Source organism: Cavia porcellus, unplaced genomic scaffold (genome assembly GCF_034190915.1).
Source record: "Cavia porcellus strain 051 isolate PalLab524CR breed Dunkin Hartley unplaced genomic scaffold, mCavPor4.1 scaffold_5, whole genome shotgun sequence".
Lineage (NCBI taxonomy): Eukaryota > Metazoa > Chordata > Mammalia > Rodentia > Caviidae > Cavia > Cavia porcellus.
Genome location: NW_026947488.1, coordinates 93,904,837 through 94,008,462, shown reverse-complemented (window position 1 = coordinate 94,008,462; position 103,626 = coordinate 93,904,837). Strand labels below are relative to the sequence as shown.

General features: G+C 49.9%; 1 protein-coding gene across 2 annotated transcripts; it reads left to right on the top strand.

Annotated features, from left to right (window-relative positions):
- The first annotated feature begins 4,829 nt into the window (after positions 1–4,829).
- N4bp1 (NEDD4 binding protein 1) lies at positions 4,830–54,803 on the top strand. Of its 2 annotated transcripts, none has more exons than XM_013151973.3 (7): positions 4,830–5,219; positions 31,451–33,135; positions 41,446–41,576; positions 43,264–43,360; positions 46,198–46,305; positions 48,061–48,168; positions 48,556–51,139. In XM_013151973.3, exons 1-7 carry the CDS (start codon positions 5,022–5,024, stop codon positions 48,581–48,583), a joined length of 2,355 nt encoding a protein of 784 aa, XP_013007427.2. In that variant the 5' UTR covers positions 4,830–5,021; the 3' UTR covers positions 48,584–51,139. The 2 variants fall into 2 exon arrangements, with proteins under 2 accessions (XP_013007427.2, XP_003469475.2); XM_003469427.5 differs by lacking the exon at positions 48,556–51,139 and adding an exon at positions 51,146–54,803 and having other exon boundaries at positions 4,832–5,219.
- Positions 54,804–103,626: the final 48,823 nt, after the last annotated feature.

Here is a 103,626-nt window from a genome sequence, read left to right as displayed (position 1 = left end):
TATTTTATTTTGAGACAGGGTCTTTTATGTCCTACCTAGGAAAGACCTCCCCGAACAGGTCATTCTTAGCAAACAACAGGAAACTGCTAGAAGGATTTGCCCTCAGCAAACAGAACAGATGGCCATAAAGAAAATTTAGGACAGGACCTACAATCCCCTGGCACAGGAAGGTCCAGGATTATCTACACAGCTGCACTGACCAGCCTTGGAATTTTGACCCCAAACATTCCACCCAAATTCTTCGGAATATAACCCCATCCCCACACCCTATATAAATTTAACGTCTCCTTTAGCCAGCTGCTATCACTTGTGATCCCTAGCCCTACCCCTGTCTGGGACCCAGACAAAATAAACCCAGCTTTTCTGCTCACATACAGCCTGTGTTTCCAGGTTGCTTCTTGTGCACTATTGCTAATAGTCCTGATAAGTCACTAAATTGCTTAGGGGAGATACCTTCCCTTTTTCTTTCACTCTCCTTGCTTTCCTTGTTCTCCTTGAAGGCTCAGCAGTCCTTCTGCCTCAGGCTCTCAAGTGCTAGGGTCACAGTCATGTACCACCATGCCCGGTTTATATCTAAAAATCTGCATGCCTCCCCCAGCCTCTTAACTTCCTCTCCCTATCTTTTTGTTGTTGTTGTTATTGTTTTGTCTTTTTGAGACAAGGTTTCACTAGGAAGTTCAAGCTGGACTTGAACTGACTTTGTAGCCCAGGTTGGCCTTGAACTTGCAGAGATCCTCTTGTCTCTGTCTCCCAAGTGTAGGGATTATAGGTGTGTGCCAACTTGCCTGGTCCTCCCTTTCTTCCCTCCTTCCTCTTTCTTTTTGCAGGGCTTGGGATTGAACCTAGTGTAATAACTCAGACCCCAGTATAAAATCCAAGGAAGCAAGAGACTGAAATTTGGGGAGCATAGGCTTTATTTAGGCCAGGCCTGGCTATGAGTCTCCAGGAGCCAATTTGGAGACTGTGCCCCAGAGACTGAAGGAAGGGGGATTTAAAAAGCAGAAGAGAGGGGGGAGGAAAACCAAAGAAACCCACAGAGCCCTCAAACTTGTTAACCCGAATCTGGAAACTGTATAGTTGTCCACTTAGTTCTGACAACATCGGGAGCCTTTGGTGCCTTTTGAGTTACTCTCATCCTGCAGATAAACATTATCTTAGAATAGCACATCTGCAATAACATTTGGAGAAGAAAGTAGAAAGTTAATTATCTTAGGACAGCTCATTATCACTAACAGGTGGGAAGGGGTCGAAAGTTACAAGAAGCTGAAACTTAAGTTTTCACAAGGATTTGGAACTTAACCGTTTTGGTGCATTAGGGTTAAGCCACAACATTTTCCTGTAATTTCTTTGAAGCTAAAGCACATTTTATGACAGACCACCACTGGGTCAGGAAGAGGTCACCAGAAACCCTTTATGGCCTAGCCTAGATAGATAAGGGGAGAGGGAGGCAATAAGGCGCCATACAGAACAGAAAACGGTGGTTATGTTTTTCTTTCTTTCTGGGGAGGGGGGTCAAGGTCAGGTAAAGGGTTATGCTAATAAGCAAATCTCCCTGCACACAAGCAAGTTACTTCAAACAAGTGTAAATTAGAGGGCCATCCTGGTTTTCTTTAGCTCTTTAGTGGAGAATAGAAGCGCCTAACAGTGATTAACAACCCTTGTTAGCTTGTTTTAGCACCACTTCTGTTGTTTATAGAGGGCAACAATGGTTAACATATCAGTTAGGTAAGGTTTTACAATTCTTTACAGAGAAGAGCATTGATTAATATATCAATTAGGTCATCCAAAGGGAAAAGGAAAACACATACAGTAAGCCCAGTTACAGGTTTTGTTGTAATACACATATAACGAAGCTATTTTTTCCTAGAGTACAATACTAGGATTTGGTGCAAGCTAAGTAAGTATACAGTGCTATACCCCCATCTTATTTTATTTATTATGAGGCAGGACCTAGCTAAATTGCCCACATCTACCTGAATTTGTGATCCTCCTGCCTCAGCCTCCCAAGTACAATAACTGACTTTTTTTTTTTTTTTTATCTTTTTCCTTTTTATTGGTACTGGGGATCGAACTCACGACCGCCTGCTTGCAAGGCAGGTACTTATGCCGCTGAGCTAAATCCCCAGCCCCCCAAGTACAATAACTGAGATTACAGGAGTACTTATAGCAGTGCTTCTGTTGTTTTCCAGGGGGTGGTTTTTAGGAGATGGGGATAGGAAAGGACTATTGTGTGTTTTTTACAGCAGCCTCCCTCCTAACATTAGCATCAAGCACCTAGAGAATGGCTGACAGGGAAGTAGCTGGGAGCAAACAGGAACCGGCCCTGGGGAAAGCCTTGGGCAGTCACTGAACAGTAACAATTCCTTTGGGTGCACAGAGAAGACAGGAAGTTCTGGATGGGTGTGTTGACAGCAGCTCTGGGAGAAATGAACCAACAGGGGCCCATTTCCCACCTAAGCTGCCTTAACCCATCCCTGCTGGCAGGAAGAGCTCAGGACCAGGAAGCAATGGGATCTAGAGCCTTGCTTCCCTACTGAGTCACCTCTCTCTGGGCAAGGGAACACCTGCCTGAGGTTTTGAAAGTCCTGGAAAACCCCAGCCACCCAGATCCCCAACAGGTTCTTCCTGGGACAACCCCTCTTTTAACAGGTTTCCCCTTGGCATTTCTAGTCTGAACCTCTTTAGGGCCTCTTCTTCTCCAGCTGGGATGCACCTGGAGGAGTAGGCTCCCAGACCACTGGCTCAGCCTGCCTGCCTAGATTCCCACGACAGTGGGCCTGGGACATGCTAATTTAGAGTAGCCACAGCTCATATTTAGTGACCACTTACTCTTTGAGTAAGAGTTATTATGTTGATTTTCACAGCAGGAAATAAGTACTACAGTTATCTGCATTTTATAGATGTGGAGCCAGAACTCAAAAGTAACAGTCCATGGTTCTTCACTGTCTGCTGTGTGTACAGTGTCAGGCTCAGCGGAAAGAAACACAGCATTTCACATGGGCTTAGAAAACCTAAGATCTGTACCAAGTTCCAGCCCGATTTGGGCTATTTAGAAAGCAAAAAGGGCTGGGGGGGGGGCTGTAGCCCAGTGTGAAGGCCCTGGTTAAATCCCCCATACTTCAAAATACATGAATAAATCTAAGATCTAGAGAAGATGAAAATCTAAGAGATAGAAAAGACAGTGAATGTAACACTTGACTTGATAAATGAGCAAACAGCCCTCTCCCATACCACAGAAAGATCATGAGACCCCAAACCTACACTTCTTTAGTGCCCTTTCTATAACTCCAGAAAAAGTCATTTTCAAGTGGGTCACGGTGATGTAGGCCTATAATCTCAGCTACTAGGGAAGATGAGGTAGGAAGCTCTAGGTTTCAAGACTGCTTACTGAGACATCACAAAACAGTCAAAGATTTATCCCGGCATGGTGTCGAATGTCTATAATCCCAGCACTCCGGCAGGCAGAGGCAAAAGAATTGTGCAAATTCTAGACCAGCCTGGGCTACAAAGTGAATTCAAGTGAGCTCAAATTGCATAGCAAGACCATGTCTCAAAAAAACAAAAAATTAAAGATTTAGCTTAGTGCTCTCGTTTCAACCTCTAGTGCCACAAAAAAACAATTAAAACAACAAAAATCCTTTCCTGAAATTTTCTCACTTTTTGCTTTTCAGTTCTTCATATATTTACTTTCTTCTTCCCAAATAGTGTGATTTGTTTCGGTGGCGGTGGTTGTATGGAATAAGGACTCAGGGTATTGGCACATGACAGGAGAGGACTCTATCACTTCCTTTTCTATTCCTATTGATACAGGGGAAGGAAACTTTCAACCCAGGTGTCGGTGCGAGCTTGTGTTCTCTAAAACTGAAGAATGAATTTTAGGAACAATGGACGTGAAGAGCAGAATATATTTATTGGGGAAAGAAAGTTTCTGTCTGAGAAAGACAAAGGGATCCTGGGTGGGTTGCTGAGGACCCTTCCATCTCCCTGGATTTCTATAGAACAAAACCACAAGGCAGGATGGGTCCAAGGTGGGGAAAACTGGAAAATCTTAAGGTGGGCAAGAGGCGAGACAAAACTATGGTCAACCAATAAGATCATAAGTCTAACAGCTCAGGTAAAAGCAAGTCCAGCAGCAAAAGGGCATGAAATAGAACAGGGGCTTTTTCTATAGAGGGCTGGTTCAGAGGCTCCTTCTGGCTCCCTCAAGGTGATAGACATCTATTTAGAATACCAGGTCCTGATGTTCACCGGGAAGTATGTGGGTACCTTTCTTTTGTCTTAGGTCTGGCACAGGGCAATGGTGTCGGTCTCCCCCACAGCTGCAAGGTATACCTTTAATAGTTTATCTGACTTAGCTGCCTGTAACACCACTATCTGTAAAAGAAATAAAGAGGCTAGATAAGGGAAGGCGAGGGAAGAGAGGGGAGTTTTGAAAAAGAGGGGTATGAGTGGAGGAAAGGAGAGAGATGGAGAAGGCCTCCCTGGCGGGGGGGCGGGGGGCGCTTGTAGGAGGCGAACGCGGGTTGGAGGGCGGTCTGCGCTACGCAGGAAGTTTAAGGCCCATTCGCGAAGCACAGGGAGGCCTTGTGCTTCAAATTTTTAACAAACACGAAAAGAGAATATTAGTAAAGGGGAAAGAAAAATTCCCGTAGGCGTATCAAAATCAGAAATCTGCCCCAAATCAGAAATGTGTGTACACCAGATTTACACGAAACCGCCGTGACCTCATCAAAGAAGGCCGCTCAGGCCTTGTGGGCCATCGCTGTGCCCTCAATAAACATGGCAGCCACTAGTGACGTCCACTTCAGTCGCCCACCCGCCCCGATGGGCGGTGCGCATGCGCGACGGCGGCGGCGAAGGGGCGTCGGGCCCACTTCCCGCAGTTGTCCGGCTGTGGCGGCCGCCGCGGCGGGATGGTGTAGTCGTCGCGGGAGGGGCGGGCTAAGCCGGCGAACGGGCTCCGGCGCCACGGCTGCGCGCTGAGGGGCCGTCGCCGCCCGCCGCGGGTGCGGGGCGCCGTCATGGAGGCCCGCGGGGTGCTGGACGAGTTCACGGCGCCCGCCGCGAAGGCGGCGCTGCTAGAGCGGAGCCGCAGTCGCATCGAGGGCCTATTCGGCGTGAGCCTGGCCGTGCTGGGCGCGCTGGGCGCCGAGGAGCCGCTGCCCGCCCGCATTTGGCTGCAGCTGCGCGGCGCGCCAGGCGCGGTGCACAGCGCCAAGGTGAGTGGGTCCGCGCCGGGCCCCCGCCCCGTGTGCTCCCTGCAAGGTGTCCCAGCCCGCGAGCAGCGAGGGGGAACTCCCGGAGCGGGGCCAGGGGTGGGGTGGGGTCGCGGGTGGGAGTGTTTAAAGCTGGGCGCGGTGGTGCATTCTGGAGGCCGAGACAGGAGGATTGCGAGTTCCAGGCCAGCCTGGGCTACGTAATAAGTGTAGGGCCAGACTCGACGTAGCAAGACCCTGCCTCAAAAAAAAACACAAGAAAAAAGTGCTTAAAACAACATCGTCTCACCTGTTCGTGTAATTTTCGAGTAATGATCGAATGACATTTAAACGGTGATTATAACATGTTAGATATCCTCTAAATTCTTGGAATGAGGCAGCCCTTAAAATCCACTAAGGTACCTTTTCTTTTATCATTTTTTTTTTAACAGCTGGGGAAACTGAAACTCGAAGTAGTGACTCACGTTGTGTTTAATGAGCATTTCAGACTTACCGCCTCAGCACTTCATCCCCTTCCTCCCCAGCCAGAAAACGGCAACAAAAGATGTGCCTTGTAGGGGAGGGAGGGTGCTAGCCTCCGAAGGTTCCGGTCCTTGAGCCTATGAAGTACATTAACAGAAAACAGGACAAAAAGCGTTTCCTTACAAGTACGTGCGAGGGTGTGCCCCGGCACAGGCGGGAGGAAGCCGACTGGCCGGAGGCTGCGCGCCGAGGGCCGGGGAAAGCTTGTGGGTTTAGCTGGTGGCTTTCGCTCCTGCCTTTGGTCAGATCTGGGAACTTCTGAGAAAGCCCCTCTCTGCATTTGCGTTTCTGAAACGCTTGGTCGGGAGGAACCAGCAAGCGCCGAGCGCAGAGAGAGCGTTACAGAGTGGTGTTTCCTGAGCACCTCCACGCCTCCTGCAGCGCCCCAGTTTCTCTGGGTTTCCCATTTCCCTCGCAGGGCATCCGGATTCAGAGACAGGGAGTTGTGCGTGGAGCCCCAGCTGATGCTCAGGTGCTGAGTGCTGAGAGAACCTCCTTCCCTGTGTCCTTACCCGACTTAACACTGCACAGTACTTGGAGGAGCGGAGCAGCGGTGGCTCCTGAGCTCCTTCTGTTTAACTGGAACATCTTGCTGCTGCTTTGTGTACCCCAAACAGGATCCTGTGCTGTATGATTTTCTCCACGCTCCATTTAAAACATTGTGGATGTTGAATCAGATTTGCTTTCCTGGGCTTAATTTCTTGTACTATGTGATTATTTGGTGGTTTTTGTTTTTTGAGACAAAGTCTTGCTGTTTAGTTCAGGCTGGCCTTGAACTGTGTACCCCAGGTGGCCTTGACCTTGAGGTCGTCCTTCTGCCTCAGCCTCCTGAGTGCTGGGATTGATAGTGTATCGCCATGCTTGGACGCCAGGCCTAGTTTTCTGATTTAAGAAATGAAGTTTAACTTCTTTCCCTTTTTTCTCCTCAGCTATCCAATTTCTCCCACTATCCAGGACTAACAAGGTTGACATTACTGAATTTTGTTATTTCACCTTAAGTCTTCTTATGGGGCATTCATTCTTCTCCTCAGCACTTGTTCTGCACTGCCTGCCTTCCATTCCTGTTTCTTTCAGTTTGGTTTGGCTTTTTTAGATAGTTTGCTGTGTATGTCTGCCAGGATGGCCTCCAACACTTACTGCTCTGTCTCAGCTTCAGTGCTGGGGTTGTAAGGATGGCCATGTTACCTGGCCTGGCTGGGGTTTTTCGTGTTTTCTTTTTTTCTATTTATTCTCTTTTTTGTGGTGCTAGAGATCAAACCCAAGACTTCACATATCACTGAGCCATGTTTTAATTTCTGTTGTTGTTGCTTTTCCTGAGGCAGGCTCTTTCCGTGCAGTTCAGGTTGGCCTTGAGCTTATGCTGATCTTGCTGCCTCAGCCTCCCAACTTTCTAGGCATGCACCACCACACCTGACTTGCCTTAACTCCTTTGCTCCCTGCCTTCCTGGGACCCTGGGCCTCCAGTTACCTCTTCACCAGTCTAAACTGACCCACAGCCCCATCTGATGGGCCTAATTTTCGGCCTCAGCAGCTGTCAGCTTTAGCCTGTACAGTGGTCCAGGCTGGGCCCTTGGGGTATGTTCCGCCTATGCCTTGTTCTTTCCTGGGGACACCCCAAGCCTTACAGTGCTTCTTTTGCATCACAGGAAAGCCCCACCCTTCCTGCCATTCCCCTGGGTTCCCGCTCTCTTGCTGTTGTGCCTGGCTCTCCGGCTGATGGGAAGGGGTGTGTCTCAGGGCAGTGGTAGTCTGTCACCTGCTAGGTTAGTTTGCTGCTGTATTACTCAGAATCCAGCCCTCCCACTTCCAAGGAATCTTTTTTCCCCTTTCTTCTTAGAGACTCGTGAGTAAGGATTGAATGCCCACTCAGGGCTTTTTTGTTCTTGATTCATCTGGGAGTTTGGTCACTTTTTTGGAGAAAGAGGAAACCATGAACTTGATTTAAAAAATTAGGGACGAGAGAACAAATTATTCAGCGTTACAAGTATTTTAAGTTAAGCTGTGGAGAAGTAGGCTTGAGGGGAAAATTGTTTTTTTTTGGAGACAGTGTCTCACTGTGTAGTTCAGGCTGGCTTAAGCCACTGTGTGGCTCCTGGTGGCCTCGAACTAGCAGCAGTCCTCCTGCCTCAGCCTCCTGCTGTTCAGCCCAGGAAGAGTTTTTAAACTTGCTGTTGAGGTCAGCTGTTTGTGCTCCTTGGAGGGTGTTACTTTTTTTGTTGTTTTTGTTTTACTGTGGTGCTGTGGCTACTTTTTTTTTTTTTTTTTTTTTTTTTAAATGTTATCTTTGCCTTTTAATGGAGCTGTCCCTTTCCTAGAGAGAGGCTGGTTGCTGGCAGCCTGCAGGAAATGATGAGCAGGAGGAGGTACTAGAAAAGGGCACAGGAAGTGACCCCTTTTGTTAAAGGAGACATTTACTGGTGGGTGCAGTGGCTGCCTCACAGTCCAGGGGGGGCTCTGAACAGAGAGAAGAGCGGCGGAACCCACATGCCAGGTGAAGGCCACTGGGCTGTATGCCATAGGCTTAGCTTTTGGAAGGGAAATAATGTGCCTGAGACCCTGGGTGGGATAATGTGGGGCAGTAGAAGGGACACTGTTCTAGGATTGAGTTGGATGCGGAAAGGGAAGTGCACCAAGAGTTTGCCTGATATTATTTTTGAGACAGCACCTCCCTGTGTAATTCAAGACGTTCTTGAACTCACTGTAGTCCAGGCTGGCCTCAGACTCACAGCAGTCCTCCTGCCTCAGCCTGCAGCATGCTGGGGTTATAGACGTGAGCCACCCTTGTGTGGCAGTGGCAAGATCGGGACAGGGACTTGGAACTGAGTAGTTGTAGGGGTTTAGGAGGGCTTTAGACTCCAGTGGAAGAAGGTTACTTGCTGTGATGTGCTTGGCTTGTTGGTTGAGGGGCCACCAGAGGGTTGCCATTTAAGGAAAATTTCCCACGTGCTGGGAAATGCCCCTCTACTGTGGTGAGTAAGGGTCCTGGTTTCTGTGATGATGGAAATTCAAACTGAGGCGTGAAAGTTCAACACGAATTTACAGGAAGCAGCTTTCACTGGAAATGAAGAGAAAGTCACAGAGATGTAGCTGCCACCTCAGAAAAGAAAGTAGAGGCTCCAGGAAAGGGTTTCTTGGTGAGGACCGGGCACGTGTGAAGGGGAGGGTTGGAGCAGGCACCGAACTGTGGCCAGCGTCTTCCAGGGCCCATGGCCACTGGGCTGTGGCTGGTCACTGCTTTAGACCTGGTTGGAGCCCTGCAGCTCAAGCACAGGTGGTTCCCTCTAGAGGCTCTTCCTTGCTTGTCAGCTGACCCCTCTTGGGGTGGCCAGGAAGCTCTGCTTTGCCTGGATGTGAGGGATGGTAGGTCTAGGAAGGGACCGGGGGCTTTGGGCATTGCTTCAGGGTTCCTGGGACTGGAAGTCTGTAAAAGCTGGTGGCTGAGTGTCCCTGAAATCCTGCAGAGCCAGGCTTACCTTGGTGTCTGCAGCCTTGACGGGGTGAGACACTCTAGGTGAATTTTGAATAACAAACCTTGTAAACAGACTCCCAGTAATAAAAGAGACTACAAATGAAGCCAGAGCTTATCTTGCTGTTAGTTGAAGATCTGCTCTTAGTCCTGACTACCTCACCAGAAAATAAGTCATATAGTTTCCTTTTTTTTTTTTTTTTTTTTTTTTTGTAATTGTATTGTGTGGTATGTGGGTTGGGGATGGAACCCAGAGCATTTGTACTGGGCTACATTCCCAATCCTGCCCCATTTTAAAAACTATTTTGAGCCAGATTTCACTAAGTTTCCTAGGCTGGCCTTGAAGTCCTCCTGCCTCAGCCTGCAGTGTTGGGATTGCAGGCATGCATCCTCATGCTCAGTGATACCATACTTTAATGAGAAACTGTTATGGTCCCAGGAGTTTGTTGCCCCTCCCGTGGTCTCCAACTATGTCTGAACCGAACAGGACTCTTGCAGCAGCTGTGTAGAGGGTGCTACAGTGATTAGCATGAGGAGGAGGGCTTATGTTACTGAGCTGGCTTATGAGGGAGCACAGTCTTGCAGAGGATGGTGGCTTTCTGGTGGTGGGAGGGACACAGGGACAGAAAAGCCATTTCATTGGATCCCTCAGGTGCAGGGCGAGCTAGTGTGTAGGAAACGCCAGAGGGGGAGGGGCTGGGCCATCCCTGGGCTGGGCTGTAGCAGGCGGGCAGCACGGAGAAGGGCAGCTGGATGGCACACCTGCACAGCGTTTAGCGAGCACACTTCTGGGCTTGTGCTCCCTGCTGCTTTGCCTTGCTAGAAGTACAGAAATGGAGTGGTTGGCAGCCTTTACAGCAGCCTGGCATTACTCGGGGCTGGGTTTGTAAGAGCAAGAGAAAGTCCTGTGAGAGCAAGAGAAAGACTGCTGTGAGGGCAACAGGGGATGGCAGGGAATAAAGAAAGACTAGAGACATTGGTCAAGGTACAAGGGGACAGGGCGGAACCTCCTAGTGGACAGGCACAGCAGTCTCTGACCCACTGTTGTTAGTAAGGGAGGAGCGCAGGAGAGAGGGTAGTGTACTTTCATGGAGCAGCAGCTGCAGTAAATGGGGAGCAGTTTAATGGAGAACAAATCCTCTGTATCAGTACACCCATTCTTTGCATCGTCCTCTGCAGACATCCTCATACCTTAGGACTGCCGTGGTTACTAGCTTCCTCTGTGCAGCCAGGAAGGATGGTCCTTCCATTTACTTCTTTGTTCCTAAAGCAAGTTATGGGACTCCATCATGTAACCTGGTCCCCAGCGTAGTAAAATACTGTTTCATATCCTCTGGTCCCCAGCAGGGGTCAGTGTCCATGGTGTGCCAAGAAAAGGCGAGAGGATCGCTGCAAGTTCAGGATCAGCCTGGGCTACATAGTGAACTCAGGCCAGCCTGAGTTGCAAAGCAGGACTCTGTCTCAGAAATAAATTAGGGAAACAAACAAAAGTAAAAAGAAAGTGAACTCTTCCTTTAGATGAGAGGGTCCCAGATCTTCTTGGGCTGAACTGCTGGAGGCCTTGGAGTGCCTGCCTGCTAACCCTAGCATGGTCTGCTTACAGTGTGTTGCATTCACCAGGAGGCCCTTGTGCCTGCCTTTCGTTATGTGAGGAGGGCTGCTGTGTGGTTCTCGCTGTTAGCTAGTTTATGTTTCAGAAACTGTGCATGAATTATATTAGTAAAGTTTTGCATTATATATATATAATATATATATATATATATATATATATATATTTTTTTTTTTTTTTTTTTTTTTGGTCTTTTTGAGACAGGATCTCGCTATGCAGTTCAGGCTGGCCTTGAGCTTACTTTGTAGCCCAGGCTGGTCTCAAGCTTACAACGACCCTTCTGCCTCAGCCTCCTGAGCGCTGGGATTACAGGCTTGCGACATCACACCTGGCTTGCATTATACTTTTCTTGAGACAGAGTCTCTATGTAGTTCAGGGTGGCCTTGAACTCATTATGTAACCCAGACTGGCCTCAGACTCACAGCCATTCTCATGCTTCAGCCTCCTGAGTGCTGGATTACAGACATGTGCCACCATGCCCAGCCTCTTTTGTGTTTGTTTTTGAGACAGGGTTTCACTCTAGTGTAGGTGGCCTTGAATTATTATGTAACTAAGGCTGGCATCTAACTCAGGATCATCCTTCTATCTCGTCACCTAGGCACTGAGGTTACAGGTGTGTGCCACCATGAGTGGCCTTGCAAAGTACATATTTTAATAAAACAAAAAGTAGCCATGTCTGCTAAATATGTTGTGAACTAGTTTCAGCCTGAGAGGCACTTTTTCAGGGTCTCTCTAAGTAACAGGTGGTAAGATTGCACTTTCCCCCACGGGAGGGGGAAAGTGCGGCAGAATGCTGGTTCATCCTGAGAGGGAGGTGAGACGGGTGCCTCCTGCTCAGCTCAGGCGCATTGGGAGAAAAAGGTCCTGGCACCAAGTCACAACCAGGGAGAGGTGATGGTGTGGACTGTTGTCGGATGGGAGCCTAGCATGCCTGCTGCTGCAGGGACTGGGATTTGGGCTGAGTGACGTAGAGTTGGGCAGCAGGGGGCTTAGGAGCTGTGCATGAGTGGTCCCAGGACAGGCAAGCTGTGAGCATAACTGCCCGGCCGCATGGTGACGCTGAGGAGCAGGGAGAAGAACAAAGAGACCAGGCCCCGGTGGAGCAGTTCTAAGGCCTGGGCTTGGCCTGGTGGTACTAGGCGAGGTGGAAGCACGGGACTCCTGAGAGTAAGGCCATACAGAGACCTCAGCGCCCCTTGCAGGAGATGGCATCAGAGTAGCCAGTGGGCAGGAACCTGTCTCTGAGGGTCATTGGAGGCCCGTGACCAGCTGATGTAGTGAGGCGTCTGTGAGCCGGTCCTCGGGGCTGCCCTATTGGTGGTGTTTAGGTGTTAATTACCTTGTGGCCTGACAGCTGCGAGTGCCATGGCCAGTGGCCTGCTGTGCCCACTTCCAGGAGACCTAGGGGCAGGAACTGGAGGGCTCCTCCATCTTCAGACACTGAAATTACATGCTAAGTTACCGTGCACTGTGAAGAACACCCAGCCACGCCTGCTTCGCAAGGGAAAGGAAACGCGTGGGTCTGCAGGTGAGGAGGTGGCTTGTAGTGGTGCACACCTGTACCCTCAGGAGGCTGAGGCAGGGGAGGTACGAGAGTTTGAGGCCAGTCTGGGCTACGTGGGGAGTTCAAGGGCAGCCTGGACTACATAACAAAAAGTGAAAAAGGCAAAAACAATGAAAGAAAGAAGACGTGTTAATTAACTTTCTGCCAGTTGAATGGATATTCTATTTTGTGGCACTGGGGATGGAACCCAGGGCCTTCCCAGTGAACTAAATCCCTTGAAGTTGAGACTCTCCTGCCTCAGCTTACAAGAGTGCTAGGATTGCAGGCAAACATCACCACGTCCAGCTTTTGATGGAGGTTTGTTTTTTTTTGTTTTGTTTTGGTTTTTTTTGTCTTTTTTCTTTTTTTATCGGTACCGTACCGGGAAATCGAACTTATGACCGCATGCTTGCAAGCAGGCGCTTATGCCGCTGAGCTAAATCCCCAGCCCCTTGATGGAGTTTTTATGTATTTGTGGAGTAAGGGAGAAAAGGATGAGAATGAGAAATGTAATAGAGCTGAAGTGGCTTGTTACTACAGACTTCAGAGGATGAGGGTTGACTTGGTATTTCGATAGAGCTTGTCACTTAGTGAACGAACAGCAGATTTTTTTTTGTGTGTCTTTTTTGAGACAGGGTCTCTATGCAGTTCAGGCTGGCCTTGAGCTCACTTTGTAGCCCAGGCTGGTCTTGAACTCACAACGATCCTCCTGTCTCGGCCTCCAGAGTGCTGGGATTACAGATGTGAGCCACCATGCTCGGCTGAACAGCAGATTTGTTCCTGGAGGAAATAATTCAGAGAATGCAGCACTGAGCTTTTGTTGCTGAGCTTTTGTTTTGATTTTACTGGAAAGGCGGGTGGTGGCCTTTTTGCATTTCCAGGAATGCTTTTTTTTACTTATGATAGTTATGAAAACTATCTTCTTAAGAAACAGCAGTCAGCCAGTCTGTTTTTGTGCTTACATTTTGGGGTTATACCCAAATGTTGAAATCAGGGGTGCTCACACTCTAGTGTGAGGTCAGAGGTGATTACTCATTAGAGTTTCTTCCTGTTTTCTTTACAGAAGTATTGCAGGATTGTAATTAAACCAAGACCACAGTTTATCCTGAGTTTTACTCAACTGTGTAATTGTATAAGGTTTGCAGTCTTAAAGTTCAAAACAGAATTGTAGATGAAAAATCCTTGCAGTAAAGAACTGTTTCTCTTCCAATCAATATAACAAAGAAAATTCTTTTGCTAAGTTTTAGGAGGTTCCTCTCAGCCTGGAAAAGGCCTTACTAAGTCTTTTGGTGAAGATGGAATGATATTGGCTCTAGTTAGTAAGAACTGTGTGAATATGTTCACAGCTGGATTTTCTGCCTGGAAGGCAGTCATGGTTGTGGTGTTTTCTGATTGATATAGCCTTTCCACCACTCCTGAGGTCTTTGTCCATTCTACAGCCAACGTATTTAATTCACACTGACCTTGTGCTGTTTAAATGAAGGCAGTAAAGTTGGTTTTTTGGATAGGTTAGTGCAGCTTGGTATAACTGAGGTAGCTGCATAATGAATTTCTTGTAGTAATCAAAGTCTATACAAGTAGAAGTTTAGTTCTCTTACTTAAGTCTAATTGTAAGAGTCCAAGGCTGGGATGATTAGGAGCTGTTCCCTCATGGTCTATGGTGGCTGCAGCCCCAGCCATGGCGTTTTTCTTTAAGATGGAATGATGGAAGCAACACGTTTTCAGCAAACTGCAATACGTTGCTTACTTCTCATTGGCTGAAACTGTATTCTGTGGCTCCTGTTAGTAACAGGAGGAGGTAGGGGAAACAAAAAGACAATACAAGAGAAAGAAAAAAGACATTTAGGGCACAGTGGCACATGCCTGTGACCCCGTGGAAGTTTTTAGTTTCAGCATAGGTACGTTGCTGCCCTGAACAAAATCTGGATCCCATTATTAAAGAATGGAAAATGGATGCACTGTGGGTAGGTAACAGGTCGGACTGCACAGCGTAGCAATCCACTGTTACCATCCACTGTGTCTGCAGTGCCTCACTTTTTGTTTGTCCAATATCTCGGACTGACATCAGGGCCTTCACACCCCCTTAATGTGTGTCTGTGTGGTTCTGGGGGTTGAATCCAGGGCCTTCTGCATGCTAGGAAAGCATTCTAGCACTGAACGACATCCCTAAAACCCTTCTTTAACGTTTGACACAGGGTCTCACTAACGTCACTGATCTAGGCTGGACTCAAATTTGAGATCCTCATGTTTTAGCCTCTGGAATGCTGGGATTACAGGCCTGCGCTACCCTACCCTGTATGTCTGGGTACCAGACATATATCTATCTGTATATCTATATATCTATATATATTTTAAATTTTGAGACAGGTCCTGCTAAGTTGCCCATGTTGAGCTGAAATATATTGGATTTTGTTTTCAAAATTATGATCAACCAATAGGATTATAAGTATAGTTGCTTAGATAATATTGATCCAGTGGTGCAAGGGCATGTAGATGACATCATTAACCATGGTGTAACAGATTTTTGGGGAGGGACATTAAGTGTCTCTACATAGTACAGACTGGCCTTGAACTTGCTTATATAGCCCAGGTTGGCCTAAAACTCATGGCAGTCTTTCTGCCTCAGCCTACTGAGTAGCATGACAATTTTTGATTACGTAAGCAAGCCATGAATCCAGAATCCAGCTGAAATATTCTAGGGGTGCCATGCAACAGACGCAAACTTTTGGCACCTTCCAAAGATTCCAGATGACAGGTGTGCTGAGATGCAGGTGTGCTGAGTTCATGTTTCCTTAAGTTGAGAGAATTCTAAGGAGCAGCAGGTTAGAAGGAAGAAAACTTACTGGAGAAAGGAATGGGAAATAAGAATGGGGAGAGGATGGCCCCTGAGAGGTAGGAGTGGTCTCGAATGAGCTGCCTCAGGTGAAACTTACAACTTTTCCTTGCTCAGCCACTGCGAATGCTGGGATTGTAGTGCTACCATGCCCAGTCGGATTTTTTTTTTTTTTTGATACCAGGGATCATACTCGAGTATGCCACTGAGATAAATCTCTGGCTGCCACTTGAGTTAAATCCTCGGTGAGAAATTTTTTATAAATTTACAGCCTACTAGAGTTGTGATATACACTATAATTTAATAATTAAGACACTGTTGTGTACATAATACACTGATTAATATACATACTCCAGATTTCTCCAAGGGTGTTTTTGGATAAGAGCAGAAGGGAAGCAAAACTAAGCAGATGCATTAGTCCACCCAAGGGGAACTTTGGGTGTGGTTCTGAAAGTGCTTGAGCAGGAAGTGATGCGGGATGCTGTTAGAAGTGACTGATGCTGTAACAGTGAGTGGAGGTGACAGGACCTGTGTAGGGGGGAAAGAGTGAGAGTCACCTGCAGCATCCACATGACGAGTAAGGGGCCCTGCAGGAGCCTTGCGCTCAGTGGAGAGGTGGCCTCCAGCCAGCTCGCTCGTGGGACTGCCGGGTGACTGCCAGACTGGGGGGAGGCCTCTGGAGGAACAGAGCTGTGAAGAGAGCTGGAGGAGTGTGAGTACCACTGACCGGAGGCACTGGAGAGTTTTAGGAGCAGTGGGAAGGGGACGGGGGTCAGAAGTGAAGGCTGAGTGTGGGCTGTCCTGGAGCAGGCGGCACAGGTGAGGGACGTGGTGAGGGACAGGGAGAGGCAGGCTGGGGGGCCGTGGTGTAGGGTAATTTTCAGGGGACACACTGACAGGAGGGGGGATAGCAGAAGCAGGATGGTCCACAGTTGGGCCAGAAAGAGGGGCGTGTTTACAGCGAGCTGGCTCATCAGGTGCACAGAGGGGGCGGAAGCCGCTGAGACTGTGGAAGGAAGGCCGAGTGCAGGGGCTCTGTGGCTGGTATGCTGGTGGGTTCCATTTGGGTAGCACTGGTGATGGTTTCAAGGGGTGATGTAGAGTGGGCCAAGGTGCCTCTGTTTGATGAAGAGGTGACAGTGGGGTGGCCCCATGTGTGGCTATGGACCTCCTAGCACCTTTGCAGTCACGGCAGCCTGCGAGGGCAGAGTGGCGTCTGGGGAAGGCAGAGTGTGAAGGCACAGCTCTGAAAAAAAAGGAGGGAAAAGGGATTCTTTACATTGTCAAATCTGATGTACTTTTTCTTTTCTTGTCTTTTTCATTTTTACTGGTACCAGGGATCGAACTCATGACCGCCTGCTTACAAGGCAGGTGCTTATGCCGCTGAGCTAAATCCCCAGCCCTCTTTGTTTCTTTTCTTTTTTTTTTTTTTTTTGTCTTTTTCATTTTTACCTGTACTTTTAATCTTTGAGACACTGTCTTGCTAAGCTGCCAGGCTGTCCCTAAATTTGCTGTCCTCCTGCCTCAGCCTCCTGAGTAGCTGGGACTATAGGCACAAGTTAAGTGGACACAGATCAAAGGGCTTCCTACATGTCGGCCCACAGACTGGTAAAATTGGTGTATTTGGGGTGGATACTGAGCCCAGGGCCTTCCCTTATTTATTAAACTTCAAGGTGAGATCTCCCTGAGTTCTACATTGCCTGGGTGGAGCCCTGACTTGCAGCCTCCTACCTCAGTCCCCCAGAATGTTAGGGTCACAGCTGTGTGCCACACTCACCTGTGCATGCCTGTTCCTAAGAATGACAGTGAGCAGGGCCTCGGTGCTTGCTGATGGTCTTCCCGTAGGAGTAAAGTGTAAACTGACCAGAAAGGCGGAGAGTCCAAAGCAGTCAAGTTGTGAACTCCTGAGGTGTGGTTTACAGGCTCAGTGTGGGCAGAGGTGCACTGCGTGACTGTAGAGGGGCGTGGGAGGCAGGGAAGCACTTGCCTGGCGGGAGCGGAGAAGAGTGCGGCAGCAAGCCCTTGTGGAGAGCGTGTTGGAACAGTTTGGTGTCACTGTTAGCACCCAGCCAGCCAGACAGGAGGTGGCCCTGACGGCAGCTGTAGGTTAGATTAGTGCTCTTGAGTTTGCTGTTTCTGAGGTTTACTCTTTGTGCCATTTTTTCACCTTTGCCATGCTAGGGGTAGAGCTGGGGGAGCACTGTACCCCTGAGCTATATCCTAGTTCCTGTGTGGTATTTCTGATTCATGGTGTGCTGCACGATTTGTTAATGCCTAAATGTCATATGGATTCACTTTTCTCTTGAGATAACCTAAGAATTCTTGCTGGGTGCTGTGACACACACCTGTAATCCCAGAATTTGGGAGGCAGAGGGTAGGAGGATCGCTGTGAGTTCCAGGCCAGCTTGGGCTACATAGTTAGGTCAAAGCCAGTCTGACCTGCAGAGCAAGACCCTGTCTCCAAAAAAAAAAAAAAAAAAAAAAAATTACATTTGTATATATTGTAAGAACTCTTATGGAAGTGTTTTTTGTTTTAAATAGAAAAGTATCTTTAGAATCTCAGGGCTGCAGATACAGCTCAGTGGCATAGTGCTTGCCTGGCAAGCATGTCAAGAGTTTGATTCCCGGTACCAAGAAAAAAAGACAGAGATCCCACAGTGTGTGGCCAGAGCTGATCTGAGCCACTGTACTGTAGAGTTCGATGCCTTGAGGGCTTTCCAACCTGTTGTTTCTCCTTCCTGGATGACTGTGGGCAGTCTAGCATCTTCTTTGTTGTGCTGTGATACAGTGACACCTGGCAGCCAGTCTACAGCCAGCGTTGTGCTCTCTAGGCACTGTGGTTTTAGCTGTTGGCTGCCTTTCATGGACTTTTGCATGTGTGCTGTTAGTTGGCACTTATCCTGCACACTCGGTAGATTGTTCTTGATGGTCAGCTGCTGCCGAGAGGATGGCACTGGCAGTGAGGCTGGCAGAGTCCCTTCCGTGTGTGCCTGTTACAGCGGCTGTGTGGAGAGACGTGCACCAAGGCGGCCCGCAGGCTCAGGGAGCTACTCTCAGGACCTGTGGGCTTAGGTTTTCTGCCTGGCTTTGTGAGATTTTGATAGCATTGAGAAGAGTTGAGTTTGTAGAAGGTGGAATAATAGAAATTCCTTTCACTGGGTGAGAGAGAAATTGATTGTTTCAGGGCGGGCAGGACAGGTTTTAACCACAGTAAAAATGTTCAGATACCAGATACAGCCAAATGCAAGTGGTGGATGCTTGGATCTACAGTGTCTTTCTTGGCAGTGCACCTGATGACACCTAGCTCCTAAAGTGTAGTCATGCTCTGTACTTTATTGTTCAGTTCTGTATATGAGTATAATAAATTGTTGCTACTCAGTGGTTTATGAGAGTCAGTCTTTAATGAAAAAGTTGAAACTAAGTGTGGTGGTACATGCCCATAATCCCAGCTCTCTGGAGTGAGTGGGGAGGAGCATAAGTTCAAGCCCAGCTTGGGCAATTGAGCCACTTAGCTAAGATCCTGTCTCAAAAATAATGCAGTAAAAACAGGCTGAGGATGTGGGTCAGTGTGAAGATCCTGAGTGCAATCGTGTGTGCGTGGGGGAGGGGGGTTTAAATTTGAATTGCAAGAGATGATTCCATTGTAAAATAAGACGTGGGTTTAGTGCATGTGGAAGAACAGGCAGCCTGTGGTGACCTTGGCAGTGACTGGGGATGGTGCCAGGCCCCTTGTGGGGATTGGGTCCTCCCTCAGTCTTCTGGCACTGAACCCCAGGAGGCTCAGATCATCTGCATGCACCAAAGATTTTACTTGATTTTTTTTTTTCCCTCAAAAGCTAGTGCTGTCATGTAAGCAGTATTTGGATATATCCCTTAGGGTAGCATTGTCAGTGAAAAGATTGTACATATGTGCTAGGAAACGTAAACTGACAAGTGTGTAAATGGTGCATTGGATTGAAATTGAATTATCTGTAGGCTCAGATGTGAAAAAATGACAGATTGGTAAAAAAAAACATTGGGACTGAAGTTAGGGTTACTCACTAGTCTTGCAGTTTGTCCTCTGTCTCAGTGGCCAGTTCACTTCACATGTTCCTACTGGTTGTGTGGTATTGAGAACACAGAACTCACATAGGTAATTAAGATGCATATGTCATAATGTTTCAGCAGTTCTTGAATAATGTTCTTCAATTAAGATAACCCAGAAAAGTAACAGAGAAGTAATAGGAAATGTTGGTTTTATGAGTGAATCATTCGTTGTATTTCATAGTTGCTTACATTCCTTATTTCAAATTTCACACAAGAATCAAGCAAAGCTTAAAAATGAGGAACAAAATTATCAGCTGTACTCTATCAAAGCTTGCTATGTATGTACTTTTTCAGTTTTAAAGTTAACATTAGAAGGTGAAGAGTGTACGAGGATAAAACAAAATCAAGTAACAGAGGTTTATGATAGGATTATTTCCAAAAGATATTTCCAAAAGATATGAAGTATAAAACAAAAGAGGCCTTTATTCTGAGAACACGGAGAGAGATAACCGACACCCCCCAGCTGCTGGAGTCCAGTGATCTCTCCAGCCAACACATGGTGTGGGGGGTATATAAGTAGCCTAAGTTTAATGTAGTGTCATAGGGCCATTAGCGATGCACAGGTATTTCATTGGCACACGTTTGGCACTGGGGCAGATTCCTAAGGGTGGGGGGAGATAGAGTTACAGGTTAATCTCTAGGGGTGGGGGAGATAGGAGCTCCCTGGTTCCGGCTGAGGCTTTTTTGGCTACAATGTCTGGTCTGGGCCAAAACCCTTTCATGTCCCGTCTTTTGATTATTATGAAAAGGGGCGAAGATTTCTCTCTTTAACTACTTCCTGTTGGTAGGGGACACTGTACTGGAGCCTAGGGGAGTCGATGGGATGATGGTTGCTGCCCAGGTAGACGCTGATGTCAGGTGTTTTAGCCAGGACAACTTCACTGGTGAATGCACGTATGTTAGACTGGAAAAAACAAAGAGACATGATGTTATGAGGAGACATGGCACTGTCATATTTAAGGACCCAGGTGAAAGGTGCCTTTGATTGAGACACATCATTCTATCAGGATGACGTTGAGGTAGGATCATTGTCACGGTGAGGTAGAATTCTGAAGATTAAGTGTGAGGTTAGAAGGAGTGAAGTTATGAGAGGTGATTACTCCCCCATCTGAAAGCATAGAAGTTAAGAGGGTAGGTGTGTAAGACTTTTCTCTGGTCCAGGAGTTGAACTGGAAAAAATAGGGGGAGTAGGGGCGGCGGTGGCTGTACCAGTATAGGGAAGGTAAGGGCTTAGGCTTTCAGGGATGTCACGTTTAACCAGACAGCTGAGGGTAGAAAGAACCACGATAGTTATCACATGGAACATCATGAAGATGATCTTACGCATGATGTGGGAGTCTCTAGGAAAGACTGTTAAGAGTCCTGCTGTAAAAATGATCATTAATAGAACGTAAAAAATTAAGAACCAAAGTGGATGTGGCTGTGAGGCTTTCGTGAAACAGAGACGGGTAGGCGACAGAAGATGAGATGACTACTCAGAATGATCAGATTTAGGGCTGGGAGGGCACCTCTTAGCCTGAGTGATGTGAAACCAGGATGGGAGTCCAGCAACTTTGACTGCTGTAGGGGTGATCAAGTAGGCCAGATAGGGGCCACTCCACCTGGGTGGTAGTCCTGTGGATTTAGAACATTTGAGATAAATTAGATCTCCTGGGGATATGGGAGGATCTGGTTTGGTTTCTCCAGAGGGTTGTGGAAGGCAGAGATCAGCATGTTGTCACAACAGGTGTTGGAGGAAGGAGAGGAGATTTTGGGGAGTAGGAAGATTGTGGAGTAAGAATGGCCTGCCGTACATAAGTTCAAAAGGACTTAAGAAAGTAGGAGCCCGGGAAAGTACCCTGAGCTTGGCTAAGGCTAAGGGCAAAAGTTGAGGCCAATGTTGGTGTAGTTCTAAAGTGAGTTTTGTAAGGTGTGTCTTTATGAGGCCATTTGCCTTTTCCTGAGGATTGTGGATGGTTTGGGATGTGTAGGTGCCAGGTGATGTGTAAGCTTGAGGATACCTGTTGAGTGATCTGAGAAATAAAGGCGGGACCATTATCTGACTGAATACTCGGAGATAGACCAAATTGTGGAGTGATTTCTTGTAATATGACTTTGGTAACTACATCAGCAGTTTCCCTGGTTGTGGGAAAGGCTTCTATCCATCCTGAAAAGGTACAAAGGTGAGAAGATATTTGAGAGTCTTGTGGCGGGGCATGTGTGTAAAATCCTATCTGCCAGTCCTGACCAGGGGTGTGTCCTCGAAACTGATGGGTAGGAAACGAAGGGGGTGCCATGCGTCCCTGAGGAGAGGTCCTGGCACAGAGATCACAGGTGTGAGTAATCTTAAGAATGATAGCTTTTAGAGAAGGGTGTGGGACTACTGGGGCTAAGAGTTTGTATAGGGCCTGTGATCCTATATGAAAACAGTTGTGTAAGTCAGTGATGATGTCTGAGGCCTGTTGATGTGGGAGAACAAGTTTAGATCCCTGAAAAATCTATCCCTGAGTGTTTTGTGTGTAACCTGGTTTATGAAGTAGCAGTAACTGCTCTGGTGAATAATTAGGCTGAGGTAGACTGTTTGGGACTAACGAGAGAAGATAAGAAGGGCAGGGCCCTTGTGCAGCTAACTTAGCTTGTGAATCTGCAAAGGCATTGCCTTGAACAATAGGATCTGTAGAGTTTTGGTGTCCTCTACAATGAATAACTGCTGCCTGCTTTGGAAGTTGGGCTGCCTCTAGAAGTTTAAGGATAAGGGGAGCATTAATGATAGGGGTTCCCTGAGTGGTAATAAAACCCCGTTCTTGCCAGATAGAGGCATGAGAGTGTAAAATGCTAAATGTATACTTTGAGTCAGTGTATATATTTATAATCTTGTTTTTTGCTAGTGTAAGAGCCCTTGTAAGGGCAATAAGTTCTGTCCTTTGTGACGAGGTGCCAGGTGGCAGTGGATTTGCCTCTATAACTTTTGACTTGTTAACTATTGCGTATCCTGCCTTCTTTTGGTTGTCTGTGTTTGTTGAACTGCTATCTATGAACCATGTGTCAAAGGCCAAAGAGAGAGGTGTGCTACTGTTGTGAGGGAAAGGGGTGGGAGTCATCTGTAAAGACTCAATACAGTCATGGTGAGGATGGCCCTCTGAGGTGGGAAGTAAGGTGGCTATATTAAGAGGACCACTAGTTGCAATAGAGATGCAAGGGTCTTGAGAGAGAGCTAAGTGTACCTGTTGAAGGCGAGAAGGGGTCATTAGGGCAGGGAGCACCTTATGTGAGATAAGGTCACGTAGGTGATGAGGTGAGTATACTGTAATAGATTGCCCTAATGTAAACTTTTTAGCTTCCTGTGTCAGGAGGGCTGCAGCTGCAAGAGCTCGGAGACAAGGAGCCCATCCTTTTACTGTGTGATCTGTTTTGACAAGTAAGCTACTGCTTGAAAAGAAAGTCCCTTTTTGTGTCCTAGTACACGCATTGTGGCCCTGACAAGTAGTGTATAGGATGAAAGGTTGGGTGGGATCAGGAAGGGTAAGAGCTGGAGCTTTTAGGACAGCCTCTTTTAATTTTTGAAAGGAGGCATGTATGGGCCTAGTAGGGTCCAGGGGTTCTGATAAGGGACCCTTTGTGGCCTTGTAGAGAGGTTGAGCTAGGGCTGCAAAGTTAGGAATCCAGAAACGAAAGAAATTAGCCTAGGAAAGATATAACCTGCTGTTTAGTTGTGGGCACCTGGAGATCACAAAGAATTGCCTTACGACCTGAGGTGATGGAGTGAGTAGTGGGGGTGAGAGCAAGACCTAGGTATTTGACTTTTGGGGAGGCTATCTGGGCTTTAGCAGGAGAGACCCTGTATCCACGACTAGCAAGGAAATTAAGAAGACTGGCTGAGTGGTGTATGGCTAACATATGGGATGGAGAACATAATAGAAGGTCATCTATGCATTGAAGAAGAACACTAGGGGGAGCACTGTCCAAGTAAGTTGTTGAGACCTGAGAGTGTCTGGGTCAGTCCATGTAAACGCAAAGAGGTTCTGGCAGTCAGGGTATAGGGGGATAGTGAAAAATCATCTTTAAGACCTATAACTGTAAAGTGAGTGGTGGAGGGAGGCATATGAGAGAGCATGGTATAAGGATTTGGCACCACTGGGTGAGTCGGGGTAACAGCACTGTTAATTACCCTAAGGTCCTGTACCAGGCGATAGGACCCATCAGGCTTGAGTACCGGGAGAATGGGAGTATTGTGGGGTGAATGGGTAGGTTTAAGAAAACGGTTGTCCAAAAGCCGCTTAATTATGGGTTTAAATGTTGGGGAGCTATGGGGTATTGGGGGATGCAGGGAAAAATTGAGGGATCCCTGAGATGGATTAAAACAGGCGTGGCATGTGTAGCCAGAGTGGGATTGGATGTGTCCCAAATCATGGAGTCAACCAGAGAAGGAGGAAGATGGGGGAATGGCTTTGCGACATATTGTGAGGCTGTTTGGAGGATTAGGGCTGTGGGGAGAGAGAAATTGAAGGAAAAATTAAGTTTTTGAAGAAGATCTCTGCCTAAAAGGGGTGTGGGACGTGTTGGGATTACTAGGAAGCTATGGGTAAAGAAAAGAGTCTGGAATTGTCATGGGACAGGGCAGTCTGCAAAGGATGATTCAGCTGGCCGTCAACACCTACAACAGAAATCAAGGACTTACTACAAGGTCCTGAAAATTCAGGACGTACACTGTAAGTCGCCCTTGTATCCACAAGCAGAGATATTATCTTACCTGAGACCTCCAGTGAGACTCGGGGCTCCAACAAGGTTACGGAGTGGGGGCTGTGAGCCCTGAGCCCCATCAATCTTCCACAGCAAGTCCAAGCAGGTCAGTCAGCAGCGAATCTGGCATTGAAGTCTCCTGTGATGGCGAGGGATTAGAAGATGGGTTACCCGCTCACTGGCGGCTAGGACAGTCGCTCTTCCAATGCCCTTTAAGGTTGCAGTATGGGCAGGGCCCTAGAGGAATGCCAGGGTTAGGGCAATCTTTTGCCCAGTGTCCTTGTTTGCTGCATTTGAAGCACAGTCCAGGCGGGACTCGGGCAGCCACACCTTGTTGTGAATTTTTTGTCTTGGGAGCTCTGAGTGCCACTGCTAAGAGGTCAGACTGATATTTAGCAAACTTTAATGTTTGAGCTTGCTTCTCCTCTTTCTGAATCTGATCTCTATTGTTGAAGATACAGAAGGCTAGTTTAAGTAGATCCCCTTGTGGAGTTTGAGGGCCATGTTCAACCTTTTGTAATTTTGCACGAATATCAGGAGCAGACTGCGAAATAAAATAAGAGTTAACAACAGTCATCCCTTCATTAGAGTCTGGGTTCACATTAGTATACTTAATTAAGGTTTCCTGAAGCCGATTTAAGAACACAGCCGGGTTCTCATTAGCCTCTTGGACCTGTTCTAAAAGCTTGTTGTAATTAGTATGCTTGCAAGCAATCTTATTAAGGCCCACAATCAGACATTCAGTCATCTTATATAATTTTGTTGAACCTTGTCCATTCTGATAGTTCCAGTTAGGATCTTGGTCTGGCACAGCCACAGGCCCAGGGTCGTTTTCAGTGGTGTTTGCCCTATGCCTGCGGTCAGCTTCTTCTTGAGCTGCTTGCCACAGCTGATTTTGCTCTTGTGAGCTAAGGGTGGTATTTAAAATCACATAAACATCCTTAAAATGTAAATCATAACAATTAGTAATAAATTCAAATTGCCTGATATAATTTTGTGGGTCAAGCTACCTAATTTATGGGTAATCTGGGATAGATCAGAAAGGGAGAAAGGTGCATGTATATTGACCAGCCCTCGGGGCCAGCTTGTTCTCAAAGCAGTAGCAGAGCCTGAGGAGAAGAATGTGGAGTAGAGGGCCATTGGGCAGCTATCCGTCCAGTAGACACGTGTGAGCAATTATCTGCAGAGCGGCTAGAGAGCGGCTGCCGCTCACCCTGGGACGAGGAAACAGGCAGATGGCATCTCACTGTGTGCCTTGCAACGAAAGAATTGCTGCTAGCAACCTTCATGTGGACTGCAACAGGGCGGCTGTTGCTGTTCACATGAGGATCCACCAGGGGGTGCCCATTGACCGTGAGACCCGTCCGAACATGGCTGTGCCCATTGACCGTGGAATCCGTCCAAACATGGCGGTGCCCATGGACCCTGGGATCTGTCTGAACATGGTGGTGCCCATTGACCATCAGACCCGTCCAAATATGGCAGCACCCTGTCACGTGGTGAAGGGCCGCTGCATGGCGACTGTTCCTGGCGCAAGTTGGAAAAATCATGCTGCTTGCCAGAAGGGCACAACGAATGTGATCGAGTGTGGTGGGCTTGCGGCGAATATGCTTCAGAGGGCAGAGCAGAGCTGCTGGGAGAGGCATGCATCGCAGGAGGCGGAGAAGGAGACGATTGCACAGTGAGAGGTAACTTAGGCACAGGCGCAGAGGGACCAGAACTGCTGAGAGGGTCAGGGACGGGGGGAGGGAAGCGGAAAGGGGAGGACAGTTTGGCCAGAGGTAACGACGAGGAATGAGTTTGAGGGTAGGCAGGCAGCAGAGGCCGAGAAAAAATTGGAGGGACGTCATCGAGCATATCTTGGGGGCATGATGAAACAGGGTTTTGGCAGAGCTGGCTAAGAGTATTTGCGTGGGTTTACAGGACTTTATGAGAGAAGGACGTGTTCTCAGAACAAGGAACACCTCGATGTACGGAAGTTCTATTACCCTGTCACTGGCATGGCAAAAATCATACAGGGTTTGGAGAATGCAGGGATCAAATGTTCCTTCCTTGGGCCAGTGCTTGCCGATAAGTGGGTAGGTTGGCCAGACCTCCTGGCAGTAAAAAGTTAATAGTTTAGTCTTTATGGTACTTTTAGAGTACGTAAATTGGAAATTAAGCATTGTAAAGGCGTTTTTTGGGAGTTAGAAAATACTTTTCCTATGACTGATTCAGGAAAGAAAAAAGCCGTGGTCCAGAGAACAAGCCGTCACTGGTTCTGCAGTGCCACATGGCGGGGCTAAGGTTCCAAAAACTCATATATTCTAGTCATCACTGAGAAATTTACGAGTGGAGTCTATGTGGGGTCTGTAGCAGTTTTGTTTGTGAAAGCACGAGGTTTTTAAGGGAAGTGAGGGATTTTTCAGTGTGGATGGACCAAAAATCTCCGCCTTGGGCTATCAGAACTCAAAGAACGTGAGAGATTTTAGAGTGTGGACACAGGTTTGCCCAGAAAAAAACCCTGCCCAGGACTGTCCTAAAGACGTGAAAGTACCATAGACCCACGCTATCGGGGAGAACAGTCAACTGGGGCGGAGCCCAGCCAAGAGTTCCCCGGAGAGTGCTCACCTGAAATCAATCTGGTGAGTACAGGTGGCTGGCAACAAGTCAAATGCGTCTCGGGAGAAGAAAAAGCGCGGAATTAATCCAGGATGTTACTGGTTCGTGAATCGGCTGGGGGGACTCAACTGGGAACTCAAAATGAGTGTGTCCCAGGAGTCAATCGCCTGCCAATCGAGTCATGGCACCAAATGATAGGATTATTTCCAAAAGATATGAAGTATAAAACAGAATAGGCTTTAATTCTGAGAACATGGAGAGAGATAACCGACACCCCCCCAGCTACTGGAGTCCAGCGATCTCTCCAGCAGACACGTGGCGTGGGGAGCATATAAGTAGCCTAAACTTATGGTAATGCCATAGGGCCATTAGAGATGCACAGGTATTTCATTGGCACACGTTTGGTGCCAGGGGCAGATTCCTAAGGGGGGGGAGATAGAGTTACAGGTAAATCTCTAGGAGCTGGGGAGATAGGAGCTCCCTGGTTCCGGCTGAGGCTTTTTCTGGCTACAGTGTCTAGTCTGGGCCAAAACCCTTTCAGTTTATAGTGAAGAGCAGCAGTGCTTTGCTTCTAACTTTTAGCTTCCAGTGGAATTATCTTTAAAGAATAAAAATGAAATAAAATGTTTCAGTTGAGTGAAACTACAGGTAATCATTGTCAGCAGCCACCTTCAAAAGAGTTTCTAGAGGGAGTTCTCCTAATAGAAGTGCTAATTGTTGGGGTAGTGTTAATAGGCCATTTTCTCCTGAGTTCTTTAACATGAATTTGACATAAAAAGAAAAAGCATTATCTGATAGGTTTTCAAATGTGTGTATACAGGACATGTAAATCTTGTACCTATAACATAGAGTGGGGAGAGAAGTTAAAGAAACCAATATGTTGGTGTCTTAAAATTTGTACCCAAGGGTGTGAATGTGTGGAGGTGGCCAAGTGACGCCATGGAGTCAGCGCCCCTGAGTGATGTGAGCCGTGTTTCCTGAGGGGGAGAGTCAGGTTTTGCTCAGCAGGCAGAAACAGAGTCAAGGTACGCTGCCCTCACCTGCCCTTCCCTGGAAGGTGAGCACTTAAGGACTGACTAGTTTGCCTCACAGGACAGCAGTCAGCCTGAGTCGTGTGCTACCTGAGCTTGGGGTGGTACAGGCAGGGAAGTGTTTGAGCGTAAGAAGAGGATGGGCCGGGCCGGGCCAGGCTGGGGATTTAGCTCAAACACACACACACACACTTAACGCCAAGCTGTAGTGTTTTTAGAGAACTCATTTCAAAAATAATGTACATATACACTCGAAAGCGTACAGCAGGGGTCAGGGATTTAGCTCAACAGCCTAAGTGAGGCTAACTGGCAAGCGTGAGGTGGTGAGTTTGATCCCCAGTACCAAAAAAAATTAAGAGTACAACAATATTTTTTAAAAAAGGAAGAAAAGTACCCCATGTAATTATTAATCAAATGAAATGTATAATAACAGTACTATTATAAGGTAGCCTTCAGAATAAAGAAAATTATCAAAGATAACACTAGCCCGCAGTGATGAGGGTCATTTTGAGAAGGAGAGATTATATAACTACGTCAAATGTGGGTATTCCTGAGGTGCAAAACTGCTGAACTGAAAGGAGAAACTGGTCAATCCACAGTTGGGGCTGGAGACTTCAGCTGTCTTTCTGAACAGCTGATAGACTATAAACAGCAAATCAGCAAGCCCCCTGAGCTACACCCCCACCAGGTTGTCAGAGCCCTCTCTAGAGAGTCTCAGCCAAGAGTAGCAGATACATACTCCAGCACCCACAGAGCTGTCAAGGTAAAATCCCACCCTAGCCATGAAACAGTCAACAAATTGCAAAGAATTGAAATCATACAGGTTGTTCTGACCACAAAGTAATCAAACTAGAACCAGTAATATAAAGATAATTAGAGACTGGAGAATACTTGGACACTAAACAACACTTTTTTTTTTCCTCCAGAACATGGCTATTTTAGAGATCCTTGTTTTCTTGTAGTTGTGTTTAGGATGAAACCTAGGGTCTTGGGCATATTAAACAGGTGTTCCTCCATTGAACTGCCTCTTAAGGGAAGTTTTAAAAATTGTGTTGAATTAAATGAAAATACAACACATCAAGATACTGGGATACTGCTAAAGCATTGTTCAAAGGGAAATAGCTGACTTTCTTCAGACAGGATCTTGCCATGTAGTTCATGCTGGTCTTGACTGGGACTACAGGTGTCGGCCACCTGCCTGACATGTTTTTTGGTGTTTGCAGACAGGTTCTCACTATACTTTTAGGCTAGTCTTAAACTCAGTAAGAAGCTTGCATTGGCCTCAAACTCTCAATGATCCTACTGTGTCAGGCCTCCTGGGTCTTGGGACAGCAGGCATGTGCTACCACATCTGGCTCAAAGGGAAGTTTATAACACATTAAGGCATATGTTAGAAAAGAAGGCTTGAACCAGGGATACATTTAGCTCAGACTGGCGAGTACAAGGTCCTGAGTTTGATTCCCCACAAAAAAAGAAAACAAATACTCAACCTAAGCTTCTGCTTCAAGGACCTAACACAATGGGTGAAATACAGTAAAGCAGAAAGAAAGAAATATAAAAAGGAGAGGAACATATGTTATACTTAAACAGGAACAGAAAATCAGCTAAACAGAAATTCAGGGCTGAGGGTACCGCTCAGGGGCACAGTACACCTGCCTGGCAAGTGCAAGGTCATAAGTTCAGTTTCCAGTACCAAAAACCAAAACCAAAATCCATTCTTTGAATTTAAAAATTGATAAATCATGCCTGTGACCCCAGCACTCAGGAGGCTGGGGCAGGAGGATTGCCTGGGCTACATAAGTGAGTTCAAGGCAATCTGTACTATATAAGGAGACCCTTCCCCTAAGGAAAAAAGAAGGATGAATCTTGTGGCAACATGAGAAATAACAAATTACTGATATCAGAGCTGAAACAGGATGCCACTGTAATATTCAGACATTTAAAGGGTTAAAAAACGTAGTGCAACCGAGTGTGTAACTTTAACAGTTTTAGTGGACTGGACTATTTCCTCAAAGAGGCAAACGCTGTGATTCCTCAGTGTGATTAGGTAATTTGAATAGCTTTAAGCTATTGAGGAAATTAGTTTAAAAGCTTCTATGAAAGAAATCTCCAGGTCCTTGTATTTGGCTGGAAACTTTAAAAATGTTTCAGCATCAGGCCTGTTGCTAGGATATTTAGGACTTCCTTGCACATTCAGCAGGAAACGCTGATTGGTTGTTCCACTTTGGTTTAATGAAGTTGCCATGTTAACCAACAGGACCAAACCCGGCTGTCCAGCAGCAGGAGCTCTGTGCTTCCCTGCGGGGACTGCAGACTTCTGGTTCATTCAGAGAACGCTCAGCCCAGCGTCCTGTTTCTGGGTCTGGTTTCTTTGCGGTCTGCCTTGTGCTGCCTGCGGGTCTCTGGGCATGGGGATTCTGGACTCTGCGCACCGCGGTGCACTGTGCATGCCCACGCATACGCGAAACTAGTCCTACCCGGAGTTGGGTTTGCTGCCAGCTGCCAGCACAATTGTGTGGCCAGCTTCTCCTGACCGCTGGTGGCTCGGCGCGCTTTAAACAGTGCTGTTTGGGGCAGTGCCCTTCTGATGTTAGTTGAGAGTATGGACCCTGGTATCACAGGAGGCTCATTTCTCCCAAATGCATTTCTGAAGTTTTTCTCTGACGAGTTAACTAACGATGTTACTATTTAGTAAGCAAGACGCTGTTTTCAGGGTTTGTGTGCTTTATGTCCTAATTCTCTCCAACTTTCTATGATTGCACTGATTTTTCTTCTTCTACAGTTGAAGAAACTGGGCTTAGATAACTTACACAGGACCACACCAGTGGTGGGGTTGCCACAATTTGAGACCAAAATACTAACCAAAGTTGTAGAACCAAGTTGGTGTATTAACAAATGAGTCTCATTGTCCGTGCGCGCTTGCTTGCCTAATTTTTTTGTCTTCTGGAGCAGACAAGAACCCATTTCTCGTTCTTCCCTGGCTTGAGCCTTCATGAATACAGTATCTGAGAGAGGTGGTGCTTTTTAGCATTCTGTGGTTCTTTATACTTGTGTGTCTATTTTAAGCAATCTGGTCTTCCTTAGAAAAAAGGACATGAAATTGCATAGTGACAGATTCTGAGAAGCTGGGAAAAAATTTTGTTAAATAATCTTGTTGTTGCTCTCTTTTCTTTACTTACTTTCTTTCTTTCTTTCTTTTTTTTTTTTTTATTTTTGGTATTGGTATTCAAACTCATGACCTTGTGCTTGCAGGCAAGCACTTGTGCCACTGAGCTAAATCCCTGGCTCAGTCTTCTTCTTTCTAAATGATTTCAAGAAATCTGGAAACAAGAGGTCTGTGTTTTGTTACATCTGAAAACTAAGAATAATATTAGCAGAGCAAAAGGACAGAGTTTGTTCTCTTAAGTGGCCTATCTTGTTTCTAGATTATGTCATGGTAGTAATAAATGACTGATAGCAAGTGAAGATGTTTATTCTAGACGAAATAAATACAGCATGAGGGTTGCATACTGTGTAGCTAGGTAAACAGCTAAGATCACACTGCAGGATATACAATTAAAATGTTATAGATAACTACTTGCCTTTTAGATATAGATGCAAAGTTTCCAATTCTTCTAAAGATAATTAAATAGCTTATGTCTGTTATTTTCAAACCTTTATTGAAACCATGGCATTTTCCCCAAAATTATAAACATGCTTAAAATCATTTGTGAAATCACCTTGACATTTGTAAGTGTATGTATAACTTTACACAGGCAGTTAAGGAACTTTTTTTTAAAGGCACTTTTATAAATGGAGTTTATTTTCTTATCTTGTCTTTGTAGGAGTACATCAAAGGCATCTGCGAGCCTGAACTGGAGGAAAGAGAGTACTACCCCAAGGCCATGCACTGTGTTTTTGTTGGGGCGCACAGTCTGTTTCTGAAGAGCTTGATCCAGGACACTTGTGCAGACCTCTGTGTACTGGACATTGGCCTTCTTGGTATCAGAGGAAGCGCAGAGGCTGTGGTCATGGCCAGGAGCCACATTCAGCAGTTTGTGAAACTCTTTGAGAACAATGAGAACCTGCCCAGCAGTCAGAAAGACTCAGAGGTAAAAAGGGAATTCAAGCAATTTGTTGAATCTTGGGCAGACAATTACACAATGGATTTGTTGATTTTGCCTACTTCCTTGAAAAAAGAGCTTTTGAGTCTCACCCAAGGCGAGGAGAATCTATTTGAAACCAGAGGCGAAGAGGTTGTTGAAATTGGAGATGCTCGGCAAACAGAATTTGCACAGAATGCTACTGTAGAACTGAGTGTTTCTGGAGATGAAACTGTTGCGCAGGAAGATGCACGAAATGAAGCTCGGACTCCTGTTTCTGAGCTCACAGAACAAATGGACACCGTCTTTTCCAGTTCACCAGCTATACCTTCTGTACAGCCTGTGAATGGTCTAAACCCCGCTGAAGGGGCCCTTTCCAAAGAGAGAGTTTGTTACAAAAGGAGATTCTCTGATTCAGAGGAAAGACGCACCAAAAAGCAGTTTTCCTTAGAAAATGTTCAAGAGGAAGAACTTTCACATCATGGCAAGCCATCAGCTGGAAATGTAATCATTGACCTCTCTGACTCTTCTGTGAACTCTGAAAATTTAAGTCTGGATGGGAAAGACGCTACCGAGGAGATGGAATACAATATCCTTGTAAACTTTTTTAAAACCATGGGCTATTCCGAAGAAATTGTCACAAAGGTAATTAGGGAGTATGGGCCTTCTACTGAACCGTTACTGCTCTTGGAAGAAATTGAAAAAGAAAATAAACGGTTCCAAGAAGACAAAGAATGTTCACCCAGTGCCATGTATCCAGATACTACTAAAACCAGAAGTAAAGGTGTTTGTGGCAGCTTGAATGAATTCACAGCAAATTCCACTCCAAAGAAGACAGGGGCTTATACGCAACAAAGTACAATAGAGAAGTTTTCTCAGTTACCATTCAAAGTAGAAGCTAAACCAAACTGCAAAAATAGTACTTTCAGGACAGTGCCAGTGGGACAGAAACATGAAATCCAGGGTTCACACCAGAGCTGTGTGTATAATTCAGACCTAGAAACCGACGGCCTTTTACCCTCTGTCGCCTCACTAAGTCCCAAAGATGTCAATTTTGTTTCGAGGGGAGCTTCAGGTCACCAGCCTAGAATTCCAGTTTTTCATGAAAATGGTTTACAGCAGCAAGCAGAAACCTTGGTTCCGAATAATCTGAAACCTGCCTGTGAAAAGCCTTTGGGGTCCTGCAACTCCCCTCAATCTAAGCTGAACTGCCCGCCCCTTTCACCAACCATGCCACTGCCCCTGCTCCCCCCCTCAGTTAGCGAGGCAAGATTGGTAGCCCCGTCGGATCATATCGATTCCTCAGTGACTGGGGTCCAGCGGTTTCGAGATACTCTGAAAGTACCCTACAAGCTGGAATTAAAAAATGAGCCAGGAAGAGCAGATCTGAAGCACATCGTCATAGACGGGAGCAATGTTGCCATCACGTAAGTGCACCCTGCAGAGCTTCTCAGGCCTGGGCAGCGCCATGAGGACAGCGTGTGCATCTGTGAGCTGCTGGGAGCCTGCCGGGGAGGGAGGCAGCTGCTGGAAAGGAAAGGGCTTGGCATTTCGTCTTCGGGAGCAGTGAACTTCCACCCATGAGCCAGAGACGTGTGAGCCTCACACCGTCCAGTGATTGGCAGCATGGGGTTTTAAAGGGCAGCTTCTCAGGACTGTGGTGCTTCAAGGCTCTAAGCACGGGGTGGAGTGCGTAACAAAAAGATTTTCCTGCCTTTTTATGTTGCTCAGTCTGTAACCAGAGAGTGCAGGAGTAGTAAGGGTGATAGATTTCTGCTCCATTTTAGTTGATGGAACAACAAACAGCAATTTCCTTTCTAAGGAAATTAGTCAGGTTGAGCTTTATTAAAAGTCTCTATTTGCTTTTAATAGGAAGAATGGAACCATCATTTCTGCTTAGCCTGTCTTGGAGCTCCACATAGGATTCTCAGTGTAGCTGTGGTGTAGGATTGTGCTTCTTCTCTAAAGGATTCTGCCAAGTGGCATAAGCGCCTGCCTGGCAAATGTGAGGTCCTGAGTTTGATTTCTGGTACCAAAAAAGAAAAAAAATCTAAAGGGTGGTTCAGCATAGACGCCAAAGTGAGTAAGGGTCTGCGCCCCCACCTCACTGTGCCCTAGGTGTTTGATTTGGGGCAGAGCCTTCCACTCCTCAGAGTTTCATTTGCTGCATTCTCTTGCCTTTTCAACTGTCCTTTGGGACTTCCTTTTTTTTTTTTTTTTTTTGGTACCGGGGACTGAACTCACAACCAGGCATTTACTTGCAAGACAGGTGCTTATGCTGCTGAGCTAAATCCCCAGCCCGCTTTGGGACTTCTTTATCATGTGTTTCAACACATGCTAGTGTTCAAAATGAGTCATCCCATTGTAAAAAACAAAGTAAACATGACAGAATTAATTTAAGCAAAGATTGATTCATAAAGCACGTGGCCTTAGGAGGAGTCCACCTTGCAGAGGAGATGTGCAGCATTTATAGACAGAAAAAGGAAGTGAGTAGAGCAGCAGCTGGATGGGTTGCAGCTCCTCATTCGCCTTATTTGGGCTGGTGTGGTGAGGAATTTGCTCTATGTGATTGGCTGAGACTCAGCTGTTCCGAGAAGGTGCTGTGATGTCAGCTGCTTCTTACTCCAGTGACTTCAAACCAGAGGTGGCAGCTGCAGGCAGATTAACACCCTCCCTCCTGGGCAGGCAGGTACCGATGGTTCTGGAGACTCAACACAGGGCCTTAGGCTTGCTGGCCATGTGCTCCACCTTTAAGTCACCAGGCTGGCCTTGAACCCTCCGCCTCAGCCATGATCCAGGAAGTAGGGCACCTGCACATGGTGTGAGGGAGAAGTTGCCAGATGGTAAACATTATTTTTCAAATTGTTGAATATTTGTTTGTCCTGTTCCTTAGAGATTCTAAGACATTAATGACCAGAATTTTTAGAATGCCTGTTGGGATTATTTATTTTGTAGTACCGGAGAGTGACATTGAATCTGGGGGCTTGACCCTGAACTAGTGGCACAGAGTTTCACTAAGTTGCCCAGGCCGGACTCGAACTTGGGATCACCCTGGTGTCATGCCTGGCTTTGTTCTTTTCAGCTGTAGGGAATGCACTCAGGGCTTCACGCTTTTGGGCACGCCTTCTCCCACAGAGCTACATCACCAACACCCATTGTTTTGTTTTGAGGCAAAGGCCTGGCACAGTGATCCTCCTGCCTCAGGCTCCCAAGTGCTGGGATAACAGGGTACGCCAGCATGGCTGGTTCAGAAACTTGTTATTAAAGATTCTTCTTATCTGTGTATGTCATGATGCATGGTGAATATCTTTGTCTTGGGCTGTTGACCCTGGCTGCATCTTAGCCCTTTTTACTTCCCATATTTCTCCTGAGGACACTTGTTGCATGTGGAAAGGCCCCCACTAACATTCAGAGAAAAAAGGTGCACAGCGACCCTCTGTGAAGTGCCTCCAGGGGTGGTGGTCAGCACCTCCCTCAGGGGCACAGTGGATTTAATGCTGGGGCTACCAGGGGTCCCCCCATCTCCTAGTCCCTGAGGCACTAGAACATGACCACCTATTTCCTGATATCCCTGGGACACCACTGATTTATGCACCATGGTGAGCCTCTAAGCCTTTGCTAATGTTTCTGGAAAACTGATTATTTGGGGGTACCTGAATTTCCTGTGAATTCATATGTTTCAGTTTAAAGGTAGAACTTTCACAAGAGGTTGTGTTGCCAAAGAAGGCACGGTTGCTTCATTGGGTATAGGTTAACCTGAAAATGTCAGTAGTTAAAATTAACCCTGCAGAGAAACTGATTATGGATAGGTAGAGGTCTTAATTTTTGGGTGGTGGAAATAGTTTGGAGCTGGTGTGAGTGGTGGTTGCACAGGATTGTGAATGTACTCAATGCCCCTGCAGATGACTTCTTTTCTCTTTCCTTTTTCCTGTCCTTTCCTTTTCTTTTGAGACAGTGTCTCACTGTGCAGTTCAGGCTGGCTTTGAACTCACCATGTAGCCCAGGCTGGCCTTGAACTCGCAGTGATCCTCCTGCCTCATTCTCTGAAGTGCTGGGATCATAGGTATGCGGCACCACAACCGGCTATGCATTAGGAATTTTTAAGTTAAAAAAATTTACTTTATTTCTTGTTACCCAAGTACCTGTGAAAAGATAACTGCAGAAATTATAACATGAAAAATGGGCGCTGGACAGCCTCCTGCTCTTCTTGGCCTGAGATTTAGGTACTTGGGCCCTCGGAAAGCAGGGATGCCTCCCTGTGGCAAGCAGGAAGGTGCTTGGTGATGTGTGTGATTCAATGAGGGTCCTGCAGGGCAGCTGCCCCAGGCCTGGCCCAGCTTACTACAGTGAGTGAACCCCACAGCATGTGAGGCCCCTGGGCAGGGATCCAGGCTGGCTACCCTGTGCCTAGGACTCCACAAATACTGCTGTGTGGGGGGTGGGCCTGTGGCCCCGCAGAGCCTCCTATCCACCCACCCAATAGATTAGGAATTTTGTTTCATTTTGTTTTTTGAAATGGTCTTGCTGTGTGCTGTTCAGGCTGGCCTTGAACTAGGTTGGCCTCAGGTTAGCCTCAGCCTCCTGAGTGCTGGGATTACAGGTGTTCACTACCACACCCATCTGTAATAGATTATGATTTTTTTAAAAAAATTTTTATTTTAAAGAGAATAAAACCAAGCAAAATAAAACATAATAAAGCCAATCGAAACACGACAGTGTAAGTGACACAGACTTTCAAAACAAGGCAATAGGAAATCAACATTCATTATCATAATGCCTTTTGAAGACGACAAGTCTTCAAAACAGTTGCTCATCCTTCAGACATAGTAAAATTAAACGAAACAGAATAGAAGAGAACCAGTGAAAATAAAACAGTGAATGCCATACAGGATAATGCAAAACAAAGTAACAGTAAACCCAAAATGGCTACCATAACACATCTTGTTGTTATTTTCGAAATAGTTGCCCATGCCATCAGATATAAAAAAATTAAGCAAGATAAAACAATAAAATCCAGCCAAACAAAACAATGAGAATGATTTTGAAACAAGATTATAGGGAATTAACAATGGCTACCACCATCAGAAGGAGGTCTCCCGTGTGTGTTACGTGGCGTATTACTCTCTTCAGTAGATGAGTACACTACAGGCTTTAAGCTGCAAAGGCAGTGAAGCACTGACACTGCGAGCATTAGGGTGTGCTTTACCTCACTGGCTGTCATCACAGCCTGCGTTTCTCTGGATCAGCTGGTCACTTGGGTGGGGGCTGGTAATTGGCTCTTGTCTCCCTGCCCACACCCTGAAGGGGCTGGCACCTGGCTCTTTCCCAGTCAGCCCAAGGATGGCGCTGACTCACAGGAGGTCTTAGCTTCTTGTTGACTTTTGTTCCCTTTACATTAGGATTTTTATTTACTTATTTATTTTGGTACTGAGGATGGAACTCAGGACCTTATGCTGGCCAGGCAGGCGCTTATACCTCTGAGCTAAATCCCGGCCCTAGGATTTTTAAAGAGACTCTTCTCTACTGCTCATTTATAAACCTCATGGTTGCCATTCTAATGATCAACCTAAATTTTAACTGAGGATGAATCTTTGAAGTGCTTGACATATGGCAGGTATTATGCCTCACTTCTAAAATGTCTTCTCTCCAGTCCTGGAGGCAGCAGTTCCCTGTAACTGGGACCACGTGACACAGCCCTGGGCTGTCCCCACCTCTCCTCTGGGCAGCCTTGCTGGCCGCTCCTATGATGTGGAGGCTGAGCTTTTAGGACTGAGCATCACGGGTACTTAAGTGCTGAGTTGCAAGTGCGCCACTGAGCAGACCTCCCCGCACAGCCCAACTAGTTGGGGAAGTAGTTAAAAGAAACCTGAGTCCTTAAGCAGGAAGACCCAAGGGTGGGGTAGCCGCACCCCAGTGCAGCCATCCCAGGCTGTGTGTGGCTGGCTGAAGCCTCCTTCCTGTGGCTGCCCGCGGGACTCCACAACAGTCTCCATCGTGAGAAATTCTGTGGCACCTTTCCCCGTGCTACCTGCTGTGCACATCTTCTCTTGATTTCCCCTTGTCACCATGAGTGAGTCATGTGATGAGTCATGGAAGTTCTTTGCGGGGGTGGTTAGACATTGTAGTGGTGGCACTGCACCACTGGGCTCTGGAGCACTGGGCTTTGTCAGCCTGAAACTTCAGCAGGAGAGCACCTGGCATATCAGCCAGTTGTGTCTGTAGGTGAGGTTGCCCCTTGGCCATTCACTGTGTGTCACTCTGTCTTCCTCTGGCAGGCTCCGTAGCTATGGATGAGGGACAGCATGGGAGGAAACCACTCTGTCGGGTCCACCTGGGGAGGAGCCATCCCCCAGGCTGCCTCGTCTGCACAAGCCCAGGGCCTGTGTGCCCAGCTGTGTCTCAGGGCTGCTTTTACTTAGTTTTGAGACAGTGTCTTGCTAAGTCATTCAAGCATCCAAACTGGGCTTGAACTTTTGATCCTCCTGCATCAGCGTCCCAGAATGCCAGGATTCCAGGTGTGCTGTGAGTATTTTAACCAGCTGTCATCTGTCTCTCCTCTGTTTTGGATATTCATCCTGGGGTTGTGTGTCTGTGATGATGCACAGACATCTTGTGGGTTTTTTGAGGCATAGTCTTGCTGTGTCGTTCAGACTGGTTTTAAGCTACGTAACCAGGCTGACTGCAACTCATTGCCATCCTCTTGCCTCAGCCTCCAGAGTGCTGAGATGATGTGCCTGCACCACCACACGTGGCCATCTGTCTAATTTCTGTTGTCGATGTCAGCAGGAATATTTAGGAAAAGAGGAGATTTGGGTGTTGTATTTGTCTGTTGAATAGCATGGGGCATTTGACAAAGCCTTTTTGGTGCGTTTCCATGAAGGGTTTAACCTTTCAAGGACTAAGCACGTGCACCCTTCAGTTTTCCCAGGAGCTAACAGGCTATTGTACTCGGGGTCATCATGTTGTGGCTGGTGACATTAGCTATTAAGCAGTTAGAGCAACATGTGACTTATCCTTTTTTAAAGGTTAAGAAACTACTCCCCCCCCCCATCTCTCTTCCGGTAACAGATGTCCCATTGTTAGGCCCTTGGTGTGTTTGGATGCTTGCAGGTGAACGGGGGACTCTGGATATTTAACCAAGGATGGGTGTGTTCCCTTCCCAGTCTGTTGGGAGTGGCCGCTTTTGCAGTCTTCCTGTGGTTCCGAGAGGGTGGTTGTGAGCCTCTGTAAGAGCAGCTTCCTGGTGGACAGGGACATACAGCCGACATCCCCGGGGTGGGGCAGGCAGAGCGCTGGCTGGAGCCAGAAGCTGTGGGCACTGCGCCCAGTGTGTTGCCCTCCCCAGCAGGGATCTAAGCCTGCTCTGTCTCCGTGGCAGTATTTTTCTTCTTTTTCTTTGGAGGTACTTAAGAAATCTATTTGAGGAGGTGCTTCTTAAAGTTGCTGTGCCCGGGGCTCCTCCCTGGTTGGTGAGAGTGGGGCAGCGGACAGCAGCTCCTATGGAGCCAGCCTCTTCAGGAGCAGCCTGTGGGCCCTGACCCAGCCTAGTTCTTTGTTGCCTTTCCTTTTTCTGCTTTCTGCACAGATTGGCCGCCTGGGACCCATGAGTTGCCTTTGAATTTTGGCTTCTTACCTTTCCTGAAAGCTGGATGCTGGGGTGGAGCCTCCTGGGCTGAGGCAGTGGTGGTGACAACCACGTCATGTCTTTCCCCTCTTCTGCCTGCAGTGTCCGCTGACAGGGGCACAGTGCCGTCACAGCTGCTGTGCTTTCTCTGTCAGCAGGATATCAGAACTAGTGGGTTTTCCTCAAAAGAACAAACTCTGGGAGCTGGACACGGTGGTACATGCCCATACTCGCGGTACTATGGGAGGGTGAGGTGGGAGGACCCCAATTTTGATACCGGCCTGCACAATTGAAAGACTTAAGCAAGAGCCTGTGTCAAAATACAAAGTAGAAAAAGGAGTGAGAGGTAGCTCAGTTCAAAGGCCTTGGGTTCCAGTATCACTGAAACAAAGTAAAACTCTTAAAAGTGCAGGGATAAACAAACGTGATTCTGGAACCCACTGCCTTCTACCAGAACAGCTTACCCAGTTACACCAGCCAAACAAAGTCTGAGAAAAGCCATGAGAGTAGTAAAGGTACTGCTCCAGTCTGTCCCAGGCTCACTTTGCAAAGCAGCAGCTGTGCAGCTCTGTGCCAGCAAAGGCAGGAATGGTACAGGGATTGTGTTTCAGGTGTCCGCGTTTTCATGGTAAAGCTTATGCTTGGTTTTCCCCCATGTTAGTTTTACTTTTAGGTACATGTTTGTGATGCCTTATGATTACATGCATCATAAGGAGTTGGTCCATACACGTGACACTTCACATTCCATTTATTTTTTAATAACTTCCTCACCAGCCTCTCCATCCCTGTACCTTTGTCCCCTTCTTCTAGATTTGTTGATTGATCGATTTCAGGGGCTTTTTTGAGACAGAGGCTTAATATGTATCCCAGGCTGGCCTTGAATTCAGAGTGATCCTCCTGCCTCAGCCTCCCCAGTGCTGGGATTACAGGCGAGTGCCACCACGTCCGGCCTTCTAGACATATTGATAATATAGGTATGTATATTATTTTTAATCCATGCTTGTATTGCCTGATGATCACATTCCTTGTAGGGATGTGGTGCAGGTAACCCCTGCTCAGCCCCCTTTTGTATTGATCTCCTTTCCCTTCCCTCTCTCGGCATCTTTCAGTTCCTTTCCCATGTGTCAAAGATCAGTCTTGCCATTTCTGAGTGTCTGTCCTGTATTTTGCACTTTACGAATGTAGTAGTGTTCTCATATAAGAGACGCGCTGTGATATTTAGGCTTGTTTGTCTGATTTGCTACACTTAGTGTTATGGCCTCCAGAAGCATCCTTTTTCCCACAGATGACTCAGGTTTATCCTTTATGGAGAGGGGTACTCCATTGTGCTGTGCATTTCTTTTGGTACTGGGACTCGAACTCAGGACCTCACACTTGCCAGGCGGGCACCTCACCACTGAGCTAAACCCCCAGCCCCGCCACTGTGTATAAACACATTTTCTTTGTATATTCGTCTGCCGATAGGCATTTCAGCTGTTTCCAAGATTTAACTGTTAGGAATTGTGCTGCTATATACATGGGTGTGCATGGATCACTGTGATACGGTGTCTTCAGTTCTTCCAAGGAGATCCTAGGAGGAAATACCTGGATCAGACGGAAATACCTGCTGATTTCCAGAGTGGTTGGTTCAGTTTGCACTCCCACCAACAGTGCAATGCCCCCCCCCCCCAGCATCTGTTTTGAGTTGATTTCCTTAGTACCAGGGATTGAATGCCTGCCAGGTGCTTGTGCTGCTGAGCTAAATCCCCAGCCCCTTGAGTTGATTTCTTGATGAGCCATTCTTTCTGGGGTGAGGTGGAATGTCAGTGTTGTTTTGATTTACTTCTCTCAAGTGACCAGTGATGTTAGACATTTTTTCATATATTTATTTGCCGTTTCTACTTCATCTGAGAAGTCTGTTCATTTCAGATGCCCATTTTTGGATTGGGACTTTATTTAGAGGGCTCTGATTTTTTCTTTTTTTGAGTATTCTAGATATTAGTCCTTTGATGAGTAGGTAGCAGAATGTTTTTCCCCTTCTGTGAGTTGTTTCTTCACAATGTTGATGGTTCCTTTAAAACTTACACTCTAAACATGCTTTAAACTGAAGTAAATTTTACCTTTTTTCTTCCAGCCATGGTCTGAAAAAGTTCTTTTCTTGTCGTGGGATTGCAATTGCAGTGGAGTATTTTTGGAAGCTTGGCAACAGAAACATCACTGTGTTTGTTCCTCAGTGGAGAACAAGACGAGACTCCAATGTCACAGGTAAGCGCGGCTGCCCTCTCCAGGTTCCTGGTCCTGTGCGACAGTCGGCATCTGATCGCAGGGTGTTATTCGGAACCACCAGCAGCGTTAACTGATACCACGGTGGTGACTCTGTTCCTGTGTCTATAGAGTCCTCAGTAGAGTCCACCAGGGGACTGTCACAGTACAGAGGTAGGGGAGGTAGGAAGTTAGACGGTAGTTGCAAAGTTGTTAGAGTTTATTAGATACCAATTTTCTTTTTTTACTTTTTGTTTTGTACCAGGGATCAAATTCACAACCTTGCACTTGCTAAGCAGGTGCTTGTGCCACTGAGCTAAATCCCCAGCCCTGTTTTGACTTCTAAAAATTAAAATGTGGCCTTCTTTCAGGCTGCTACTGAAATAGTCTTTTTGAAAGTACACTTATTAAATTTGGAGGTTGCATTGTCTCTTCGGTGGCCTAATTTATAGCGTAAACCATTTCTGTTGGTCATTGTGCTGTGTGGCGGACTTGCAGGTGACACAGAAGAGCTGAACTTACCGTCAGTCCTGAAGTAGTCCAGGCAGACTCAAGCTGTGTATGGCCCAGGCTCTGGAGGAGGATGGTGGGGGTGTGCAGGTGGCTCACAGCGCAGCACCCAGGGAGGAAGGGTGGGCTGGTGGCAGTGAGGCTCAGCCCGCTGAGGTGCCCGGAGTGCTGCCAGCTGCTGTCAGTCTGGAGTACGAGTGAGCCTGATGGAAGGCACGTGGGTGGCACGAAGCAGGTTGCTGTTTCTGAGGCTGACTTCCAGCTGGATCCCCGCCTGAGTCCAGTCTGCTTACACTATGTACTTTGTGACTCTGGGAGTCAGACTTTGCACGTTTCAGCTGGGGCCAGTGTTGGTGCCGCTGCAGAGGCTAGTGGACTTCTTTTGTTCATTGCTAGATTTCTGAAATGTGCCTGTGATCCTCCGTGCCCCAGAGAGGGAGGCTGTGCTAGCAGTGGGACGGAGATGGGGATGGGCTTCTGATGAGCCAGCAGCATACCCTCGCTCGCCTCGGGGCTGGCAGCCTGGCTTCCCCAGCCCCTGCCCCTGCACTGCTGTCCTATCCCACGCTCCGCCCTCTTCACAGCTTTCCTGGCTATCTCTGTCCTGTACTGCTGCTCGTGTGGCGTGGGAAAAGATCTTGATGACAAGATTCACTAAACATAGGTTTATGGTTTAAGAAGCAAGTGGATTGAGTCTCTTTATGTTTAAAAGATTGCCAAGATCCAGCCATGGTGGTGCACACCTGTCATCCCAGTACTTGGGAGGCTGAGGAAGGAAGCGTGCCATGAGTTCAAGGCCAGCCTGGGCTACATAAGCGAGTTCAAGGCCACCTTGCACTACGCATCGAGGTCCCATCTCAAAAGATTGCCAGAGTAAAGCCAGGCATAGTGGTGCATGCCTGTGATCCCTGAGCTTGGGAGGCCGAGGCAGACAGATCACTGTGAGTTCTAGGCCAGTCTGAGCTAGTAGTGAGACCCTGCCTCACAACAAAACAAGACAAAGTAAATTCGTATGTTGCATTTGCCTTACTGGATTTTCTTCCCAGTGAGTTAATAAAATTGAATCAGTAGAACAAAGGTTTGCAACTCCCTAGGCAGATGTTGAGGTATACTTTCACTTATTTATACATCGGGAAGAGCCTTTTTCTGAATATGTGTGTTCAACCTATTCCGTGAACAGAACAGCACTTCCTCACCCAGCTCCAGGAGCTTGGAATATTATCTCTAACTCCTGCTCGGATGGTCTTTGGAGAAAGAATTGCATCTCACGATGACAGGTATGAACGCTTTTCCTCTCTAGAGTTGGGTGGCTGGGGAGGAGCCCTTGCCCTGGGTGGTTCGGCAGAGGACTTTAATGTTCAGAGTACCGCTTAGCAGTCTTTGCCCTGAGGGCTCAGGAGCATCACAGAATACACTGTGAGTTAGCGCTTTTTGTTTCTAATACAGTGTGTGTGAGGCGAGCATACAGGGCTGTCTTTGTGGTGCTTGTGAAGGTTGCGCTTGTCTTGCCTTCGCATGGAGCACGGAGTGGCTTCTACCGGGTCTTCTGCGTCCTCTGTTCTGGAGGCTGAGCCCGGGATCGTGACACCAGTCAGGGAAAGACCCTGTCTTTTTAGCACAAGCCCGAAGAGAAACGAAGGGAAGGTGGGAAGAGCATGGCTCTCGGGGTCCTCTTCCTGCCCCAGCCCAGCATGAATCAGGCTCTTGGCCAACACTGTGGAGGCTGTCTCAGCTGACCCTGCAAAAGGAAGTCCCAGTTCTTCCACTGGTAGATGGCTCAGCAGGGCTGGTGCTTCTGAGGCATGAAAATTCAGCCCACGCTTTGTAACTTTCTCTTCTAAAACCTTTCCTTCTCACAAGTAGCCTCTTAGGTTTGGGCACGGTGGTGTATCTGAGAAGAGGAATGGCGGACAGGTGGCGCAGGGGAGTGTGTGCGGGTACTCCTTCCCTGCCGGTGTATTTTGAGACAGTGCCTCACTGTTGTCTAAGCTGGCCTCAGACTTGTGATCCTCCTGCCTCAGCCTCCCAGCTGGCTAGATTACAAGCATGTCCCACCACAACCAGTGAGACCTTCCAGCTGAACCAGTGGCATGTGGTCTTACAGTACTCCTCTCACGTGAGGCGAACAGTAGCAGGTGGCGTCCGTGGTGGGCAGCTGCCTGTTCTTCCCTCTCCTGCTTCTCCCCAGCCCTGCTGAAGGTAGTGTCAGCTTGGGACTTGAGCCAGGGAAGGTCAGCAGGTTTGAGCAGAGCTGTGCCATACCAAGGTGACTTGGGGCCACTGTGGACACAGCTTACTACTTGAGACCTCTCACCAGTAGTCCATCTAGTCACTTTCTAGTACTGGGACAAAGCCCTGGCCCCGTGACCGGAAGGAAGAGCAGTGTCTCCTGGCTCAGTCTCAATCTGTGGCTCACTGGCCTCCAGGAAGGGAGAGAATGTGTGGCCAGGAGTGGGAGGAGGAGCTGGCTTATCATGGCTCCCGGGCCCCTGGCACCCCACTGCCAGCACACTCAGGACAGGCCCCTCCACACCCAAGGCCACAGATGTGATGACTCTAAGCTGGCACAGCCCTTCCCTGACCAGGTCGGATAGGAGAATCAGAGATGCGGGAGCGGCCCGTGAGCTGGCACAGTGTGCAGGGCAGGGTGGTGGGAAGGCCGTGTCCTTGCTGGCCCGGGGACGGAGGTGGGCCCTGCTGCAGACAGCCTCACGTGCCCCGGCACCGAGAAACTCGGAGCAGCAGTGCACGGGCTGCCTGCAGGTCTCACTTGACTCGGGTCTCGGAGGGCCTGTTCACGGTGCATGCACAGGCTTGGAAGCTCCACTACCCAAGCATTGCTGCCGCTTCCCTCATTGCTCACCAAGAGTTTGTCAGTCAGACTTTATCAGACGTGGCACAGCGCCTGCCTGGCACAGGTGAGATCCTGAGTTTGATTCCTGGCAACCCCTCACCTGCAAAATAAAAGAACTAAGTCATGTTTACTTTCCAGTGTCTGGCCCCAAGACCTGAGACTAAAGAAACTTGGGTTATTTGTTAGTTTTGGTTTTGGTTTGTTTGGTTTTTGTTTTTTTTTTTTTTTTTTTTTTTTTTGACACAGGGTCTCACTGTGCACTCCTTGAACTCACTGTGTAGCCTAGAAACTCACTGTGATCCTCCTGCCTCAGCTTCCTGAATGCTGGGATTACAGGCATGTACCACCATGCCCAGCAGTTGATTTTTGATTTCCGTTTGTTTGTTTTTGAGACATGATGTTGCTGTGTGAGCCAGGCTAGACTGGAACTCAGTATGTAGCCCAGTCTGATCTTAAACTTGCTAGATACACCTGCCTCAGCCTCCCAAGTGCTAGGATTACAAGTTTGCGCCACTCTGCCCTCTGAATTTTGGCTTTTTGTTCGGTTTTTTTTTTAGTTGTTCTTTAAGAATGCACAAGTACTGTGTGCATTTGTTTGCACCTGTCATGATTTATTTTGTCTCATTGCCTTGGACATTTGCAGTCCTGCTGATGTGAGAGAGGAAAATTACCTTACCCTACAGATCCTCCTCAGGACAGTATGAGCAGGAGCACCTCCGGCAGTTAGGCAGAGTGCTTCCGCACTGGTTTCATCTCCATGTGCCCCTTGTAGCTTGCTTTTAAGGAAGTCTATGATTTAGCCTAAACAGAAAACAGAGTAATTCTCGTCATCTCTTCTCAAATCAAAGCAGACAGGGACTGTAGAAATTTAAAAGAAATGGCAAGGCTGACTGCCCAGCAGCTAACCTAGAGTCAGAAGCATGTAGCCAGCAGCGGGGACAATGACTGTTTCTCCAGCCTGTGTCCTCTGCCAGCCCTGCTCCAGTCCTTGTGTGTTCTCACCGCTGCTCACCTGCAGCGTGACTTTGTAGAAATGTGTACGTCATAGCTGAAGTCATTTTTAAAAATTGGGTTGTATGAAAAAGTGGTTTATAAACACTAACCTAACAAACACGCATCTTCCCTGGTAAAACTGCTGTCCAGACTGGGTTACCTCTCTGATTTCCCAGAGGAGAGGACATCCTTTTACTTGCCTGGTGCACAGCTGCTCAGAGCCAGGCTGTCTATTTGCTCATTGTAAACTCTCTTGTATTGCTGTAGGTTTCTGCTACATTTAGCGGACAAAACTGGTGGCATAATTGTAACAAACGATAACTTCAGAGAATTTGTGACTGAGTCAATCTCCTGGAGAGAAATTATTACAAAAAGGTAATGTTTTCTAACTTGTCTTTGTTAGAAAGCCGTTTCGTGTGTGTGTGTGTGTGTGTGTGTGTGTGTGTGTGTGTGTGTGTTGTACTTTGCCTCTCTGTCATGCCCTGGGCCCTGCCAAGGACCCCACTGTCCCTGCTGTGTGTGCCACGTGTGTCTTCAGGAGGCCTGGCAGACAGGCGGCGCTGCCCTGCATGTGAATGGCCTCCTGTGCGGCCCGCTGAGTGGTGGGGTTGCAGGAGGCCACCACCTCAGCTGTGCCTGAGAGATGGGGGCCTGTGGCTGCCTACTGTGCTTCTGCAGCACGTGACCGGCCAGAGGAGTGGACCAAAAGCAGAGCGCCGACGGGGCTCATCACAAACTGACCAAAAGTCCAGCACGGTCCTCCGTACTGAAGTGTGGGGAGGCGGGTCGGGAATGGCCGGCCGCTGAAAGCTGCTTCTGTGTCCATCAGGAGCACTGCTTGGCGGGGCTGCTCCTGCACCCGCATCGCCTGAGCATGACACAATGCAAAATGCCAGTGGGCCCCAGTCTCTAGGCATGGAGGAAAACACACAGGCCAAGGACCACCAGGGAGAGCTGGCGTGAGAGCTGGGGGCGTTCTGGCACTGCTAAATCACTGGAGCGTTTTCAGAAAGTGGCTGTAACTGCCCAGATGGGAGTCTGCTGGTGCAGGTATTTGACCTGTGTACAGTCACAGAGCTGGGGAGAAAAGGAAGGAAAAGCCAGCTGTGGACATGGGTGTGGGCTGAACCAAGAGTTGTGCTTTGACCCTGAGCACAGCCAGGCATCTTCCCTCGCGTCTCCGCATTTGTCCCTGTGCTCAGTGCCCATCGAGTGCTCTTCTGGGCTCCAGATGGAGCGAGATGCCAGCTGCCCAGTCCAGCATCTGCATGGGCACAGCAGCACCGAGAGTGGACAGTGAACGTAAGCACGACGGCTGCTTCTCCCCAGTGCTGGAGAGCAAACCCTGGGCCGCATACATGCCAGGCTCGAACACTGCTGCTGCACCCCAGCCCTGTCCCCCAATACTCAATAACTGTTGCTCACCGATCGACTTTTTCTTATGTCATATTGTGATCTTTTTTTCCATATCTTTATTTATTTATTTTTTTTTTTTTTGAGATAGAGTCTCATTGTATAGACTGACTTCCACCTTGTGACCCTCCTGCCTCAGCCTCCCATTGCTGGGATTATAGGCCTGTGTCCCATGCCTTCTTTTTCCTTTTTGAAAAGGTTACTTGCAGTAGGTTTGGCTATGGACATATTCCAGTTTTATTATAGAATTAAGCTTTCATAGATAGCACCTCTTATGCATAAGCGGAAAGTCTTTAAGTACTGTTTTCCATAGTTCCATTAGGAAACTGCTTCCCGGGCCTAGGAAAGAACCTAGAGGTCTGATAAACAGTATGGGAACAATGGGGCTGGGGATTTAGCTCAGCAGTGTAAGTGCTGCTTTGCAAGGGCTTGGTCATGAGTTTGATCCCTGGTACCAAAAAAAAAAAAAAAAAGCAAGTAGCAAAAAATATGGAAACAACTGCTAAAAGTTTGTTGGGCTGATTTTTCTGTGTCCGGATTAATGTTAAAATGCTTTAATATGAGTGTCGACTTTTCCCTCTTCGGGCAAGGAAGTGGTCCTGGAATTTATAGGCTGACCATGGCTCTGAAGTTGGGGGACTGCTGTGAGCTCCATCTGGGTTTCTGAAGCCTCGAGGAGTTAGGTTTCTTCAGCTCTCTGACTGCTCTGTGTTGCAGGTTGCTGCAGTACACCTTCGTGGGAGACATATTTATGGTTCCTGACGACCCTCTGGGAAGAAGTGGACCTCGACTGGAAGAGTTTCTTCGGAAGGAGGTCTCGCTTAGGTATTTCTTTTTTTATTTTTATTTTTTTGTCTGTTTGAGACAGAGTCTTGCTGTGCAGTTCAGTCTGACCCTGAGCTCACTTTGTAGCCCAGACTGGTCTTGAACTTGTAATAATCCTCCTGCCTCAGCCTCCCAAGCGCTGGGTTTGCAGGCTGTGCACCACCACACCTGGCTGTCTTGGGTATTTCTTCACATTGCCTTGTGTCTAAATGTTCATTTCAGTCTGACGCCTTGCGCTGTGTGCAAGTGTTATCTCTGCACACTAAATGTGACATTTAATTTCCTCAGGCCTTAGATTTAGTGAGAGTGTGGCTTATGTGGAGGCCGATGAAGCAAGCACCTGGAAAGACCTAATAATGCGTTTATATCCCTTTTGTTTGATCCTAGGGGAGGCAGGGACCCAAACTTTCTTTGAGCCCAAGATTTTCTGAGCTGTCGGTCCTCTCCTGTCAGTGCTGCTGAGGCTCAGTATGTGTGGGCGAATGCCCTTCTTCCCCCCTTCACCTGCTGCCTCACTTGCTTCATGGATGTTGTGCTCATATTAATTTACTTACTGCTCAGGAATCACTGCCTGGTGAGCTAACCATTACTTACTTTCTTTTTTTTTTTTTTTTTTTTTTTTTTGTCTTTTTTGAGACAGGCTCTCTATGCAGTTTAGGCTGGGCTTGAGCTCACTTTGAAGCCCAGGCTGGTCTCAAACTTGCAATAATCCTCCTGCCTCAGCTTCCTGAGTGCTGGGATTACAGGCGTGAGCCATTATACCAGCCTTAACTGTTACTTTCTACCATCACTAAATGGAGAAGCTAGTATTACCTATTTTTCTAAAATTTATTTGATAGTTGAGAACCTAAATCTAAACTTTAGGTTTTCTTTGTTGAAGTTAGAGAGAGCACTTTCCTGGATCTCCTCTCAGTTTGGAAGGTTGATGTTTGTAATCCCATGTCGCCTTGCTTCAGAGATGACCCATCAGCTCCTCAGCCAGCCCAGTTTACGTTGCTCAGAGCCAGTTGCAGGGATAAAGAAATGGCCCAGGCAGCCCTGTACGAATCAGTACATGGAGACAGAGCCAGGTTTATCCAAAATGGAGATAGTTGCTCATCTTTCAAGGAGAGTCAAGTCTGGGTGGTTCCCCACAGAAGACTGAGGTGTTTCAAGGTGTTTTTGTTAGGGTTTTTTTGGCCTTTTTTGAGACAAGGTTTCACTGTAGAGCCCAGGTCTCACTAGGTAGGCTGGACTTGAACTTGCAAAATCCTCTTGCCTCAGCCTCCCAAGTGCTGGGAATGCGGGTGTTAATTATATGGCAGAGTTTTGTTCTTTATTTTTTGGTACTAGAGATTGAACACAGGGCCTGAGAAATGTACTGAGCTACATCCCTACCCTTCTTTGTTTTGAGACAGGGTCTTGCTAAGTTGCCCAGCCTGGGCTTGAACTTGGAATACTCCTGTCTCAGTCTCCCAGAGTGCTAGGCTTAGAGGCATGTGCCCCACACCTGGCCAGTTGGCTTGTTTTTTAAGGAAAGCAGTGATTATCGAGTACCTGTTGTTGCCTCTGTTACCAAAATTCTCTGGAAACAGGTATGTTCCTTGGTTTTGTGTGTGCCCACCTGGCAGCTCAGATAACCTGCCCCTGTGTCTCCCTGCAGCATTCGCACTGGGGTGCTCTGGGGGACTGGGAAGAGAGGGTTACGTGGTGCCCCAGGTTGTGTCTTGGCAGGGCTGGCTGTGGGCGCACCCACACTTCACACTTGCCAGGTGGCGCTTCACAGTGGACTGTACCCACCTGCCTGCTTTCAAGCCCGGAGATCTTGCTGCTGCTTGGGCATTGGGCGTTGCAGGCTTGGGCTGGGTGTTTGTCCTCCCACCCCGGTACTGGGATCGATCTCACGACCGCGCCCTTGCAAGGCAGACGCTTATGCCATTGAGCTGAATCCCCAGCCCCTGGGTGGTGATTTTTTATTTGGTATTTTTCTGTACAGAGGTGTCTTCTGCAGAGACCATACACTTAAATTCTGTAGTCTTGGTGAGCCTTTCTCTTGGAACCTTTATGTTTTAATTTCCTGCCACACTGGGAGAATGTCAGTCTGTCCCTTTTCCTCAGCTGGAAACTCCTCTGCCAGGCCTGGCCCAGGCAATCCTGCCAACCCGCCCCTTTCCTCTGGCTTGGGGCTCTTGCCAGAGGCGCCTGCCAGTTGGGAAGTGGTCTTTACTCCCCACAGAGGGACTGGGCTTGAACAAGTCCAGTGTGAAGGTTAGAACATTGCTCATGTCGCTCCGTTTCTCAGCTCCCAGCTACGGTCGCTGAGGATTTTAAAAACCCATACAGATGTCTCTGCTGTACACATACCAGTGTTTACACCAGGCACGGGCACTCACATCTCACCTGCACCTTGGGAAGGCAGGGCAACCTGTTGGGCTCTGAGCGATGCCTTCCTGCTCAAAGTGTAGGTCCCTTGTCTAATTCCTGCTAGCCAGGCACTGCCTGAAATGATCTCTAGAACAGTAGGACACTGTGATCCGTGTCTTGCTTTTTTTTTTCTCGTGTCTTGTTTTTTTGAGACAGGATCTTGCTGCATAGTTCAGGCTGGCCTTGAACTCACTATGTAGTCCAGGCTGGCCTCAAACTTGCAGTTATCCCCCTGCCTCAGCCTCCTGAGTGCTGGAATTACCAGGCATGTGCTACCATGCCCAGCCAGTCCCCATATTTTAAAATTTCTTGTGCAACCTTGGCTTAGCACCAAAACAGAGAGGCACAGTCCTGAGATGGCAGCTCTTGGAAGGTAAGATCAGCTCTTGAGGAGCGTGCTACCAGTGGACTGTCCCGGTGTCTCTATAGGAGCCTGTGTCCCTGTTGCAAGGCAGTCTGGCCTTGGGTTTGAAAGCCCGAGAGCAGCCACGGGATCCTGAGCCAGCAGCACGCACTTTAGAAGGCACTCTGTTAATCTTACACCCAACTTAGCAGGACTTAACTCTGTCCGCAGAGACATGCAGCCCCTGCTCAGCGCCCTGCCCAAGGTGGGCATGTTTGACCCCGGACTCAGAGGCCCTGCCCAGCCAGCCAGTGCCAGCCACCAGCCTCCAGCCCGGACCCAGGGAGCAAGCCCGGGCCCCTGGCTCCCTCAGCAGCCCCGCTTCCTGCTCCTGCCCAGCCTGCCCCTGCCTACACAGAGGTCTCCTGTGGAGACCAGCGAGCTGAGGGAGGCCCTGCTGAAAATCTTCCCCGACTCTGAGCAGAGGCTGAAAATCGACCAGATCCTGGCGGCCCACCCGTATATGAAGGACTTGAACGCGCTCTCTGCCATGGTGTTGGACTGAGGCTGTCGCCAGCACCAAGGTTGCGCACGCCAGGAGCCCTCACTGGAGATGCCTTCCCAGGTAGACGCCTTTGCATAGGGAACAGAAAAGAAGGTGTGTGTACAGACACCCTGGAGTTCAAAACCAGCTTTTTTCTATAAATTATGCTGCTATTACAGATCTCACATTTTCTGTAAGAGAAAAGTATACGTTTTCTGCCTGTTCAAACTGTTTACTAGCAGTTACTCTTTGGTGTATTTACATTTTTATGTTTTTTAAAACTATTTTCCTTGAAGCGGATATTGACAAATGGATCTGGTTCGTCTTTCTAAATAAAAGAGTTGCTTTCTTAAGGAAAGCAGTAGCTCTTAAAAGTATATTTTCTTGAGGTGAATGTGTCCTGTCCACTGACCTGGAGTGCTCCCTGCCCACTTGCCTTGGGTGTATGTCAGTGTGCTCCTGTGGGATCTCCCGTTGGAGCTGTTTGGGAGAGTGGACAAGTGGTGCCACTAGGTGGCACTTTGTGCCTGGCCACTGTTCATGCCCAGGGCCGAGTCACATTATCTGGGTGGGCGACTCCAGTGCCACAGGATTGGAGCGGAGGCCCAGCACAGGCCTTCCTGGTACCCCCAGGCCATGCTCCTCACCCAAGGCTGCAGCCTCCATGTACCGGGCTCAGAGTCCTGTTTGCGTCTCAGGAGACTGCACAGGGTTGAGGGCTTCAGCGCAGAGCCCTGGCCGAGGGGTGTGCCCCACGGTGGGGTTTGCATAGCTTTGCCAAAAATGTTTTCTATTCTCAAGATGACGCAAGCCAGTAAATAGCATCAGCAGCTTCATGGGGGCCAAAGCCTTCTATTTATTTATTTTCTGGTGTTTGTACCTTCCGTGTTGTGAGCAGCTCTTCCCGAGTCTTTCTTAGAACCGATCCTGTTAGTGGTGTCCACTTTGGTGTTGCTCCAGTCCTGTGCCAGTGAGGTTCTTCCCTGATGGTTCCTGACATCTGTACACTCATCCGGGCCTTCAAAGGGCTTTGTGCTCCACTCACACGCTCTCTCTGGCTGCTCACAGTGGCCTCGTGTCTGCCCCATGGACCGTGTCTCCTGGGCCTAGGAGCAGTGGCCATGGACTTGGTGCTGGCCTGTCCTTCATGGTGTGGGCCCCAGGTGGCATTCCAGATTGTGCCCAGGCCATGTGCTGTTGGTTCTGTGTGGCCCCTGCAGCCCTAGGAAGCTGACTCCGAGCCCTCTGTGCAAGCAAACTTGTGTTTTGGTCACGTTTTTTTCCAGGTGCCCGGGTGCACATCCTGAAGCAGAAGTCATCGGTTGCTGCTTCAGGCCCTGTGACCTGCGAGGTGTGGACTCGAGTCAGAGGTTGCAGGCATTCCAGGGAAGTGGCCTGAGCCATGGTCCCCATCCCAGGCTGTGTTTGACCCCCTGGCCTAGGATTCATCCTGGAGACAGACTGCCAGCTAGGGCCGGCCAGTGGAGGGCCCGTTGTCTCTTGGGCTCCAGAAGCAATTTGAGCTGGACCTGAGTCCTGTGAGCTTGGTATTCTTAGTATTGTTTCAGAGATAGGCTCGTCGCCTTCCCTCTCGGACATGGGAGGGGAGAAGAGTAGGTAGGGAGAATACAGAGGGACATTAATCATTTCTTACATTACTGTGAGAAGCCTAACTCCCAGTTCTTTCTGAGATACATTGTGTTTACTTTAATGTTTAAAGACCCGGCTATCCAACCATTGAAGGCGAACTATCCTCAGCTGCTTCTTCTCGGACCTGCCTTTGCTGGTGGGCGTGGAAGATGTTCCTGCCCTTCCAGGTGGCCCCTGCCCTCTCCGTGCAGGTGCCTGCCTGCCCTCCCAGCATTTGGTGTTGAGCCCTCAGCCTCCTTGTGAGGGGCTGCAGGGCGGGGCCCAGGCTGCTGCCTCTGGGAGGGAAAGGATCTTCTCGGTGCAGACACCCTGGGCTGGCAGCCAGGAGTGAGAGCAGGCCTCACAGCCCTTCTGGGCGATGGTCTGGACGTCGGGAAGACTTGCCGTGTTGCCGGGAGTGGGGTCGGACTTGTGGGCTTACCACGGGCACTGAGTCTCTACTTCTCCTCCGAGCTTCCTGTCCTTGCCTGTCCTTCCGGGGTCCTGAGCCCCTCAGGCCTACATCTCCTCAGTGTAATTTATTTATTTAATCATAACTGCTCACCTCCTTTTCTGCGTGATCTACCTCTCCATTACCCTGCGCCCCCACGTATACATGTGTGCATATACACACCTCTGGTTTTAATAGTACTGGGCGTTGAACCCAAGGCCTACACACTGAGCTACATCCCCAGCCCTTCAAAAAAGTGTTTTAAGTATTTTTGACACTGCCAGGTATGGTAGTGTATGCCTGTAATGTCAGCACTTGTGAGGCTGAGGCAGGAGGATCACTGTGAGATCAAGACCAGTCTGGCCTACATAGCGAGACCCTGTTTTAAAAAAATTTTTTTTTTCTTTGAAACAAGTTCTTACTAAGTTGCTAAGTTATCAAAGATGGGCTCAAACTCAAGACTCTCCTGCCTCAGCCCTTAGAGTGCTAGGTTACATGTCAGCATTGACTGCATTGGGTACTGTTGACTTTGCTGTCAACATTTCTTTCCCTTCTGGATGTTCTTTGTTCCTTTTTTTCGTTTTACAAGTCCTTAGCCCCTCTGTTTCTTAGCAGTCGGTCGTCAAACTACGGGCCTCTGTAGGAGTCAGGGTGGAGGTAGTACCTCTTGCTGGAGACGCAGAGTGTTTGGCCTCCAGAAGAGCTCAGCGTGGAGCCCTTTCCTATTCCGTTCCGGCGGCCCTGGACCACGCTTTGAGAAACCCACCTGCCTCGGTGGTCCACGCTCTCCAAGCCCGACTCTGCTGCGGCAACCCATAGTCCATCATAACCCATGGAGCCCCCAACTCCCCTGCCTCTGCTCTGAGCGCTCCATGTACTCATGCACCTCCCCCCCCACCCCCACCCCCGTGTTCCTGTGCTTGTGCACCAGCCCCCCAGCGCTCGCCCACGTGCTCAGACGGGTCTTCCTTTCCCTGGGCCACCAGCGGCTCCCATCACACCCCTGCTGCCCACGCCTTGAGTGCCCCTCTGGACCCTTCCCCAGATGCCCACTGAGCCACTCAGATCTCCTCCGCAGAGCCTGCTGGCCCTTCCGTGCCCCTGCCCAGTGCTGAGCAGACCAGCCTTGTGGTGTCGTGTGGCCTGTGTGACCTCCCTCTAGACTGTGAGCTCCTCGCGGGCAGGCCGTCTGTGCACGCTGTACCCCACGCACCGAGCACAGTGCCTTGCACTTGACAGGTGCTCAATAAATGTTTGCTAAGTGAGCTGAGCACAGTGCCTTCTTGGTGCGACACACTCCTGGCAGCACACTGGGCGACCTGCAGGGAGGAGTGCGGAGGCCTGGAACCTGCCTCTGCTGGGCACCTGGGCCAGCCCCTCGGGGCCTGCCCTCTTGTGGGGGTGGGGTGCCTGCCATGTCTGCTAGAGCCCATTTCCTGTCATCAGAAGAGCTGTGCTTTGGCAGTACAAAACCACGGGCAGAGTGAGTTCCAGGATCCCGGTGTCTCTGTGTCCCCGGCTGCCTGCTCTTGAAAGCCTTGGCCTCAGTCTCCGGGTGCTGGGCTTCCAGGCCACGCTCCTGTGACAGCTGAGGTGTTTCCTGCTGGACCCGTTTCCCTGCAGAGGGACCTGTGTAATTGTCCTCCGCAGGGATCTGCAGGGCAAGATTGTGGTTGGATAGAGGGGAGACTGATCTCACAAGCATTTGCGGAGGGCAACCAGAGTGACCACTTCCGAGGGCGAGCCCTCAGAGAAGAGTGCTCCCCCTTTCTGGGAATCCACGTCTTCAGACTGTGCCCCAGAGTTCCATGCTCAGATCCCCCACAGCGGGGCGAGACCAGCTGAGTTCGGCTGGCGTGTGATCTTCCTGTGTGCTGCAGTTTTCCCACCTCTAAAACACAGAATGATGCTTCCTGCTGCCAGGGCAATGTGATGCCAGGCAGGCCACACCCTTGAGGCTGCCCTGACCAGCCGATAGCACCTGTTGGCACTTGCATACGGGGCTGGTCGGTACCCACGCCTGCCTCTGCAGAGCCAGAGCCCAGGCGCATCTGAGTGTGCTCCTGGGTCTTTGCAGACCAGCAGGGCACTTGGGTTAGTGCCTGCACCTTTGTCAGAGCCTTCACAGGGCAGTGGGAGGGCCGGGCGTGGGCTGAGGGGTTGTGGCGACCCCTCCGTGCCTGCCATGGACAGAGCACGGCTCTGGCTCAGTGCTTTCCACCAGGACTGGGGCTGGTAGGGGGCTGTCGTCTCCATTTTGTCAGGGAGGAAGCTGGTGGGGGACTCCGGAACTTGGAGCGTATCTGGCCAGTGTGTCTGGCCCCTCCACCTTCGTAGGTGACCAACAGCCCCAGTGTACTTTGGCTACCTCTCCTCTACCCTATGAGAACAAGACCGAGCTGGGTGCCTGCTGGGTGAGGCTCAAGGAAGCCTGGGCTGGCCTGGTCCATTCCCAGGAGGAGCGGAGATCAGCGCAAGCCCCATGCCTGCACTTGGGCCGGCACTGTGCCCCTGCTGGGCTCTGCAAGCTGGAAGCAGCCTTCTCTTCCCCAGCTTAGCACCAGGCCTCCAGACACCTGTGACCGGGCTGAGAGGCAGAGGCTGGGGTGAACCGGCCCTCCTGCCTCCTGCACCTTGGTGGCTTCAGCTCCAAGAGTCACAAGACTCTAAGACATAGTCCCTCCCACCCCACCGGGGCCCAGGTCCCCAGGGAGCCCAGTCTGGGGTAAGGCCTGGGCAGGCCCTGCCTACCATGCCTGTGCCCAGCGGAGGAGGAGGCTGTGTGAGTGGAATGCCCACGGCTACCTGTCTGGCTCCGGATCAGTCTAAGGTTTCAGCAGCCAAAAAAGGCAGCAGGAAGGAGAGGCCTCCTGTGCTGGGCCAGCCTTGCTTAGTGACCTCCAGCACCGGCAGGTCCCTTATCCCTGTGAGGGCCATGGGCCCTGGAGAAGGCTGGGCACCGTGCCTGGGAACCCAGAGCCAGCTGCAGATGAGGAGGGAGGACTAGAGCATGGGGCACCCACTTCTGGTGCTTCTGCTTCCTCTGCCCCTTCACAATTGGTTCTTGAGCCCCGAGCTGGGGAATGAGGCAGCCAGAGGGGTTGTCTTCCTGAGGGGCTCCCTGCTCTAACCCCAGGGACTGTAGCCTCTGCTGATGGGAGCTGTGCAGCTCCAGGGCTGCCAGGCAGCACCAGGAGGAGAGAACCTGGGTGCCTGCTGGCTGGGGATCCAGCCCGAGCCTCCGCAGCTTCCTGCCAGTTACTGATGACCCCCTCTTGTCTGGAGGTTGAGCCTAAACACTCAGCTCTGCATCCCTGGTGAACACTTCATGAAAATCTGGGCCCTGGTATGTCTCTGCACAACATTAGGAGGGCAGCAGGGGCCCAGGCCTGGCGTTCCAGGGACACAGGACTCCGGGAAGGGCCCCAGGCCTCAGCTGACCTGTGGAGGCCTCATTGGGGACAATTTAGCTCCTCTGCTCAGTGCCAGCCTACGCTGGGCTGGGCACTTGTGTTCCTCTCCAGCCTGTAGCCCAGCTGCGTGTCCTTGCTGCTCATTGGAAGTGGCCGTAATGACACCAGGGGGCAGTTCTGAAGGGGAAGGGGCAGTAGGTACCTTCCCAGCGGGCCCCTCACACTGCCACAGATGGCCGAGGGCTACTGCTTATGTGCTGCTTCCCTGCTGGCCTGGGGGGCTGTTAATGACCACTGGCGAGTGAGCAGGGGGTCCTATTGGCCTTATGCTCATACCTGCACTGTTCTCTGCTTCCCTGGAGGACATGGCCATCCGTGCCCTTGGCATGCTTTTCTGGTGTCTGCTGTCGCCAGGTTGACCTCCCAAGCCAGGACCAGCCAGAGCATCTTGACTCGGGGGCCAGAGGGAGGCAGGGATGCCTGACCATCAGAGTGGGCTCCAGAGCTGGGGAGGCTGCCTGGCTGGCCTGGCCTGTTCGTCCCTGCACCAGTGTATACCATTGTGTATCCTGTGAGGTCCACCCTATACTCCTGTTACCAGCATTGTGGACCCAGGTGCCAGGGCCCGAGCAGCAGCCCCCCGCAAGAGGCTGTAGGGCAAGAGTGCAACCCCATTCCTTCCCCATAGCTGCTTTCCAGAGCAAGGATCCAGGCCCTCACCCCTGCACAGACCCCAGTCCCAGCCAGGGCCGCTCTGCACTTTCGGGGGCAGGTGGGAATGGCAGAGCCCCTTCTGAGGCTGAGGCAGATTGCAGACAGGACGGCCGCTCCAGCCCTCCACTGCCTGACTTGGGAGGCACTAGCAGAGCCTCCACCTCTCCTGTGGGCAGCAGGCCTCTGTCTGCCCCTCTGCAGGCCACACTCTTAGTGGATGCGCCCCATGGGAGACAGGAAGGGTGAGGAAAGGAGCCTGTGAGGACCTGGAGGCTGGAGAGGCTGGGCACAGCTTAGGTTTCTGCAGAGATGGGTCCTCCTGCTGTGTCTGTGCTGGGCAAGGCCAGCGGCTATGCACCTCAGAGCCTGTGTCTGCACACTGGTTGCTGTGCCAGCTCCAGCTTTGTGACTCAGGTCCAGCTAGCCCCTCTCTTCCAGGGGTGGACGGAGAGGGTGGCAGGACAGGGACAGGCCCTCTGAGGTGCCCATCCTCGGTCTGTGATCCGGGCCCTCTCAGCCTTGGCCTCCAGGCTCCACCTGAGCACCGATGGGATCAGTCGGTTCAGCTGCCTGTGACCACAGTGGTCATGGTCTGGCCCACTAGCAGCAAATGCATCTGGCTCCTCTCTGGGAAAAAAGTAAACTTTGGAGGCAAAAATCTTCCTAATCGTGACTTAATACACTATGTCTGCATAGAGTGTCCTTTGACTGCAGGGCCTCAGTTTCCCCATCTGTACTCTTGGTCACTCTGCTTGGCGAGATGAGAGCTGTTAGCTTAAACCTAGTAAATCCTATATAATCGGGGTGGTGATTTCCCTTTTTCTTTTGTTAATACTTTGAGATTTAATGGGCATGAAGAAGAATACACAGAACCGGTATAGTGGTACATGCCTATGATTCCAGCACTCGAGGCTGAGTTGGAGGCCAGTCTGGACTATGCGGGGAGACCCTGCCTCAAAAATGAATAAATGAGTGTCTATAGAGGACTGGGGGTGTAGCACAGTGTGCAGATCCCTGGTTCAACCCCAGTACTGCAGAAGAAGGGATGTCTACACACACACAGCCCCACACCTGTCACTCCACAGTAGTGCGGGCCCCTCCTGTCCCCGGCTCCACCTTCCTGTGGCATCTCTTGGCTCTCTGCAGCCGGAGAGGCTTCCCTCAGTTGGGCACCTGGGGCATGTGTGAAAAGCAGTCGAAGAGGGGTCAAGGCTGCGGCCTCTGTGCCAGAGCCCTGTCCCCTGGCCTGGCTGAGGGCGGAGAATCCCTAACTACAGCTTCTCGGGTTCAGAGCCCTGGGGGCCTGGGACAGACCCAAGGGCCCTCTGCAGAGCCAAATGGGCAGGCGCTCTAGGGGATGGGCACTTCCTTCTCGTCTTTAAAAACTGCCTCACATATTTAAACCCGATGCCCAGTGGGACAACCAGAGAAAAGCAGCAGAGGGGCCGTTTTGCTTGGTAGCTTGGAACCTAGTGATGCAGAGCCCAGGGGAGGGCACCCCACCACTCTGCACAATGACCACATCCATCTCCCCCATGGGGACTTGTCCCTCCAGGTCTCGATGACGGCACCTGCTGCTCTCCAGAAGGCCCTGTGCCTAGGTCACTGAGGGTGGGAGCATAGCGTCCTGCACCCATGGGACATGCAGGCATGACCTCGGTGCTGGTGAGGATTCTCTTCCCTGGCCTGGGTTGGTATCCCAGGGTGGGAAGCCCATGTGAGGATCCCCACACCCCCTTGTGTTTTGAGCCCACGGACCTGAGTGCTGTGACACTCAGCAGAGATTGGTGTCAGCTCCAAGCTGCTTGGGGCACCTGCTGTGGGCAGGACAGTGGCCTTGGGAGCTGGCATTATTTATCCCTTGGTTCAGTCATCATTCAGGGGTAGCCTCTCTGCTCAAGAGGGGGAGCACACAGCTGTGAGCCCCAAAGCCAGGCTGTCCTCAGTGGTGTGGCTGGTCACCTGCATGCCTGGCCATCCTCTCCTGGTGCCCTCTGTGGGGCGTGCAGAGGGAGCAGGGCTGCGTTTCTGTGAGACTGTGCCGATGGGGACAGCAGTTTTTCGCTCTGTCTGCTATCTCTACAGGGCCAGTCAGATACTCAGGCGCAGCTGTCACCCCACCAGTGCCCGAGTTCCAGGACTTCCCAGGGTTCGGGCTGGGCTGACCTCAGGAGATCTCAGTGGTGCCATCTTTCTTGACATGAAAAGTTGCTTATCAGTGGAGCCAAGGCCGCCAGGAGACAAGAAACCAGGTCTTCCTCGGAGAACTGGATGGACCTGGGCCTGCTGTGATCCTGCCATGGGCGGGGTATTTACCCAGGAGATGGAGAGCCTTGGTCCACACGGAAGACTCCTGAGAGCGTTTATGGCAGTCTTCTACCCATAGCCACACTGGAAGCTGGGGCTAAGTTAGCCCTGGTCACCATGCAACAGGATCCTGTGCCACAGGCACCCAGGCCAGAGAGCACCTTCCTGATAAAAGAGGGAGCAGCTCAGGGAGAGAGTGCTCCAAGGCGGGCCTGAAGCCCTAGAACAACACAGGAGCTGGACAGAGCTCCTGTGCCTGTGCCAGGCTGTTGGCATGAGGTTGCAGGCCAGGCCATGCTCACCAGGTTAGCATTCAGTGCAGTGGAGTGAGGAACTTTCCGGAACAGTGGGTATGGGCCCCATCTCGGTCAGAGCAATGGTTAGGTGGTGTACGCAGTTGTCTGAACACTGAGCAGTCAGGTTCTTTGCATTTAATGTATGAAGATGATTAATGCTAAAGGGAGACCCAGAGCCTCAGGGCCCCAGAGAAGGCCAGGGCCTGGGTTCGTGGTGGGCCCAGGCTGGGCTTTCAGGGCTGATCTGACTTCTAGGATGTTGGCAGTTGCTTGGCCAGCGACTGAGCAGCCTGCTGGGCCGCTGAACTGTTCCCATAGGTGCATCAGTAAACAGCCCACAGGAGAGGACACAGGGCCTGCCACACGGGGAGAGCATCCTGCAACCTGTTACTCTGTAGGCTCACTGAGGACCTGCTGTGCGCTGGAAACCAGGCGGGGACAGGAAGACCTGGGGCTATGGAGCTCACTGGGAGAGACAGGTGAGGCCTGAGAGAGACACCAGGCCTGGGAGGGACCTCGACTCAGGGTGACTGTCTGGGAAGCCTCTCTGGACTGCACACAGAGAGGGCCCGTGTCAGCAGAGGGAACCTAGCTGGAACCCCACTGCCTTCAGGCCACAGGGTAGGGAAGAGGCTATGGGTGGGCCCCCAGCTTTGGGCCGTTCCTGAGAGGAAGAGGGGTACTTGCTGTTGTCCTGTGAGCTACCCTGCCTTGGAGCCAGTTGAGTATGGACTGAAGTCTCCAAAAACTGTAAGCTAAATAAACCTTTCCTTCCTTCATTTTGGGCATCGGATATTTTGTGCCAGCAGTGAGAGAAAAGTAACCAAGACAGCAATCTGAAGCCACGTGTAGTGGCTCATGCCTGTAATCTCAGCACTTGGGAGGCTGAGGCAGGAGGATCACCGTGAGTTCAGGGCCACCCACTTGGTGAGACCGGGTCTCAAAAAACTAAAAGAAAACAAAAAGTAACAACAGAACTCCCTCAGTTTCAATCACAATTTCAGCAAGATTTTTGCTATAGTTATTTAAATTGATGCTAAAATGTGTATGGGACAGTAGAAAACCTAAAATTTTCAACAACCACCACAAATTGTTTTAAACCTTCAAGTTGAAGGATACCCTGACTTGACTTCCAGACTGGGTCTGAAGCTAGTCAAGGCATCAGGTTACAGGCAGGAGGATGGACCTGTAGATCAGTGGGGTGGAAGGTGTCTAGAAAAACACAGGTCACCTGGTGGGCCTGGAGAGCCCTGTGACCTTTGCCTTTGTGTCCACCCTGGGATTGAGCAGTCCGGGGTCCCTGCATGGATGTAGCACTGGCAGGGATGTCGTGGCCAGGATTGCAGCCCACAACTGAGCCCTGTCTGCACTCTCCCTTCGGCCATGATGAGCAGGTTCAGTCAGAAAGCCTGTGCTCCGGGCCATCAGAAACTTCCAGGAGTAGAGGGTGGCTAGCCAGAAGCTGGCACTCGGCCCTGCAGCTGTGAGGAGCCCAGTCTGCCATGACCACGTGCGCTTGGAGCAGATTGCTGGCTGTGAGGCCTCCAGATGTGAACAGGTCTGGCGATGCTGGTTTTAGGCTGGCTGGAGGCTGAGAAGGGGGCGCAGCCCAGGGCGCCAGGCTCCGAACCCGTGGGAGCTGGGAGATGTAATGGGATGCGATCGAAGCCACTGAATCTCTGGTCACTGGTACTCTAGTTAATACAACCTAGAAGCTGGAAAATGAGCCTCCACCTGTATTCACAACAGATCCAAAAATTAGCCCAAAATGGACCAAAGCTATAAATGAAAAGCTAAAACTTACCGAAGGCAAAGACAATGACATCGAACAGAGGTGGAGCTGGACAGGTGCAGCTTGGTGGGAGAGCGCAGTGGAGGCCCAGGGTCTGCGGTCCTATTGTTCCATGCTTGACGTTCAGGCAGCAGCCTGGCTCCAGGACCCACAATGGAACTGCTGGTCTCCTCTAGGCTATTTGTGAGTGGCTTAGTGAGCCCCAACCAATAGGTCACAGCCTTGTGCCCCCGTCTCCTCTGTGGCCAAGCAACCTGGCCTGGGTTAGTGCCCAGCTCTGGTCAGTTTCTACCAGGCTGGCTGCCTGGCGGAGATGTTTGCCCAGCATCCCCAGAGCCCTGAGTTGGTCCCCAGAAGTGGAGACCACAGAAGCTGCTGCCTAAGCAGGCTGGGAATGTGTACTGGATGAGAGCGGTGCGGTCCACTTTGTACCCCTGCTGCCCAACAAGGGAGGAGTCCCTGCCGGGCTGTAGTGGGTAGGTAACTGGTGGTCAGCTGGTAGCGCCTGCTGAGCTGAGTCAGTGTGGTGCTGGGTGTGGAGGGCCACCTGAGGAGAGCTGCCAACACGAAGGGGTGAACCAGAGAGGAAGAGGTGGTGGTGCTGGTTCTCCTCTTGCCGTTGGTGCTCCTGGAAGAACTTGTTGAGCTTCTTGCCTGATACGAACTTGGCTGATCTCATTGTCAGAGGAGCTCAGGACCTTGCTGTCACTGAGAGTGGCTGCAGTTCACTTTGGGGGCGCCCTGGTCCTTATTTTGACCACTGCTTCTGGCTCTAGAGAGGAAGGTGTGTGTTGTGCAGTCTCCAGGAAAAGCTGTCACGATGGCTTCCTGACACGAACTCAGCTGTTCCCATCCTCTGGGAAGCTCAGGTGTGGCTGTGGTGCTTTTTAGGGGAGCTCTGGTCCTTTGCCTCCAGTGCAGACCCCTCAGCCTCCTGGCACAGCTATTTCACCCCATGGCACAGACTTTCTAGCTTCCACTGCTGACCTTGCGACTTTTCCAGACAGATCTATGAAACAGACTCACATGAGGCATTGTCACGGGCTCTGAGTCTTTAGCTGGACTCATGTGCGGCATTGCTATGGGATCCAGGCCCTCAGCTGCATTTTTTTGGAGTGTTTAGTGTGTGGACAGATTTCCTATACTTTTTATGTTTGACTCTCTGGGTGACTTATAAAATAATTATAGAAATTATGTGTCCTGTATTAAATCATTTTCTTTGTAATCCCTGACTACAACACAGGCCCACATTTTGAGGTTCCCTGTAGAGACACCAGCTGGGAATCCTGTGGCCCCCAGGTTACTTTTGGCCATGCCGCTAGTCCACCTGGATGCCCCTGATGGAAAGGGTTAGAAAGCCACTCTGAGCCCAAGCTACAGAACCACCAGGCCCAGCCCCTTCCGAGATGAGCCTCAGGGAAAGCCACAGCTCAGACCGAGTCACCACCTGGGCGCCCTGAGCCTGGGGCCACAGGGTAGAGTGAATCCCTGTGCACTGGCCTGTGTGCTGCAGGGACAGGTACTGGGAGGTGGCGCCATCCAGGCTGCAGGTCTCCAGCAGCATTGGTGGGAGGGTGGGGCACAGGGAGGAGGGTGTGGACTCCCAGGTGAGGAGGGGGCGCTGTCCAGCCTGATGTCCTGGTCAGTCCCCGACAGCCCACAAGTAACCCTGTCTGCATTTTCTCATGTGGGCAGAGCTGCTAGGACCTGCCCGCTCCCTGGGTCATGGATCACTTGTCTCGCTCTTCCCAGGTGTGGTGGCTAGGGCTTTGTGCCACTGGGCAAGCATGGCCTTTGCCACCTCACATGTAGGGCTAAGCATCTCCCGTGCAGCGGGGACTGTGACTTCCAGCATCAGAGATCCTAGGCACTGTTTCTAGGGCGTCTGTACACAGTGGAGTGCCACTCTGCCATGCAGAAGCGTGCGCTTGGATCACAGGAAAATGGACGAACCTGAGACCATAATGTCAAGTGAAATAAAGCAGACATGGACACTTAAAGGTCACATAACTTCTATGAGAACCCAAAGCATAAATAATTTTTTAAAAAGCTAGACGGTGGGAAGCAGAGAGATGGATCTGATGCAAATGAAAAAGGAGTGCAGAGGCCGAGGGAGGCGGAGGAATGGGAAGGAGAGGCCCGACTCTTCACCAGCTGCGGAGACGCAGGAAGAAAGAACTGCGAGGTGAAATGGAGTTCCATTTGTTTTGAGTGCCAGTAAGCAAGGTCAGCATTTTCCCTAAGCTGGCAAATCAGAGAAAGGAAACGTTACCTGTGAGGGGAGGCAAGGCTGGGCTCCCCTCACTGCAGCAGGTGCTGTGCTGCAACATCTGGGTGGTGTACTCAGGAAGGGACCACCCGGGCCTCCCCGCACCGGCACCGCAGAGGCAAGAGGAGCCCCAAAGAGCCAGGGCACTGCCTGTGCTTCTGGGCACCGCACAGGGGAGAGGAGCCCACGAAGGGCTGAGCGAGGTCCCGCTGGGGGAAAGCACAGAAATGCTTCTTTTTTGGTTCTGGAGAATCAAACTCAGCCCTGCACTTGCCAGGCAGGCGCTGTGTGTTGAGCGGCATCCCGGCACCGGAAATGTTCAGGCAAGGCCGGGGGGTTTGTGTTTTACTGTTTACTTCACGAGCTTCTGCCAGCTTCCCCAGGACACTGCATTCTTGGTCCCCAGTCCTGATGAGGGTGTGACCGGTGGATGTCCTGTCCTAGTGTGACAGGGACACCGCTTCCTGGAGCTCGGACGAGAGGATGCAAGGCCCCAGGGGGAGGGCATGAGGGACAGGGGCTGCTCCTCCCTCCTGCCCTGGGCAGGGTCCAGGTGGACATAGGAACATTGGGAGGAGATGAAGGATCACCGGCCTGGAGCAGGACAGAGGAAACAGCCCAGACGGACATGCAGAGACTCGAGTCTGAAGATGGCTATGGCCCTGTGGCCATCAGGGTCTGCAGTCCCTGCCAGCCCCCTCAGCTCCTAATGTCTGGGCACTAGCTCACTGGCATCACCTGTCAGTGCCAAGCTGTACACTGGCGGGCGTGCTCTGCCTACAGGAGCAGCCAGCCGGCTGCGGAAGGGGCTTGCCCACCCGAGTACACAGTGCAGATCACGTCTTCCCTGCTCTGCTTGCTGAGCACAAGCTAGGCAAGGACAGAACCATGGGCACTGAGGTGGGGGCTCCTGCGCTCATAGGCCTTAAGTCCTGAGGGAGACCAGACATGATCCACAGACATCGCAGGGCAGTGCCTGGTGGGCACACGGGCGTGTGGTACATGCTGTATGTACCAGGGGCTGGGATCCATGGGCCCACCCCATTTCTGTCCTGTCTGAGGACTTGCACAGAGATGTCAGATGGTGCCAGGGTCACCCATGTGGCCGAGCTGGGCTGTGGGAGCTGAGTTGTCCCACTCATGGGTGAGCAGGGCCTGGCCACAGGAGCCCTGCTGGGGCCACTTGCATTCTTGGGAGAGCTGTCGTGGACCTTGGCTTCTCCAAATCCCATTTCTGGCTTCCTGAAAAGTCAAATCTGTTTGGAACCCCACTTGCCCAGGGACTAGACCCTCACTGGCTTCCCCCTCCTGAAGCTGTGTACAGATGCCAGCACTTTGCCACCTGGGCTCATAAAGCAACCAGTCAAGACCCACTTCCCCAGTGGGTACCCATGCAAGGCCCTGCTCAGGCTGGAGAGGCCCATGTCCAGGTCAGCCACTGGGCCATTTTTGAGGCATGTGGAGAAGGACCATCCCCCTCCCACCACCAGCCCAGATCCTGGTCTCTGCTATGAAAAACCGAGAGCTTCCCGAGTCCACACCTGTGTCAGGCCAGCCTTTCCCAATCTGGTGTCCAGCACAGTGCCACGGGCCTCTGCCCTTGGCAGTCAGAGCATCTCTGCCTGTTTATTACACAAGCTCACAAGCCAGCCTGCAGTCCTGGGGACTGTTCACATCCCTGCAGTTACAGGTTTGAATAAGTCATCTTGTCACAAGCTACGGGCAAGTGACAGTGTGGGGGCCTCAGTTTCCCCCACAGTGGAGGGAAGGGCAGGCCTCACTGTTCTCTCTCGGAGGCCTCTGCAGCCCTGCCCATAAGAGCCCTTGGGAATGAGTCCAGTGTGGCAGCAACCACCTCGGAGCAGGGAGCCCCCCCAGACTTCAAGGGGGCCTGACAGCCATGCTGGCCAGATCCCATAGAGGATGCACTGCCTCTCCCACTGGGCTGGCCCAATAAGGACTGCTTTTCTCACTGTCTTGCTCACATTTCCTAGGCAGGCTTTTTCGAGCCCCCGCAGCCCTTGCAAGCTGGATGCTAAGGGAAAGCACCTTTCTGGGGAACTTCAGGCACCCTGCTGGCTGAGTCAGGGCTGCTCTGGAACATGGAGACCGCGAGGTGGGGGCTCTTTTCAGTACTGGGGATGGAACCCAGGTCCCCGAGCATCTAGGCAAGCGCTCTACTATTGAGGTGTCCCCGGGAGTGAAGCCCTCTGTCACATTCAGTGCCTGCCCTGGTTGGCTTCCACTGGGGAGGTTTGGTGACTGTGGCCCCCTGGCTCTTTCCCAGTCCAGGACAGAGAAGCTCGCCCTAGAACCAGGTCCTGGCAGAGCCTTCTCCAGCACTCTGTGCCCTGGCTGGAATTCCACCTTGGACTTCTAGCCGGGCTCATGACCGGATAGACGTGCTGGGCTCTGTAGGGCTCTGTGCCTCTCTTGGTTGGTTTTGTTTTTTCTGAGACAGTCTCACTGTGTAGCCCAGACTGGCCGCAACCTTGCTGCAAGCCTCACCTCAGGCTCCTGAGGGCTGTGTCACAGGCATGTCCACCCTGGCTGCCCAGGTTCCGTGGCCTCTCATGTATAGAGCCTATGGCTCCTTCTGCCCCTCAGGTTACCCAGAGTCATGATCTCTCCCTAGCCTGCTCCCTGGGGCCAGGGCTCCTTCTCCTAGGGGCTCTGGAAGGATCTAGGGGCTTCAGGGCCACAGCAGCATTCTTAGCCTCTGGCTGGGGACCAACTTAGGGGGTGTCCTCTGCACCCCTGGGGTGCACAAGGCGACATTCACATCTGTCTTACTGAATCCTTGCCTCAGCATGGTTGAAGCAGGGCTCAGGGAGGTGAGAGTTCTGCCCAGGAACAGCCAGGATCAAAGAGCCAAGGGCTACCCCTTCCGGGCAGCCCCTCCTGGCAGCCCCTCCCAGCCTCTGCTGAGTCACACCTCCCTGCCCCAGAGCGGGTATTTCCTGGGAGAACGGCACACCTGCAGGATGGTGGGGCAGCGGCTGGGGCCTCCCACCACCCGGCTTCTCCAGCCACGCAGCTGCTTGGTCTGCTTCCCTCTGAACGCTGTGCCTGCCCACCTGCCCTGCCGGGCAGTAATGGGAAGCAGCCCCGCCTCCCTTCCCGGGGCCCAGCATCTCCCCATCTTGACTTCTATATCCCAGACTGAGGATAGAGACTGTGGGGGAGGCCCAGAACCCTAAAGCTCTGAGGCAGGACCAAAGTGGTGTCACACAGCCCCTTCCACACTGCTGTCCTGGAACCCATCCCTCGCCTGTCACCTGAGCAGAGTCCCTGGAGATCAGCCCCAGTGAGGAAGATATGAGGGTGCAGGACCTCCTTCACGTCCTGCAGCACCCCGGAGCACCCTCACTCTTGAGTATGCAACCTGGGGGTCTCCGAAGGCTGCAGGTGTTTGAATGCTGACCACAGCCCCAAGTGGAGAACCCCGCACCGTGAAAGGGGCCTGCACAGTTATGCGTGTGTGTGGAGTGACCTCAGGCCAGCAGGAAGCATGAGTGAGTCTCCTGTTTAGACCTCACCTCTGAGATCACTTCTGCAGACTGGCAGACATTCCAGATAGAGTCAAACACTTCTGCACTTCCCTCTCCCCCAGGGAATTGGTGGGCATCACGTTGACTGGAAAGCAAACAGCATCAGCTAAGAAATGTTTATTTCCACTTTATGCCAAGGGAGTGAGGGGCGGCTTCAGTTAGGGCTGGAAACAGGCCCCTCCAGCCAGTCTCATGGTGGCTGTGCCCCCACATGGGCTGTCTCTGCCCTCTGTCTAATCCCTCTAGCAGCCCCCTTTATTGCTCCCGGGCGGCTCTCTTAGGTGGGCAAACTGGCCGGATGGGAAGAGTGTCCGGGAAAGCCAGCGGCAACCCAGAGCTGGGCAGGTATCCCGGGTGTGGGCTGCCGTGCTGCCACTGTGATCCTCTCCCTGTTGTTGCTACAACACAACACCTGCGACCTACACAAGGTTTGTGTTGCACTGGTCAGCAGGGCCAGTGGACAGGGCTGGGAGAAGAGAGCTGCCCAGCTCACTGCAGCAGGAAGTAGAGAGGGCCAGAGAGGGGAGGGGAGGACCAAGAACCCTAGAAGAGAGCTGCTTCCTTCCATGTCCCCACTCCAGCCAGACCCCACCTCTACCTCCACGGTGAGTCCACACCGATGTCCACAATCCAAGCACCTCCCTTGATCCCTGCCCTGCGAGCCACGAGGCTCCTAGGGACCCTGGACAGAAATCCCAACACCTGCAACATGGGAGTAAGAACACCCAGCTTGGGGTGGTGCTGGGGACCCCGCCTGGTTCCATAGTCAATGCCTGGTAACCGAGAGCTGCAGGGAAGCTGCTGGGTCTCTTCCCCTTCTGGGAAACAAAGGCCAGCTGTCAGCTGGGGAGGCAGCTGCCTGGATGAGGCCGCTTGTCCCCTGCTTCCTATCCATGTGGTGCTGTACTCGGAGGGGCCTATGCAGCCTCCGGAAAGCACCCTGAGCTCAGGGAAGCGGCTCCTCCTGCCGCTCACAGGCCAGGATTTAGGAGTGACCCTTTGAGCAGTCACCAAGACGGGAGGAAGGCAGGAGGCAGGGGGCCAGCCAGGCCGATAGTCTCAGGTCCTATCCCACAAGCCGGTCCGCTGTGGGACTCCCGGCCTCTGGACTTCATTTGCAAGAGACAAAAGTAAAAGTACTTTAAACTACGGCCCTGGAATTTTGTCACTTAATACCATCCCAGGCCAGTGTCCCAGGTAGACACGGGCCACTTCTGTGGCCAGCGCTGACTCTGCAAGGGGAGTCAGAGGGAGAGAAACTGAGGCAGCCCCTCCACCTGAGTTCCTCAGAAATGCCCGCGGGGAAGCGGACAAGCAGCAGTGGGACTCGTGCCACAGGGCAGTGCCACAGGGCCTTGGCCTCATCGGCATGGCAGGCTCCTGGGAAGGCGGCTCACCTGGCTGTGCGTCTGAGCCAGGGGAGGCCTGATGGCTCTCGCTTTGCTATGTCTGTTACCTGCCTTCAGTTGTCTTTGAAAATCACTGCTGTGGAGGCCATGATGCTGAGTGACAGACGAGTGATGATCGTCTCACCGTCTCTCCCGCCACAGCCGAGATGACACCTCTGTGCGTCACAAGGCCCAGCGCTGCCTCGGCTACTTCTCAGGGGCTTGGAGGCCACTTTTGTTGAAACCATTGACTCCCCTGGGGCCCGCCCTGGTGTCCCGTGCACTGGTGACCTTTTGACGCCAGGGCCCAAGTTCCACCCTGAGATCACATTCACGCTGCTGTGGGTCACCAAACACGTGTCCCATCACCTTCCCCCGGGCTTTAAAGCACTGCTTCTTCACCCCACAAATGTCCCCAAACCTGGGGGAACTGAAGACTTGAGTGTCCGAGCCTGGCCACCACCACACTTTGGCTGCCTTGAGAATAAACTCTCTCTCTTGTGAGGCTTCTCATCCTTTGCAGCTGGTACTGGCAGGCGAAATGGGCCTGACTCAGGAGCAGTCCTGGCAGAGGGGAGGGTGCAGGGGGAGGGAGGGTGACCTTCCTCAGGGAGGCGCTGCCCTGCAGTGGGAGACCACAGGGGCCCAAGGAGGCTGTTCAGGGAGGGGATGGTGCCAAAGCTGGGCCAGGGCGCAGGGCAGCGCCTGATAGTGCAGAGCCCTCCCTGGTCCACGCAGCGCCCAACTGTGAATCCACACGACTCTGACAGCAGGGCGGGGAGGCGCTGGCTGAGGGGCCGTACCTCACAGGTGGGCGCGTCCTCTGAGACCGCTGATCCTTCTGTGAACCCCATGATGCAGCTGGGCTGTGTGCCAGCGAGTTTAGGACCTTAGGACCGACAGAAAGGCCAAGCGAAAGTGTTCCATCTTGACTTTGTTTGCTTGAGTGCTAGGGATTGACCCCAGGACCTCACACATGTCAGGCAAGTGCTCTAACACTGAGCTACCTCTCCAGCCTTTTTTATTTTCAGCCAGGATTTCACTAACTGTCTTCAATTTTTTAATCCTCCTGCCTCAGCCTCCTGAGTAGCTAAGATTATGGATGAAAACCACAACCAGTGTGACCTTCCCCCTTCTGAGAGCAGGTCATAAATACAGTGTCTCTCAGTTGGGGCTGGTTTCATGACTAGACAGGGCTTAGGGCTAGTGCTTCCTTGGGGTCTCCCCTTGGCCAGACCCCAGTCCGGAGTGGGAGGTGGGGGTTCCCCTCAGGCCCATGTGATAGATTATTACAGGGACGCTGGTAGGCTCCGGGCCATTGCTGCAGTCCTGGAGGGTCGCTGTTGGGGGTTTCACAGGAGGCAGGCAGGCTGCTCAAGGCTGGCTGGCCCAGCCATGCTGCCAGGAAGTAAGAACCAGATCCAAACCCAGACCTTACTCCATGTTCCTCTGAGAGACCAGGAAAGGAAACTGAGGCTATGCAGGGAGCTCCTTGGTCCCCCACGTGGTGCCTTCCCTTCCACTTGCCTGTGAACGGAGGCCTTCTGCCTACTCTGGCCAGTGCCTGTCCCTGGATGGCTGTCCTCTTTGGGCAGGTACAGCGGTCACCTCCCACCTGTGAATTGTATCCTCCTTCCACAGACTCACAAATTCTGCAGATTTCCACTCCCAACGCCCAGACATACACCTGGCTTTGAGTGACACACGCACACACACACATACATGCATGCACATGCACACACACACACACTCACACACACACACACACACGTATCCTGCTCTCGGAACATGTGCTTGCAGACTTCTGCCTGTGAGGCCATTCTTGCCTCCTGTCCTGAAAATTGTGTTCTGTGATGGAGGTCAGCCCATCTGGTGGTGGGGAGAGCTGGGTGCCCCATCTTGGCATCCTGCAGGCCTGCCTTGTGGGAGACAACTCCAGTGACTCCCCTTGAATGCAAAATAGTCACTGCACCTCTGATTATTTGGAGACTCATTTCCTTATACTGATGCATACAGAGCTGGCTATGGTATTTCCTTCTCACTTCAATTGGCTCTAAGCATTGCAAATAAGGCTAGGGAGGTGCTGGTGTGCAATCTCTAAAGCCAACAGACAGTCCTGTCTCCTCCCTAGTGTTCTCCATACAGGATATGCGCACAGCAGGATGTTAGAGCAGATAGTTCCAGGAATGTCAACAGGACAGGATCCTCTAGTAAAGACTATGAGTCCTCAGGGCATATCAGAGTTTACATATCAGAGTTTACATATCAGAGCCTCCCAAAACAATTCCATTGCTACCTTAATTGGATTATGTAAATTGACCCTCCTGCATATCTTTATCTCTGTAATTTACAGAGATGCCAATCTTGTACCTGGCCAGCCAGCTCAAGTTACTCAGGTAATTCCCACCATCCTCACTGCCACTCATCCCTGAGCCACCCCCACTTCTTCACAAGACAATAAATTCTTGGAAGCCTTTGTCTCAATGTTCTCACAGAGATTGGATTTAGGACCCTTGGCTGCCCTTAATTTGGAGTATATTTTGGTTCTTTACTCTCTCGCCGTGGGTTCCATTGGAGGTGGTAGATTGGAGTTAACTTGCTGGGATTCCAATGACGTCTCACTGGGATTATAAATATAACCTTCTGGATTGTGAGGAAAACTAGAAAAAGGATTACAGTACTTGGATGACAGAACTCGGCATTTGGGACTATTATATGCCTGGGGACCCGTTACCCCAGCCCACCCTGCCATCCCCTTCAGACCTACGCCTTGGTGTGGGTCCAGCTGTGTCCTCTTCAAAGTCTGGTGTTGACACCCTGACCCCCACGGCCTTGGGAGCCAGGGCTGCTGAGGGTGGCATCAGGGTCCTAGCCCAAGATGCCCAGTGTCCTAAGACAAGGGGAGTGTGTGGCTGCAGAGACAGACCTGCACCACGGGAGGACTTCATGGGGCTGCCCGGGACCCCCAAGACTCTGAGCTGGCTGAGGCCATGACGCGTGGCCTGCATACTTCATTCAGCAGTCCTCACTGTGAGGGATGAGGCAGCAAAGGCGGAGGAGGAGTGAAATCTCGGGGTGGCAGGTGGCACCTACCTCCAGGTGCCAGGGAACCCTGGCTCTGCTCGACGCTGCCCGTCAGCCCTCTCTGTCCCTCCAGAGCCTGGCTCAGGCTGCTCCTTCCTGCTGCCACGCTCCCGGGGCCCAGCCAGTCCCCACCTAGCTCTGAGGGTACCTCAGAAAGGCGGTGCCTTCTCGGTCCCTGCTCTCCCACTGCCCCCCTTCCTGCCCAGCCCATCCATCTCCTGGAGTCCTCTCTCCTCTATGGACCACCAGACGTGGCTAGCTCCTCTCCTTCAAACTACAGAAAAGTTGCAAACATATTAAGTCATCGCCCTGATATCTTCATCTGGAGTCGCCCACTGCTGGCCAGTGCCGCTCTAGGTCTCTGGGCAGCACAGTGCCCAGTGCTGGCTGCTGAGGTACCCGAGGGGCACAGGAACCTTCACGCAGTGTGGCTGTGAGGCCTGAGAATGGGACGGGGTTGCAGTGCTGCTGGCTGCTGCTTCCGTCGAGTGCCGTCCACCTTCAGCATAGCTGGCCTCTGCTTCGGCCACCACCCATCCTCAGCAGCAGTGCTACCCTGCCCGGCTCATGCGGGCTGGAGAGGTGTCACCTGCAGCCCCAAGGCAGTGCACTGTCATCTTCTCTCCTGCTTCCTGTGGTGCTGGCTGGGTGCCCAGGAAGAGTCCCCGGGAGACAAGATGGAGCCTGACCCAAGCCACTGTGGGCCAGCCCTGGCTATTGGGTAGAGGCCCTCTGTAAGGGACACTTGCGCTACTGTGGCCCTTGAATGCCTGGCTCCCATCTGCCTGGAAGGGAGGGAGGAGGAGGCTCAGAACCAGAAAAGATGGCGGCACAGCCACCCTCAAGCCCCCAGCCTGGGCAGACCAAGCAGAGCCTCGGCTCCATCAGGCACAGCTGTCAAGCGGCAGGAGCCAGGCTGGCTGGCAGCCCTTGCAGGGCTGAGGGTGGACCCGAGACCTGTGAGACTCAGCCCATCACCATTTCCAGTCCCTTGTGGAACATAGTGGTCCTGGCATGAGCTGTGCCCACTAGAGGACATTCCCACCTCCTTGGGGAACTGACCTGGGACTTACAGGCCCCAGGCTCTCAAGACCTCTGCCAGGGCTTTGCTCTCCCAAAGTGGGCAGGGCCGGCAGCCCCAGATCAGGTGTCTGATGCAAAATCCTAGCAACATTTGGATCCGATTTAGCTGTGGAACACAGAAAGCCAGTGCCAGTGGCGGCCAGCGCCCGAGGGAGGGCCGAGCAGCCTCCCCTTTTCCCAGGGTGAGAGTTCCTGGAGCCCAGCGCCAGCCATCCTGGGAAGGGAGTGGGGCCTTCCTGCCAGCCTCTTGGGTTTCTGGGACACCTGAGGGGTTGTCACCCTGGTATGATGTGGGCAGCCAGGAGGCTCCCTGTCCTTGTGGGCCTTTGGGCTACAGGGGCAGCATCTCCACCAACGGTGATGAGTGGCAGTGTGACAGGTGACATCTCCGGGAACAGCTTGGTCATTTATACTCAGAGCTTTACAGACACAGTTTAACCCAGCCTTCCCATGTGACTGCTGTGTAGAGCTGAAACCCCCAAAATTGGTAAAAAAGGCCAATCCCCAAATAGTGTGGTGTGATGCTGGTGACACATCTGTCTAGGGAGAGTGGGACTCATGTTCTCAGTGTGTGTCCTCCCCTTTCCTCCGTGTCTTGTTTTTGGAGTTTTGTTTTGTTATTTGGTATTGGCAGTCGAGCTTGCAATCTTGCGCTTGCCTGGCGGGCACCGTGCCACTGAGCCATGTCCCTGGCCCTTCTGCTTCTACTTCTGCTGTTTGCTTTGCTTTGATCTGAAGTAGACAATGCAGGGAAAGCCATTGTTCTTGCCTCTAATCTTCACTTTCCGTTGGTCTCCAGGGCTGAAGCCACGCCATAGGGTGCAGTCCTGGGGCTATCGCCTGGCCACCCGCTGCCCGGCTCCTCATCCTTGAGGCTGGGGTAGCACTGCTGCCAAGGCCCCTGGGTCACTTGGGCCTCAGGAACCAAGGGACCACGTCGGCTGGGAAGCACCCGCAGCTCCGCAAGCAGCCAGACAGAGGCAGGCACAGGAGTCTGGGGGGACCAGCTAGATGAGGTCCCCAGCGTCCATGTTCTGCTCGTCCCTGCAACTCAGAACGGGTCAAGAAGCACCCGGGGGTGGGCAGAAGGCAGCAGGGGCCCCTGAGGTCAGGACACTTTAAGAAAGGAGACAGAAAACACAAGATCGTTACACCACGCAAACTACGTGAGATAAGATCTCCGGGGCAGGGGGGGGGGGTGTGTGCTCAGAAGTCAGCTCTTCAGGCAAGAAGTAGTTTGTGCAGAATAATAGGACAGTTAAAAAAAACTTTCATTTTTGGACTGGACAAGCACCAAAGGAGCCACAGGAGACTCAGTGTATTCCGCACCTAGTTGTTCTGTGTTCTGTGAGTGGGTCTAGTGGGAACTTCAGGACGCCCGAGAGGGGGAAGGGAGACACACAGACCCCCCAGAGCCCAGCTCATCTTCAGCCATTGCACGCTGCTCGTTTGCTTGTCTGTTGAGACAGGGTTTCCCTGTGCAGTCCTGGCTGGCCTTGAACTTGTGGCGATTCTCCTGCCTCAGCCTGCCGAGTGCTGAGATTACAGATGTGCGCCAGTGTGCCTGGCTAGAAGCTACTTTTCAGATGCTGTTCCTCTTTCAGGGTCAGGAAAAGCATCGTGCTAGTCACAGGCTCAAAGAATTAGAGGTGTGACTGCTGTTGAAAGTGTTTTTCACTTTCCCTGTTGACCTAAGAGCTGGTTTTCAGCCTCTAACAGCGCACTGGCCGGGGAGGCCAGGGGCTTGGACTGGCAGCCTGCCAGGAAAGGAAAGATTCCCTGCTAGAGCTGCTAGTTTACCCGAGGCTCTGGGGAAAGAAATATTTTCATGCCACTTGACAGTTTTTCCGGTTAAAGTGACACTAAGAGACTTTTTGCAGAGCCAAGGGACACAGACGACCTGAGGGAACAGTGAGTCCTTGCCCATGGGTGCCTGGTCACCATCCTCCTGGTCACCGTCCTCCTGGCTGCTGTCCTCCTGGCTTTTCTTCGGCCTCTCTCGGGTCTCGGGCTCGACTCTGGGCTCTTCCTGTTGCTGTTTGTCCAGGTCTAATCCGCTGGCTGTGAGACACACCTGTCTGAGATTTCCCACACAGCACAGCCACCCTGGTTCTGGAACATTCTGTCCCCCGGGGTGGGGGCATTCTGTCACTGCCCTTTCCCATCCACTCTGTCCCTGGGTTTTCTCTAACAGCCGACACTGGAGGCTTTTCACACTGCGGTCACCAAGCCGGGAGCAGAGCCTGCCTGGCGGTGGGAACAGCATGGTCATGCAGATTTGTGTCAGTATGTGCAGAGGCTTTGGTTCTCCCTGGCACATGGGGCCATTTCGGGTTTCTTCTCTGACCTCCACCACGAGAGACAGGCATGCCGCTCTCTTCCCCTGCCTGCTGTCCCATTGGCCCACGATTATTCTCATTTCTGCTTGAGTGCTTCATATTAGTAGCTGTGATTCACTTCCATTCAAATAATGGACAAAAACACAAGCAGAAATGTTTGTCACTTAATAAATCCAGCTCACATGACTGGGAATTGTTACCTCTACTGCCATAGGAAAGAAGGCTGGGCGTGATGGCACACTCCTGTAATCCCACCACTCAGGAGGCTGAGGCAGGAGGATCTCTGCAAATTCAAGACCAGCCTTGGCTACAAAGTGAGCTTCGGGCCATCCTGAACCACATTAGGGACATCCTGTCTCAAAAAGACCAAAAAAAAAAAAAAAAAAAAGGGAAAGAAGGAGAGCTCTCTGTCACCTTTTTTCAGGAAAGTGTAGCCTTGTTCTGGTCTCCATCAGCCCCAGCTCCTTAGCAAACCCTCATTTAAAGCTCACTGATGGGAACTAAGTCACATGACCACACAGAGCTGCACAGAAGCTAGAAAAACTTAGAATAGCACTGGCATAATTAGCTTAAACTGGTTTTCAAACCCGGTTCATATTAGAATCATCTCGAGAGATTGGTTTTGTTTTGTGAGATGAGGTCCATGGCCTCCCAAGTCTAGGATTACAGACTTTGCCCCCCACAGCCAGTTTTAGGGATATTTTTAAACATTCTGACCTGTGGTATTTTTATCCTAGCCAGTGTTTTTGATGAGGGTGACAATTTCCAGGCACATTTTTTTGGGGGGTAGGGGGCAGTTCTGGGGGTTGAACCCAGGGCCTTTGTGCTGAGCTCCGTCCCCAACCCTGTTTTTATTTTTTATTTTGAGACAAGGTTTCACTGAGCTCGAACTGGGCTTAGACTCATAACTCTCCTGCCGCAGCTTCCCAGAGTGCAGAGGAGACTGGAGCACAAGGCTGCAGTGGGGTGGGTGTCACCAAGCATCCTGCAGTGCACAGAGCAGCCCCAAACACGCTGACAGGAGTGGCAGAGTTGGGAACTCCTGCCACGGCCAGCAGAAGCATCATCACCTGTGGGCGGCGCCCAGGCAGTCAGCGTCCAGAGTCACTGGTTTAACCAGGGGCTGGGACAGGAGACCTGCATGTTGGTGCCCTGAACAGAACAGGGGTCCATCACTGGCGGGCGAGGGGATGCACCTTGCTGAGGGTCGTGGCTTCGAGCCACATGTCAAGGCTCTCATTTCAGATTCTCTTGCAGCGGATACTTTTATTTGAAATTCTCTTGGCTGCAGGGTCTTTTAGTCCCTCCTCCTGAGAGGGGCTGTCCACCTGCCCCTCTCCCTGAGTGGCCTTCTCTGCAGAAACCTTTCAGCTTGGGGCAGGGAGATGCAAAGGCCCACTGCGCAGCCCAGGCTGGCCTCGACCTGAGGTTGCGTTCCTCCCTGCACTCCCAGTGCTGGCATTGGGCCGCCGCCAGTTTTTAGTTTTTCAGTTTTTACTTCCATTTGTCTTTTGTGGCGTTCTTTGTGGGGAGCTGGTGTGGGGACATCTTCATCTTTTTATGTCCCTGCCCTTCTCCTCCCTCCACTCTCCCCCATCTCTTGGTGCCTTCCCATTTTGGAAAGATTATCGCCCTGTTTCCTGTTCACTAATGTTAAACTAAGTAAGTAAACTGGACATACAAGCTCAAATAGCACATGATTTCTCATATGAAAAACCCAGAGAATAAATAAAGAGTAAAATAAAAATAAAAGCCAGGTAATCACCGGTCAGCGCGTTAAGCAGCAGCATCTGTGGCAGGAGGAGCCCAGGGTGTGCCTGCCTCCCTGCAGCAGGTGGACACTCACCGGAGGGCCTCCTTGCCTTGCTCTGAGATGAAGACGGCATCCCAAGTGTCGTGGGCATGTGCACCCCGGTAATTCTGGGCGCTCAGGAGGCTGAGGCAGGCCTGAGTCTGAGCAAGCTTGACTTGGTGTCCCACAATGGAGGGCACTTGAACAATTTAGTGAGACCCTGTCTTTAAAGAAGAAATAAAAAGGGCTGGAAGTAAAGCGTGATCTGCTCGGCGTTCAATTGTAGCCACCCCCAGTGCCCAGTGAAATATTTTACTTGAAGATAAAGGTGGGACCAGGGGTCCCCTGGTCCTCATGTGCTCCTTAGAAATGGTAGCTGGGACTTCCTGTTTCCTGTGCCCAGTGCGAGGTGCAGAAGGGAGGTCTAGCACTGGATCTACCGCCTCCCCCCAAAACGGGCTTCACTGTCAACTGGTGCCGCTGCAGCTGAAGAACGTGCTCCTCACATGTGGGCTGACCGATGTGCAGCCAGCGACGTTTCTGGGGAAACTAGAAATGTGATGTGAAGAAGCATAAAGCAGCAAACCCGCACCTTCCAGCTCCTTTCTGGCCCACCAAGGGACCCAGCAGTGCTACAGAGAAAACTAAATATTTTACCTTTGCCTTGGGTTCCTGGCACACAGCTCCTAAAGCCTGTGGGACTCTGGGGTGACAAGAACCCTCTGGGGACTGGGAACTGCACACAGCCTTGGGACATCCGGCTGTCTGCCGAAAGACTGGTATCCCCGCCGGCCTCCTCTCTTCCCCTGTGGTGTCCCCAGGTTCCATCCTTTAAGATAAATGGGGACTGCAAGGAAAGCACCTTCCTTAGTCCTATGAGTTGTTCCAGGGAATCTTCAATCCCAGGAGGGGTCATGGGACCCTCTTCCAGCACAGCTTCTCGTCAGAGGTGGCAAGTGGCCTCTGAAGAGGGGTCTGCGGGATGGAGGCTTTGCTGAGGGCTCTGGCGCTCACCCTAGTAGGCAGGGAGGTAGGAGCAGAACCAGGCCTGGGGTGTGGCCCGTGGGAAAGGGCTTGCCTGGCCCAGGACTTACACACACCAAAAAATCAGACGCCAGGGCTGCAGCTCAGTACAAAGGACTCAAGTTCCCTTTGTGTATAATGGTCTATATCTCCTATATTTCCTCAGTTCTGACTTAACAGCATCATCTTTTTTTTTTTTTTATTGGTACGGGAGATTGAATTCATGACCACACACTTGCAAGGCAGATGCTTATGCCGCTGAACTAAATCCCCAGCCCCTACAGGACTCAAGTTCAATCTCTATTCTACAAAAAAAGAAGGAGGACCAGGAGGGAAGGAGGGAGGGAGGGAGGGAGATGGGGAGGGGAGAGAGAGAGAGAGAGAGAGAGAGAGAGAGAGAGAGAGAGAGAGAGAAAGAGAAAGAGAGAGAGATTGAGAAACAGCTCACCCACCACTGAGGACAGGGAGGGTGGAAGCCGCGGGCCAGTGAGCGCCTTCTCGGTGCAGAAGCAGTAAATGACTCCTTTAGAGGGCAGATACTGATGATGACTGTTTTTACTTTCTACAAACTCAAGAGGAAAAAGAATTGGGCAATGGTTCAGGTTGGATCCAATTACTATGCGGCCACATCAAGGGTGGGTGCAGGGGTACGATGACCTCACAGAACTGAGCACAGAAAATGAGGTCACATGCCGAAGCTTCCAGTGCAGGGCTGGGACACAGCTCAGGGTGCACAGCAGCACTGATGCTCAGCTTCCACCTCGTGGCCTGAAAACCCCTGGATTGAATGAAACACCGTGTGCAGAAGCCAGCAAATGCAGGGGAGATTCTTCATGACTAAGCAACACTGTGCGCAGAGAGGAAGATTGTAAAACTCCACCCACCGCTTGGCTATGCAAACACAATTTAGTATTCCGGGTCACTGATGTCTTAATTGGAGCTGGGACATCTAAACAGCACATCCAAAGCGCACCTGATTAGTGTGCATAGTGCAAACCAGACCAGCTCCCCAGAACTAATCAGCTCATCACCTTGCAGAGAGAGGGCGCTGCGTACTTTTCCACAACAAACAGGGTGCTCGCCGGGTCCCGGAGGCCTGGGCTAACGTGCATGTGGGCATCATCTGTGCCTGCACCTGCTGACCACAGATGCATCAGCATCCTGGGACCTCACGGCAGGATGCCCGCCAGGCACTGGGCCCAGCGCCTGGCCCTTGGGAGATCAATCTGGTTACAATGAGACAGATCTCTGTGAGGCTGAAGAGTGCTGGCTGGTTGGTTTGATAGAAAGAAAGAAAGAAAGAAAGAAAGAAAGAAAGAAAGAAAGAAAGAAAGAAAGAAAGAAAGAAAGAAAGAGAGAGAGAGAGAGAAAGAAAGAAAGAAAAGAAAAGAAAAGAAAGAAAGAAAGAAAAAGACCCAGTTATGGAACAAAGAACCTCCCCCAATCCTGGACTTGCTCCTGGCTCCATCTCACAGTTTGAAATGTTTAGTCAATATGTGACCTGCATTTTCACTTTGCAAGCAAACTTACTGGGAAAACTGTGTCCAAAAGACCCAAGACACAGGCAGGTCTCTGGAGCAAGCTGCCAAAGGGAAGGGTGTGGAATGACCAGCTCCTGGTTGCCTCCCTGAGGAGAACCATAGTTAGCGGGGAGCTCTCTCGCTCCACCCCTTCAGTCCTCACACCTGCCCTAGAGGCGCACAGAATAACCCCTTCCGCTGTCTCACAAGCAGACGGAGGCAGAGAGGCCACTGTTGGTCCTCAGCAGAAACTCTAGACCGGGGGGAGTCCTGGTTTTATTTCTTCTGTGCTTTGTGATTCAGCATCCACGTGGCACAGTTTACAGGTCAAGACGAGATGAGGCCCTAAGTGACCCGGACGGTGAGCTCGATTTTTCTTCCTTCACTAAGAGACACATAGACCCTTTGAGGTGAAGGACTGCAGCAGGGTCACCCCAAACACCCCAGATACCCCAAACATGCCACCCTGGCATGTTGATCATTTTGAGCTGAGGACAGCTGTGAAGAAGCAGATACAAGACAAAGTTTCTGTCCTTCCTGTTTGTCTAAAAGCAGGATATACATGTGGAAGGTTTTCCCTCCTCTCTTCCAGGAGGAATAAACGTGAATCACCGGAAGCAGCCTGGACCTGTATCAGCCTGGGGTGGCTCCCAGGAATCCATGCAACACATTCCAGTAATCAGCCTCAGTTTCCTTTAGTTTCTCCCTACATTCACCTGCCTGTGATAATCTAGGAGCTCCAAGTTCTTGCCTGTCACTTTAGCATACCCGGGTTCTCACAGCAATGGTGTTACAGCCGCTGGGTCCTGGGAGCGTGTGACACATTAACAAGCTTCTGCTGCTTTTCCCTTGCCTCTGCCTCTGTCCCTCTCATTTGCAGCCAAGCTGTGGGGCTTACACAGTGCATGACGGGGCTCGCCTCCTCCCCAACAGAGTGCCTGAGAAGATGCTGCTTTATTCTGACTTCTGCATCACTGTTTTGCTGGTTGTTTAAAAAATACACATTTATGATAAAATACGCAAATAGGACTATAGAAAGTGAACCTCCCATACCCATAAACATGTATAATTACCCTTATCTCAGAGTGCCCAGGATAACCATTGTTAGTAATCTTCTCTAAACATACACCAAAGACAAAATTATACCCATGTAGTTTAAGGATCCTAATTACCTTTACTTGCTATTCTAGATTTGGGCAAAACTCTAGCCTGTGAAATGGACTAGCTGCTTGGATGGGCTGAGCAGTGACCGTGGTTCAAAAAGTGAAAAGGGTCAAAGGAAGGAGAGGCAGAGAACACAAAGCAGACTGGTGGTTTCAAAGTGACTTTCCTTGCCAGGCGGGGTACAGGGACACAGGACTCTGGGGAAGTGGCTGGCTGGCCTCAGCTTGGCCTGGATAGCCAGGGTTAATGAGGGAGCCCATTATCCTGCCACAGAGACTGACCTCCTCAGGACACGGAGCGCTTTTCCTCCTGGTTTCCTAGGAGGACAGCTTAGTTTAGCTTTATGGCTAGAACTACAATGGGACCGACTATATTTTGATTTTGATGGAGCAAAGACCTTTCCAGGTCCCTATGAGAAGGTCCACCCTTGAGATTTCTTGAGTCCCCTCAAGGTCTAGAGGAGGATGGCTCCCTGCTTGAGTAGCTCACATCAAACCCCAAAGGGAAGAGGATACAATCTGTCTGTCTGTCTGCCTGCCTGTTTCTGGTAACATCTGCAGGGGCATCCCAGTTAGTCTGTCAGTCTTGCTTGGTTTGAGCAGAAGGAGAGCTTGGTCAACTCTTGTTGGTTAAGGCTGCCCTCAAAGGAAGGAGAAATGAAATGTTTAACCTCTGAGAGCCTGCTGAAGAAATGTGTGAGTGAGTACAAGGGGCAGCACAAGCCGTAGGCTGCTCCATCTGTGCACCAGAACTGGGAAGCACTGGTTGCAGTGGCTGATTGGGGCCTCACCTGCAGTTCCATGGTGACTGACCTGCAGCATAACAGAGGCCTCACACTCTCCTTAGCCAAGTTATGCTCAAGGCCCCATGAGGGGTGCAGCTATGTGGGCATCTGAGTGATCTCTCTCTCTGAGAGGCACCCACCCTTTGTCTGTCACACCATTATTCAAGAGTACAAAACACACCTGTAGGAAATTAGAGATAGGAATTAATTAGTCAAAACCCACAGCTCCTGACTGCAGGAAAAATGGCTTTTATGGAGTTAAAAATGAAACTCAAACATTCCCTGCACCTCAAAAAAAAAAAAAAAAAAAAAAAAAAAGAAAAGAAAAAAAAATAGGCTTGTTCTTCCTGAGAATTCTGCCTTGGCACCCTTGTTGTTGCCTCAGTGGCTGCCAGACTCTTCTGCTTACATGCCTATCCCGGTTGGGTGGCATCATCTGGCGCCCACCTGAGGTGACTGTCAGCAATTCCTTCTGAGTTCCTCAGTTTGACTGAGGAAATGTTAGACTGTCAGCCCTGACAAATTAGTTGCCCCAGTCTGGCCTGGATAGATAAGACAGATTTAGCTCTATCACCTGGTTCCTGAGAGCCTGAAGTCATGACCAAAAAAGTTGGGGGCAAACCTGTGACTTTCCTGGTAGATGATGGAACATAATTCTCTGACTGTTGAACAGTCCCCTGTCAAACAGGTATCATCACAGGGCGATTGGGACTCTTGCCTCTTGCCCTTTCAGCCAGGTAGAACTTGCCACCTGGAAGGACGTCTCCTGTGCAGGTCAGTCAGCTTCTCTTTTCTTTAAGCCCGCACGTTCCACTTTGTTCCCTAAGAAAAAGATGATGCCTGCATCAGCCTGAGACAGCTAACCACAATCCTGAAGTTCTAACAACTCTCCTTCCAGAGGTATGAACTACAGACTTGCCTTTAGGCCTGGCCACCAACCATTCCTCCTCACCAAAACCCACATTGTTATCAGGTCAAGGGAAGCATAAACGGGCATCAGCCTGATCGTCAACCAGCTTGGGCGAGGTCTCTGTGCCATTAACAAGACAGCTATCACCTTGCAGGCTGTGGTTCTTGACTTGTACACTTTTTTTTTATTGTTCTAGATTTAAAAGATGCCTACTTTTGCTTGTGAGTTGCTCCCATAAACCCCTTAAGCTGAGAAAACCCAGAGATAAAAGGCCAGCTCACTTGGACTCAATTGCCATAAGGGGATAAGAACTCTCTCACCCTGGCTGTGCCCCTGTGTCCTGTATGACCAGAAAGCCACCCTAATTGTTAAAACTTGGGGCTGGGGATTTAGGTCAGTGGCATAAGTGCCTGCCTTGCAAGCAGGCAGTCGTGAGTTCGAACCCCAGTACTGATAAAAAGGAAAAAGAAAAAAAAAAAACCAAAAAAACTAATCCACAAGGTCATCTGAGAGGCTCCCAGATTCAGCCCCAGCCAGAAAAGCTGTACTCTGTTCTGCCCAAGGACCCTGAGTCTGACCTACCTCCTCCTTACACTCACCAACCCCAAACTGCTCAGCCAGCCACAGTGCCACCATGCCACTCTTGTCTCCTGCACCACAGCCTCCTGCTCTCCCAGATTAACTCACCTGGACTCAGTTGCCACAGGGGGTTGAGAACTCCCCATCTGTGTACCCATATGCCAATATGGGATGACTGTCAGTAACTCCTTCTGACTCTGTTTAACACAAATGAGTGCTACTCCCTTTTAGATGGGGCCCAGGCCTGATTAGTGTCAAAAGTCCCCGCAGTGGGATTGATCCTGACACTTGGGTGAATGCAGTCCTTCCCCACATATGTCCAAACTGGGACTGTAATGTGACCAAGGGCCATGAAGTCTTGGATCAGTACCACATTGCTCTCCTGGAAGACCTCAGAGGGGAGACAAAAAGCCAATAAACAGGTCTGAAGTTACCCACTGGAGCCCCCACTGAAAAGTAAGTCTGCCCCACTGATCCTGTGATTGATGGACACTGTCAGATCTGAATTCCTGCGCATGCCTGAGTGCCCTAACCTCTCCTTGGACATGACCAGCCACCCTCACACTCGGGTCCACTGTCCCAGACCTGATACTGACTTTGACTTGTACCCGAGGTGGAAGAATAACACCACATCAGCCCTAAATGTCTGATAACCTAAAATCTCGAGAGCCTGTTTCCAGAAGTAGGGACAGAGGCTCACCCCCAGGCTTGCTGTCAATCACCCCCTTTGGTGACAGAGCTCAGTGCCGAGGCAACTCCTGCCTGTATCATGCGCCTTCTCGGAAAGCCAGTCCAAGACCTCCAAGCTGCCAGTGCCACAATTATCCTCTGTATATGTTGCCTGAGTCTCCTGCCCCAGCCAGGGATCCAACCGACTGAAACATCAACCCCAGCCAGAGAAACTTTACCCCGTATTCCCAGAAGACCAGAGCCAGGTCTGCCCCACCATTTGTTCACAGCTCAGGCTGCTGTGCTGGCACCCTACCCCGGTATCTATCTCTGGTACCATTAAAAAAAAAAGTCATCCTTAGAGATGACCTACCCCTGACCATTGGCAGTGACAGTGGACCTGCGTTTGTAGCACAGGTAACTCAAGAGCTAAACTAAATAAAAACCTCGCTGCAAGCTACCCAAGCTGCAAAACTCTTAAAAAGTTTTTCAAAACTCCACAATTAGGGGCTGGGGATTTAGCTCAGCGGCATAAGCGCCTGCTTTGCAAGCAGGCAGTCGTGAGTTCGATCCCTGGTACCGATAAAAACGAAAAAGACCAAAAAAACAAAAAAACAAACCTCCGCAAACCTCTTGAAACCAGTTAAAGACACTCCTGCACAACATGTAACCAGGTGCATCTTAACTGCCTCTGCAAGTTAAGGAATTCATCCTTAGGTCACCAAAACATTTACCCGGACAGCTGTGAAGAGACTGCACTCAGCCACAGGCTGAGGAAGGACACCATTCTCAGCACTGCTCCTTGTCTGTCCCCTTGAGTCTCCTGTCTTTCTAGGCTGCTTATCTCAGTCCTTGTTTCCCTGCCTCCTGCTAGCTGCCTTGCCAGAGCAATGTTACGGAACAGATAGGCCCAAATTATGTCCGCTGCCTCTAGTTGGGCCTTGTCTTAGAAGACCACATGTAATATGTCCAGCAAAGATTTACTGGGGAAGCTAAAGGAGAGAGAACCTGTGTCAGGAAGTGCATCCCTTCCTCCCCCGCCAGTACACTGGGATTTGTCAGTCGCCAAGGAAACAGTTCCTGTTCCAGTTCCGGTAGCCCCTGTCTCTTAGAAATGGCGGGGCGCTTTGATGCACACTGTGAGAACCAATCCCTGGTTGATAAGCCATTCTGCCTCTATACTTCCTGCCTGCTTATCTCACATAAGCCTTAGACCATCAGAGATCAGGGCCTGACATTGTGGAAATGATCCCGATCAGTGCCTGTCGACATAAATATGTCTGCCTACAAATCCTGGGGGTCATTTTGGTGTTTCTGCTTGCTGTTGCAACACTAGCATAAGATTGCACTGAACAACTGGAAATGCTAGTTTAAAAAAGCCAAAGTTGGGCTGAAGTGTGTGTAGTGTACATATTTGCCTAGTAGGTGTGAAGCCCTGGGTTCTGTCCTCATACCAGAAGCAAAATAAAAGAGTAAAACCTTCAGCAGAGGGAGCCTGAGCTGCCCATAAAGACGCTGTCTCAAAACAAAGAAACAAAACAAAGCAACTTTTTGAAAGACAAATCTTCCCTAAGGAATTCCAGATCAGATAAGCAGAGTTTGTATCTCCAGTAGGTGGAGTTGATTACTTTCTGATCTTGAGCCATTCTTAATTACAAACTTTAAAGGGAACAGAGGAAAAGCTGCCAGACACTGCTGGAAGTGACTGAGGTCACAATCTTGAATAATATTCACAAGGGCCTGCATTAGATCCCCAGAATTGCAAGAAAAATAACCAAAAAGCCGCTAGTAGTCTAGTGAGTCGAGTTTACCTCTGTGGAGTGTCAGGCACGGTCCTTTGCATCTGTGATATTCCTCCCAAACTCACGAGAACATGTCAGACAAACCCAGACTTAGGGGCACGCTACGGGATGTCACCCTAATACTTTTTAAAGCTGCAGAATTGCTGCAGACAAAGGTCTAATCAGAACCAGGGAGTAAACACAAAGTAGTGAGGGTCTGGAACAGAAAAAAGATGTCCTTAAAAATCCAAAAAAGAATAAGCCAGTGGTTGTAAACAGATTATTTGCACCTCTTGAAGACAACAGGAAAGCAAGATAGCAGTCAAAATCACTGAGAAGAGGACAGAAAGTGCCTGGCGTTGCCTCTGGCTGCCCCAAGACAGCGGCTGTGTGTGCTGTGTGCCCAAGCATGTGGCTGAGTCATCAGCCCTGGTGACTTGGGACCCTGGACAGGTGTCTGGTGTCACACAGCTAAGAAACAAAAGCTGGAGACTGAGGTTCATGAAGGTGTAAAAGGGCCCCAGGTCCCCAGTTAGAATCCTAGGAAAATACATCCTAGCACTAAAAGTAAATGGAAATAATCTGATTTTTCTAAATACTGAACCTTGGCTTTAAACCAACCCAGGAAGAAACTGGTTTCATGCTCTAACAGCCACTGCCCTTCTGATCAGAAGATTGACAAACTCACCTTCGGCTGAGACCTAACTGTCCAGGTGGCACCTGCTGTACTGGGATGAACTGTTTATCTGCCATCTGTATTCATCTGAAAAGTGTGTGTCCATCTCAGATACCCATTTTTGGATTGGGTCTTTGAATTTGGAGCACCTGATGTTTATCAGTCCTTTATATGTTCTAGAGGCATGCCCTTTGTCTGAGGGACAAGTGGCTAAAATTTTTCCCACTCTGTAGGATTTCTTTTCACTCTGTTGGTGATTTCTTTTGATGTGCAAAAACTTTTTAACAAGATGAGATCCCAGTTGTTGATTCTTTGATGTACCTCTTGTGCAGTTTGTGTTTTATTCATGAACTCTTTGCCTACCTCTATGTCTCCAGGATTTCTGCCTAACTTGTCTTCTGGTGTATTTAGTGTTTCTGTTTCAATATTTAGATCTTGGATCCATTCCATACAATAGATCTTTGTTAGATCAATTCCTAAGTATTCCATTGTTTTGAATACTATTGTAAAAGGTGTTATTCCCATAATTTATCTCTCAGTGAGTTCGTTGTTCATGTACAAGAATGCTATTCATTTTTGAGTGTTGACTTTGCATCCAGCTGTGCTGCTGCATTCACTTAACTCCAGTAGTCTTTTAGGAGGTTTTGAGATTTTCTATGTAGAGTATCATGTCATCTGCAAATAATGACAATTTAACTTCTTCTTTTCCTATCCTTTTTCCTTTTTTCTCTCTCTTGTATAATTGCTCTGATAACATTTCCAGAAATATACTGAATGGCGTGGAGACAGTGGACATCCTTGTCTTGTTCCTGATTTTAGAGTGAAGGCTTTCGGTTTTTGCTGTTTAGTATGATGTTGGTTATTGGTTTGACACAGATGGCTTTAATCAAATTGAGGTAGAGACCATCTATTCTGATTTTCTGTAGGCTTTTTTTTTTTATCATGAATGAGTGCTGGACTTTATCAAAAGCTTTTTCTGCATCTATTGACATGATCATGTGATTTTTGTCTTTAGCTCCTTTGATGTGATGTATAACATTTATCAATTTGCATATATTGAACCATCCAAGCATTCTGGGGATGAATCCCACCTGGTCATGGTGTATAATCTTCTTGATGGTATGCTGCATTCTGTTTGCTAATATTTTGTTGAGAATTTTGGCTTCTATGGTCATTGAGTGAGTGGCCTGTAGTTCTCTTTTTTTGGTCGAGTCTTTGTTTGGTATCAGAGTAATACTTGCATCCAGGAATGAGTTAGGGAGAATTTCTTCCCTTTCAATTTCATTAAAGAGTGTGAGGAGTATTGGTGTTAAATCTTCTCTAAATTTCTAGTGGCATTCAGCCATGAACCCATCAGAACTTGGGCTTTTCTTTGTTGGCAAGTTTTTAAATACGTTTTCACTTTTAGTAATTGATATTGGATTATTCAAAAATGTTTATATCTTCTAGATTCAGCTTTGGTAATTCACACATTACCAGGCATCTGTCAATTTCTTCTGTGTTTTCCAGCCTATGTGAGTACAGATTTTCAAAGCAGATGTTGAGATTTTCCGAATTTCCACGGGATCTGTATTAATTTCACCCTTTTCATTTCTCATTACATGAATTTGAGTTTTTTCTTCCTTTTTCTTGATAAAGTTGATGAGGGGTTTATCAATTATGTTTATTCTTTCAAAGACAAAACTCTTCTACTCATTAATTCTTTGTATTGTTTTGTTAGTCTCAATCATTTTATTTTCTGCTCTGATCCTTATAATTTCTTCCCTCCTATGAGCTTTCTTTTCTTTCTTTTCTTTTCTTCTCTTTTGTACTGGGACTCTAACTCAGGGCCTTGTGTTTTCCAGGCAGGCACTTATGCCACTGAGCTTTGGTTTTATTTGCTCCTCTTTTTCTAGAAGCTTGAGTACAGTATTATGTTGTTTATTTGTGCTCATTCTGTTTTTCTGCGTGAGAGTTCAGTGCTACATAGTTTGCTCTTAGGACTGCTTTCATTGCATCTCACAGCGTCCGGTACCATTACGTCTGCATTTTCATATAATTGTGGATATTGTTTAATTTCTTCTTTAATTTTATCTGTGACCCATTGGTTGCTGAGGAGGGTCCTATTTAATTTCCATGTGTTTATGAAGTTCTTGTGGTTTCTTTTGCCATTTGATTTCCAATTTCATTTCACTATGGTCTGATAGTATGCATGGGATAATTTTAATTCCTTTGCATTTAGTTAAGCATGTTCTATGAGATACTATATGGTCTATTTTAGAGAATGTCCCATGTGCAGCTGAGAAAAATGTGTTAAATACATAAATTAAAAGACAGTGTCACACTGGATCAGAAAACAAGGCCTAAGCATATGTTTTCTACAACAAGTTCACTGAAAATATAAAGACACATATAGATTAAAAGTGGGCAGAGATGGGGCAGGGAGTTTAGCTCAGCAGCATAATCGCCTGCCTGGCAAGTGTGAGGTTGTGAGTTCGATTCCTAACAACAAAAAAAAGGTGGGCAGAGAAAGGTAAACCAAGTTACTACCTATCAAAACAAGTAGAATTTGAGGCCATTGTGGGCTATATACCAAGTTCAAAGCTGGCTTGGCTGTACAGTAACACTTTCTGTCAAAAACAAACAAGCAAACCAACTCAATCCAACCCAAACCAGGAAGCAGGAGCAGGAGCTGGGCAGGGGGGCTCATAATCCCAGCAACTTTAGAGGCTGAAGCAAGAGCTCATGAGTTCAAGACCAGCCTGGGAAATATAGCAATCTAAACACTTCCAACGTTCAGTGGCACAAGATAAGCATTACCATCCTCAAGAGGGCACACGGGAATACAAAGGAATAGGACCAAAGGAGTCCAAAATCCAGCAGGGCAAACTCAGCATCTGAAGCAATGTGTGGCAAACTGAGCTCCAAAAGGCTCCAGACCCATGGCACTTCCAGGGTTGTAGCTGTGACTTCTCTCTTAGGCTTACTGTGCTCTCTCTTCTCAGCTTTTCTTAGATGATTCACACTCCTGGCTTTTTCAGACTTCTGGCTTCTCCATCGTACCTTTGGCTTCACATTCACAGCTTCACACACTGCCCTCTCAGGAGCACCACTGCTTGCCCTCTCAGGTCCTCTAAAATCAGGGTGGAAGCCTTTTTAACCTTAAAACTCATACATCTCCCATGCCCCCAAAACCAGCATGGTGTGGCTGATGCCAAGGTCTGCTGCCAGCTAGAGCAATGCCAGGCTCTCCTCTCTCTTGGCTGTAGGGGTTGAGTGCTTGCACTGCTGAGGACTCTGAACCTTATTGTGAAGAATAAGTTCTCTATGCTGCCACCATTCTGGAACCTGATGTGGCCACTGCCTCCATCCTGGAACATGGCTCCATCCTGGAACTGGCATTTCCTTCAAGCAAATTTTTTTCACTTTTGCAGTTTTGAGGTTGCAGGCTGGAGATCCCAGGCTATCTTTTGTATTTTTTCTTCCTTCTCAGCAATTGAGATCTCAGCTCTATCTTTACAGTCCACAGCTCTCTGGACAAACTCATGTTTCAAATCATCCTACTGGGTTCTTTCTTCTTGGTTTGCAACATAAATCTGGCTAACAGCCCCCAACAGTAGCCATGCCACTGCTTCAACTTTTGCTGCCTTGAAATTTCTTCTGCTAGATTAATTCACTGTCCTTAATTTTTTAGATTTCCACTAGTGTCCTTTTCTAACTCAATCCATTTCAAGCTTCACTGGCATCTGACTGAGCTCTCCACTTCCTTCCCTCCTGTCTTCCTTAGTCTGTTTTTGTCTTTATGGCCTTGGTAGTTTTTGTGTGTTTGTGATTCTGGGGGTCAAACTTGAGGCCTCATGCATGCTAGTTATACACTTCACAGCTGAGCTAAACCTCTAATCCTGTGTCACAGTTTTTAAAGGCTGCTCCATGTTGAAAACCCCTCTCTACAGGTTTGCCTGAGGTTTTCCTGCGATTAGAGTATACATAGTGGTCCCTCAGCTCATGAACTTAATTGCTCCACAATTCTGGTCACAAACCAAATTGGAGGAGAACCAAATCCAGTTCAATGGCTAGGTTCGATGTTGGTTTTTCCAAGAGCATTAGCAAAGTGATGCTATGCTAGAACTTTTTAATCTGATAAAGAAGCCTGCTTAAAAAAAAAAAAAGAATCCATAGCACACTTCATGTACCAGAGGATGGCTATAATTTATTTATTTATTTGGTACTGGGGATCAAACTCACGACCTGTTACTTGCCAGGCAGGCACTTATGCCACTGAACTAAACCCCAGGCTGGCTATAATTTAAAGTGTGGAAAATCACAGGTGAGGGCAAGGGTTAGAGAAAGTAGAAGCCTGGTATATTTCTGACAAGATTGAAACATTGTTCAGGTGCAAGGTTGGGAGCTGCCTCCTCCGCCTCCTCCTTCACCTACAAGCACTTCTTCGAAGCAGCCAGCAGGCCGTTTTCACCTGCGAGCTCCCCGAGGTCTCTAGCCGGGAGTGTACTTGTAAAAAACACTCACCAAACGCTGATGATGAATGAATCTCCCTGAAGAATGTTTCAGACAAACACACCTAGACTATGACACCTTTGAGAGGAATCTGCAGAGGGCTGGCTGAAAGCTTTGGGTTATAGTGGAAAAATCAGAATATCCACATTTGGGACCCCAGAGATAAGCCTTGCCCAGTTTGTACTCAGGGCTTCACATGCATCCCAGAAGGCCTTTCGGAGCCTGGGCTTCCTCTGCTGTGATGCTGTGAGGCTGGAACCATCCCTTGCTTCCCAGGCTGCAGGGAGAGGAGGGAGGTGGAGGCCATGTGGGGTACTGGGGGTGAATGAGGTGGTCTTTATTTTGGTTTTTCTTCCTCTGTGAAGCACAGCAGTAGATAGCAGGGGTGAGACAGGGTCTTATCCCCGCCCCCAGCCCAAGTCACACAGCTCAAGAGGAAGCTGTATTTCCAGACCCAGGAAACCAACTACTCCGGAGCATTCCCAGGTCTCATCTTACCTTGCCCTAGAAGTCTGCTTTACATTCTGGAAAGTCAGGGTGCTGGCGGGGAACAGGACCTTCCAGCTCAGGTGACAGATACCTGCAGGAGACCTTTAAGTCTGAATGGTGGCTTGCCAGCCAAGCCCGAAGCTCTGAGGTCATTTCCCTTGGTACCAGAGACTTGGCACCTGATGGATCCCTAGCGGATTGGGAGGTCAGGATACCACAGGTCTGATGCCTTGAGCCCTGGAGCCCGGAAGAAGCAGGCCGCTCACTAGATGTGGGAGCTCAGGCCCTGGCACAGGCCAAGGTCCACCAGCGTCAGGGGTCTGGAAAGGGGGAAGGCCCTGAGTGACTGGCCTCTGCCCGTGTCCCACAACGCCAGGCTCAAGGGCGCTAGCTGGCTGGGGAAAGAGCAAATTCCTTCTGAGGACCTCTGGGGCTCTGAAACGGGATCCAGCCTTGCTCTCACATTCCTGTCTTGTTGGTGCCACTAACAGTTGCTAAGAGACAAAACCAGACACTGCAGATGCTGGCAGAAAGGGATCCAGAGGCCCTGCAGAGCCTGTCCCTGGAGACTGCTTGGAGCCCTACCCACACCCACAGCCTCTGCTGGGGTGTGGGTCTCAGCAGCTTCAATGAGAAATCTCTGGATTAGAGCATGCAGACTGTAGGGAGCAGCCCTGAGGGGTGGGAGGACCGGTAGCCTGGCGTGGGACCTCTTGGGACCTGATTTCCTTCCCCATAAATCAAGGTTAATGAGGTTAATGACAGCGGCAGCTGACCCTGTCAGAGTGACAGATCAGAGACGACGGGGCTGGGGAGGTTCAGGGAAGGCTGGGCAGAGTCACAGCCCTCAGAACAAAAGGGCAGGGGCTCTGGCTGAAAGGGAAGCCACACCTGTCTCACCAAGTGACTTCGGGGACAGGTTCTTACCTCGCTCTGTTATACCTGATAGGTGTATGTGTTACCACACAATTACAAAAGTTATAAAGTAGGCTGGGCATGGTGGAACCAGCAAGCAGGAGCAGGAGCTGGGCAAGGGGGTACTGATCATAATCCAGCAACTCTGGAGGCTGAAGCAAGCGCTCACGAGTTCAAGTCCAGCCTGGGCAACATAGCAAGACGCTTGTCAAACAAAGGTCCGTGCCTGCTGAAGACCCTTCGTTTATGATTAATAACCATCCCAAACAGAAAACACCAGGCCCAGATGTTCCAATTGTGAATTCTGCCAAATATTTTAAAAAGAAATATACCAATTCTAGAATATCTCCCAAAAAGCAGTCATGAGGGAATATTTCTCAACTCACCCTGGGAGGCTGGAGTTACCCTAACCCCCAATTCAGACAAAGACACTATAAAATAACCACAGAACATTATCTTTCAAGAAAATAGGTTTCTAAAAGTCCTCAACAAAATGTTGGTACACTCAGTCAACAAGTTATACAAAAGAATTATGCACCACAACCCAGTGGAAATTATCCTAGTTTTTCGAGTGTGGCTGGACACTTGAAAATCAATTAATGTAATTCACCAATAAGCTAAAGAAAAATTGTTTGAAAATGTTATAGATAGACAAAGCATTTGAGAAAATACAACAGTAATTCATGATTAAAAATAAACCTTGTGTAACCTAGACGTAAAGAGGAGTCTCCTCAGCTTGATGAAGAATGTGCACAAGAACCTTTGGACCAACATCTTCCTCAGTGGCCGGTACTTGGAAGCTTTCCCAGGAGCTGAGGGACAAAGTGGGACAGTTCCCTGGATACACGCTTGCCAGTACAATCCCTACGCACACCACAAGCTGCCTGTGCCTTTCTCCCTGCTTCCTGGTGTGGGACTCCTGAACCGCTTATAAGCACCGAGGTGGAAAAGTGTCTCATGCATAGGTTGCAGGTGGAGATGGTGACAAACACCCGTCCCAATACTCTGGGAGGCTGAGGCAGGAGGTGTGCCAGGTCAAGGCCAGCTGGAGAAACTTAGTGACCTAGTGAGAGGCTGTCTCTGATAACCAGTTTAAAAGGGACTGGGGATGCAGCTCAGTGCGGCCCTGAGCTCAAGGTGCCCTGGCCCCTGTGAGTTGGTTGAGGGCCGGAAACCCTGCATAGCTTCAGGCTGGGGCACAGTCTTGGGAAAGACCAGGTCATCACTAGAGGGCTGGGACTTTAAGCCCCACTCCAAACTCCAGGAAGGGGAGAGACAGCAAGGTGGTGTTGATTCCCACGGGCCAGCAGGTGACCCTGCAGTGAAGCTTCTGCAGAAAGCTGGCAAGGTGGGGTGCCACTCAGTGGCCCTCGGCTCAGTCCTCAGCATCCCACAAAACAAGAGCACAACTCAAACAGAAGTGCACCTCATCAGCGCTGGGAGGACTTCCTGACAGCCAGCCCAGGAGCTTCCTGCATCAACCCAGAGGATGGGGGAAGCCTGGCCTTCCAGTGCCTGCACCAGCACGTCCTGTCCCTTCCTTTGCGGTGGCCTTTTTAGTAACCCAGGAAGCGTGGATCCTTCCCTGTGGCATGTGAGCTACCTCAGAAATAACTGAGTGCAGGGCAGAAGAGTAGGGGAACATCAGTTTATGGGCACTCAGACAAGCACGGGCAAAACTGCCGTGTTGTCAGCCTCTGGACTGGGAGGTCTTGACACTGAGCCCTCAACTTGGGGGATCCAGGCAGACAGAGTCAGACCTGGACAGGACTGGGGGCCATGCCGCTGGCTACTATGAAACGATCTGCTACCTGCTGGGAGAAATCCCCACATCTTTTATGTTTTTCAGTGCTGGAGACTGAATTTGGGGGCCCTCTACCACTGAGTTACATCCCTAGTCCTTCTATTCTTATTTTGAAAGAGTCTCACTCAGCTGCCCAGCCTGTGCTCCAACTTGTGACTGTCCTGCTTCAGCTTCCTGAAGAGCTGGGATTGCAGGCGTGTGCCATGCTGAGGTCACAGGCGTCTTTGGTGTTGACTGGTGTCATGTAACAGGAGAGGGAAAAGTTTTGTGTTCCTAACACAGTAATGGGTGCAGTGATTACGTGTACATTTTGCCTCAGAATAGGACACGGAGCATTCAAAATAGTATCGGTTGTGAAAAAGGAGACCTTAGCAATTCTATCAAGTTGTGAGAGGAGGCTAGAAAGAGGGGTACGTGGGGCTCTGGGCTGGCCACTCAGCTGGCGGTCAGCTTCTGGTTTCAGATATGAAACCAGTCCACCTGTCCACCTGAGGCTGAGTGGAGTTCAGGAGCCATGGCCACTCCACATCCTCCTCCTTCCCTCCTGTCCACAGTCCCTGAGGCTCCAGACCCAGCCGAGAAAATCCTTGGTTCTTCTGAAACCGTGAAGCACACTGGGGGTCAATAGCTTTGACGGCTTCTGGTGAGACTCATGGACCCACTGGAGGAGAGAGGAGGGACCCTGCGCAGCCCCTGACTGTACTCCTGGGGTTCTGGTCCCCAGGGCAGCCTCATGCAATCTGGTGTGACCTCACAGGCCCCCCCTCAGTGTCCTGAGGACAAACGAGAACCTTGAGGCCAGTGTGTGTGTAGGTGCAGAAGGGTTAATGACTGCTCTTGAAGGACTGTCCTTAATGCCAGCATCATGACATTTTCACAGACACTTTTGTGCAGCAAAATAGCAATCCTCTTTTGATACCTCTCTGTCTCTGTCTCTTTGTCACTGTCTCTATTTCTCTCTGTCTTTCATCTTGAAACTCAAGTCTTGTCATGGAAGGACAAAAGGACAACAGGTGAGTCACTGGAGCTACACAGACACCGTGCTGGCCACCTGGACTAGGCAGTGAGGTGCACCTGGCATTGCCTGGGAGAACAATTGGGCCCACTGGTCCTGGGGAGTTGACAGCAGTGTGTTCCGTGGGGCTGGAGCAGAGGGGGCCCCCAGTAGCAGCAGTGCCTCATTCCAGGGACTCTGGAGCTAGGGCCCTTGTCCCAGCTCCACTGTGAGGGCTGTGATTTGCAATTCCACCCCCAGCCCAGGAGGGCGTGAGTCAGGGGCTCATCCTTCTGGAGCAGAGGTGGCGTCTCCCTGGAAGCCCTCTGCGCTGCATCCACGGGCAGGTGAGCTCTCGGACTGCCAGCCTGGCTGTTTCAGGGAATCCGCTGTCGCAGTGAACTGACGTGAACTCTGTCCACACGTTGACCTGACTTCATGCTAAGCCTCTGCCTTGCTGTGTGGCAGGAGGGTCATTCCAGGCTGCTGTCATTCTTGCCATTTCTTCAGGGCTGCATCTCCTTTTGGGTAGACATTTCAGGGCCTCACTGTGTGTGGGGTCCCTTTGTCCTCACAGAGAGCTGTGGGCACACCACCCTCAGTGTGCTGGAGGTCCAGGGCCTCCCGAGGTCCAGCGGCCGGTGCCTCTCTCTCCTCCTCACTCTGGGAACTCACTGGGGCTCCCACTCTTCTGTGTCTTGTGTCTCCTCAGAGCTCTTCTAGGAAATGGCACTGCCGCTCAGCTAGGAGCTCCACAGTCGGGCCAAAGGTTGCCTCTAACTGAGGCTTAGCCAGGACCTAAGGGGCGAGGGTCCCCTTTCGGGCCTATCAATGTCTGTGTTCCTGTCACCTCCTGAACCCATCCCAATGGGGAAGGGTGTGGCTTACTCATTGTATCTATACCCATTTTGAAGTCTAAGTCTGTTGTGGATTAAAAACTGGTGATCAGCTTAACACCAGCTGGATTACATCAGCATGGTGCTGAGCATGGATGCCCCACTGGAGGAAAGTTGCCAGCATAAACAGAGACTTGGAGAAGGAGATGCTATGCGTTGAGGCATTGTGGGTTCTCCTGTGTGTCGCTGTTTGAGCCATTGGTTCTCCTGGAGAAGCTCTGGTCCTCACATCGAGCATTGTTTCTTGGCTCTGGAGAGGAAGACGTGTGCTGCTTGGTCTCCAGGATGAACTCGTCATGCTGGCTTCTTGGCATGTACCTGACTGTGCTTGTCATCGGAGGAGCTCGGGACTCTGTATAGCTGAGGATGGCTGTGGTGCTTTTCAGGACAGCCCTGGTCTTTGTTGTGAGTATGACTTCTCAGCTCCAGCATAGAACCTTCAACCTACTCGCAAAGCTCCTTCACCCCACTGGCATGGACTTTCTGGCTTCCACCACTGACCTTTGGGCCTTCCCGGCCTGGATCGGTAAAGAGACTGGTATGAGTCCTTCTTGTGGGCTCTGAACCTCCAGTTGGACTCGTGGGAGGCATTGTCATGAGCTCTGGGTCTTTATCTGGATTCATGCAGGACATTGCTGTGGGATTCAGGCCCTTGGCTAAATATTCTATATCTTTATAGTGTTGTGGACAGATTTCCTGCATTTTCTTGTGTTAACTCTGGGTGACCATCATAAAACAATATTATAAGCTCCATGTCCTGATTCTAATTGTTCTCTGCAACAAAGTTCTTTCTTTTTGGGGCTTTGACAGTCAAAAGCCAAGAAAAGAGTGTTCTCTCTTCTAGTTTCATCCCTGACCTGACCAGACAGGGTGCAGCTGCCTGGATGGGATATAGGAGCCATGCTGGGTCTGGATAGCTTCCTAACTGCTCAGGAAAACTGAAACAAGTAGGCCAGAACCCCCTGGTCAGGGCCGCAGCCCTCAGCTGGCCAGCTCTCGGGACTGAGGCCTCGAAGGCGGGAGTCAGTGATAGAACTGTGGAGGACCAGCGCGGCTGAAAAGATAAGAAGTATGAAATATAAATGACCTTTATTTTGAGAATGCAGGGAGACACACCCCCGGCCCCCCCAGGGGCACAGCATCTCCACCCCCGGGGTCAGCGAGTGGGGGCATATAAGTAGCCTCGGTTTGGGGTGGAGCCTTAAGGGGGCATTAGGGATGCACAAGTAGCCCATTGGTCTTTGTTTGGCGCCATAGGTAAATTCCTAGGGGCGGGAAGATAGGAGCTCCTTGGTTTCCGCTACAGTGTCCTGTCTGGGTCAAACCTCTTTCAGTCAGGATTTTGCTGCCTGTCAGATCCCTTCCCTGGCCAACACGGTTTCCAAACACCGGATGATGGAAGATTACTAACAGGAAAAGCTGTCTTGCTTGCAACTAAAAATGAAGCGGCGTTTCAAGTCCATTTTTAACATAAAAGAAACTTCCTCTTCCCACTGGCCAACATGCTCCAGATAGCTGTCATCTGCGTGAGCCAACTGCTTTCGTTGTCTTCCAATCCTAGTTCAGAAGCATTGCACCTTTCTCGGGGTGAAGCATTTGTGGTTAGGAGCTAGGGTCTGAGCCAGCACTTGCTGACTGCTCTGGACCACACTGGGCCTCAGTCTCCCTATCCTAGAGGTGGGAAAGGTGGTAGGGCCGCTTAGTGGATGCCAAGGACCACACACAGCCTCACCTCTGGTCAGCCTTTGGCAGAGTCTGGCTGTGTTCAGGTGGGCGAGTTGCTACATCCCTGTGCCCCTGGGAACCACTGAGGACACTGGAACCAAGGAAACCATGAGATTAAGGAAAAACTGTGTGCGGAGGGGGAGGGAGGAACAAAGGAAGGGAAATGTTGGGGATTCCAGCTGAGGAGTCTGGCAGATGAGTACGTCCACTGTAAATAGCAAGTCCTCAGTCTTCCTGCACGGTGACGGGCCTCTTCCTGTTGTCACAGGAAGGCTGAATAGAGTTCCCTTCCAGCACATGGCACAGCAGGGGCTGGAGATCCAGGTTCACCAGTAAGGGAGCCACAAGCACCCCACTTCCACTGTATTTGTCCTTGCCCTGTATTATTCCTGGGCAACCCTGAGACCAGCTGGCTGGCCAGAGGCTCTGGCAGAAATTCCCACTGGAGCAAACCCCCAGATGATCAGTACAGACTCCCTGGGACCCCTGCCAGCTACAGGAACCCTGGCTGCTCTAACAAGGGAGAGGTGGAGAGGTGCCCCGTGGAAGCCCAGAGCTGGATGCACTCTTGGGAGCCCCTGGTCCTGGCCTCTGTCTTCCGCCGGCTCAGCAGCTTAGGCTCATCACCACCACCGTCATCAGCTGCTTCTTCTGAGCACTTACTGCACATCTGATGCTTTGCTAAGTGCTGGTTGCCCCTCCTGCCTGCACCCACAGCCCCTCAGAAGTCCTCCAAAGCTGGATCCCCAGCGACTCCCTCCTCCAGGAAGTCTCCATGGCTTGCTGAAACTGGCTGAAGCCAGACCACAGATATGAGTTTGGCACCCACTATGGCTCTACACTCTCCTGAAGCAGACATTGTCACTTCCAGTGAACAAAGTTGGGAACTCAATGAGCTGAGCTAAAATAGTCTGTGCACTGGTCACTTTGGTCATTGTGCCAAATACCAGAGGCAACTTACCTAGAGGAGGAGAGGTGTAACCAGCTCTCAGTTTCAAAGGATCTGGTCCACAATCATCTGGTTTCCAGGCTTAAACATCATGGAAAAAGGTGTGGCCAGGGAAGCTCCTCCCTCCTGACAACCAGGAAGCAGAGAACAAGATGCAGGCCTTGGTGATACCCCAGGACCCGCTCCCAGGAATCAAGCACCACCTGCTTCCTCCAGCTCCTCCCGGGAGCGCCAAGTTAGATCTCCCTCACAACCCACTCATCTTCAAGAAAACCCACAGACACAGCCAGAGTGACTTTCTAGACGTTTCCCAATCCAGTGAAGTTGAGAGTCAGGATTAGCAATGGGCTGCCACCATGGCGTAGCCACCAATGAGCCAGCCTCTTCCACAGCCCCAGGACCACAGCTCACAAAATCACTGTCCTGGCCATTTTCTCCCTCTGACATGTGTGCCCCTCCCTCTGCCTAGTAGATGTGCAGTTGAGTGACTTCACAGTGATATACTCAGGAGGGACGCTGGAACATGTCCAGCCTATCGAAGCTCTTTGGGGACAGTTACAGACCCACACCTGCAGCTTAGGACCCCTGTGGGACATTCATAAATATGTACCAAGGAGAGTGCACTGCCTTAGGGGGCTATGAAAATGAAGATGCCCTTACCCCCCCCCCTGCTTAGGCAAAATTGTAGGGAAATCTGAGCTACTTGCCATTCTTCCTGGAACGAGGCTCAGTGCTTCTCAGAGCAAGGACTCAGTAATATTTACTTAGTAAATAAATGGACCCTTATCAGGTGTGGGCAGTGCAGTGAGCACTGTGTGATCCACAGTGTGTGTGTGTGTGTGTGTGTGTGTGTGTGTGTGTGTATGTATGGTGCAAGGAATTGAACCCAGAGCCTCACATACGTTCGGCAAGGGCTCCACCACTGAGCTGCAGCACCAGTGCCTCTGTAAATGTTTGATAAATAAATTGATGAGTGAAATTATTAGAAATTTGCATCCCACTTAGAAAATGATCAAAGCTTTTCTCTGTCATCTTTCATTAATGTCTATCAGTAATAGATTCCCTATAGCCATTTATCTGTTCGCCCTGAATTTCTTAGCAAACTTGGCAAAAAGCAATCCACTTGGGAATGGTGGTGCGTCTTTATCTAAGATCCTCTCGTGGGAGCAGCCAAATAGCCCGGGACCTCAGGACTGCCTTCTTCAGACACCAGGATGTTTGGAGGAGCAGATGGATGGAGACCAGGAGGCCAGGCTTCTCCTCCAGTCATACTTCCACTGGGATTTATTCTTTCTCTGTTTTCAGTATCATTGTCTGACTTCCATATGATTTCCCAAGGTGCAAAGCAACTATAAGTGTAGGTATTTCTTTGCAAAAAGAAGCTGTTCAGAAGAGCCCTAGAATAGCAAAAGCAATTCTGGGTAACAAAGGCAAAGCAGAGGGCATCATAATCTTTGACTGGAAATTATACTACATAGCTACTGTGATAAAATGGGCTTGATACTGGCAATAAAACAGTACCATGGATCAGCAGAACAGATTAGAAGATGGAGACACAACTTCAAACACACTCAGCTACTTTATCTTTGACAAAGGGGCCAAACATGTTCACTGGAAGAAAGACAGCCTGTTTAATAAGTGGTGCTGGAAAAATTGGCTCTCCACATGCTGAAGACCAAAACTAGACCTAGGTTTGTCACCATACACTAAAGTCAGAATGGAACCAAGATCTGAATATTAAAGTAGAAACACTAAATCTATTGGAAGAGAAAGTAGGCAGAACTCTTGAAGCCATAGGGATAGGCAGAGAGTTCATGAACAAAACCAGACCGCATGAGTAATAATTCAAAGAATTGACAACTGGGATCTCATCTAATTAAAAACTTTTGCACATCAAAAAAATAATAGAGTGAAGATAAAATCCACAGAGTGGGAAAAAATTTTAGCCAGTTGTCCCTCATACAAAGGACTTTTTCTTTCCTCTTTTTTAAAAATCAGTACCGGGGATCAAACTCATGACCACATGCTTGCAAGGCAGGTGCTTATTGCCGCTGAGCTAAACCCCAAGCTGTACAAAGGACTTTTATCTAGAACATATAAAGAATTGGAAAAAAACATTGGCTCCCCCAATTAAAAAACTCAATCCAAAAATGAGATCTGAGATGAATTCATACTTCTCCTATGAAGAAATACAAATAGAAAATAAATATATGAAAAATATTCAACATCATTGGTCATCTGAGAGATACAAATTAAAACAACACTGAGATCCATCTCACCCCACAAAGAATGGCTGCCATTAACAAATCAACCATTAACAAATGCTGGAGAGGCTGTGGGGAAAAGGATCCTTTTCCACTGTTGGTGGGGGTGTAGATTGGTGCAACCACTGTGGAAATCTGTGGAGATTCCTCAGAATACTAGGATTGGACATTATATTGGGCCCAACTATTCTGCTTCTGGTATCTTCCCAGAAATTAAGAACATCATACCACAGCAATATATGTGCACCTGTGTTCATTATTTTTTCAAGGGTAGGAAGAATTTATTGAGAGAAAGACAGCTTCTGTCTAAGAGGGACAGAAGGGGGCCCAGAAAGTAGGTTGCTTTGCACCCATAGTGATAGCAGCACAATCTGTAACAGCTAAATATTGGAAACAATCCAAATACTCACCAACCTAGGAATGGATCAAAGAAGATGTGTTCTTTCTGTACAAAGAAGAATAAACTTGAGACTTTAAAAGGTAAATGGATGCAACTCAAGATTGTGTTCATAAGTGAAATAAATCAGACTCACAGGTGTAAACATCTCATTGTCTCCCTGGTGTGAGAGACTGAAAACAGTAACTAAGGTCCAAAATGTACAATGGATACTGTGAAATGGGAAGAAACTGCTCAAAAGGAAAAAGGAACTGGGATAAAAGACAGTGGAAAGGAAAGAAGGGAAAAGGAAAAAAACAAAACAAAACGGTTATACTATTAATGTCTCTTAGTTCTTCGAAAAAAATCCTTGCACTAGTATTTGGAAACATTTTTATGCCTATATCTTGTACTCTGGGTAACTACTTTAAAGATAACAATAGACAATGTATTAACTATTGTCATTCTCCTATTCTTTTGTTATGAAATTTGTTTTACTGTTTTCCATAAAATAAAGTAAAAATTATTAAATTAATTTTACTACTTTTAATTAAATTTTTTTTAAAAAAGCTGTGCAATCTGGTAAGTTCAGGTCTGCGGTGGTGGACACCATGAGGACTTTGCAAGGGCTGCAGCTGCCCTGGGCAGGTCCCCTCCCAGACTGGGCTCCAGTATCTCACCTGTGCTCAGGTCCAGAGATCTGGCCATGGCAGGACTCAGGCAGCCTATTCTTTTTTTTTAGGCAGCCTATTCTTTGGCCCTCTTGGTAAGCGCCCCCTGCGAGGGCCAGGAAAACCATTGGTTCCTGTGAGCCTACCAGCACTCTCGGGCTGAGAATCAAACAATCAAATGCCCTTCTCCCTTCCGCCACCCCCAGATACTGGGGATAGATGTCTCAGAATCTCTTGGGAGGATGGCCATATGCAGTATAGCAAATATGGGGGATTTCCTTCTATCTTCTGTTTGATGGCAAAGGTTGTTCTCACTGTTTTATGTTTCTTTTGTTCTATTTAATACCCTCAATTGGTGTTATAATGTTCTGTTATTGGTTTGATTTCGCTATACCTAATTGACTGGACAACTATTGTGAAGATGGTGAGATATGCCATAGACCTATTACTACCATCCCAGTGTCCTGTGTGAAATTCTGTTCCAATTTCACTGCATTGTCTTCATTGGCTTTGTTCTATCTTGTTCTGTTGTATTTTACTACTTTTTTTTTTAAAGAAAGGAAACAAATAAAATAAAAAGACTATCTTAAACAACTTCCCTTCCTGCTTCTCTCTAGCCTCTGGTAACTACCATTTTACTTTGTTTTTATGAATTTATTTACTTTAGATACCTCATGTCAGTGGAACTATTCAGGCTGTCCTTTTGTCTGGCTTATTTTATGCAACATAATGTCTGTACATTTCATCTGTCCTTTACTTTGTAACAAGATTTCCTTCCTTTAAAAAAAAAAAAAAAAAAAACGATGGCAGTCAAAGCCCAAGGCTGAGGGTCCCTGGGGGACCCTCCCATAGTGAGAAATGTTAGAGTGATGTTAATAACCTGCGAATGAAGTCTTAGTACATTTTGTTAACTTGATAGAATAAAATACCAGAGGCTGGAGCTATGTAAAGAAAAGTTTCTCCAGGCATGGTGGAACATGCCTGTAATCCCAGCACTCAGGAGGCTGAAGCAGGAGGATTGCCACAGTTCAAGACCAGCCTGGGCTATAGAGTGAATTCAAGGCCACCTGCCTTAAAAAAAAAAAAAAAAAAAAAAGTGGTTTTATGTCACTCACAGTTTTGGAGACCGAAAGTCCAATAGGTGGCCCTATCGGTTTAACCTCTGGTAAGGGTCCCTGGCTGTGTCTCAGCAGGGCAGAAAGCGGGAAAGAACCCCCACAAGCTGAAGGGGCCATGAGCAGGCGGGGTTCCTCCTCATGGCACCCTTGGGGGAATCGCTCAGAGAGGCCAGTGTGAACCCTTCTGAGGGCGGGGCGCTGAGGCCTCCTCACTTGGTAGGGGGCCCCTCTGACATCCTGGCACCTCAGCACTGCCCCC

Excerpts from the sequence above, each read along its gene's own strand:
- N4bp1 (XM_003469427.5), top strand. The coding sequence starts at position 5,022 with ATGGAGGCCCGCGGGGTGCTGGACGAGTTCACGGCGCCCGCCGCGAAG. Across the intron at positions 5,220-31,450 it reads GCGCGGTGCACAGCGCCAAG|GAGTACATCAAAGGCATCTG; the intron begins GTGAGTGGGTCC and ends TTGTCTTTGTAG. Across the intron at positions 33,136-41,445 it reads GGGAGCAATGTTGCCATCAC|CCATGGTCTGAAAAAGTTCT; the intron begins GTAAGTGCACCC and ends TTTTTCTTCCAG.